This window comes from Anoplophora glabripennis, unplaced genomic scaffold, assembly GCF_000390285.2.
Source record: "Anoplophora glabripennis isolate ALB-LARVAE unplaced genomic scaffold, Agla_2.0 scaffold239, whole genome shotgun sequence".
In the NCBI taxonomy this organism is placed as follows: Eukaryota; Metazoa; Arthropoda; class Insecta; order Coleoptera; family Cerambycidae; genus Anoplophora; species Anoplophora glabripennis.
Window position 1 is genome coordinate 221,668 of NW_019416322.1, and position 144,179 is coordinate 365,846.

At 31.9% G+C, this 144,179-nt stretch overlaps 4 protein-coding genes across 5 annotated transcripts in view; 2 read left to right on the plus strand and 2 right to left on the minus strand.

The window, feature by feature from the left end:
• Nucleotides 1-59,255: 59,255 nt before the first annotated feature.
• On the minus strand, nt 59,256-104,813 carry LOC108911153 (methyltransferase-like protein 22). 2 transcript variants are annotated; one of them, XM_018716001.1, is made up of 6 exons: nt 104,500-104,813; nt 65,906-66,007; nt 65,727-65,846; nt 64,681-64,869; nt 64,454-64,621; nt 59,256-59,577 (listed from the first exon to the last, which is right to left on the minus strand). In XM_018716001.1, exons 2-6 carry the CDS (start codon nt 65,991-65,993, stop codon nt 59,300-59,302), a joined length of 843 nt encoding a protein of 280 aa, XP_018571517.1. In that variant the 5' UTR covers nt 65,994-66,007; nt 104,500-104,813; the 3' UTR covers nt 59,256-59,299. The 2 variants fall into 2 exon arrangements, with proteins under 2 accessions (XP_018571517.1, XP_018571516.1); XM_018716000.2 differs by lacking the exon at nt 104,500-104,813 and adding an exon at nt 70,676-70,804.
• LOC108911140 (protein scabrous) lies at nt 89,883-99,617 on the plus strand. The gene is made up of 4 exons (XM_018715984.1): nt 89,883-90,103; nt 92,691-93,039; nt 97,569-98,315; nt 98,376-99,617. The coding sequence occupies exons 1-4, from the start codon at nt 89,883-89,885 to the stop codon at nt 99,075-99,077; spliced, it is 2,019 nt and encodes a 672-aa protein (XP_018571500.1). The 3' UTR covers nt 99,078-99,617.
• LOC108911152 (UDP-sugar transporter UST74c) lies at nt 102,200-104,296 on the minus strand. The gene has a single exon (XM_018715999.1). It carries the CDS (start codon nt 104,137-104,139, stop codon nt 103,147-103,149), a length of 993 nt encoding a protein of 330 aa, XP_018571515.1. The 5' UTR covers nt 104,140-104,296; the 3' UTR covers nt 102,200-103,146.
• A 38,864-nt stretch (nt 104,814-143,677) lies between the features above and the next one.
• The window catches only part of LOC108911148 (inhibitory POU protein), an 87,974-nt gene continuing 87,472 nt past the window's right edge, over nt 143,678-144,179 (plus strand). Inside the window, exon 1 of the mRNA XM_018715994.1 lies at nt 143,678-143,809. Coding sequence (XP_018571510.1) covers nt 143,678-143,809 — 132 coding nt within the window. The remainder of the gene's footprint in view (nt 143,810-144,179) is intronic.

Here is a 144,179-nt window from a genome sequence, read left to right on the forward strand (position 1 = left end):
ACTTAAGGACCACCCTGTATACAAGTGTTGGATAAAATATACATAATAATAAGTATCTATCCTGGATATAGATCCTGTTTGGTTCGTCTCATCACTGTAATTCAGGTATAAGTGGTAATTTGTATAGTAATCATTAAGTTACGTAATATAAACTTTAGCTTTTATTTATTTATGTTTTCACTAGGGAATTTGAGAAAACAAATAATAAGATATTTTTTTTACATTTTAAATATAAACAAGTAATATTTATTTGTTAATAAAAACAAAAGTATAATGATAATTGTTTCCGAATGTTAGGTTATTTAGTATTTTTAATATTGTTAACGTTTTCACTATGTTTTATAATCGAATATGAGTTTATAGTATTATGTTGAATTAATTATTCAGTTTGTAGTACGTATAACTAGTGACGTATTGCTTTTCAAAGAGTAGTATGGTACTTACCTATTTAAAATGCCAGTACCGCTAAAACAACACAATGAGCAATGGTCCATGCTCCTAGTTGGCGACCTGAGAGGGACTTTTGAAGGGGCCCTTTTTAGTATATTCAAGTCAAAAACATGTTACGCAATGTGAATAACTTACAATGATTAATACCACGCAGTGAAATTTATGAGAAAAACTGCTTTGTAGAAGATGGAGACTCTATCGACTTTAAGAGCTCCATTTGTTAGTTAACCGGTCAACGTCGAGAATTTTTTTTTCGATTTTCTGTTTTTATTAGGACTTCTGAATAAGTGGTTAAAATTAATCACCCTGTATATAATTTTGTATTTTGTATTATTAATATTTATTGATTCCACTTGCAAGGAGTCCAATTAAAAAGCAATACTCAAAATGCAGAACATTTTAACATTAAGGCGATGTTTCGCATCGTATTAGCTATGTCCTGCACAAATTTAGTTTCGTGCAACACCAAAAGTATCAGTAACCAAAAATAGGTCAAAGCTAAAGCACATATGTGAATAAATCATTAAAAAAAATACTAAAAATAGTTACTATAGATACAAAAAGAGGCACTATTATGAAATACATAAAGAAATATATCACACAAATCACATACATTACATGGTGTTCCTAGGGGACTAACAAGAACAACAAAATCATTATTAAAATAATCATCAAATGAGTAAAAAGTTTACATTTTATTCCTCCTTATTCTCATTTTATAGTGAGCATTACACAAGGACCTAATTGCTTCAGGTAGCATATTAAAAAAGCGCACGCAATAGTAAATAGAACCGACTCTAGTTCTATTTAGTCTAAGAGGAACAGGGTTTATATTGTACCTGTTTCTAGTAGGATAATCATAAATTATAAGCAGGTCAAAGATTGCCATGAAAGTGAAAACAAGTACCAATTGGACAAAGAAAAAATAGACACTATAAATTTAACATTTTTAATTGCGGCCACAGTAAAAATAATAATTAACGTACAAAAAACGTAGGTAAAGAATTATAAATATTAAGTTGTTAAACAAAAAGTTGCAAAACATTCTAAATTAAATTTTAATTTTCTCCACCAAACCTCCTTCCAGTCACATTTTCCAATCGTCTTCTTAAATTTAAAAATACTTTACATAGCTTTTATTCTGTAACGAAAAATATTCTTCCATAGTTTACCAATTACACTGAATGAATAAAATAATTTTAAACGATAATTGAAATAATACAGGTAAGCTATGATGAAAAATGAAAGCTTCATTGTTGAAATTTTTGACATTTAACTGTTACTGATAAAATAGTTAGTGTTATAAAGTAAGAATCTCTTGCAGTTATGGCAGAATACTTATCTTTACAAGAATAAAATAGATTACTAGATTAAGGGGTGAAAATAGTTTTAGAAAAGTTGCAGAAATTTTTAATGAGCGGCACCAGAATAAAAGTATACCAATCATATTACTGTTCGCAGGATCAACAAGTTGTTTGATGAAATTGGTAAGAAATTTATGAATTAATATGAAGTATGTATTTGATTGTTAAACTTCTTGCTAATTGTAGGTATCCAAAAAACACAAAAGAACTGTTGGTCCAATAAATCACCAACAATAAGTAGGTACCTAATATTACAATATTTTCATAATAACCCGAAAGTAGTCTCTGAAATGCCAGTTTGGTGTTAAACTGTCCGCAAATCAAAATTCATCATAATATAAAACAGCTTGTTCAGATATTGGAAGAGGAGGATGAGACTGATGAGGAAAGGCGAATGGAATTTTGTTTGTGGTCACAGGGAAATTATTTAAATGACGATAATTTTCTGGGCAATAGTATTTTCACTGATGAAGCTACCTTTACGACAAATGGAATCGTATCTTCTCAAAATATAAGATTTTGGATATGAAAATAATCCTAATTTTGTAATTGCAGCAAAGAGATAGTATTCACAGAAAGTTGAAGCGTTTTGCGGAATTTTAAAGCACAGCCTAAGAGATCCCTTCTTTTTTTATAACAACTTAATTATGAAGTATATCTTCAGTTTATGAATAATTGATTATGGGACATTATATAGGATATTCCTTTATTGGAAAGAAGAAACATTTATTTACAGTTGGATGCAAACTCCAAACCACAATACTGTCGCAGTCATCCACAGGTGTTAACCTGAAAAACGGGACACACTGTATATTGGGCATTGAATTCTGTGTCTATACAGGGTGATTCAGAACTTATCCAAAAAAAAAATTCTGGATGTACAGGGGACCCTTACAAATACAATTTTGTAAAGAAAAAATCAAAAAGGTCAGTTCCAAATTGATTTAAAAATACACTTCTGCACGGCACTGGAAACTGGTCCACTATAAAACCTGACCTCGCACAATGCGACCGGTATGGCGGCGTGATAAAAACGGACAAAACCTTTCGCAAGGAAAGAAATATGTAAATAGAATTTTATCGCACCTATTTTATATCGGCAAATTCAAATGCTTTTGCCTTTATTAATTTTTAATAAAATTAATTTGTGTCTTTAAATAATAAAATCATTTGACATACCCGATGCTGCAACAGCAATTGTTCAAAATTTTATCCACTCACGTGTAAACACATTTGGGTCCGTCTTACTCACTATCTACGAACTAACACAAATTATGTCTTGCTTCACCATAACACAAATACTTCACCATAATACAAATGTTGTCTTGCTTCACCATAAATTAAAACGATATCCATCAACTCCGAGTTGCTATACATGCAAGCCATTTTTGACACTAACTACTAAAAAACTGATGTAAATACCGCAGATAACAGGTAAAAACTACCGCAACGACGGATTTCAGTATTAGGAGTCACATGGCTCTCCACGCGTATTGCAAATGACGCTAGAGACTACAGTTGTCCAGCTATGTAGTGGTTGAATGTACTATAACTTCAATAATTATTTTCTCAGAAACTATAAGGATTTTACAAAATTTTTTTTTACAATATTGACTCCATTTCTCATCAACTATTCCCAAATTTTTTTGGATAAGTTGTGAATCACCCTCTATAGTCAAGTATTTTTGTGATTAAATAACGTACCTTATATTACAATTTGTTAACTTATTAAAAATAATTTCATCACCAAACTTGTAAAAAAAACTTTTGAGATTAATCGTATTGCATTTTCTGTATTCCAAACTTTGAGGAACGAATATTCCTTGTCGTAAACTCCTTTAGATTTTAGAGGAAGTAATCCCAAAGATGCAACTGCGGCTTCTAATCGAATATTTTCTGGCTTACTCGATCAAGTTCTACACGCGTGGTAAGATGACAAGCAAAAAACTTGTTATTTAACAACTGGCCATAACGACAGTCTTTACTGCCTGACATTTTAAAATATCTTTTCAAGTTTGTAAAAAAAACTGCAACTGTTGGACAAAACGCCGTATGGGAGTCTCTTTTAATATAATGTGCTATTATTTCTTTTAATTACAATCATTCTATTTTATCTTCCTTAGTATTAAAGGAAACCAAATGACCTATGTTTTTCTAAATAGCAAAATGAAGTTTCGTTGTGGCAAATTTTCATGGACGAAATCGGATACAACATGTCTGAGCAAATAGGTCAAGTGGACATTTACATGTCTTTCCGACAGACATTTCAAGCGTGAAGAAAGGACATGTTTTAGCCGAAACAAAACAAACAATGTAATACTTACATTTTATTCGACTCGGAGAGAATATTGTACCTAAGCCTTAGGTATATTTTATTAGGTCAGAAATGTCTCGGAAAATTTAAGGGTTTACACACGACATAAGGAGAAAGTAAAAATGTCTCAGATTAAATTTATGTATTTTCTAATTTCATTTTTAATAAGAATGAGTAATGTAAAAGATATAAAGGGTGGTTATTTTCTACACGCTCTTAGGCAAAAAATGATAAAATTTTATCATATTTATAGGCATAATAGTTATTTATGTACTAAGGGAAATACGGGATAAAAAACATTAACAAACAGGAAACAGGAAATACATTTATTTTAAATTTAATAATTAAAAGTAAATGAGAATGAAAACCGTTTTTTAATATACAGGGTATCCCGGTACTTGATATAAAAAAGTCGAGTACAAACATATGAGGTCAAAATAATATCAGTTCTTCATATAAATTTTTTTCATACGGGCCTTCGTTAACAAGTTACGGGCCCCCTTATATGTGAAAATAGGTTATTTTTACTTACAGTCTCTAAACTATTAACTTCAGCATGATGCCAATTTGGTGATCGATAACACATACATATAGCTTGTTTTTGATGTCGTATGTGAAACTTCATTATGCCCAAAACGCCAGGGACGGACTATGCCCAATGGTCAACAACACAGAATTTTTCCATAAATGGCAATCGCAATTTGCCTGCATCAAAAATAAGTTCCCTGAAGAATTTTCCAACGATAATACCCTCTTGGTTCACTCGGTAAAATTAACAGTTAACATAAATATTTGTGATTTTATGTCATCGAGCGGCGCCTTCACCATTTTTTGTTTTTAATTTTTAATTGGATATAATTAATTACTATGCTAGAACCGTACATATTTTTAAAATAAGAGCTAAGAAAATCTTACGGTCTACTAATGTAATTTTCACTAACAAAATGTAACAAACACACTTTACACATAACACAAAATAGAAAAAAAAGAATAAGTTAGATGTAGACTGGTAGTTGCAGGTGCAGATATGATAACATTGAAAAGACATGGAAAATGGAAGAATGATACTGTAGCATCAGGCTATGCACAAAATAGCATAACGTCCAAGAACTAAATATCTCGTTTAATAGCAGGTGTCGAAAGACCTAGTGATGACAATTTTTCTGAATTTATTGTGAGGGAAAATGAACAGTTATTCGATGGCAAAGAAAATTTAGGTAGTTTTTCTGTTACTGTTAAAGGTTCCTTCTCAAATTGTACTTTCGTTTTTAAAGACGGTAGTAAATGATTTTTTTATTAATTTAAAGCAAATTGTTGTTATATATCAAATATTAATGTTAATAAACTTTGTACTTTCATTTGTCTGCTTCATTTATACAAGGCACATTTACTATTCTACCCTTGCAGAAAAGAAGGGTACAAATTAGGGTCAAAATGCGGGCGATTATATTTAGGTGCGCTTATTTCGTAATCAAGTGATATGACGTTGTTTTCCTATTCCGTTTCCTAGTAATAAACAGGCTATATCGCTTAAGTGAAAAATAAAAAATATATTTTAATACTGCGGATCAAGACCTCAGTTATTTATTAAAAAAATGGCTGTGTCACTACTTTCGACATCTAATTTCAATAGGTTTGCAAAAAAATATATTACAATAATCGAAAAAATAAAAATTCTAGAGAAGAGTGACTATTTTTTAATAAAGTAATGATTTAATTCTAACGACTTAGGTGTGGTGTCTGAGGGTATTTGTTAAAAAGATACATTTTAATTTCTCTATCCATGGCGTGCTTCGAAAAATTTCTGGGTCAAAAATTGACTTACATACAGAAAATAATGAAAATTCTATTTTTCAAAACTAGCCCAATTTCATCATTCGTTGTCTCTAGTAGATTAGCATTTTTTACAATACAAATACATCTTAAAGTTTCATTAATTTTCGGTTAGTTTTTTGGTTTTAATACTGTGTTTATGTTTCTAGAGTACAAATTGCTGGTTCCCTACTGATGAGTGTCCCCAGCAGTTTGAAAGTTTGCGGCTATCTTAAGATTCACAAAAAAACCTGTATAGTGGGGTCTTCAGGTTAACTCACCTTGTTATTTTGTGTGACTGTGTTATTCCAGAAAGAACACATTAATTTGATTAAATGAGAGTTAAGGTAGGAAAACTATTTGTTTTTGTTACTAAAGCCCAATTCAAATCTACGTACCTTTGCCAACAAACATTATAAAAACCGTTTAAAAACTGTTCGCAGACTTTTGTATAAAATCATTTGTACAAATGCATCTGTGATTTTTCTTTTCCATCGAGGATGGAAAACAAAAGTTTTAAACACAAATATTTGCGCGCAAACAACTAGTGTCTAGACACTGATTCACAAACATGGGCAATTGCGATTTTAAATTTTGTATCCTGTATGACCGTAAATAGACCGACCTTCTTAGAGTTTCTCAATACCTAATACTTCGGGTTTCGCAATCGTTATTTGGGATTCGGGTTTCAATTAAAATTATTCGAGTTCGCCCGAAGTTATACTCACAGACAAAGAGCTTATAGAACTTCAAAGCGATAACATCTCATTTATTCATTGAATGAGGGTCATATTTATTGGAATCGGTACTTATAGGTCGAGATAATGCATCTGATACCGTTTTCTTGCAACAGCTCCTGACAAAAAGTAGGCTCTAACCATTTTAACTCTTTCTTGATTCATGTACATGATTTTTATATTTCATGTGAATAAATAAAGAATAATATTGAGACGTTGAGCGTTTCCGAAATTGTATTAATAGGGCAATTTTTAAAACGACTTCATATGTAATGCCTATAAAAGATACCTATTCTTCACTGCAGAGCCTTACTTTGTTTGGTAATAAATAAATAAATTAAGTTGCTAGTGAATTTTGGAACATTAATTATTAGTGCATTAGTGCATTAGTATATAGAGTAGCTAAACAGCTTGAATATTTGGTATTCAATAACAGTTCATATTTTGATGTTCGAAATGGAAAAGGTTAGAGACTGCGATTAACTTTTTATGTAATGAACGGTCAAGTCGGTCGCTATAAAAATATTTAATATACCCCCTGTTGATTTAGGTTTCCTATTCCTGAGGGTTATATTTACTTAAATCATATTTAATAGCCTCTTCAACAAGGACACTCTTATTCTATTCTATAAAAGGAAACAACAAATCAGTTAGTTATTTACCCTCCATTAAAAAAATATAATATGTATTTGCAAACGTAATGGAAATGGAAAATATATAACCAGATAATCAATAGTGAGAGTGGATTAGTAATGTTTATCGATTTCGCGGTATTTATGGTAAATAAATTAAACTACTATGCAGCCTATATTGGAGAAACAGCATAAAATTATGTTTTGACAAAATTTGTGTATTTAATGAAGTCATTGACATGCGACACATTTACTAATAATAAGTAACACTTTATGATAACACCTGCATATAAACCTTTTTACTTATCTCTATTCAACAAAATTATCCACCTGACATTTATTTACATATTAACCCTTATACGCGAAGCATTTATACAGGGTGCAGCGTGTATGATATATAAAAATTAAACTACAGCTTCCTAACGATATTTGTAATAGAAATGTGTTATATGAAAAAGTTTCATTTTTGTGCACAAATTAAAAAATTAAGCAAAGAAATAAATGTGAATCTCGTTTTTAATGTAATCGGCACGCCATTCTTATTTTTTACTTCTTTATAAAAATTACACTGTCACTATCGTGAAATTACAAAATAAAAACTTTTGTCTGGAATCTTTCACTGATGGGTCGAAGGACGATGCTTAATATTTAATAATTAAGTGAATAATGAATTCAATATAAATACAAAATCAGTTGGTTGCACAAATTTTGTGACAATGTAACCTAATCTTCTTTTAGTATTATAGTATTAGATTATACCGACTTAAATTATAAGGTTGCATCTAGGGCCGCATAAAAACATTTCCAAACTTTTTCATATAAGACTTTTCTATTTCAATTATCATCAGGAAGCTGTAGTTTAATTTTTATAGATTATACACCCCACACCCTATATTAATGCATAAGAGTATAAATATAGAATATTTTAATTTTCTTCCGTTGCTTTTCATAACCCTAATTGTTAGTCTTAAAAGATTGTAACGAAAATTTTATGTTTTAATGTTTTAATACACTTTGTCACTACTTTATCGGTTTAGAATAGGAAAATTTTCAACTTCATTGATTGGTAATAAAACAAAAGAGTTTCCATTATGACTCACACTTTTATTTCAGAGGTTATAAAATTTGGAAGAGAAAGAATAGGTACTAATATATTTCAATTTATAAAATTAATTTTCGTATTTACGCATTTCACAATTATGACGCTAATAAAAATTAATCAAAATGTTTCAAAAATTCACTCATGTTTCTAGTCGAGACCGAGAAGCCACTGAAAGTTGTTCCATGCGTGAATCTAGTGGTTATTCAACACACAAAAATTTTATCAAAAGAGTGAAGATCAGTTTAGTTTGTACCTAAAATAAAATAAAACTGGAAAAAATCAATGAAACATTCAGTTCATATAAGTATCTAGAGACTAGCCAGTGCCTTTTTCGTGATAATATAATAAATAATAAATTTGGTTTGTATATTTAGAGGGGAGATTCTACACATGAGAAATGAAAATATTCATATGTACATATAACAGCTTTAGCCATTCAAAGATGGCCGCTGAAAGCGGGCATTTGTTCTGGAAGCGCTTCAGGATAAATTGGTTTGGTTAGTGGTCTACCGACTTAATCGATTAATCGATGTTGCCACTGTTAAGGGCTTGATTTTCGTGGCCGGAAAATCGGAGTTATATTACTAAGGGGGACGTAGGCACCATCTCTGTGGATGAGGTAAGATGAAAACGTTTGACTGTCTCCTTAAATTTTCAAAATTTCTTTCGTTCCTTCGCTGAATAGACCTTTTTAGTAGTGACGTCACATACGCCAACTAATAGGCAACCCCATAGTACACATTATCATGAAGAATTTCTCAGTATTTTTACTAGATTTTATGTACTTACTTTGGACATAAGTGCCAAAATATGTCTTCTTTGCAATGACCTTAAATATCCCGATATTCTGGCAATATTAGAAATATTTAAGAAGTTTCAAACGCCAAGTGACAAACTAAAAGAATTATAGAATTTATATATTTAAATTTATAAAACAATAAAACATTTATAGTAATTAATAAATTAAAATTATATCAACGTTACTGAGCATGTGCATTAAAGATAATTTCATGTAAGCGAAGTAGCCTCGCAACGGGATATCATTCAAGAAAAGTTTGGTTATGGTTAAGAGTACATTTATAATAAACCATTTGAAGAAATAAACATTCGATAAACACACTAACATAGTACAAGATCAAGAGAAACAATAACAATACTTAGTAGAACTAGAAAATGCCAAGATTAAACTAAAGAAGAGAAAATACGCTAATGATGACAGCAATGATATATCAACAAGATCTCACCTGCGTATGAGGCTATTCTTCTCGAGCATGCGCAATAGGAATAACACGGCTAATGTTAAATTTTTACTATATTTATAAAAGTCATGCTTAACATTAGTCATTTCGTGAATATTTCCAATTTAGCCGTCAATTTTCTAAAAAACCATAAATTATCCTTTTTTTTCCTGTTTTTTAAAATTCGTGTAAAAGATGAAAGAAATTCTTTCCGAAAAGTTGCGGCAGCTTGTTATAGGAAATTTATTCCAGTTTTCGAAACTGCCCTTCAATTCTCTGTACGACCATCTGTCGCCGAGATATCGACGATTGAAGACCTTTTCCAATAAAAGTCCGATATTTCGATGAAAAATTGTCGTATCGAAATTAAAAAAAAAGGAAATTGAAGCTGAATAAACAAGCTATCTGGTGTAGGCAATGGCTCAGCTGAAAATATTTTTTTGTGGCGCTATTTCTTAGAATCGCATGATAACCGTTGTTCCTAAAAAATGTCGACCGAAAGATCTAAAAAAGAATCTTAGAGCTTCAAAATGCTTTTTTCCTGATCCTGATATGACCATTTTTCACCTAAATACAGTCTGTCAAAAATCACGGAAAAATTTCGGAAATTCTTTTGACCCTTTAATTTTTTGCATTTGTTTACTTCTAAATCCTTGCAAAAATAAATTCATTTGAAGTTGATCATTTTTATAATATCTATATAAATAGAACACAAGGATCAGATTCGGTCTGCACAATTTCAACTATGACAATTTGTTGCGGGTTGCCTAAATATGTGACGTCACACTAAAAAGTCTATAGTACTTAAGTTTTACCAACTAAGGGCCGGTTTTTTAATATCTGGTTAACTAATTGTTACTTTTTGTAATGGAGATTTCATAGATTAGTAAAGAAAATAAAAATTAAACATGAATTTATAAATTCATTATTTGTTAAAAGCTTGCATGTTAACAGAAAATTATTGCTTCTTCACTAAAACATGAGAAAATAAAGTGACAGTTAACCCTAAGTTAGGAGCTAGTCAACGATTGAAAAACCGGCCCTAAGTCGTTTCTGGGCTCTAATTCAGCCTAGTGGATAATAACACGCCGCTCTTCTTCCGTGCGTATTTCTGACTTTTGAACGAATCTTTTTCAATTTTTAATCATAAGCGGACGGGATTATTTACTCTTTTTTTTAATAAGAGAGAATTTGGTAGGGGTGACTGGTTAAAGTAATATCAGTAAATAATCTTGTCGAAATGCCCACGATTAAAATTGAAAATAACTTTCTGCTTCAAAAAATACCCTATATAGTCGATCGTAGCTCTCTTATAACCTGCTTTAGGACCTTTTTTTCAAGTGAACTTTATTTCATGTTTTCGTTTGTAGAATCACCCTTTCAAACATACGAATGGAATTTCCGAACACGATATGGCCCTATATTTATTTACTAGAGATAGATGTGGTCTTCAAAGAATTGTCAATAAATATTTATTTTCAACAGTGGCCAAAGAATATTAGGTAGAAATAGCATCATATAGAGATAGATATAGATATAAAATGTAATATGTCCATTAAATATCTGAAAATTTAGATTAACATCAGAATTTTCATTTCAAACGACATATTTCGTTTGAATTACAAATATGTTGTCTGAGTTGCGTTGCGAAAATTTTCCTCAAAGTTCAGTTTAATTTTCTTTACAATAAAAGATAATTTTAGGTATAACATGAGCCTCTATAGATTTAAGCAACAAATACTGACGATTGATTTATTTCTAATTCTTGGAATATTAAAATAATTTTAATTATGCAAAATTAAAAATACGTTTTTTATTAACTTTTGTACTCACAGGTAAGTCAAATCGTTCAGTTTCAATCCAAATAACTGTCAATATATGGTCTATTATTTATTAAAGACCCTGTATAAAATAGTAAAAGCATCCGTGGATAAAATAGAGTACAGGGTATAATAGTGACGTTGGGACATACTTTCAAGATTGAATCTCGTCGAAACAAACAAGAAAACGAAAGTAACGACTTTCTCTAAATCCATTTCTATGGACTTTACAATCCTTCAATGATTGGATGTGAAACACAACAAATATTCAACCAACAGTACGAACTTCGAACTTGACATAGTCCAGTTATTTCATAGTAACTACCTACAAGCAACGTATATCCATAGTCTCTCACGTATATATAGGGTGTGGCGTATATTATAATCTATAAAAATTAAACTACAGCTTCCTGATGATATTTGTAATAGAAAACTCGTATACGAAAAGGTTCTATCTTCGTGTTTTTCTTTTTCTAAATTCTTATTTCTTACTTTGCTTAATTTTTTAGTTTGTGAACAAACTAGTTTTACAATGAACCAAGAAAAAAATGCATTTGCTATTTCCGTACGTGTCGATATGGTGTTAGTGTATGGTGCAGCCGCAGAAAATGCGCTCGCGGCGACTAGGTTGTATCGGGAACGATGGCCACAACGTCACCTCCCATGTGTAAATACAATCTTACAGTGCGTTCAGCGGCTGCGAGATACGGGAAGTGTTATTCCTCGAGGAGGAGGACGTGAGGTCAGCAAGTGAACCGTAATGTTGAAGTTGCAGTGTTGGAAAATCTTAACGAAGAGAGTATTCGACGACTCGCATAGCACGTAGGAACCTCATCTCGTACCGTACATAGCATCTTAAGGCGCCAGCTGTTGCACTCCTATCATCTGCTATCAGTTCAACACATTTTACCCCCGGATTGTGATCAACGAATGCATTTTTGCAGATGGTTTTTAGGACAATGTGCCGATCAAGTAGACTTTCCTGCTTATGTTTGTGTAACAGATGGGGCGACATTTACCCGTGATGAAGTGAATTTTCATAATATGCACATATGGGCCGATAAAAACTCTCACGCGATTAGGGAAACTCATTTTTAACATCGGTTCTCGGTAAATGTTTGGACTGGCATAATAGGCGATGTACTTGTGAGTCTCTATTTCTTTGAAGGACGACTAAATAGACCAACATATATTGACCTTTTGGAGAACCGGTTGCCTGAATTATTGGACAATGTGGTATTACAAGTTCGGGCACGCATGTTTTGTTTTCAATATGGGACTCCTCCATACAGTAGTCGAGAAGTAACTACACTTTTGAATGAAATGTTTCCTCAGCGATGGATTGGACTATGGATTTGCTATTTCAAATAAACCACCCTGTATTACTTTGTATAAAACTTTTGTATTGACAATTATAAAGTACGTTGTGAAAATGCAGTCATTATTGATACGATTTCCTTTCGTTTAAAACACCGTGATCTGTCAGTATTTATACTCTCGTATTTATATTATTTGAATTAAGGTGCACAAAAACAATTACTACGGCAGCGTGCACCTGAACGACTTGTGTTTAATTTTATTGGATTACAGTGAAATAATATCTTCAGAGAGAAATAGGATTGCAATTTTATTAGTTCGGCATTAAATAAATACGGAAGCGTCTCACGTATTATTTATATAACCTAAAAGGAGCTGTGTTTGTTCGCAATAAAGGAAAGACGTCGTAAATCTATTATTGCATACTAGAAAATACTTTTCTAGAAGTCAAATATAAAATAAGAGTGAATCAAATTTAAGTGGAATATTTATTTTAAAATATAGAAGAATCACAGTACAGTTTTACTACAGTAGATTTATTCGATAAGGTGGAAATGGATGTCTAGTTAATAATTTATTTTCGGATTGACTGCCACGTCATCGGTTTAGACTTCTTGTGAAGAATTTAGAGAAAATCTGAGGTATTCAAGGATAATTCAGAGGAATTTACGGGAAATTGAAAGGAATTCGAAAGAATTGACATAGAAATTTGGAGAATTCAAAGGCTTAACTTGAAGCTAAACTAAAATATTTTGTAACCTTTATGGGGATATTTTTGAACGAACTAGGAACTAACAATAACAAGTACATCATCAAAATTGTGTTTTTTGAAATCATATTACCTTTTCACCTTTCAAAACAATAATGTCAGATAAAAAAAAGGTTAAAGGATTAATATATACCTTGTACATTAATTTATTTGTGTACCATGATAAAATAAAGCACTTGGTAAAGAATTCAACTCGAATTTGCCCTAAACTTAAGAGTTACGTATTTAGTAAATCATCAAAGAATCGTTAATAACAATCAGAGTTATTACAGTCTTAATTTCAAACAGTTTTAATTTTCTCATTATTCAAACTTAACTCCTTCGCTGGGATAATTAGTTTCCAGGCGCTTGTTTCGTTTGATTTTGTTTAAAAACGAATTAATATTTTACAAATCCAAAGATAACAGCTTTCAAATTATTCATGTGAAAAATTGTTACACCAGACGAATAAGAATAAGAAATGAACTAGAAGATAATGTATATACTGAAATATAAAAAAAAAATAGAATACGATTTAATTTTTGCTGCTTAAGCTTTAGGAACTGGTGATTATGAAAAAAGTTTCCTGAAACAAGTCAATTTTTATTTTTAAAAGTGAGTTCTGCCAGATATTTGTCTTAAATATGACGTCTTCTGTGCACAGTGACGACGTCATCGACGTTTTTTTTCAATACAAATAATAATAATACTTTATTCGCTCAACAGTATAACCCAAATTACAATAGATTTCCCACCATTACCTCAGGAGCAAACAATATTAGGGGGTCCAAGGGTTCCGATAGCGGGTTTGCCCACACGTAACCTTGCCCAAGAACAACAAAGGCAGGCCAATGATTCTTAGCTATAGCTAAGGAAGTGCAATTTAGCTCTACAATTGCTGGCGACCAAGTATGTATAGGGTGATTCACTATATTCTGACCCGCCCATTAACTTTTTTGTTTTTAGAGTTATAAAAAATTGTGAAATACAAAAGTTGCACGATTTTTTATGAAGGTTTCGAAAATCATAATAGATAAACAAATGAGGTCCAAACAAAACGGCCGTGGATGCTAACTTTGTTAATTTAAATGGAACATTTTTACATATTTGGGTAGAACGTTCCCTGTCGAGCATAGTCATATAGGGTTTGTTGGGTCCATCTCTAACAGTAAGTGAGATAATATTACAAAACTAAGAGAAGGTTTTTTATTAAGGAAATAAGACATCTTGTAATAATTGTTAGACCTCTTTCAGACATTTCTGCCTTTTTTCTAATTACATAAGGATTTAAATTTAATTGCAATATATTGCCCTATATGACTATGCTCGACAGTGAACGTTCTATCCAAATATGCAAAAATATTCAGGGTGTTCTATTTAAATTAACAAAGTTAACATCCATCAGATTTTTTTATAGCTCTTAAAATAAAAAAGTTAAAGGGGGGGAGGGGTTAAAATATAGTGAATCACCCTGTACATAACTATGCTCAAAAAACCAACATACTTCCCTTATAAATATAATACTGGGTGTTTCAAAAAACGTTCCGCTAATTTCTAGGGTAAATAGAATATTAAAAAATAATGTTAGTTTGGTTAATAAACATGTGTCCGAAAATGCCTCCTTCAGAAGATACGGCTCTGTAAAAGGAGTTTTTAAAAGCGTTATTACTTGTTAAACAAACCAAAACTATCAACAACAATGTGTCAAACCAATCTGTCAAACAAGAAAAATCTGCAGTCTAAGCCTACTTAACAAAAGTAAACCAAATTATTTTCTTATTTTAGGTAAAACAAGTTAAAACCTCAAATAACTCCAAAACCGGTAATTTTTTTGACTTTAAGCAAGAGTACCTTTTTTATGGCAAATTGTTAAAAAAATATTATTTTTTACCAAAATATTAAAAATGTCCCCGTAAAAAAAGTTTGGGGGCAAAATAAGTGGCACCCCCCCTCCAGGGACGGTCCTGTACAAAATATTAAAAGTTTGTCAGCAGTAACTTTCAAGACCTAATCAAACCTATTTGTGGTCTAAATTTCATTTAGCTATCTTAAACCGTCTCAGAGATAATTAAAAAAAAAGAATTTTTGGGGCCCCTTTTACAGAGCCGTATCTTCTGAAGGAGGCATTTTCGGACACATGTTTATTAACCAACCTAACATTATTTTTTAATATTCTCTTTACCCTAGAAATTAGCGGAACGTTTTTTGAAACACCCAGTATAAAGAGGTACCCATATTATTTATTTACCGTTTATCCTAAAAATTTAGGATCACTCAGTATTATTTCTATTCAAAAAAATATTAATTCAATATTTGGTATAGTACCGGCTAAAGCATTGAACTTTAAACACGACAGGTAACACTCATTTAATATCCTTCCCAGCATAGTGTATGAAGGCTGAGATTGTCGTGTTTGTTCACATTTATGTAGCTTTAAAACTTAGTTTAAATAACAACATAATTACAGGGGAATGTAGCAACAAGTGGGAAAATTCGAACGTGGTCACACTTGTCGTTCTGATTCTTCTATTCATAACTAGTTCCCATTGAAAGTTGACTTTCTGATGAAGTTCATAGAAATTACAATTTTCACACTTTTCATCAATTCCGAATTAGTTGTGTTTCCATGTATATGGTATTCCTGAAATAAGTAAGTTTTTTCAAAAAGGTGATACGTAGAAAGCACGAAAATGACCAACTTTTATTCATGGGTTTGAATATTCCAGGGTTGTCGCGAATTTCATTGTAAGCTTCATCTATCTGCTTCACGTATGGTATCTTCTCTGTGTCAACAACACTTTTTAGGTGATCCCAAAGAAGTAAATGTAGTGGATTTAGATCAAAAGAGTGAGCAGGCAATCCAACAGGATCACTTCGCCTAACGTTGCTGATAGTTGTTGTCTAAGGAATCTACAACTGCATGAGTTAAATACCTCATCTTGGAGAAATCACATATTTTGTAGTACACCTAATAAAAGTGGTTAAGTTAGGAACTGTAAATACGATGTGCTGTTAAATTTTTGAAGTTGTTGAATGGGCCCAATGATATGGTCACGTACAATTCCTAACCACACATTTGTCGAAAACTGGTGTTGGTGGTTGGTCTTGCAGTCCATATCGCTTATGGATTCTGATCTGCCCAAAATGCGAGTTGTGTTGATTAAGTATTCAATTTCTCATAAAAATTGTTTCATTAGTTGATAAAATAGTTATCAAAAACAAAAAACACTGGACCTATTGCGTGACTTTCTAGTAACCACTGACAGAGGTTCACTCCACGAGGATAATCTTCTGGTAATAACTCTTTGTACTTTTTGAGGATGAAAAGGATATAATTGCGGCTCTCGTAATATTCGACATACTCGCATACGTGGAATACTTAAAGCGACGGACATTATCTTGCGCCGAGGCTAGAAGTTGCTACAACCATATTAAGAGCTTTTAAACGATCCATTTTCCCATAAACGTTGATCAATAGCAATAAACTTGCTGCAGTGTGGTGATTCTCTATTGAGACATCGTTTCCCATACAGGCAAACAGTTGTACGTGCATTATCACTTGCTTCTCTATAAATTAAGCGCATATCAGCTCTTGGAATGTAACCTCCATCATTACAACACCAATTACACTATTCAACACCACTATTATTACTCTCAACTTAGGCAGCAAAATAATGTAAAATTTTTGACACATTTTTCTAAGATGACTTAGTTTTGAATTAGTGTCTTTAAAATTATGGATATATGTATCTCAGTAAACGAGCATTTACTGATATATCTTTACAGAAACTTTTTTTTTTGTTTTCTGCTGTAGAATACTCCCCTCAAGTTTAAAGTTTTTGTTACACCCTGTGTATCTTTTCCTTCGCAATAATTATGAGTTCTAAATGCCATTTTTCTTCAATTACTATAAAATAACTAAACAAACAACCCTTCAGGCAGTCTCCTGTAGCTGCATACTAGTTTGCTCATTACGGACTATGTCATTAGCTCACTTTGCAAAATTAAACTTCCTTGATTACGCCAGATTGAGTTAGGACTTCCTTTATTATTTAAGAAAAGTTGAAAGGGAGAAGTTTATATTAAATAATCTGAGTAATAAATCTTCATAAAGCTTTGGTCATTTTTGTCAGTTTAATTCATCTTTATATTTCTTTGCAATGGAAATTAACAAAATTATATCGTCACTGATCCAATTTCGAGGGGAAACACATGGGAATGAATGATGTACATCTACAGTGCGCGAGAATTTCCTTACAACCCTTAGGATGTGCTGGGTTATACTAAGGATGTACAGGAATTTAGAAGGATGTAAAGGATATGTCGGGGATTTACTGGGAAATTACCGATGATGGGCTTGATTAAGCGCATGCGTATTGGGTGAATTTCTTGTCATAGCCCCTTAAAAGTGAGCGCTTGAATAATGAAATTTGAACCTGAATATTGCCGTTCTATTGCGAATCTAATGACTAAAAACAATTTCTAAATCACACTGGCTTACGGGAATGTGCTTTTACTGCGAGATACACATACTACTTTCCCTGAAATCGCAAGCGATATTAATTAATTAATATGAACTAAGAAATTTTTATTAATGCACACCATTTTTTCATTACAATCTAATTGATTATGAAATCGTTTCCTTGACAATCATCGTGTATTTATTGTTGTGATAAGTCAAATTAGTTTTAATAAAATTTTGCTAATAGTTATTTATTGTATAAGTGTTTTAAATAGCATTTTTTCTTCCGCAAAAATGTTTAAACGCGAGAACGTAGTTCGAGCGATTAATATTCTTAAGTGGATGAAAGACAATTGAAACACGAATGCAATACAACGTTTTATCCATAATCACATCACAATCATATTTGCCAGAATTATTGGAATTTAATAAAAAAATATTCGCACGAGTTTCGAATTTCTTACTAGTACTCAATGAAAAGTGGTAGTTTTTCATTTATTGCCAGCGAAATCCAGGGAAAAGTGTTCGCTGAATTTAACGAATAGAGGGAAAAACGGAGAGTAATGACAATAAATGAAGAAGTCATGCTAACGTATTTTTTAAATATGAAGAAAAAATATGTAATTTCATCTATGTGGTCGAAGTATTCGATGTTGAAGGCTACTACAAAAATATAGACATTGGAAAATATAACAAGTTTACTGCTTATTTGAAGAGTGAATCGAGAGGATACAAAGCAAAAAAGCTGCAGTAAGTATTGGAAAGAGCACATATTGAAGAATTTTTGACTGGGGCTTCCGATAAAGAATATTTAATGTTTAAGGTAATATCTCTTTACCTTTTACATGTTGTTAGGTATATAGTGTACTTTGAATTATTTTAGGTTGCACTATTAATGGGGGTTTCTGGTGCCTGTCGATGCTGCGAATTGACAAATTTGAAAATTAGTGACGTACAGGACGTTGGCAGTTACCTACTTGTTTCAATACCTGACACCAAGACGGGCATTTCAAGAAAATTTACAATTATAGAAGGATTTTGCGTGAATGCTGTTGAAATATGCAGAAAATATATTTCTCTGCGCCCAATTCGCCTACCATATGACAGGTTCTTTTTAAGATACATCAATCAAAAATGTTGTTCTCAGCCTGTTGGAATCAACACATTGGCGAAGGTACCTACCCTTAATAGTTGCTTCATTCCTGAATGTCGCAAATCCAGAAGCATATACTGGCCATTGTATGAGGCGCACTTTAACAACTTTGTTAGCCAATAAAGGTGCTGATCTTACAACCATCAAACGGCATGGTGGATGGACGAGCTGTTCTGTTGCAGAAAGTTATGTTGTGGGGTTTATATCTAACAAACTTGATATTGCAAGGAAAATCCAAGAAAAATATAGCTGTTCTTTACAAGAAGACACATCCGTAACTTGTGCAAATTCTTCACATATTTCGGCAGATCTTATGCGTTTCGAAAATGATGACAACAATGCTACAAGGGTTGTTATTAACAGAAAGGAAGTTAGATGTGATAAAACAAAAAACGGAATGTCTGTTACTATAAATGTAAATGTTAATGTTAATAAGTAAATAAATTAAATTTGATTTATTACAGATTTATTATTTTTTCATTAATCTGCTAGTGAAATAAAGTTACTTTATTCCACTAGTTGATAAAGTATCACTTTACACTGTTCATATTTGTGCATTGTCCGATTATAAGGTGACTGTGGATAAACAACTTTTAAACGTTTATTACTCAAGCATCAGATAATATACGAGTATACTTATTGAATAGGATACGTTCAGATGTGAAAACTTTAAAAATATCTAGATACTAGTTTTTTTTTAAGTTGCCTTAATATCAGGTGTTGACGGTGCATGTCACAGTGATGAACTGTATCACTTAAATTTAAATGAAAATTAACTTTCCCATACTATTTGCTGATGCTTGTTCAGCAACTAACTGAAATACTATTTTGAAATTGTGCCGAAAAAGTACACATTTCTGAACGAAAAAGACATTCTATTAATGAGAAAAAAATTAAGAGGGATTTTCTTAATCTCTTATAATTATTCCAAGAAGTAGTTTCTAACTAAAGAGGCAGATGATATTTCAATTCGAAAATTGCTGCTCTTTGTTCTCTCATTTGTCCGGGAATACATGAGTATCGAATATTTATGGATGTGTTTGGTCATTGGAGGTTCAAGAATCAAGCAGTTCAATAGTGGCCATAAAATTGTCTTTTATTTATACCCGACCTTTAGATAAACAATAATCTATTTCATATATAAAATGATTGGTGCGTCTTTTAGATTGTAGATTAAAATAATATTTTATATAAAAAACCTATATAAAAATAATTTTATATTATCAGAAACAAATTTTATGCTGGATAACATTTATGTATGAAGCTTCACATTCAAACATTTTAGCTAACAATTTTCGTTGGGGTTATACGTAAAAAGGGCAGAAGAACCGTCTTTTAACTGTAGAAAGATTTGCTAAAGAGTCTGAAACTTTTAAGGTAGGGTATAATTAACCAAGGCAAAGGCAGCAGTTGAAAACTCCTAATATTAATTTAATGCGGAGATGATTGAAACATTTAAATATTTATGAGTTAGGGTCAAAATGGGCACATCCAAATCTTAATAGTACACAAACAGTTACTGGTTGATTTCCCTATTTCTTTTAAATTTATGAAAATGACTATGTATTTATAACGATTAGAGCAGGAGTAAAAAGCAAATAATGTTAAAAGTATTGATTAAAATATTATTTATAAAAGCCTGCTAACTAGTGTCCAAAACATTTATGGATGGGTCTGGTGCACTATAATGAATTCATTCTAATACATTCGACCAATTATATCGGACAAGGTAGGTATTATCGAATTTCCCAATTCGAAAATTCACCTTTTGTTATCAGGAAAAATAATTATTTGTATCTCCTAAACGATTCACTTTTCCATTGCCATTTCTTTGATATTTTTTATCGTATTTATTTATTTTAATGATATATGGAGAGTTATTGGAATACTAAAAATACTAGAGTCAAGGTGAACATTGATAAAAATTATGTATAATAAAATGTTAGTTGTCACTTGGAGATATTTTCTAACGAATATTTGAAGTGAGAACAGATAGACGCATTATTTATCCTCCTTTTCTATCTGTTTTCATCAATTTCCATAAAAATACATGTCATATGGAACTGATTCAATAGAACGAGAATAAATCACGTCCTGTCCCGTCATTCATAAGCGAAATTCAGATAAATATTTACTTGAATAAAGTGAATGAAACTTATTTTTCATTAAAACGTTCAGATCGCTGGAAATTGCGTAATTTAATATGATCCTGTTTTGTGTTGTAGCTTTTGCTTCATTTCAAGTTGTCCCTGAATATATTACGAAATAGTTTTAATTAACTTAATGCGTAACTTTATATTTATTGTTCAAGTACGTCGAATTTTGTCACGTGTAATTATTTCGTAATGAACGAGAAGTAGAATACTTAGAACGTGGTTTCTCAACGTAAGCAGCTACAATTACCCGTAACAATTTACCATTTGTAATTAGAAGTCTTGTTTTGTGTTACAGGAATTTACTAAACGGAGATATCTAGTGATGTGCTTTTTGTATTTTGTATTTGTCTGCTATCTTTAATGTAAGATTTTTGTATAGATATTTGGATTTTCACAAAAATAACCCTCGACTGAACCTTTGACGCAAGGGCTTACATCAATGAATTTTAAACATCCTAATATAAAAAAAATTGTTGTCAACAATGCTGATTCCATATAACGCAATAAAATTAAACTAAGTAAATTATATTAAATGCATTTAAAAAACTATACCGCAATACAGTTTGAAAACAAACTTACATTAATAATATACGTTTCTACATCGACTATTTTTCTATACTCTAACATTTTTTTTTAATTCCCTCAATGACACAACATTCCTGATATCATTTGGCAATCTGTTGTACTGATCAAAACCTTTTTTAATTAGCTTTTCATATTATTTTAGCAACGAGAAGGAAGAGTTTACAGTTAATATTATTTAAAAATATCACTTTTTGCAATTGCAATATTAAATACAAAATTTTAAAAATTTGGGCTCTAATGAGAAAACTTTTATTCAGTCGTCACATCGGAAAAGTTATATACTTTTCCGGAAGTGCCATATCCACATACATCAGGTTAAATTTGTTTCTGCAATGGGTTCAATTTATTATTAGGTGTCCTGTAATGCTATTTCTCTTTATCTACCTACAATCAGCGAAGTTTGTATTGAGCAATTATTAAGTGAAACAATTTTTAATTAAAAACCTGCGTTTTCTATCAAAATTACTTGCTTGAATTTTGGGACATCCTTTAGTAGGGACGTAGAGAAAAGTTACTTAAAAGATAAGTTTTCTGTAATAACAATGTTCAGTCTAGTACTTCACAAGTTGATAACAATGACGTACATATAGAACTAAACATTTTAAAATCAAATTAAAATTCAGTAAAGGAGCTTTTAGTGAAACTATTTAAACGGTTCGTATTTACTTTCATTGTTAAAAATATTCAGTAATGCAAAATTATTAAACTGCTCTCGTAACTCTAAAACTGCAATTGAAATTATTGTAACTTCCATGAAAAATGTCTGGGAAATCGTGGGCTAGTATTATACAGGGTGTCCGGGAAAATGTGGGAAATCTCTCGGGTGCAGATATAACACGAAAAAATAAGATGACAAGTTCCTACGAAATTTTGGAAATCGGTTTTTCTTGAATAACTTTTAAAGTACTTAATATAATTTAATAAAAATTTTATGTGGTGGACACTAGTAAGGGCCTCTTAAGATAGTGCCCTTGAAACATATTTTACAACTTAATGCCTAAATTTTTAACACCCTGTATGATAAAGCCTTTAAAATAATAAATCTGGGTAGCTTCAACTTTAGACGGGAAAAAGAATAATAAACGAATTCATGTTTTATTTTTGATAAAATGACTTCTATTTTTTTTCTCGGCGACAAAGTGACATCGCTGACATATTGATCCTTCACTTCGTTATTAATTTACCGATTTTTGGATTTTGTGGTGAATTTAATTGGGAATTAATTCGAAATATGGAATACACGTATATTGAGTATGCAAATATGCATCTCATTTATGGTCTTGCGTCTTGCAATGCTTTACAACCAGAAGACATTTCAACGAGTTGACCAACGTCTAAGGGAGAATGGTGGGCGATTCCAGTTAATAAGGTAATACGTATTATTGACTTTCTTCATATTTGTAGGAAAATTTGGAAAAAATAGTACTGGCGCTGGTCTGAGAAGAACCGTACATATGCCGCAATTAGTGGAAAATATTTTAATTGCTGTAGAAGACACTTCATCAACGTGTACTCGAAAATTATCAGCATAGTTAATACATCAAAAACAATAGTACATTAAGTTCTTCAAGAACAGATGTTATATCCATACCATTTGCAAAAAATACATGAACTGATTCCTGAAGATTTTCCTCGTTGAATGCAGTTTGCAAACTGGCTATTGGATCAGCAACGAAATAATTATTCTTTTCACGGATGAAGCAAGGTTTACCAAAAATGGTATCACCAATTTACACAACACACATGTATGAGCTGATGAAAATCCTCATGCCAATTGTTTCGCATCATCAACATCAGTTCCAATCAATTAATATCTGGGCAGGAATCATTGTCAATTTTTTTATTTGACCATTCGTATTGCCGGAACGATTGAATGGACAACTTTATTTAGAGTTCCTTCAGAACGCTTTTCAAGATTTAATAAAACACTTACCAATTGAAACCCGGCGAAATATGTACTTCATGCACATGGGGTACCAACTCATTTCAGCGTTGGTGTGCGGAAGCACCTAAATAACGTCTATCCAAACTGTTGGATAGGTAGCCTGGCCTCCTCGATCTCGCGACCTAACACCTCTGGATTTTTACCTGTGGGGATACCTCAAACAATTGGTGTATTCCACTCCGGTCGACACTAGGGAGGAACTCCTACAGAGAATCACAATCAATCAACTTTATTAAATTATATTAAGTACTTTGAAAGTTATTAAAGAAAAACCGATTTCCAGGGGCGTCCTTCAGGGACACAAAACAGATCTCCGTAGGGAGAGCCTGTACGAAAAAATTTTATAGGAACTTTTCATCTTATTTTGTCATGTTCTATCTGCACCAGAGAGATTTCCCACATTTTCACGGACACCCTATATATGTAATATATGAGCACTAATAAGGGAAACCTACATTTAAATGATGACAAATTGCTAAGGGGCAGGATGCATAAAAGACATTCCCTAAATTCTAGGAGATAAAAATTCTTTCCCGCATACACACAGAATTCTCGAGAACAATAGAACTGCGCAATAATGTGGTCTTATTTATCAAAGCTACGCTTTTAGAATGGTTCATTTGTTGTAGTGCCCATTTGGAAACAGTTGCACTTGGTGAAACCATAACAAAATAAACTTGCCACTTATACGATGTTATATAAAATGAGATAGCGCGTATGCAATTGCACTATCGACTTTTAAAATTCTTACATGCAACAACAGCTTCAGTTTTACAATTAATGGTACTGTGAAAATTGTAGTAAAGTGCAAAAAAAACAGTAACATAAAACCACGTCTTTAAACTTGTTTGTACGTCAATAGTTCGTATTTTTGTATCTATGTAGAACACAAAAATATTTCTGCAATAAAATAAGACAATTATGTTACATACAACAACTTAATTTATATTTGAAATCGTTTGAACCGTGTTTAGATCAAGACGGTTCAGGCGAGGTGACTTATCATAAAGATAGCAACCTAATAAACAATAAAAATTTGTTTGAAAATGTAGTGTCAGAAATGTATATTGTAATTCATATTCTAATAGTATTTATTTCCAAATGAGCTCGGAAAGTGACGACGAGCATTTACCAGGGGAAGTATTGGAAGCAGCACAAAGTGCTGTTTCACAATTAATCCCCAAAAAATCGTCCAGACAGTACGAAATTGCTACAACGAATTCAAATGGTGGTGTAGTTCGAAGAACGCGGTATTATTGGCATATTTCGAACAAAATTAATAAAATTAAACCTTCGATGGTATGGTCAGTAGATTCCATGTTAAAAAGGATACTGAATGCCAAAAAAAAAAATCCAAAACTAATACCATATTGAAAAGCAAATCAGTTGGATACCGTCCTAAAAATTCCAGAATTCTAACGAAAGAGGAAATTGACGGATTTTTACAAGAAGCACTTGATAATACATTTCTGCTATAAAAGGTAGTTCAAATTAATATAAATCGAACGATTTAACTAATTTTGGACAACTTTAATTTTAATAATTGGAGTTTGTAGAGCTTTGAGAAGAGATGAGCTACTAAAGACAACTACTGATGATGTAGAAGACAAATATTCAATTATTATTATAAGAATTCCCTATTCGTACAAGCATCTGTTTGGCATTCATGAAAAGTAAATGTTCTTGATAACTACCATAAATTTTAGGAATATACGGCCATTACACGTGAGTAACATAATATCTGCGGCAATGGTGTCTAAGTATCTAACATATCGGCATCAAATATGGATTTCCATTTAAAATATGAACTTCAGAATCAAAATTGACATCTAACTGGCGGCATATCAGAAGGAAAATAATGTGAAGCGGAACAATTTACCTCAAAATGTTTCATTTTATTTCTAAAAATAAAGGAGATGTTCTTACTTTTTTAAAATACTGTATCACTTTCGTTTACGAGTACATTAAGAATATCAGAAGTGGTAAGTAATTAAATACAATTTATATTCTTTATCTTTAACTGAATAATGTTATTTTTTTCATTGATCTTGATGTTCACGCAGCAACAGAAGATATGACATATTTCTTTAAGCAAAATGTTTCTTATGAACATGGATTGGGAAGAAGTAAAGAAAAAAGTTAATAATTTTCCTAAGTAAAATTTGTTGATATCTTATATGAAATAAGGAATAAGGAATAACCTACACCAAAAATAATTTTCTTTCGTAAAAAAGAAGATTGAATAGCGCAGAAAATCAGTATTATTGAAAAAAACGATTCAAACTGAATATCAGGATACTTGACGATCTGCTCTACCACGACGTCCTTTAGCGAATTTGCGTCATACTTGTATATTAAATTAGGGAATTTAGTTCATATTAATTTAATCTTTATTTTAATTTTTAATTTGAAATTTATAGGTGCAAGCATAAGCGCAATTAGCAATGTAATAATGACCTAATTCATTTTCAAATCTGCTCATTTAAAAGTAACATTATATACAGGGTGGCCAAATGAAAACGAAACAGAGCCATTTTCAGGAACTGCATCAAGATTGTAGAAAAACGCTCAGACCCGTCGATTTTAGATTAAAGTCGAACATTCTTTGCTGGTATTTTTTACTCCGCCACTTTCACCCCCAAGAAAGGGTAAGCATCACCCCAAAATATTTAAATGGCACTGGGGGTTGAGTAATATTTCTTTTGAAAGATCTTACAATTCTCTTTACAACAGACTTTAAATTTTATGATTCCACCCAATACTTTTACATTTTAAAATTTAAATTATGTTTAGTTGCTTACTTACTACTTAGTTGATTAAATGTTCAAACTGATGACCGCCCGCTTCCATACAAGAATAAAGATTTTGTTCGAAACGTTCGCGCATATTCCGAAGCATTTCCGGAGTAAATCGACGGTATTCGTCGACGATTCTTTGAAGTAAATCTTCCAGCGACGGTGGCTGTGTTTTATAGATTTTACTTTTTAGGTATCCCCACAAAAAGAAATCAAGGGGCGATAAATCTGGTGATCGTGGAGGCCACATTGGTCCAAATACTGAAGGACAATTAACGCATAATGCGGAGGAGCACCGTCCTGTTGAAAAATCAAATGATCTTCATCATACTCTGGAACATTTTCAATATCAGTCAAGGTAAGGTCAATAGCGTCTTCCAGTAATTGCAAATACATTTGGCCAGTCAAATTACCAAGTAGAAAAAAAGGACCCACCAGCTGGTCACCGAAAATTCCAGCCCATACATTTAATTTGTCCGGTTGCTGTGTATACACCTCGTGAAAAACTCTTGGGTTTGAATCAGACCAATAGCGGCAATTGTGACGATTTACCGTCCCGTTCAAGAAAAAACTGCATTCATCAGAAAAACAGATGTTAAAACGGAACTGCGGATCGTTCCCTGCTCGCTTACTCATTATTTCGCAAAATTGCAAACAGTGGTCATAATCATCCTTGTGAAGTTTCGGACTAAATGTATTTTGTATGGATGGAATTTATTCTTCTTCAAAATGGTTTGTATGCTAATTCGATTGATCCCAGACACATGCCAACTGCCTAGCACTTAATGTAGGATCAAGATGAACTTGTACCAAAATTGCAACTTTACTAGCTTCATTAACTATAGGTTTTACAATTTCTCGTTTTTTATTGGCTATGTTCCCTGTCTCTTGAATTTTTTTTACTAACTCTATAGAACATACTTCCTCCTGACATGTCGATATTGATGTTGTTCATTAAATAGCTGAGTTGTTCTATTCTCACATTTATTTTCATAAAGTAAAGCGAAATGATATCTACCCTTTCCGCAATGGAATAAACCATAGTGTTTAACTTTCAAAAACAGAATTAAATAAACTACCAACCAACGCTTCCAAATAATACTAGAAAATAATTTGGAATCCATTAATTTTACGTTCATTGTGTGTTATAGCATTTATTTCTAGTTTTTACAATGTGTTCTTTTTAATGTAATGCAAGAAGTACTAAATTTATACCATTGGTGTACTTAACTCGAATGACAGACATTTTTACCGTTACTAATTGTTTGTACATGTTTAAAATCAAAATTCTTAATAAGTATAGGGCGGAATTATAAAATTTAAAGTCTGTTGTAAAGAGAATTGTAAGAGCTTTCAAAAGAAACATTACTCTACCCCCAATGCCATTTAAATATTTTGGGGTGATGCTTACTCTTGCTTGGGAGTGAAAGTGGCGGAGTCAAAAATACCAGCAAAGAATGTCCCCCTTTAATCTAAAATCGACGGATCTGAGCGTTTTTCTACAATCTTGACGCAGTTCCTGAAAATGGCTGTTTCGTTTACATTTGGACAACCTGTATGTATATCGAAGCAGATACAATACCTAAATATATACAGGGTATCCCGATGATACAAAAAAGTCGAGTACAGATAGATGAGGTCAAAATGATATCAGTTCTTCATATAAATTTTTTTCATACGGGCCTTCGTTAACAAGTTACGGGCCCTCAAAGGTGAAAATTAAAAAGTTATTTTTATTTACAATTTCTAAACTATAACTTCAGCATGATGCAAATTTGGTGATCGATAACACATGCGTACAGTTTATTTTTGTTGTATGTAAAACTTCATTATGCCCAGAACGCCAGGGATGAACTATGCCTAATGTTAACAATTCAGATTTTTTGCATAGTTGAGAATCGCAATCTGCTTGTATTAAAAATAAGTTTCGTAAAGAATTTGCCAACGATAATACCCTCTTGGTTCAACTCGGTAAAATTAACAGTTTAGGAAATATTGGTGATTTTATGTCACAGTACACATCGAGTAGCGCCTCCACCATTTTTTGTTTTTAATTTTTAATTGGACATAATTACTATGTTTGAACCGTACATATTTTTAAATTAAGTGTTAAGAAAATCTTACTGTCCGTTAATGTAATTTTCACTAACAAAATTTAACAAACACACTCTACACATAACACAAAATAGAAAAACAAGACAAGAATAAGTTCAAGTAAGTTAAAAAAATAATTTAAAAGAAATAAAACTATCAAAATACATTTCCAATATGGGCACTTTCCACCTCCACACTTCCTAAGTCTACGAATGTTATTTGTTTGAACACGAAAAAGCAGTTTGGTGTGATTCTATCTGCTCACCCTGTATGTACACATGAACAATAGATCTTCCTAATTTACTTACATAATATAAGATCCAAAGTATAGAACAAATACGGACTGTTAATATTGAGAAATGACCTAATAATTTTTTGACGCTGCTGCCTTAAAAATATCCCAATAATTCACCAAACAGGAAAATAGCACACGTCTCAAAAATGGGATCAACTTACTTCTGCCTCATATATCTTTGAGAACACTAAGAAGAATTTAGAGCTTATCCGTTATTTACAGTTATGAGGTTCTAGCCACCCTACTTGTTCCTGAGCTGAATTTTTAATCAAAGGATGTCCCAGTAACATTGCAAGAATGCAGTACACCAGACGCACAACACAATCCCTTTGCACTGTGTCTTTCTGATCCAACAAAGCTTTGCTTCGTGTTTTGTACAACATATTCTTTTAAAATAATTACGGCACTTTGTCATATAATACGTGTAGCATAATACCGACATTTTTAATCCTGCGATGTCAAGCAGCTTAACAAAAGAATAATGCCTTTGTTTTCATAAAACTGAAACAAAAGAGCCTTTACTGTTAAGAAATAATTGATCTCTAGCATTACATAAATCTATTTTTTTCTGAAATACATGTATTAAAAGTTATCAAAAGACCCTTTTCATTACGTAACTTTTGATTATTTCTAGTACTCGTGGCATCATTCTCGTTAGGACTAACAATCACGTTTGATCATATTTTACTACACTGAGAGAATTTTTTGCTACGGTTAGTAAAAATTTGTCTTAAATATGTCAGCACAATAATTGTAAGTGAACTATCTGCAAATTTCAATACTGCTTGTGATTAAACAACATACAGGGTGTTTAAATGAAGTAGTAAAAATGGTACCAGTGAATGTAGAGCCAAAAATAAGAGGATTGCAGTAAAAATACCTTATATGATAGTTGCACCCCTGAGGCGATATACCCTCTTAAAGGAGGGGATTGGAATTCACATTTTAATTTCTTTTCTTTAACATGGGGAATGCTAGAGACACGATACACTGTATGAGCATCCTACTAATAAAGAGATAACTTTTCAATATTTGTTCGATCATTGGCGTATTTTATAAAGCAGTGAAACAGTGAACCCCATTGCGATATTTTATTAGAAATTTTTTATTTGAAGCAAATTATTTATTTAAAAATATTTATAGGGAAAACTGATTTATTGCGCAACTTTTTTACCTCTTGTAATTTTTCGATAAAACCGATAGTTTTCTAGTAAAAAAATTAGATGCATCATCGTTCACTAAAGGGGTAATTGCGAAAATTTGTAAAAATAAAGTAGACGGATGTCATAACAAATAAATTGTTATTTATCATATTAATAAATTGACACTTTCTGTCAACCAATAATTAGTACCAATTGATTAATTTATTATCAGAATAATTATGGCAAATAATATTTCTACCAATGACAAATATGTCGACATGCTCCAAGTGTTTTTAGAATCCAGAAAAAGTAGTAACGTTGCAGCAAGATTATACCACCAAAGATATCCAAACCGACCGATTTCTAATAGAAAAACATTGGCCTCGGTGGAAAGAAGGCTTCGCGAAACTGGTAAAATTCAGCCCAATCGTGAGGGTGACGGAAGAAGGCGTAATGTCCAAACTGTTGAAACTGAGGAAGCTATACTGGAAAATCTAGAAAAAGACTGTAGTACAAGCACAAGACTGGTGTCCAGGCAACTGCAAGTTTCTCACAGTCTTGTGTGGAATGTAGCTCATGAAAATCTTTTATACCCTTTTCACCATCAACCCGTGCAAGAATTGAATGACCCTGATTTACTTAACCGCTTGGATTTTTGACAATGCTACATTAATATTTCCAGGCTGACTTAAATTTCCTAATGAATATACTTTTCACCGATGAAATTTTCCTAGAGTAGGTGCAATAAACTTTCATAATGTTCATTCATGGTCGGAAGAAAATACTCATGAAATATTTGTTTCAAGATGTCAACATAATTTCAGTTTAAACATTTGGATGGGAATTGTAGGACATACTCTAGTAGGTTCTTTCATTCTTCCACACAGGCTTGGAGCGGCCGAGTATCTTAGATTTTTGAACGAACATCTTCCAACATTACTTGAGGATGTACCTCTTGCTAAACGTCAGGTGATGTGGAATATGCACGATGGAGCGCCTGCACATATTACACTTGCCGTTAGAGAATGATTAAATTTAAATTACCCGAATCGCTGGATTGGTCGTGGTCGTGATGCCCCTGTTTGTTGGCCTGCACGTTCACCTGACCTAACGCCTATGGATTTCTTTTTGTGGGGACACATAAAAAGTATTGTTTATGCCACTCCTGTTGCCTCCTTAGAAAAATTACGCTTAAGAAAATTTCAGGAAGCAGATGACCTTCGTAATAACCAAGAACTGTTTGTGCGAGTGCGTTATAATTTCAACAGACGTATTAGGTTATGCTTGCAGCAAAATGGAAATTATTTTGAGAATATTCTTTAAATTTAATTTTGCATTTCTTGTTTTTCGTTTGTATTAAATTTTATTTTAGATAAATAACTTTACCTAATACCTACATGTCCCATAGTCATAAGTTATCAAACATTTTTCATTAATTAATAGCGAATTATTCTTAATGTTATTATTAAATTATCAGCTTATTGACAGAAAGTGTCAATTTATTAATATAATAAATAACAATCTATTTGTTATGACATCCGCCTACTTTATTTTTACAAATTTTCGCAATTACCCCTTTGGTGAACGATGACGCATCTAATTTTTTTACTAGAAACTTATCGGTTTTATCGAAAAATTGCAAGAGGTAAAAAAGTTGCGCAATAAATCGGTCTTTCCAATAAATATTTTTAAATAAATAATTTGCTTCATTGTTTCACTCGTTTAAAAAAACGCCGAAGGTCGAACAAATATTGAAAAGTTGTCTTTTTATTATTAGGATGCTCATACCAAGTTTCGTGTCTCTAGCATTCCCCATGTTAAAGAAAACCCCCCTCAGGGGTACAACTCTCATATAAAGTATTTTTACTTCAATCCTCGTATTTTTGGCTCTACATTCACTGGTATCATTTTGCTACTTCTTTTAAAAACACCCGTATAACATCCATATAAATCTATAATCCTCTTACTTACTAAGTGAATATCAGGTCTGTTCAGAAAATAATCGAACATTTCAAATGGAAATATTTTGTGATTGGCAGCATTGCGTTGAACTTAACCTCATCTGTAACAACAAGAAATCCGCAAAAATGAAGTTATACAGGACCAGTGGCAATCCTTAACTTCCATAACAGGAAGGGCGGAAAAATTTGGTTACAAAGTATTGAAAAAAAAATCAAATATCAATATGAAATTGTAGTTAGTTTTATTTTAAGTACTATTAAAACATAGGATAAATGTGCTCAATATTATTTTTTATAGTGAAAGTCTATTCTTTTTCATTAAAGTTTGGTATTTCTCGCACCAGTGATTTTTCGATAGATAGCATTGCAAGTGGTATGTCTTTAAAATTTAATTTACCCCGCATCAACCGCTAGAGTCTAGGACTGCTTCACGATATTGAAACACCGCCGGGAAAAGCGAATGAATAGGGAAATAGAGCACTTTGATGAATAACAAAGTTTACAAAAGTAATTTTGGTTATTTTTTAAACAGACCTCGTATGATAAATTTTAAAAGAATGAGAGTATTACCAAAGTTGATACCGTGTTAAGAACAACCATATATATATACCCCGAGCGGTTCAGAATGATTGATGATCACACGTAAATGTTAAAACGCCAAAAATATTAAAATTTATTTCCATTTGATCAAAATTACTTTCCGTTTTCTTAGATTTCCAACCGACACGATCTGTCAATTTAGAGACGTCCGTGCTTCCCGTGTATGCTTTGTTGTATTTATTTGTGTTCGCCGATTGTGTTTTTATTTGAATTTATCGTTAATCTTCTAAATAATCAGTGTTTTTCAACGCTAATCAGTTTGCTAACTATTAGATTTGTGGTACGGAAGCAAATACTGATGGTTTCTTCGATATAAAGTACTCGAACTGTTTTAGGTTAGAAAATAGTCTTTTCTTTAGAATGCAATAAATTCAGCGTAGCTTCTAGAGCAGGATGAAAATAGTCCATTTTAGTTTAGTAGCGATCACAGTGTAGTAATGTAACGCAACTAATTGTAGTGAACTAGAACAGTCTTTGTTAATTAGTATCTATAGATATATTAGTGACGTTTAAGGAGCGTTTTAATCGCCAAACTTAGGGTTTTGTCACGTCACTCGAATATCGTAATATTATTCACTAGTGTTCTGCAATTTCGCCCCAAATTAACCTTCGTTCTACCTCTCACGTTTCCGAAACGGCAATGTCATCAAGATAATGTTCTGATAAATAGGAGGAAAATGTGTTTACATATTTAAGACATATTTAATAGTCCCTAAAGATAAAAGTCGATAAGCGCATTGGGGAAGTAAATTTGCTGGTAGAACAATTGCGAATGAAGCATTGAATAAGGGAGTTTAACCCACTTTACTAATTTGTTTGCGAATCGATCCTGCAAACAAAAGATAACAGTTTATGCCTACGGAGCGGTATTGAGCAGAAACTAGAGAAAATAGTTTATACCTAAGTAATGAAGGTATTTACTTTTTCGTCTATTTAGTATAATCGATTAAGTTTACCAAAATATACTACTAGACTATTTAATTCTAACTGTTAAAGCGTGAAGTTAAATTGAGTCAAGTATAGTTTGTCAAGACTTACAGAATTGAAGCAAATGAACTTCAATTCTATTTGAAATATATTTGTAACTTTATATTAATTCATGTTTTACTGAATACGTCCCTGTGTTCTAAAAAAATCAAACGTTCTTACAACAGAATAAGTCAACGATTTTCTCGTTCAGGCTTCATCCTGGCCTCTCCTCGTGGTCGGTGACTTTGATTTTCTAAGTATCTTTTTAGGGGTGGACCGTTCGTCTATAACACATATTTGCAAATGAAGGTAGTGACGGTCTTAGACATTGAAGGAGCATCCAATTCTGATGAGTTATGCAAACTTACTTTGCACAACGCCAATTTCAAAAATTTTGATGACATTGCAGTTACAATTCCAGATTCTAAAAATGGTATGTCACGTACGTTTACAACTACTTCTCGTCTGGGTTCTGTTTCTCACCTAGAAATTCTCAAGAAATATATCAAGATTGAACTAGAAATTAAAACTGAAATTTCACGCTCTTTTATGCGCTATCAAGCAGGTAGATGTTACAACCAACCAGTCGAGTAGGGAAGAATGCCCGTTCTATGATTCCTAATAAGATTGCAGTTTTTGAAACTAGAACATCCTGAAACATATACAGGCCATTCATTCCGAAGAACATCGGCAACGTTACTGGCTAATATAGGAGTTGATGTATTAGCAATCAAGAGACATGGTGGGTGGAAATCAGCCACAATTGCAGAAAGTTATGTTGCTGACAGTTTAAGTAACAAAAATGAAATAGTCAATAGGATTCTTTACAATGACACTTCAACTCCAGGTTCTAGTAGTACGTCGCATCATGCTGTTTTAATGTATCAGTCAGGTAATATTGATCCCCCGGTCAAATCATTTTGAGAAAAATGTGACAATTGGTAAACGCGAGGGGAATAATTAATCATCCAGAATTTATAAATGTTACAAAAGGCAGTAACTGTACAATTACTATAAATATTCATTCATAATAAATAATAGAACGTAATGTTCATCAAATATTTCTATTTATTTGTTCATATAATGTGTATAACTCGAAATCGTTTTCTTCCCTAGGGAGGTAAGTTACCTCACTTACCTCCTGTTGTCCATAGCAACTTCCACTTCTATAGTAAAATCCACTTACCTTGTTAAAAACAATGTATTAATAGTCTATTTGCTATAGTGGGACCAGATAAACCAAATTAAATTACTTGTAATATGCGCTTATTATTTTTTTCGGTACGTCATATTTTCGGTTATCGAATCCTGAAGTCAATAAACTCTACAAGAAATGAAGTTAAAGATCTTCGATTCACCGTCAATTTCCAAAGAAAATATTTCATTTAAACTTATCTCTACAGTCCTGTCTACCAAACGAAGTATCAGTCATTTGTCCACAATCAAGACGTTTAAGAGAATTTGCAAAATCCTATATAAATGTAAATTATTTTCCTGTTTCGGTAAGGTGATTTCGTATAAAAATAATGAACGTAATCGTCCCCTGAATACATTAAGATTTGGACTAAAGATCTCATTTGTAGTCGTCGATGTCATCCATACGTCCCGACCTGTTCCATTGTTGTTTGTGAAAAATAATATCGTTACGTTTTATAAATACGCGTATTTTCACAGGCTCGGCAATACCGAATTTTATCTCAGCATTCATTCCACGACATTCTTAACAATTTTCATAAACATGTTTTGATGGCTTCTCTTTTGTATTTCTGTATTTCAGAGGCATTATATGGAATGTTTTACAAATTGGTATATTATAAGACTTTACAGACCGAAATATTAGAAATATTTTAAACAAAAACTTAATGTGTTAATTTCTAGTAATACCAAAGGATACCTTTGGACCAAAGGTATATGTTATATGGTAAGACTTTAAATTAAATCACTTGTAAACAAAAGTTTCCAATTATTGCTGTTGCTTCAGAATTAATGTCAAATGACGTAAACCAAGCAATTAGTTTTTATTTCCAATTTTATACTGATATACCAGTTTATCTAATTATTGTAAGTTGCAAGAATTTACGTATCATAAGATTTAGGTATTATAAAAAATTATATGTACAGGGTTAGTCGCTATAATCTGACAACTTATTATTGAAATTACAAAAAAGTTCTTAATACAAAAGTTTTAGCTTTTTTATGAATTTTTATAATACAGTATTAAAAAAACAATTGAATAATGGAAATCACTAAATTAAAGAAATTTTTTTAATGGAATATCCTATACAGGGTGATTCATTAACAATGGGAAAGTCGAATGCTGAAGATACTACACGTGAAATGGTGACCATTGGCGCAAACATGCCTTATCCGAAAGTTGATAGTTTCGGAAATACAGGGTGTTGAAAGTTAAAATTTTAAATCGTTTTTTTGCGATTATTCTGAAAATATGTAGGTTAGGAACTTGTAAATTTGTAAAACTATATTTTTTTAGGCGACGAATAAGATGCGTGTTGTAATTTCAGCATTGCTCATAGAGGGCGCCACTTACGACCAATTTTACCTAAAATTTAGTTAAATCGATTTTTCTCGAAAACGGATCGAGATACCGAAATAAAATAAGAATACATAATTAATGGAAACATGATAACTCATTCAGGTTTTGGATCAAGTTTCATGTTAGACATACAGGGTAAAAAGTTATTAACTAAATTTTCGGTAAAATTGGTCGTAAGTGGCGCCCTCTATCAGCAATGCTTAAATTACAACACGCATCTTATTCGTCGCCTAAAAAAATATAGTTTCACAAATTTTCAAGTTCCTAACCTACATATTTTCAGAATAATCGCAAACAAACGATTTATAATTTTAACTTTCAACACCCTGTATTTCCGAAACTATCAATTTTCGGATGAGGCATATTTGCGCCAATGGTCACCATTTCACGTGTAGTATCTTCAGCTTTCGATTTTCCCATTGTTAATGAATCACCCTGTATATTAGTCCATACTTACCTTCGTTAAATTTTTCTCTTAAAATCACACATTCTTAAATCTTTGGTCCATACAATTTCTTTTTGTTCAACAGTAATACACACAAGGGGTTGAATATCCTTGTACAGGGTTAGTCACTATAATCTGACAACTTATTGTGAGTTTATTATTGAAATTACAAAAAACTCACCAAAAATTAAAAAATTTGGACTGTAATAGGGAAATTCCAAGTCAAGGACCCACATCGTTTAATGTTTGCTGCAGTATATTGAGAAATAAAATCATTGGCCCACTATTTTATGAAGGCGCTTTGACTGAGGAAAGATACCTGCATTTTCTTGAAAATCAAATAGAAAACAAATTGGAAGACCTGTCGCTGAAGATCAGCGGCTGATCGACTATACCAATTTAATTTGTCACCAAGATGGAGCGCCTCCGCACAGAACCAGGCCAATACAAAATTATTTAAAATAATAGGTTTGATTTGTGGATTGTTAATGGAAGAAATATTCAATGGCCTTCAAATAGCCCAGACCTTACACCCTTGGACAGTTTTCTGTGGGGTTACTTAAAAAACGAGGTTTATAAGGAAACTTGTGGAAACTTAGAAGAACTATGACATAAGTTGATCACAAAATTTAAGTGAATTTAATTCCCATTTCATACTAAATCCAATTAATGAGGATTATATGAAGTACATAAATTATAATCGCGGTTAAATTGAGCATCTGTGACCATTTGTGTTTTAGTTGGTTTTTATTAATTAGGTATTAAGATTCTGTTAAAGTTAAGAATGATTTTTATTATTATCATAAAATAAACGAATAAATTTTTCGTTCTCTTCGTTCTCATTAAACATTATTTCTTTTTTTTTAAATAGTTTGTTATAGGAAATAAATTAATGATGATAAATAAACGCGTGTCTCGTCCATAGCTACTGCGATCCGTCAGATATAAATTTCCCTTCTGTTTTTTTCAAAAATGGCTTTAAACTGAAATATGTCGAATAGTCCTGAATCAAACAGTAGCATATTATATATTTTTGAAAAGAGAAACATTTGACGAAGCTAAGTATGCACTAATATATAGGATGTTCCATTTAAAAAAATATTTAATTTAGTGATTTCCATTATTCAATTGTTCTTTCTAATACTGTATTATAAAAATTTATAAAAAAAGCTAAATCTTTTGTATTAAAAACTTTTTTGTAATTTCAATAATAAACTCACAATAAGTTGTCAGATTATATTGACTAACCCTATACGTTTCTTAAGTGAATAATAATTCATCATGAAAAACTGTAATGTAGTGTAAGTTTTCGAGATATAATTAAAATAAAGTTTAATTATTTAAACGCCAACATCACGTATCTTAGAAGAGTGAAAAAGTGGTGAAATCTGGGCCATTTTATATCAGACATCCTGTATACTAATATTTTGTCAAGAAGGAAAAAAGTTTCTAAGAGACATTATTTGTAGCAGAGTTTACTGTATTTTTCACATTATCGAATTTAGCTAGATAGATAAAACTTTACTTCAATACGAATATTTTTACACAGAATAAACCATCAGGGGTTATTAAACGTAAGGTAACGATTATTTTATAACAAATCCTCTTAATCCTCTTAATGAACCAAAGGTAAGAGCATTCATTAATGACAAGCCACGTGACCAGTAATTTTATTTCCTTCACGTGGGCAATACAATTTCAGTAAAATTAAAACAGTAATTCGCATAAATCTGAAAATTAGTACGAATGTTGGGAGCACCATTATAAAGGAAAAAGTCCCCATCTGCAAAAAAATCCTGTTTAATTAAATAATATTGTATTAAATAAAAAATGGTACTATTGGAAATGATGAAAGCGATGTGAATTATGAGTAATTGGGGAAAACTATTCGTCTGATTGATAATTATCAAATGAAACTTCAACTGTAATGTCTTCTTCTTCTTCTTCACTTCCTTCTTCTTCTTCCTCCTGGATACAAGTCGATGCATCAAATATCTCCTCGCTGATATCGTAAGAATCCTCTTCTGATGGCTATTCAACATTGGAGCACGACTGGTCTTGACAACTGGTACATGCTAATGAATCCAATCCAACTTTATTGCAGCTGCACTTAGCAAATGCAAAAAAATGCATTGAGGACTTTTTCCGGTGCAGGTGGGAGTAAAGTCTGGATTTATTCCAATGTATTGTCAATTAACTTCCAACCCCAGTCTTCTGGGTCCAGTTTATTACCAAGCCACACTTGAACTTGATAATACCCGAAATAGATGTTGATGAGCAGAAGCTGAGGTTGGGGGAAGACAAGCTAATTGCAATCGTTTATTGTTACGAGTATTTTTTACAAAAAAATAAGTATCGAAACTTACCTAAGCAATTTTTTTTGAGCTCCATGTACAGAGAGAAGGAAGCGAATCCCGTTGGTGTTTACAGATTGTGGAGTACAGTTACTCTCTCTAAAAACTTTAGCACAATTAACTAAATCCTAAAAATTGCTGATGTCGTATCGCAGCCAGTTGTTGTGTGTAAAAATAGTATGTGATTTTGGTATTTTGAAGAAGCAGATAATCTTTTGGAGGAATAATTTCCGATCGCTTTTGAGCCTTCCCAGGTTTTAAAAAATTAATAATTTTTCGGTTGGAGTTCGAGCAGTAAGTAATACCAATAAATCTCCACCAGCAACGATAGTTGTATTTGTTGAGTTGAATTGTTCTATTGCTGTTTCAATTACCAAGACATCAACGTCATTATCAGCTTGCTTGACAAACATATTTTCTGTTGTAAATTTTTCTTCCAACGTTGAACTGAACCGAGACTTGTTGTGAGTATTTGTAAGAAATTTTTATTGGCTTGTGGGAACTGGCATAAAATGATCAAAAATGACATCAGAAAAAGAAGATGTTATTGCAGTTCGACGACGTTGTTATATACTATAACACAAATGGTGATTCTTAGGAAAAAAAAGTGTAAGAACAATTTTTATAGACAATTCCATCATCTACAAACTTTGTCTGACCTATTTTTATGATAAAACTTACCGTTTGGCTGGAAAATGCAAAATGCAAATTTGTGAACTTTGACCTTGAATAATTTTTTTTGCAGATTTGGGACTGATGGGGACATTTCATTTATAATGATATTCCCAACATTCGTACCAATTTTCAGCTTTATGCGAATTATTGGAATGTCTATTTTCACCGGGCTAAAAACACAACATTCCGTTTCACCGACTGGTCATTGGGTGTCACGTGGCTTATCAAGGTTGTATATTAAAAACATGTATTAAGAACTGTGTAGATATGTTCGCAAAGCGGTTACTTTGTAGTAAATCAGTAGTTATGCTTAAAATGCTACTAGCCAAAGCATTTCACATTATTAACACATTTCTAATTGTTAATAACAAACATTTTGGTTTTGATTCCACCCAGCCCACTTTTTTGTGGCACTGTGAAATTATCCACATAATAGATGCAAGTTGGAGCAGATGTTTCATTTTTTTTTTGAGAACGCGTGGGCAACAAGACACTTCGCTGTAAGTTTATTCCGAATGATTTTTAGGCACTACCGTAACTGATATGAACTTAAATAGTAATTTCTGAAACGGTAAGGCGACAGTGGGTCCCCAGAAGATCACGAACTGTAAAAATGTCATCACACGGCGATCGCTGCCCTCGTTTTTAACTCTCTCTTATACTTCAGAGAAAGTTTTATGGCAAGAAAGCACAAGGGACTATGATACGGTACGTTCCTCGAACTGATTACGTAATATTTGCAGAATTTCCGCTGGCCGAACCCTTTCCTTGTACAGGAATTTAATAACGATGCCTTGCACATCGGACAGATGAATATCCTTTTCGCTTATCTTGTCGGATGCTGCCCTACAGACTTGGTAAAGGGTTCATGCTAGATAGCACCCCCCTACATTCTCATCACCCCCATTTGAAGACCACCCAGATTGGACCTACTCCGCGTGATAGTCTTGTTTATATTTGATCCATCCTCGTATGTTTTGTTTTTATGTTAACAGGTTATAATGGATGACATATATAGTAAGGCGATTACATAGCATAAGAAAAGGAGGTAGAGTTTATTAAAAAGTAACGAAAGATGACTAGGGAAAAATTAACGGTTAAAGATATACTCGTAAGAATTAATTGTTATTAAAGTTATTATTTATTAAATAAAAAACTGGAAGTTGCGAAAAGGAACTATTAAATTATATATTTAACAACAGAATTTACAGTTTAATTAAATTTTGTACTCAGTTAATTTCTAACCCAAAAATCTGAAAAATATATGTGATTTGTAATATTATATATTTTAATTTAATTAACCTTGCTTTAACTGGTGTCCTCGAACATATAATCCTTACTTTATGCTGGGCAGATGATATACACTAATGCAAAAAATTAAAGGGTCAAAAGAAATTTTTCTGTAATTTTTGACAGACTATATTTAGGTGAAAAATGGTCATATCGAGAATTCAAAAAAAAGCATTTTGGAGCTCTGAGATTCTAGTTTTTAGATCTTTTGGTCGAAATTTTTTAAGAAATACGGTTATCATGCAATTCTAAGAAATAGTTCTACAAAAAATTTTTGCAAATCTTTTATTTTTTTTTTGAGTCCACGGACTTGAAGAATTTTTTCAGCTAAGCCATTGAATGGAACAAATAGCTTGTTTATTCAGCTTCAATTTTCTTCTTTTTAAATTTCGATACGACCATTTTTCATCGAAATATCGAACTTTTAATGGAAAAGGATCCTTTTGTCTTCAATCATCGATATCTCGGCAACAAATGGTCGTACAGAGAATTGAAGGGCAGTTTTGAAAACTGGAACAAATTTCCTATAATATGCTACCGCAACTTTTCAGAAACAAATTTGTTTCATCTTTTATACGAAATTTAAAAACAGAAAAACAGAGTAATTTATGGTTTTTTTAGAAAATTGACGGCTAAATTAGAAATATTCACGAAATGACTAATGTTAAGCATGACTTTTACAGTTCGATATACCCAGAAGAACCCTGTGAACTTTCATCTCGATCTAGCCAACCGTTTCTTTGTTTCAAACAGTCAAACATTTGAAAAAATTTAAAGGGTCACGTTTTTTGAGCTTAAACACAATTAAAATGGAAAAAAAATATTTTTGAATAAAAAATAGAGGTTCCTATTTAAGATTTCAAAATTACCACCCGTTTCACCTACAAGGAGGATGGAGAGTAAGTAATTTTAGCTCTAATATACAGATATTCCTTCCGTGAGTGATTAAATTTTGATTATGGACAGTTTTATTGTAGAGTGCTTATTTCTCGAGACATTCAAAAATTTCAGGTTAAAAAAATCACCCAGTATAATCCCAGAACCATTAGAGTTAAGTCTAGTTAGATAAACAATATGCTATCGTTTCTTTAAAATGAGCAGCAAGATGGAAGTGTGAAGATTGGGCCTTTCAATCAAATCTATAATACAACAAGAGTGGTGGAATCAAATATCGATACTAGTCTTCCTTAAAATAATAAGTAAAGTTAGTATTTTGATACAGAGCTACAGTCTTAGCTCCATTAGGTAGATGCACAGGGTGGTCTGTGGGTGCAATACTTAAAAGAATTTTTGGAGGGAGAGACATAAAGAGAGAGAGGGATACAAGAAGAATTGAGAAACTGTTATACGAATCAAAGATAGTAAGTAGTAGGGAAAATAGGAAACCGCAGGTGTTCAGGCCTGTCGCATGATATGGGTTTCACAATATCTAAAAGGGAAGGTTGGGATAGAATCAGCTCGTGAACCGAATAAAACCTAGTCATGCGGTTTAGGTGGATTAAATATAAAAGATTAATTGTACTTCACTTAGTAAATATTCTTAAAAGAAAGGTGGATACGTAGAACAACAGCGGTACATACTGAACCGTGCGGTTAGCTACCCTGAATTTAATAGTGGTCGGTGATAGACATATTCCCAATTACACAAAAGGTAACAGCTCCAGCTGCATGTATGTTACATGTACATTCGAGGCTCCCAGTACGCACGCTTTACTTGAATCTTAAAAAAAAATTAAACAACTTCTATCGAGTCTATCGCAATTTTATGTTTAATTTTTATATCACGCCAATTTACTCTTGAATCTTAATAAAATAAGAGTTCGGGACTTGGTCGGATGATCACAGCCGTCGCGTCGGCTTTTCGCTACAGCGCACCATACGAAACCGGTAATAACGGCAGTCACTGGTTTCGCGTTTGCTTCGTATATACGTTGAATATTTTAATAATGTGGAACGCGCAAAGGGATAAAATACGACCTTTCGCTGATAAAATAGCCAAATTTATTTATTTTTATTCATACCTACACGCTTATTTATTTATTTACGACGAACACGCCTATGACTAGCCGACGAAAACCCCGAACTATAGTTATAATAGACGTTGAATAAATGCCTGCGTTACAGAGACCATTTTCACACAAGTTGAAGAATAGATGCTGGGGGAAATAACATATTTTGGGTATGCATAAACAGAGTTGTGTGCTATCTAGATGATTTTACTTAGATACATCATATAGTTAAAATAGAATATATTTTTTAAATATGGCAATATTTAAATGTTCTGTACCAGACATTCTATCTACTATTTAGTGAATACATCCATGTAGACAATTAAACATTACCGTCAGTTTTCAGAAATAAATTCTTAAGCAAGTGTATTGCTCTTGGGCAAGATAAATGATGTTCAAGTCGAAATTTAATCATGTTTGTATCAGTCTAATACAGGTCTCTCAGTAACCATGCGTTCAATGAAATTGGGTTTGCTGGACGTAAAGTGTGTCAAAGTGACAAATTGGATGTGATAAATTGCTATATCAGAAACTGTTGGAGATAGGGACACCGTTAGACTGGAGTAAAGTTACATTATTTCATATATTTGTCGAAGAGAAATCGAAAATAATTCTGCTTGGAAGATTTTTTTAAATTATTTGAATTTCGATTGTATAGTGTTTACAGTTTGTTTTAAGAGTTATATAAAATTAGAAAATACTTTTTTAAGGCCATTTCTACATATGATTTTCAGAGAGAGGTTTCGTATTTCAGCAATCATTATCAACTGATGTTTCAAGAACAAACCTATTAGTATCCTTAGATTGCATGTAATTATTTAGGTACTGATGTTTTGAACCGAAAAACTCATTATCAGTATTATTTTTCTTTGAAGATGATATTCACGTTTTTTAGGTTATGTAAATTTGGGTTGTCCTTGGGAAACGTTCGGAACATGATGGAATTCTGCTAAAGTTTAAACTGTTCACGCTTTGCAGTTAGTTTTGTTGCTATTTTATTTACTTTGAATTAATTTAGCATCAATTCTGTTGATATGCCTGAATAACAAAAAAGAGTGGAAACGTACATATTCCCGTAAATACTTGTTTTAACTATCCTACCTACTGTACGTTTGTATTGTAGTATTGGTATTGGAAAATATATCAATTCGTATCGCAACACACCATCGCATCGTCGTTTTTCACAGTCTCTCCACGTAAACTCACGACCTGTAAAGTCCGTTTCGCTCTTTCGCAAAGTCGGGTATATATAGGATTAATGCAATGGAACAGGATTCGGCATTGTGTACGTGAAAAATAGTGAAGCGAACGTGAATTGAACGAGGTTCTCTCAGTTTCCGATCAGTATGTGACTGCTGTTTTATACAGGGTGTTAATGAACTTATGTCAAAAATTTAAAGGAGTGAAAAAGAAGCAAAAGCTGAGTTAACTGATGTCACAAACTTATATCTGAAGTTGAAGGTCATAGAGAAAAGGGCTAATTAAAAATGTGTTTAAAACTGTTTTGCATCTGCTGAAATACATGTATTTTATGGTGGCGAGTACTTACAAAAAATTCTGTAACACTTTTTACTGTATTCAAAAGTCAGTTTGTAATACATTGTTGTAGTGATTGCTGTGCTGTTTTTCGAGAGTACATTTAACAGCCGCATTTCCAAGTTTTCTTTTGAAATTGCCGCATTTATTTAGCAATCACGAATATTATAATATGCTCATAATTTATGGCGAAGCAAACGAAAATGCACACAGAGCTTGTCAAGTGTACCGTGCCAGACATCCTGAACAACGTGCCCCCGCACCACGAACTATACTGCAGTAAATACTGCTATAGCGCAAAGAATTTTGGACACCGGTGAAGTATAAGTCTTACCGATATCAATTCAAGAACCAAGAGGTTGACAATTCGATCGCTGACGCAGCAACTCGGCATTGAATTATTTGAAAAACTTGTTCCCATATTTATTTAGCCATACCCATATACGGGTCTGGTCGGACTAAACGTGGAGGTGGTAGAAATGTATACGCCCAGTTGAAGAATGCGAGCGCGGGCAAATGAAATACAAACACAGCTGCATTGGGCCACTGGGCAATAAATCTCCGCTGTTGACAAGTGGTTGACAAATTGCCCAGCAGTGCAGTGCAGCAATGCGGAATTTGGTGTGGTTTAGGTAATTTTAATTTTTTATAGGCACCTTCTATAAGATATTCATTTATATTACAATTGCGAAAGGGAGAAATAATATTATTACAACATGGCATTTTGGAGACTTTTTGAAACCGAACAAAACCATCAATATTATAAAATTGTTTGAGGACTTAAATAGAAATTCTCTACACATTATATACAAATTATTATAATTTTTTACCTTTAGCAGAAAACTTTTTTAGGGACGCCTATGAAACTCATTAAATTTGATTGCTCGTTTTTTTACATGTTTAACTGACTTCGGAAAGACTATACCATATTACAGCCGCCCTTCCATTTCTGATCTCATCATTTATGCGTATACAAAAGTTTTCCTTTTTTCTTGTTAGCTTTCCACCTACATACGTTAGTTTTAAGACGCAGTGTTCCTTGATGCTTTCTTTATAAATAGAAAAATTGAAATATTTTTTAAACGAATTCAGTAAATTTTAAAAGGTTTCAGTTTTGTATTTTAACCAGCGTATATTTCTCAGTTATTTCTTAGATATTTACGTCCTACGTCAAAGTATATTAAAGGGAACAAGAAAAATTGTTTCTGAGGAAAATTAATTAATAAAGAACTTAGACCAGCACTTGAATAACAGCAAACAGTTTACTGACTCCAGAATTGCTATCGAGTATACAAAAGAAAAGACAATTTAACTTGTTAACATTCTATACAAATCTTAGATAGGGCTTTAAATAAGAATTTAGAGAAAATAATAAATTGTAAATTACTTATTTCCGCACAGATTTCAATTTTCAATACTACTTACTTACTACAAAGAATATTAATTGTGTATTATAAAGATACAGGACCATACTGCAAGAGTAGTTTCCTTGGAGGAAAACGAACCGATTTAAATAAAGTTACCTGTCTTTGATATATCCAAGGTCCTTAGTGACCTTGATCTTGAGGTCACTAAAAAACTGTGAGTCCTTTCTATTCCATCGTCAAAAATAAAAATTGACAGCCCGAATAATCACTTGACCTCTACCTGACCTTGACCACTAATCTTAAGGTCACGTTTAAGATCTTAATATCATGTAGAATTCTACGCTCTCTTATTTCTAGCGTCGAAATAAGGGGTCGCTACTCCAAAAACCGATATGACCTTGACATGTTCTTTTGACTTTGACCTCTAGATCAGGGTCACTAAGGAGTACCATCATGTATCTACTCAAAGACTGTCACTCCCTCTGATTCCGTTGTTAAAAATAAAAAATTATAGGAAAAATCAACATTTGACCTTGAACTGACATTGACCATTAACCTTGAGGTTATGGTCTGTGTCATATTAAGATACAGATTTTTCTGCTCTTTCCACTTCCGGGGTCGCCATTAAAAAAAACAACTTGATCTTGATATGACCTTGAACATTGACCTTGACCTTGACCTCAATAATCTCGTTTTTTTTGTTATTTTAATTCTACTCCATTTTAGGTGGAGTGACAATAAATCCGATTTTTATGATGAACTATTACTACGATATGTTAATATCAGAAAGTTAATGTTGGTATCAACTGAACGTAAACAGAAGTAGATATCTACCTACAGTAAAATGCATAATGAGATAAATTAAGATTAAAAATCAATATTATTATCTGAGGCGCAGTGTATATTGACACTTTAATTAAGTTGGCTTTCTGTTTAATATTCTGAATCCGAAAACATTTAAATTTTCCCGAACAAACGTATGAACTTTATTATACTGCAGGATTAATATTGATGAAAAATTTTACGCCGGTGGCGTTTGTGAGTGGCAATTTACTCAAATTAATGCGTTTCTTTACGGTTCAGATATAGCTACACATCACATGCGGAGTGTTCCAGGATGGCAAAGAGAGAAGTGTAAATGACACAAATGAATAGCAAGATTCAAAAGAATTATTGAACAGGTCGTATCTACCCTCAGTTTCAAGACATATCGAGTGATTCAAAGCGTATAAGGTGTTCCCTATAGCTCGTATATACAGGCAAATTGATTTAATAAACAAATAATTTTTCTGTAACTGAAAGAGGTCATATTTTTTAAAATTAAATAGTTACTCTAGATTTTTTTCATATTTCGGTCAAATTTAATTGTGACAAAAATACTAGTAGCAAACGTACTGTGTATTATATAAAAAACAGCCTAACATCGTTTACTTTTTCTCTGGCAATCGAAACAATGAAAATTTTTGTTATGAAAATGAAAAAAATAAATTGCCAGACGGTTTCCATTGTTCGGAGTCGAGTTTCTCTGTGGAATTATTATTTTCAACACTTTTCAGTGATCACTATTTGTCTGGTATCTCGGGTACTTAAAATTAATACCCATGTTTCTTGTCACAAAAAATTTGCCAGACAAATTGGAAAATGAAAAAATTGTGCTAGACAAAAGAAAATTCGTAAAAAATATATTAAAGTTTAAATGATATGAAATGAAATACGCGTATAAACACAATATACAAATGCCATACAAGTTGAGATGTTCGAAAATATATAAATGAATTGAAAAGTTATAAAAAATTAATGAAAACGTGGTTTTCTTTTTTTTCCTAATTTAAACGATTACTTTTTATAATAAATAATAATACAAAAAAAATATTCATATTGCAATTATTGCATCCTCTACATTAATTTTTTATTTATTTATACACTTGCAAAGAACCCAGCTAGTCTGACAATTTTAATTTGAGTTTCTAAGTTTGTAAGTTTATGTTCTGAATAACAATTTCCTGCAAATTTATTTCTTAATTCAAATATGTTTTAAAATGTGAATTTTTTAAATTTATGGAGCTTTTCCTATTTTCCAGATTTTCTTGGCTTCCGCCCATAGCATCAGATTCAGTAGGAAATTTTAAGTCGGAAATAGTATCTTGAGTATGTTTCCCGAGTAATTACAGCTTATAATATAAAATGAAAAGTCGAAAAAAATGAGAAATTGTATTTTTTACAACTTTGTTTATTTATTTATATATTTTTAAACATACCAACATGTATGGCATTTGTAATTTGAGTTTGTAAATGTATTTTTTATTAAAAAACGAATTGCCAGACAAAAAAAGACACCGAAGTTTTCATTAATTTTTTTAAAACTAATTAAATTAATTTAATGTTTCTTTTAATTTTCGAACAACCCAACTTGTCTGGCGTTTTAACCTGAAGTATAAATATGTATATTCAGTAACACACACTCCTTAGAATTTCATGAAACCATCAAATTTGATAAATACGTTGTAATAATTTTTGGATATCCTATTCGATAACAAACTGTTTTGAGGGTAGTCAATATTAATCCTCCAAATACTCTAATACCTCGGCCATAATCGTACGATTTCCTTCAAATTTTATAAAAGCATCAAATTTAATATGCTGTAATGATTTTTTGAGAGTCGATTCGATTACCAATTTTTTTGAAAGTAGCTAATCCACGATTTCTCTAATATTTCGGCTCACGATTTATTTCAAAGTTAATAAAAGCATCAAACGATTCGATAACGAACTTTTTTTGTGGATAGTTAATATTAGCCCTTTAAACAGATACTTTAATATCTCGGTACACAGTTATACAATTTTCTTCAAATTTCATAAAAGCACCAAATTTAATATGATGTAATGAGATTTGGATGTCCGATACTGCAAGTATCTATAAATTCTAATTTTTCAGCCTATAGTCATACGATTTCCTTCATTCAACAAAATAATTAAATATTATTTGCATTAACGGTTTTTTATAACAACAGTTAATAGTAACCCTCGAAACCCGAATCCTCTATTGTCTCGGCTCACGGATCTATTTCAATCTTTAAAATGAATTACAGGACATGGCTAATACAATGCGAAACATCGCCTTACTGTTAAAAATGTTGTCACCTTCGTTCTTGGCGGTGAAAATTCGAAATATTTGGAATTATTCAATTTTCGTGACTGAAAACATACCAAGGTATTGAATTTCGAAACCAAGAGAGATGCACTAACCAAATTTGGAAATGACATAGCTAATATAATGCGAAACATCGCCCTGCTGTTGAAAATGTTGTCACCCCCGTTCTTGGTGGTGAAAATTCGAAATATTTGGAATTATTCAATTTTCGTGACTTAGTATGTTCCTAAGGTATTGAATTTTCGAAACCAAGAGAGATGCACTAACCAAATTTGGACAGGACATAGCTAATACAATTCGAAACATCGCATAACATATTCATATGCGTTACTTAGAAACTTCTTTACTACATAAAAAATAAAATACCAAAAAAAAATTTTTTATACTGAAAAAATAGGATAAAAAAAGATCTCCCTCTAGAACCTGTCTCATAACATTGCATATTGAATGACGATTTTTTTGAGAATTTTTCTAAGAAAATAAACCGTCACTCTTTTTCAAAAGCACTTTTTTGGTTTAAAAATCTAAACACACCTCAAAAAAACTACATCTCAAAACGAACAAAATGAAAAAGAGTATGATATCTTTCGTTTTTGCCAAGTTACAGGTATTTGAAATTTTTTTACCCAAAATATTCAAACGCTCATAACTTTTTGAGGGGTTGAAATAAAAATTTGAAAAAAATCATGAAAGCTACTCGAAATTGGTAGTAAATAATACCAAAAAATCAGACAAATAAAAAGTGGTTCCGTCACGATATTTATGTTTAAAGACGGTCTTGCAAAATTAAAAAAAAATCAAATTTCTGGAAAACTGTTCAGAAGAGTTTAAAAACATAATAATAAATATGACGTTCTATTTAAAATACCGTTTTTAGTGTCTACTTTTAGTATAATTGGAAGTACTTGAAGCCTTATATTTTATTCATGATAACTAGGGCTGTCAGCAACTGAGCCGCGGGATATAGGCGTACGCATTATTTATTAAAAAGCAACAAATTAAATTATGCATGATAACAAAGACAACAGTAGTTGTCTTTTGATGATGATGTGTGCAATTATGTGGAGCGTAGTTAGTGCTAAAAAACAGCAAACAATTCATATTATACTGACTAAAAAAAAACAAATTTACCGGTAAGTAGCTATAAAATTATTAACACATGTAAAAACTATTCAAGTGGAAAACAAAACAGAGCTATATTTTTTGGAATAGAAAAGAATTTTACGAAATTAAAGGAAAATAATGAGTTCTAAAAATACCTATTTAAGCTGCCCCCTTCGTTAAGATAAAGTTTCGCTGAAACAAGACTAAAGACATACCTGATGATGCGATCTATAACGGATCCCATCCAGATTGTAGAACCGATGGCAACGATGCGTAAAACAAATAAATCTTATAATCATTGTTCACTTTATGTTGATGATCCGCACGCCTTTGGTGCGCGGCCAATTATGACAGCTCTAATGATAACTCTGTTGATATCGATAGTTAATTAGAGACATTTTCTGTAAGTTCCCTTCATATATCGATCGCATTACTTCCCAGTTAGACATACCGTATAGATTATACATAAATCTTAGTGTTTATGTTTGTGTTGAAGTTTTGTAATATCATTCAGTTTATTTCAATTTTCAATTTCGGTACTTAGGAATAGGTACATACATTTTCTTAATTCAGTAGTTACTAAATCAATTAAAAAATTATTATTATTTTTTTATATTCTACAAAATTAACAGCGTAAAATCTATTTGAAAAATAATACTAAAGTATGAAAGCGAGTAGGTACTAAATTATAAAATACTAATTCAAAACGATGCTGTTGAGTTGAGTGTCTTGAACACCTAAATAAAACTTCACTACTTACACAACACATGTAACTCATAATTCCTACAGAATGTTCTTTAATTACATTTAACGACGTTCAACAGCGCCACAAAAATATGTACATACTACAGGTGGTTATGTTAAAACACGTTAACATTAAACTTCATTATAAAAGTTCGTTTTGTGTTAAGTAAAAGCAAATTTAATAATATTGTGGTAAATGAATTGAATATTTATGGCAACAATTCTATATATTATATTTGTTAACTTTTTGAACACAGAACGTGATGAAAAATTCGAAGGAAACATAAAACTAAAAAAAAAAACATTTTCTTAAATAATAATAAATGCGAAGCGTTTCTATTTTGAACCTTAACTGATGCGTAAGTTTCTATAAGTATGTAGTATATTTCTATATTTGAAATATTAAAAATTTTTAGGAAAATCGACGTGACGAAACTAACTTACAATAACACAGACTAAAACAGACATACATTTACTACCAACAAACATTTATTTTTACCTGTTTAGAACATTAATTTTGTATTCGCAACTGGAAAGGCCTTACGACTTGTTCATGTGGTACTTAACGCCTACATATCAAGGAATTAAACTGCTGTCGTGATATTGAAGCTGTAATCTGTTTTGTAAGTTTCAATAAAAAATATTTTAGGCTCCACATGAAATATTGGACTGTTTTCAGTAGAACATGACTGTATCAGCTGTGCTACGATACCCACACGTTTCAACTGAACGGATCCCGACACACTGACAGCAAGAATATCGGCGCGTTGCGATGGAAACCTGCCTATGGAACGTGGAGGCGTCTGGCCGAAAGAGATGAGTATACAGTCGCGAAAGCGGACCAAGAGAGGCAGAGCAGGGCCACATTGCATTGGAAACTGATTGTACCTTGTACGCATGCACTGATAAAAGATGTTAATTTGTTTTGAATCCATCGTGCTTCACATTCTTACGATTTCCCTCCCTTTTCACCGAAGGACACAATTATTATAATTGGTAGAACCGTATTGACTACAACGTAGTAAGTGTTCTGTAGACAAAATTCAATAAACCTACGGATATAGTCCTACGCTGCGCGTACCTCATGTTAGGTGAAATCTTCATACAATGGGCACTTCAAAATGCACCGATCTTTCCGATAAATTCACCGACCTTTCAAAATCTCTACCACAATCTCGAGCCACAACGACGACATCGAGAAGCCGTAGCCACCGACCACGTCTTCTGCTAAAGCCTCCCTGAGACCGGATGAGAGACGAGGGAAATACAATTTTTCATCACACTTTTGAAATTGAATTTGAAAATCAGACCATGCAGCAGCTGTTCTAACGGGATCCACCCCGCCGGTGATTGAACGTGCACCCACGGCAATTCCTGTATCTACCAGCTGTACTTGGTGGTCTAGGACACGCCGTTCAAAAGAATTCGCGTCCATAGCATTCTGTTCTATCAAGCAGCATTCAAATAAACGATATACAGGGTGTCTTATAATTAGTGTCCAATAATTTACCACTTAATTCTATTGTCCAAAATAAGAATATTTTTTTGTATAAACATGAGTCGAGAAATGCTTCGTAAGGGAGCTACGCCCCCCAAACTGGGTTGAAGGAAAATTATGAATTTTGACATAGTGAACGCTCATTAAAAGTCGAAATAGTTCATCATAAAGTTTTTCAAAAATTTTAGTCAGAGTGCCAACAGATGATAGACCTTTATTTGCCAGGAGGAGGCGCATCCGCGTCATGGCGCCCAACGTGGAGCCTCCACCGGAGATATGCAACCGACCTACCTCGTAGCCTAACCAGGTGACCAATTGGGCCCTTAATTCTGGATGAGACCAATAGCGTTCCTCGATACCAGTTTAAAAGAAAAAGAAAAGTTAAATAGCTGAGTTTTTAAAATTTAACAGTTTAGAGATTAAATCTAACTGATTAAATTAATTTAAGAAGTTATTTGTCGAAATCTATTTATGATCTAATTAAGTAAAGTTAATGTTTAAGAAGAGGTTTTTTATAAAGATAATAAGCAGTATAGTTTGGTGGATTTGGCTGTCCACACTTTAGCTGTCTTCAACATACTAGATAAAGTTTTGACGCCTAACAACGTTTGGTTTATGGTAGCTGAAAGGAGAGATCTAGGTCGATTGGCGAACTTCAATTTTCCACCCTAGTTGTCAACCTCCTTCCGTGACATTTGGCAGTACATCCCCGTCCATCGCCAAGGACAGCATAGTGAGATACATCTAGAATTTTTGTATTCATTTTATTTTCCCTACTTACAAGGTGAGAAAACTGAGAGATTTTAAGAGTCAGAATATTTGTAGGTTGGCGCCCAATTTATTAACTTATTTTTTTACGCACTTTTTGCGTTTCACCCTATACAGTATTTAAATTTTATACAAATTTGTGTAGTATATTTACTTTACGCTTTGGCAATAGTATAATTATGCAATAAATAACAAAGAAAATCATAAAATATCTATATTATGTATAAAGTTGTCTACTTATTGTAGCTTTTACTGCTATTATAGTTGATATAAGCTTTTAAATTTTTCCAGTTACTTGTTTACTAATTAAATATTAATATTACGTGAGCATGCTAACAAAACTAATTAAATTTTAAGTACTTACTATATGTTGAACAATATCCTGAAGTCACAAGATATAACGAGATTAGAAACTTAAGAGTTTCTCTGAACAAAATTAACTTTAACACCGGTAAGAACCCCCAACCAAAATTTTGTTACTTCACAATAAGCGGGTTATAAGATCCAAATTAGAGTACCTATGCGGCTACGGAATAACATACGGAGCCTTCATAAATGATTACAAGCCATATGACCAGTATTTTTATTTGGAACCATAATTTTATTTCCTTATTATCTCGAGCGCAGGTGTAACGGTTTGTTACAGTTCATTGTAAATCAATTTTTAATATTGATGACGCCGTTAACAGTACCAGCCCTTCAATGTTGGCTGACATGTAGCTTGTAAACATTTATGAAGGCACCCCATTTAATTTGAAAGAAATTTTTAAATTTTAAACATGAAAACAAATTTACTTAAATAAATACAACACTATATGCAAATATACCCATTGATTTACACTTTATTTGTTTTGTAATATAGTACAATCCATTATATCAGTCAGATATTTTAACATATGCCATTTCGTTACAGGAAATTATGTTTGTATCAGATATTGCAACATAAATAATTATGAAAGTTGTCACTTTACGGATAAAACGTTATTGATTGCTAATAGCTCTGATTTTTTTCATATCTAACAGAGAAGTAATATATTTTTCAAAAAAATATCAACAAACATAAAATATTATATACAAAGTGATTTCACTTTAAATAATGCGATAACGGAATTGAATTCACTACAGCGTGCTTACTTAATTAGATCTTTTATTGAATATAATATTAATCTCGTGACTTTAACCAGTGGCGTGCCGATGGAGGTGGCACCCCATTTTTCCAAGAAAACAGTACGCCACTGGCGTTTTTTGTAGAAAAAATGTTTTATTCAGGTACTGTTAACTGCATGAAACATGTTTCTTGATGTTTTTTAATATTAGCAACCATTTAGGGGATATTTGGGCTTGTACTAAAGCGAGATCATAGTAAAGCTTACTAATTGATAATGCAGACAAAATAATCAATTTTTGCAGATGGATTTTAAACAAATATGAGCATGTGGACTAAATTTGCTCATTATGGTCGGTAAATAAGTAAATTATCTCCTAAACAGCTGCTACTATTAAAAACCACCAAGAAAAACTTTTCATTCACTTAACGTAACAGTACTTGAATTTGAAATTCGGAGAGGCATCTTCAGTAACACGCCACTGGTTAACGCCCCGAGGTTAATATTACATTCAATAAATGGTCTAAGTAAATGAATAAACTGTAATAAATTTCATTCAAATCGTTCAGCGCAATATGAAGATATGACTGAAAATATTTTTGGAAACTTGAATACCCTGTATCTCGATGATATATAATTTTACATTATATTATTTAAAAATACAACTGCCCGTGAAATTTTTAAATAAAAGAATTTATAAACGCAATAAAGGAATAAATTCTTTGATATGATTATTGATATGATTGGTGGAATAGTCTGTAACTCCGTTGTTTTTCAACGAATCTTGACGATTTTTTTTTAACTTAAAGCTATTTTCATAGCTTTCCGAATATGTAATAATATAACTATATCACGCTCATGCGTCGTATATTTCATTTTGCAACTGAGGCTAAAAAATTAAAAAAATTCCCAGATTACAAATTTGAAATTAAAAAAAAATTATAGATTTCAATGTATTATTATAAAGTCTACCATGAAAAAAATCAGTGCGATTGTGGAAGATCCTCGGGATCGTCCAGACTAATCATTAGTTAAATTGTTTATAAGGCCATAACTTGTAAACTATTCAATTTACCGATTCCAGGTTTCGTGTGAGTTATTAGACAGTGATAAGGAATGAGAGGATGCGATGCCAAAACGTTCTGGTAATAATAACGCAGTTTATAAATGTTTAATTCAAATGTCGTAAATAAACTTCTTTTGTTTATAACTTTTGATCTAATCAATATTTCTTGACGCTCGAGGGCTAGTTTGGTAGGTCTTTTGAAGACGAAAAAAGTACCTTAGATACTGTATTCTCGTGGAAATGAACGGAAAGAAGTTTTAAGCGAAAAATGTGAATTTACGTAAAAATTATACAATTAACCACCCTGTAAATAATCTTCCCTCCATTTTTATGACTGTGGACCGTAATATGTCATTGTACAGAGTATTTAGCATCTATAGTGATAAATTCAGCTTACCGAAACAAAAAGTCGCGTCCAACTCTATATTTCCTGGCCTATAATCGCTGAAAAAGCTGAGAAAAAAGTGAAATCTTCCGACAGCGTACTGTGGAGGGAAAAATAATTCATTCCAAAACGTCAGCGAATGATCTAATTAGGTGATTATTAACGAGCTTGTCTGTTAATATAATTTCCAAACATGATTTAAAAGGGAATAGAATTAATTTGAAACGCTTAACACCTTTAAAGTACAGCATGATTGAATTAAATAGACTTCATCCTTCTGCTTCTTTTACTTTTAAATCTGAACAAAATAATCATTTCATTTCTTCAATTGATTTGAATTCTAGAAGTGTATAGGAAACCAATTCAAACGGATCATCTCACTTCAAATTATTCAAATCGTCCTTTCCAACATAAAATGAGCAAATTTTTAGTAATAAAAACAGAAACCTAGCTTCATAAATAATTACAATCCACGTGACTGCCTTTGGCAACATTGCATGGCTGGTACTATCAACTAAAAATTCCCTAAATCTTAGCGTCATCAGTAGTAATGATTCGTTTACAATGAATAATGACAAACTGGTTACGACTACGCTCGAGATAATGCGATCGCTGATCGATTGAATAAAATTACACCAACCACCAGCCGGTGATACAGAACGTTGTTTTAATGTAATCTTGATTTTAATGATTTTGAAGCTTAAAGCCTCTAGTTTCAACATTTTTAGATACAAAATTTTTTGAGTTACGGTTATCGAGCAATCAAAAGAAACACTTCGAGAAAAATATGTCTCCCTTCACGCACTTTAGGTTGCCAACAATCTTCTTGCAAATACATAAGCATTACAGGGTGGGCTTGCTACAATGTTCAACCAATCTGACAAACATTTTCTTATTCGATACCTACTTATAAATCGGTGTAATATATTTTATATGGTCTTTACTTCTGGTGACATTAAAATGTGTCGCTAAGTTATACAAAAGCCAAATTATTTTTCATTGTCAGTTTCTACAATGTAGTTTGAGTTAAAAACAACCCGCAAAGTTGATGGTGCACTAACACGTACTATTACCCTAAAAACTCACCCTGTATAAAAACAAACTTCAACATATAAGTAAACAAATAGAAAACCAATATTTTCTAATTAATATAAAAAACAAACAAAATGTCTGTTGTTTGTGAATGGAAATTCAATAATTTATTTTGCTTCATTCTTATCCGTTTCTATGGGATGTACAGGATGTACAAAAATCAGGAATACATATAACAAAAAAATCGAATTGTTGAAGAATAACTATTACCTAAAATTTTTTTAAACTAATAAAACTTATGCCAAATACCTCCATTTTTAAGTAATGCAAGATATCTATCTATTGCAGAATTAATGCTATAGTTGGTCTGACTCTTAACATAAAATATTGAATATCGTAAATTTTCGCAGAAACATTAATTTGAACTTGTTTTAATATATCACGGCATATTAACTAGATTAAAAATTTCTAATTTGAAATTACTTCCAAATTCCAACATTTTGTTTTTGTGAAGCCATACTTCAAAAATAATAATTAGTGGTAAGAGGTAGGTGACTTAAAATTTAATTTTCTTTCTCATGTGGCAGAAATACAGAATAAAATAAAGAAACTAATAATTATTAATATTTATAACAAAAATTGTCTAAATTTTCAGAATCAATAACTTTATCATGATATCTGAGAAACCAGGCGATTTTCAAAATTTATTCATAAGTGCCCCTTAGAATTTAGAAATGTAGTGTTTTCCAAAGTTCCTGCTAATTTTAACTCTACTATGTATTTACAATTTTTTTAAACAGAAACAAATTTATTGTATCTTTTTCTATGATTCTTCCAGATCTAAAAATCATTAATACTATCCGCATTGCGTATATTATCATCATTACAGCATCACTCATTGCCACATTTGTTTATCTGCTCGCACTAAATAGACTATTAATACATTGTTTTTAAGGAGGTAAGTGGATTTTCCGTAGAAGTGGAAGAAGAAGTTTTCCTCGCGTTTATTAATTGTCACATTTTTCTCAAAATGATTTGACCGCTCAATTTCAGTCAGCGGAGGCTCAATATTATCTGACATCCATTAAAATAGCATGATGCGACGTACTACAAGAACCAGAAGTCTATTTCATTTTTGTTACATAAACTATCAGCAACATAACTTTCTGCAATTGTGGCTGATTTCCACCCATTATGTCTCTTGATTGCTAATACATCAACTCCTGTAATAGCCATTAACGTTGCCGATGTTCTTCGGAATAAATGGTCTGTATAATGCTTCAGGATGTTCTAGTTTCAAAAACTGTGCAATCTTATTAGGAATCATAGAAAGACTATTCTTGCCGACTGGTTGGTTATAACATCTACCTGCTTGATAGCGCATAAAAAAGCGTGAAATTTCAGAAACGCAGCAGTTAAGTATAATTTACCTCCTTTATGGTGTAAATAACTATTTATGTCATGGCCGTAAATAATTTATCCCTGCCAAAGGTTTCTCCATTAATTGGATGTATAGCTACCTACCTATGATGCTTCTTATAGAAAAAGTGAATCCCAATTTAAACAATGTAAATTATCTATTAAGTATACATGAGAAATATCTTTCTCATCGGGATAAGTAGATAAGATCATTAGGTATGTAGCAAGCATTCAACAATATTACACCTACATCACTAATGCTCTAGAAGCTAGGGAAGATGAACTCAACATTTGCTAATGAATTAAAGCCAAGCTTAGAAATAGGATCTGTTCACCCTACTGGAGCCTTTTATACATGCAAAGGTGTATAAAGGCTGTTCACGGAAAGGAGAGCTTTCCCCTTATTGTATGCCCTGCGATTCTAACGAAACTATCTGCAAAAGGTGTTTATTTCCTTGAATATCCAAAAAAAATCTCTAAGAATACCGTAGTAACAATTTGTTTTAACTTTCTATAATATTACCGAGGTATATCTTTACAAGATCGTCTAATTTTTAATCCAAACATGTAACGAGCCTTCTTTGTAATTTGATTACGCTTTGTAATACTTTTCAACCTTACGGCTTTGACCTAAAAAAACATTTTGTACATGCAATCTACCCATATTTTCATAATGTGGATCATAGTATGATATTGCCAAAGGAAAGAACGACGGTCATAAGCGATCGTACATTGTAACTTTTTCTTTTTTCATGTGCTATCATGAAAAACAGAGAAAGCTTAACAGCAAACTTCGTGGGAAAATATGCAACTGTTTCATTTTCTGATTAAATGGAAAATGGCGTGGCAAAATTCTTGGTGATTAAACATTACATCGTATTTACTCAACTAATCTGCAATCCAAGTTTATACAGAGAAGACAACAAGTTTAAAGAAACAAAGATATATTTCAGATAAATCTTAAAAAGTATTATCTGTTTATATAAATACAGTTTTAATTATAATAATTAAACATAAATTTTAAAAAAACAACTAGATTTAAAAGAGTACAAACAAAAGTGCAAGTATAAAATAAGTTTATTAAATACAAAATAACATTAACACATTATAATACTGATGTTATTTTTAATAAAACCAGTTCCTTAACTCTTTCATATTCGAAAAATTTTGGGAAACTTAACGGTATATCTTCGGTTTTTAAATTTTTTATTTGTCGGAGACGCTGGAGAAAATATTCATAGCACGGGGCTGTCGATGCACAATCCGCTATTGTAAAGACATAACGCTTCTCTAAGGCAACATAAACACATTTTTCTGGTGGTGTGGAAAGTAAGAGTTGAAGGGTCCTTACGAAAGCATCTGTTATTCTATCATCATATACAGCTGAAATAAATAGATTATTCATTTATTTATTAGTCAGATTAAGGTTAATCTATTTTATCCACAACTAACGTCTTACCTAATTTTACTATAATAAAACACTATTTTATCATGTAAATGACTACTGTGGTTATAAAGGACTATTTATATTATTCTGTGTCTTTGGTGATTCAATTTTAAGTGATAGCAAATCTTCAATGTATCTTGGTTGAAACTGAAGGCATTAACACTTTCGGAGCGGTTATGGACCATAAGTGTTTGCAAACATGAAGAAATTATTTGAATTTTAAGTACAATTCAGTAACAGTAAGTAAATTATACAACACAATTGCATAATTTAATAAAAATGAATAATGGAATCATCCAAATAAGTGAAACGGGAAGCCATCGAAAGAGATCACCACCACGATTTTTCAGAACCACAAGCTTTTTAGAACAATAAAGTAGAAAAATATAAGGTTAAAGAATTACGAGAGAAAGCCTGACAAAATTGATGATCAGCTAAATAATAAGTATGTCACTTTTAGTGCACGATAAATTCACTTCGAGTGATTCAATTGAGATGGTAGTCCAAAGTCACCCATGTAAATGCTTATTTTATATATGGAGCAGTTTATTTGAAATTGGTTATTAATTGTACGCAGTATCTTCCAAGTGGCTTACAATTAGATACTCCCTCTGTCCTATAATAATAGTAGCAGCTGATGTATTTAATTTGTCCCATAATAATAGTACCAAAGGAAAATAAATATAGAACTCAACGCTTATTATCAAAAAACTAGATTAAATTCAACAATAGATTAAAAGTGAATGACGTATTATCCAGTATTTCGGGAGAAACATTATCGAATGCTATGTTTATTGCTTGTATTAACTCATCAATATTATTAGGCGAGGCTTGATAGTAGTGACTGCATTGAGTTAAAGAACTCAAGAACATTTTAAAGTCTGGGCTATTTAGTGGTTGTGAATTCATTTTTGTATTGTCCCTCCATCACGAAATCCCTGCTCTAATAGTAACAGATCATCATTATTTAGATGTAGTTTTGCTTTATTTTCTTGAATAAATAAGGGGCAATGTCTTGATCCTCTTGGTAATTTTTTACGAATTGTTGGCAGTATGTTTTTAAAAAACATTTTCTGTATCTGTGTACTAGTACTCTTCTACTAAGAGGAATATGTCTAAGTTTTTCTGCATAACCTTTGCATTTATGCCCAGTTTTGTTTTTTACAATTATTTTCGGAAGCAGCATTCTGTAGAACTTAAATTCTTTTGCAACTAATATAATGGCACCTTTCTGCAAGTTTTCCATTTTTTTATGCATCAAGAACTCGATCTTTGCTTGAAAAGTCTCTTCTATTCATTTTACTTTTACAATGGGTTAATATTCAACTGAAATAAAACAATTGATTGCGATTTGTAATAACTAGGTGAACCTAAAAATTGAAAGATGTGTCAAAACAAATGACAGATATCATAAAACATTGATTTTGACTGAAGGATTCGCTATTTTGCGCTACAACATAACTTACATCTATATTCGTCAATGTTCACTTGCTACTATTATTATGAGACAGAAGGATTATTAATTACAACTATCTAATTACGAAATGTCTTAGTTTATAGTTTATTATTTTTTTAATATTACAATCCTTGAAATTGTTGAGCAAAGAAATACAATACTTTTTAATCCAATTCCAACTCGACAGCAACACAGCCTTGTACTTTAATCCACTGAATCCGAATCCAGAGTGAGAATTCTCGAATCAGTTTGTGACTTTAACATCAAGAAAACGATTTTCAAACTGACTTGAGTAGTCAGTGACTGGAAAGACATGCGAAATCTGATCTGCTCCACAGCCCAGCTCGCTTTTTGTGGTGCTGTGTAATTTTGTAATTAATGAAATTAAAGAATTGGTAATCTTTTTATTAGGTGGAAGCAAAGACATCGCACATTGTACATATTTAATTGAAAATGTCAATTTCAAGTTAACGATGTAAGTTATACCAATGTAAACAATTGGAAGTAAAACACTTTCTCCGGACTTGTTATAATATACTCATATCTTTAAGACTACGTGTTCATAATGATATTTTGATGACCTTCCCAAAAAAATACATTTATTAAAATCACCTGACACACATGCGAAAGTAACATTTTCACTCAAATGCGTAGGAAATACTGATACATTTAGTAGCCATTTGATGTGCCACTTAATAGCTTTCCCTTTAAGATATATTGAATAGATTTATGATTCCGAGAATGCGGGTAATAATGTCCAATTGCCATTTATTATGATGACACCTTTCAGGATATAAGAGCCCAAATAGAGACATTAGGAGTTTATAGCAACTGAAAATACCGTGACTGAGAAAAGTGTTGAACAAAATCAAAATATCATGTGTATTATTTTTCTTGTTAAATAAAGGCGTTTAAATTTTGTTAATAAATATTATAGTAAAGGAATACTACCAACCAAAAGGTTGGTTCAAGACCAAAGATTTTTTAACCTGATTTACTCTTACAAAGGGAAAGGCAGATTGGTAATCGGAGCTGTTACAAGAATAGATAATATCGATGTATCTACCTACCAAACAGCGGGCAATATGCAAGGGTTCGGTCCCTCAGAAGAAAAGATAATCGTTAGATAATGATCGCTGAGGTTGCGAAGTAATTAAGGCGAACGAATAATTGGCTATATTTGACAGCAAATTTCTGTGCTTAAGAAAATGTAATAAAAAATTATAAATGCTATTAAGATTGTTGATATCAGACTTTTTATTAGCAAAATCATTAATAATAACCATTTCAAGAAAATTCCGCCGATTATAATTATAATTAGTCTCATTTTCCAAAATTGTGACACCGTCAACATTCATTCTATGACCTTAATGGGTGTCCCGAAATTAGGGGGCAATATTTCTATGTCGTTAAAATATTACTTTTTGTTTAGATAAACGTGGGTTCAAAAATTCTTCCTAAAGAAGTTGTAGCCACTTAAAGGGCTATGCACAAGATTGCCAAGATGGTGACGTCGACGATTCTCCATGTTGAGCCACTTGATTTCTACAATTTTGTGAGAAATATGATCAAATTTTCTTAATCCATGTACAAGTCGACAACCTCAAATTTGGACTTTTTGAATTCTATTTTTTTTGTATACTAAGGCATGGACCATAGATATAATCACAGTAATTAAAATAGGAAAGAACAACCGACTCACATAACATAATTTTAATTCAGAATATGATGACTGCTATAAATTAATCTAAGCGAATAATAATATTTTTGGAGTAATGTTTTCACATGCTGACGTAATTTACTGCCAAGAGTCACTCCCAGATTTTTTACACTGTCAGTAATAGGAATTGGAATACCATCAATTATAATATTAAAGTTAAGTCTTAATATTTGTTACTTTTTCTTAGTATCAAAAAAAATATATTTTTGATTTTTTAGAATTTAATTTTAAATTATGTACGTCAGATAATTGCCTTACAGTTTGTAACTTAGAGCTGACAATATTGCACGCTTGATCCAGATCATTAATATCAAAATGATGATATAGTTGAGTATCATCAGCATAAGCTTCTACTTTACATTGTTGAATTGATTCTAAAATGGAAGCAGTGTAAATTATAAAAAGTAAGGGACCCAAAATTGTATCCTGGGGTACACAAGAAAGTATGTCTAAACTATTAGAAAAAATGTTATTAACACATACCTGTTGAGATCTTCCGTGTAAATAAGAATTAATAAGATCTAAAGTCGGTTCATCAAACCCATAGTACTTAAGTTTAGAACAATACAATAGAACAATAGAACAAATAGTTACTAGAGTAAAATAGATATTCGGGTTGAATTTAGTGTTTAGGTTTGTCATTTAGGTTTAGTTCATAAATTATATGTACCCACACAATCACAGATATAATAATTTATTATCATCTGTGATTAAGAGTGAAATTCTAAGAGGTAGCATAAGCGCCGAATCCAAAGGGCTTTGGGCACGAATTTACTTTCAGGTGTATCGAACTGAGAAGGGAATCTTTATTTATAAACAATGCAGAATATAACACCGATAATATTTACAATTTTCGTATCGAATTTACAATTTAAACATGTTTCAGAATATTATTAAAAATTCTAATTATAAGGCTTGCCTGAAAATTATGAAAAATATATATATATATTTACAGTTACACGAATTTCAAAATATGGTGTACTTATTACTGATAATAACGGAAGGTCCTTGTTAACTAAAAAATTAATCATTATCATTTTTATTTTTACAGTTTATGGGTTTGGAGTTTATAGGTTAAGTATTTATGGACTTAGGGTTTTTGGGCTTAGGGTTTATCAGTTCGGGATTGAGCGTATTAGCCTTTTTTGCGTGTAAATGTATTTTCAGATTGATATAATGCGTAAAATATATCGGCCATATAGATATCAAATTTTTAGATATTTTTTTAAGTTTATTGCAAAATTTGACGTGATACAGTATTTTGGTGTTCAGATTCATGATCAGATACTTTAGGATCCCATTAATTGTTTTAGTAACAAAATAACCTATCCATGTAACATAACCTCAAATATGTCAAAATATCGCGATTTTGGCACCTTTAGGTTAGAATATCTCGAAAACCAGAGCTAACTGAGAAATTTGAACCTTGGATTCGGATTCAGCGTACCAAAATCCTTGGGAAAAGTACATTCTGGTTTCTGGGTTCGAGGATTTTGTCGGCCTGTGTTATTTTTTACCAATGTCTACATCATTGAACATAATCTAACAATTTTGCATATTAGTTTTACAAAATATATCAAAATAAATAAATTTTATTATTCTATGAAGTTTAAAAAATACCTAAATGTATACTTACTATCTGCAGCAATAATAATGCGAATCTTAGCTAAATTTCGAAGAATATCCTTCGGTAGTGCTTCCTCTGTGAAATTTAATTCAAGCACGTTCACTGCATGTTTCACAATATGCTTATTTCTCTCAATGTTGCTTCTGATAATACTGAGAAGATTTCCTTTATTTACATCTTCAACAGAAATTCAAATTATTAAAACTTCGATATGTCTTGACCTTTATTTATTTTACCTGTACAGAACACTGGGGCGAACATAGAAGCAACTATACTTGTTAAGCCAACCCCGGATCCCAGCTCCAAAATATAGGAATCACTTGATAAAATACTATGGTGATTATGTATTAACCAATCTGCGAGCAATAAAGATCCTCTCCAAATCTGCAATCCAACTAAGTCAAGCACGGTGCTTTTCATGTGTTCTAAAATATAAGTAGAATAATGTTACTAATTGACTTTCATTTAACCATTGGGCATAATCCGTCCCTGGCGTTCTGGGCGTAATGAACACTTGTGCTTACAACATCAAAAACAATCTGTACGCATATGTTATCGATCCAAATCTGCATTATGCTAAAGTTAATAGTTTAGAGACTAAATAAAAATAACTTTAATTTTCACCAAGGGTCCGTAACTTGTTAACGAAGGCCCATATGAAAAATTTATATCACCCCTAAATACTGTTACTGCCACAGCACGAACCAGATTCAGACGTTCCTGTATATTAACTTTGCTACAACCCACACCTGACGCCATCTAGGAACTACTTAGCTTACTTATGAATCGGCAGACGAAGCAATGTATACATGGATCTATTCGTGTGCGCAGTTGTCCGTAAAATGAGCAGATGGCGCTTTATTGTTGAAGAAAATTGTATTCCATATTAACTCAAAACAGTATAGATGGGGACTGATAGTTCTTAATTTATTTTATAATTTAATTCGTATTTATGAAGGAGAGGAAAAATTAAATACGTATTTTTGTACTATTTAATGTAGCCGCCAAATGTAGTAGTTGTTTTCATAATTTTAAAATGCTTTTATCTACTACTCCTTTATATTTTTCGAAAATAGCCTGATTTTCGAGTAAAACTTAAAAAAAAACAACTGAAACAAATTTAAACTAAATTTCAACTTATAAAGATTAAAATTTCTACCAGCATAGTACTTTTTCTTATACCTACCTGCACATAGACCAGATTAAAACCTGAGATACGTTTATTTCCATAAAATAGTCTATGGTGAAATCTTGAGGAGGGTGAAGTGTGATTTCGACCTACCTATTTCTATCACAGCATTGTTAGTGTTCTTAGAAGTTTTGCGAGGCACAATTAGATCGCCGTCGGGATCAGTGGATACTCGGTACTGAGGATATCTGAAGCAAAATTTCGAAACAATATCTAAAAATAAAAAAATCGATGTGTATATTATAAATTATCTTCTTGGTTTCTTGTCGTACTATTTTTATCAACGATCGGTTTCGATGATGTTCCGTAGTCGTGCTCCTTGTATATTTCTGAAGATACTTTATAGTCTCCATCACCCATGTCTAGATAAATATCTGGAAACAAAAAAAAACTGGTAACTGGGATAAAAATAAAACAGTTGGAGATGGAATAGCGATATCACAAAAATGATATATATCTCTTTTAAAAGGGTATCTTTCTATTATCACTGATTTCCAGAAAAAAGTGTATATAAAAGTATACCCCTATTTTTTTTATAGTCTGAAAGCACAGAGAAACAATTTAGGACCAGCCTTCTTATCAGGCATTTTTACAAAGTACCGTCGTATGTAAATGCACACATTGTAAAAATATAAGATAAAAGTTATATATTCCAAGATTTTGCAACCGCTGTTCATACAAACTTACTTAAACATACCAAAAAGCACTCAAAACTCTCGAAAGTAGTAGTGGAGATACTCACTTGCAATACAAAAATTATATAATAGACGATAACTTTTACATAATTTTGGCGAAACAAAAAACTTATAGCTAAAGGTTGCTTATTTTCCCTCCAAGGGGCAGAAATTTTCAAAAATCATTGAAATACTTGCATCTGTATTTGTAAAAAAGTTGACATTTGGTTCTCAAATTACAACCGCTTTTCCATATCGTTTTTTTGGATACTTTGAGGACTATTTTGAGGGGTTAATACTTTACAAAGGTCATTTCTTCACCCTTAGTTATAGATTTACCGGTACTATTTGTGCTACTCCTTTTGAAAACGCCCTGTATATAAGTTTTTACTGTTTCGTTACAGGGAAATTTTTCTGATGGTACTGCACTAAAGCAGCAAAATATTGGTGTTAACTGTTTTTCTTGTATAAACACTATTGGAAAGCTTATTAAAAAAATTGTGCTACCAGAATTTCATTGTCACATCAAAATTGGAAAGTGTGACAAAAATATTAAACACATTGTTTTTCTCACTCTTCTATGTATTTATGAGCATGTTATATGAAATAGTAAATAAAAAACAAAACAAGAAAACAACAAACAACAAAAAAAAATTACTACCCTTCTTGGAGGTGAAAATTCGAAATATTTGGAATTATTCAATTTTCGTGTCTAAAAACATACATAGGTATTGTATTCTCGAAACCGAGATAATTGCACTAAACCAAAGTGGTCATTTCGTACCCAATCTCCCATTACAATATGTACAGTACGTCATAAAACATAAAACAATCACTATATTAGTATGCATAAATGAAACAGTTTAATGCAATTTCTGTACAGTAAAGAAAAATATTGAAAATATAAAAATTCTGAAGATTTCATTGATTGCTTTTTGACATTGCTAAAGACCAAAAGCGAAGTTCAGTTTCAGTTTTATACGTACGTTCTAGACAATGGAGGCATTATTTCAGTGAAAATAAAACATTACTGCGAGAATAATTTGAAATATTTTATCTTATCGCCTTACAACATATTTTTGTCTGCTTCCACTTTGCATAAAAATTTCAAAAATTAAAAAAGTAGAGTGTATCTTTAGTGAAAGAAATAAATAATAAAATTAACTAAAATGCATTTGAAAATACGCAACGTGTCCAGTTAGAAGTAATTTCTATCATTTTGCGAGAATAGAGGGTACAAATTTGTAGACAAAAGAACTATGGGTTTAATATGAAAAAACGGAATGGATAAGACCACAAAGAGGCCGTTATTAAATTAATGCAAGGTATGTACTACGACAAATTTAACAGATTCGACCTCTTTAAAGATATGGAATTCAAATCCGTGAGAGATGCTGAAAACGCAAAGTATAAGTTGCTATAAAAAGAGGCTTGAAATAGAAGGCAAAATTCTGATGTTCTAAATAGACAAGAAATCTCGAAAATGATAAAATACTACGACGACAGAGATCAAAATGTTTATTACATTATTTTAAAGACGATACGAACAATAATACGGGTTTACCCATTTGAAGAATGAAATAAAACAAGATATTTTCAAAAAACAGCACACCAGGTGGAGCACAAAAAGATACTAACAATAAATGGTTAATTCCAAATATCCAAAACCCTGATATTTCACCTATTCGACTGCTAAAGAAATTACAAACTAAGCGGATTGCAAACTGACAGGCTATTTCTAACAGTGAACATTATTTGGGATAAATCATATTTCTTAGGATGGTACAAAAATATGCCGATTGGGGTAAATATAATGCCGAAGTGGATGAAGGAACCTTCAAAGACAATAGGGCTGGATTGCGAACTATGTCGCACGATTCACTACAGCGTCTCATCTTCTCAAAGCAGGTATCAATCAACAGGAAATTATAAAAATTATGGGTCGCTGCTCATCTAACTCAATGGAAACTCACTAGGGTTTGGCAATGAACATCATTCAAATTTAATTATTAACCCATGAGAAGATGGGGAGGCAATACTTTTAAGGCAACAGAGCAAAATATCGTCGTAAAATCCTTCACTTAGGGACACATTTACAATAACTGTATTTCTCACGTTCAAAAGTTTAACGCAATTTAGATATTTCGTTTTGTTTAAACTTAAGTGACCTTAATTAATTAAAAATACAATATAGCAAAAGTGTATGTCATTGTAATATTCAAAAATAATTTTTCTAATACCACACGAGAGTTCGACACATTAGAAAATAATTATAAAAACTTCTTTCAGCCGCTTGTCATTCATAATAGTTATTCGAGTTCTTCGTTTCCTGGCAACAAATGTTCAAAACATTGTCTAATTACTTTCAATCTCTTGTTACTGTCTTCTGATGTTACTAGTGAAAAGCCTATCACTTACTGTATTATTTAAATTATTTAATGTTATGTTGACAAACGTCTATTATTTAACCTATTTTTTACTTTATCATTTTATTTTCATTTACACAACATTGTTCTTTTTTTAAAAATGAAACAACGTTCTATAGTAAGAGAATGCACTACATTTTTGGAAATCATTAGTTGATACCAAAGAAAAATACAATTTTTTTTATTTTGTTTCAACAGATTTGGATTTCTTTTATCTTGTCGATGGTAAATTTCGTTTTAACGACCAGCAGTAATCGCATTTTTATATCCGATCTACCTTGGTACCGACACTCCATTTCTTTAATATCTTGGTGAAATATTTCTCCTTGATCCTGAAACCCAATCAAAACTTACGAGTTCAAAACCAAACGGACTTTTATACACATTTTTAATAAGTTGATTGATCTTTCTTCTATTCTTGCATCGTCAGAGTATATTTTCATTGACGTATTTTGTGCATTTTTGAAGAAAATAGTGCGATACCACAAAAGTGAGTAGTATTCTCGGTGCCATAATGAAGGCAAAAAACCTATTATCTTGAAAAATTGTTCTTAAGAATCTCAATCGACACAGACTCATTGCATAAATTAATGAAGCATTAACGGACACATTGGTTTGAGCTTCCTAAATTAGGCTTATGAATACTAGAAATTTGTCATGTCAAAACAATCGACAATCGACTCTAGAGTCACGGACTCAGAGTTAAAGCTTTCTTTCTTTAACCTTATTTGTTACTCAAATTTTAATACGCATAAATGCGTACAGTGTTTTGAGTTTAGAACTTAAGAGTATTTAGCAGACCTGATCGGGGCAAACGGACCTCGGATTCAGATTTAGCAACCCCGAACGCATATAAATACCATGGTCTTGTCTTTCGTACCTCCCACTTCTTTTTGTGGTGCTTTATAATATGTAAGAATTACCTAAATTAAAAACAAAATAAATTTGGACATCATTTGGGAATTTTATGTTTTATCAGTTGTATAAAAATAAAACGTCCTGATTGAAATTATAGTTTGGAAAATAAAAATGTATTTGAGAATTTATAATCTTATAAAAAGAGATTATATATTTGTATTTTCACACATTTGTGAATAAATCAATTTAATCTTGGACCTCTTCCTAGTTCTGAACGCCAGTTTGTAATTTTTAAACCCACATCCAAACATAAATAAAAGCTCTCTACTAATTTATTTATTCGTATATTTTTGGTAAAAAAAAGCCGTCACAATAATCATTTTTCCATTAAATTATGTTCCTACTATTTTATTTGACAAATACATTCAAAAATGCACAAATAAAACAATATCGTAATAATAATTATGTAACAGTTGTCATTTTATCTTCACCTTTGAATGTTATGACCCAAGAATTCTGATAAATTTGGGTTTTTTTAATCTTAACAAATGCAATAGTGAACATAATAGTAAATAATTTTTTTACCAAACAAAATGCAAATAATGAAATATCACATATTAACTTTATAATTAAAAAATTATGTTAGAAACAGATTGATACTAATATGCAGGTATTTGTGAGGATTAGTTTTGAACGAGGGAAAGTTTACGAGGGATTAAACAATCCATTCATTCAAAAAATTACTTAGAAATTAGAATTATTTATGATTTTTTTTTACAATTTTTACATATAAAAAAATAATAATCATGGTCATAATGAATGAAATACATTTTTTTATATTATTTATAGATAATATGTAACATATTATTATTATTTCAATGAAAACAATAAGGTATATATACAAATTTTACGCAATCAGAAAACGAATTTTTTTTTTAGAATTAGATTCGATACTGGACTATAAAAAATCAATCTAAACTAGTTTAAAGTTTTATTTCATAACATTAATTTTTTTATTATGAAATTCCAGACTAATCTGACATAAACAATGTGTGAGTGTTAATGAAAAACCACATTTACTAACCTCCAGTACAAGATAATTATGCCCACAACTTTGAACTTGAACTATTTGACATTGACACAAGTTTCTACGGCAGTTATATTAAAAATTAAACATTGGGCATGCAACTTACGACTTTGGCTAATGTGAATAGACCCGGGAAAGTGTAAGTCGTTATTTTAGTTGCCAAATAACCTTCAGGAACTGACGTGCTCAGTTTGCTTATAGTTAAAAGAAACTAATGGCTGATTTGTAATTGAGAAACTTACGTTTTATGTTTGAGTAGAAGCAGTTGATATTTATCTATAATTTCCATGTAATCCACCCTTTTAAAAAATGTTTGGACACATTCATGTTTTACCTACTAAGTATTCGAAAACATTATTCATTGTAAAGGATGCTAATATTTAGGGATTTTTAGTTGACAATGTTTTGTAAACATTTATTTAAAACTCTGTACTTCAATGCATTTTCTACATCGAAAAAACTCGCCCTTGCCATTTTTTCCTAAACGGAAATGTGAAAAAAAGTTGTAAAGTGTTATAGTAATGACATATAACTTGTACTGATTATTATTCGTAGATTCAGTGCAAGTACTAATAGTTTATTGTACGAAAAAATAAGTGCACATTATAAAAACCAAAATAGATGGAATATATCCTTCACTGAAAATACAGTCAGTTTCTAGAGAGTCGTAAATATTTCAGCTATTGATACTGATAGGACTATTTTTAACTTTACGTCGATCTCTTTATATTTAGCATTTTTTGGAAGGATGATCGGTTTGTCTGTGTGGCAATATCTGGTAGTTCAATTCAAAAAATTATTAAATATTATTCAAGCGATAAAAAGGTTATCAGTTAAATGTTTCAGATAAATTAGAAGATACGGTAAGGGTCAATGTACGTTCTAAAATATGTTATCGAATCCTATTTCTTGTAAAATGACATTTGCATTCAAAACTATAGGGTATTATACAAAATGATGTTCAATTTCCAATTTTTGTAATATTACATTACATACGTATCATATACATATAAGGTATTCATAATAATTGAACATTATACTTTATTTAAAATGCATTTTATACAAATTAGTTCATTAACAAAGCATTTTTTAACAATGTAGGTATATGTTAGCGATAAAGAGGTAGAACATTTGTTTATTATGAGGAAAACACCATTATTATAATAACCTAATTAAAATGATTATAGGGATTTGCAAAAATATTGCGGTTTAAATGAAAAAACATGAAAATATTACACCTATCTTTAACTTATGCAAGAGCAGTTTATTTATAACATAACTGATTAGATAATATGCAAAAATGACTGATATTACGTGAGTATATAATGATTATAAAGTTAACAACATATAAGAAAACCAAGTTTAAGGAACAATAAAATATTTAAAACACTTTCAAGTAACAAAACTTATTTTATGCATCGTAATTTACGGATTGTTGTTTACGCATCAGCCTAGAAAAACGAAATTTATGATTACATTATTCAGTGGTATAAGCTGGGTTGTTAAATTATGGGTGTGAAAAATATTTATTCAACACTTAACATCGTATGTATATACACAACTTTGTATTTCACATAGTAAATCTTCCGTGATTTTTTTCGTTTATACAGGGTTACAACAAATAGGTTAAGAAGATAAATACAAATTTTGTTGATGAAAATTATAAGGCATATTTCTTTCAATTTTTTTTTTTATATTATCTAAGGTAAAATTTATAGTTATTTATTGTATAAGTGTTTTTAAGGTGCTGATCTTACATCCATCAAACGGCATGGTGGATGGAAGAACTCCTCTGTAGCAGAAAACTATGTTGAGGAATCTATATCTAACAAACTTAATATTGCAAGGAAAATTTAGTTGTTCCTTACAAGAAGAGACATCCGTAACTTGTGCAAATTCTTCACAAACTTCGGCAGATGTTATGCGTTGCGAAAATGATGGCAACAATGCTACGAGGGTTGTTATTAACGGAAAGGAAGTTAAATGTGATTAAACAAAAAATGAAATATCTGTTACTATAAATGTAAATGTTAATGTTGATAAATAAATAAGTTAAATAGGATTTATTATAGGTTTATTATTTTTTTCATTATTCTACTAGTGAAATAAAGTTACTTTATTCCACTAGTGGATATAGTATCACTTTAGACGGTCCATATGTGTGGATAAAATATTTGTATTAATAAATTCGTCTTTTTTTTAATATTAAGCGGAAATTTAACACAGATTCTTATTCCGAGAGGTAGTTTCTGCGTAATTTTGATTAAAAATTTTTGATAACACAATACCCAATAATAAAGGAAAGGAATGACAATTATTTTTCAAACTATAGTACGATCGTATTCGATGCAAAGTAGAGCAAAAAATTGTCGGTCTTTTATCAAAGGAAAATCGTGTCATCATTTTTAGGAGGCGTAAGATGAACCGTTTCAAATTGAAAATGAAATTGAATGTAAAATCTGAAATACCGCCGCATACGCACTGTGTTCTGGTACTAGCTGTAGTCGGCCAGGTGCATCGAGTGTACGAAGTGGTCGGTTATACGTCAAATACTAACCTGGCGAGCTTGATCGTAGAGCAGGGAACATTAAACAGTGGCGCGTACAGAGGTGAAATGTAGTACATATGTGGAATTTAAATAACGAATTGAATTTATAATAAATTACATTTAAAACAAATAGTTTATGAGAATAAAGTGATTTTTGTAGGAACAGGGTTCCAGACGTGAACTGATCTCTTCATCGCACCCCATTACGCTTCTGTTTTTATAAGGATAACGAAGTTTCAAAGCAAAAACCTTGTATAACAGATATACTATAAATATTTACAGAATGAAAACAAAATATAAATCCTATGATATGATTCTATCAAATAAAAACACTAACAACAATTCTCTACCAATCTCAACAAAATAAGTTATTTTACTATCAAACAAGAAATGTTAACAAATTATAAACAAAATATAAATTCTATGATTTATGTACTGTACGCCGAACTGCATTTTTCTCATCTTCATTTAATATTAATTTCTTCTTTCCACCCCTTTTTTAGGTTTCTTAACGTCTCCTTCATTTTTCTTCTCTCTTAAAATTTTGAAAACAGACAATTCGCTTAACTGTAACTGTAACTTAATATAGATTTTTTTGTACCCACAGCAGTACATCCGGCTCGCGAACATCCAGGCACCGCCTCCTTTCCTCCATATAACGACAACAGAGCAATAATAATACAAAAAACTTCACTTCACTAGCACAGAAAATATAATGGCATTCACGATTCACAAACAACAGCCCGAAACACACACACAGCACACAAATAAAACACTAAAAACACTTTTGTTACGGAGCACAAGAAATATGATTTCACTCACAAATTCTCAAATAATTGCGCGAAACACACATATAGCCCGAAAGAAGTATAATTGCACTTATAACAGTTATAACCTCACAAATATCGCGAGCGAGAAACACGCAGCACCAATACAACCGAAACGAAACTGACCAGTGACCACGCCAGGCCGGCACGCGCGCCGCCGCAAAAAACACAAGACACAAGTCATATGAGGGAGAATGAAGGGAGTAATAAATGTATTGTTGCCCTGCCGCCCAATGTGCGAAGGAGATGCTGTTAATCCATAATGCATAAAGAAATTATTCAATTTCCAATACCCCCTATAAAATGTGTTGCACTGATTCCCTTGACAGGCAATGATTTATTACTTTGCATCGAATACGATCGTACTATAATCGAATAACTCTAAAACGAAACATTGTATGTATATGTTAATAAATTATTGGATAGTTATCAAAATTTGTGGAACATTTTTTTTTTATGAAATCAATAATAAGGGAGCTGAAGCAATGAAGCAGCTGTGGCACTCAATAAATTCCTAATAAATATTCAAATTATTGAGAAATATGGAACTTAAAACTTTTTAATTTATAGGTCCTAGATTCTAGTTTATACCACGTATTCCGTTATGCAGGTAAAAGGGAAAAAGGATCCGAAGTAAAAGCATATGTTTCGGATAATTTCAGCTGCAACAGCTGGAAGATACGGAGGGACGTCTGGCAGACGCGTGCCTGAAACTTGTTTGCCCCAGCGTTCAATTTTGTCTACAGTTTAAAACCTCAACATCTATCTTTTTTTATTTTGAATTAAATTAAAAGGCTGGAGAAGCTAATATGGAAATTTAAGTTCAGATATATGTATAAATATATTCATGATATTATCGTAGAAAAATAAACGTGACAACTTTTTACTAAAATGGAAATGTATTTTATTTTGTAATGCAAATTAAACCTTGCAATTTTCAATTCGTTTTTCCAGTTTTTCAAATACAGAAGTACTGAAATAAACATGACAATTTTCCTTAGAATGAAAGCACTTTTTCTTCAGTATTTTCAAGACAATTATAATACTGCTCTTCTTCAATGAGTTCTCTTAGGAAATTAAAAAATTTAAAAGACACAATCCATAAATACCTACTTCCCACTTTTAATGGATGTACTATTTATGCATTAATAATAAAGAAAAAGGCATTTTAGATTCTTAGAAATCTGTGAATTATGTACTACTTCATCTAAGTCCCATGACCAGAATCACCTCTAAATCCTAAAGAGCAGAAAAATTCTACATTCAATTTGTCCCACTTTGGACAAAGGCCTGCAAACAAATCGAGGCATTATATTCATATATTTCCTTAAAAATTATTAGGCCCTTAGAAAGCCATTAAATTTGGAAACTTTTTTGTCCCTTGATACTTTTTTTTGTAAACCGCACTATTTTCGAGAAAAATGTCAAAATGTAATCGATTCCATATCATGATTCGTCATTTTCCTGAAAAACATTGCGTTTTACGAAAAAAATATCAAGAGAAAAAAAAGTTTCTAAATTCAATGGTTTTCTAGCTAACTAATAATTTTTAAGAAATTCAAATTTGCGACCAAATTTTTTTGGCTCCAAAATCAAGGGGGCACACGAAAAAGTGTCTTAAGGGGGTTCCCCGCCAAAAAGCGTAGCATCAGATTCCACATCTCATAAAACCACTGTGTACCAAATTTAGTGATTCTCGTACAACAGGGTTCTGATATGTAAAAAATAGGTACTATTCTTAAGGGCAGATTTCTAAAGGCTGTAACTTTGACTTGCATATTTTGGTTGTCCAAATCAATCCTTGCAACTACTCAACCCGTACAACTTACACATCGATTGAAATTTCACATTTGGTGGTGTGATCTGCAATCATAGTATACCTGAAATCTCTGAAGGTAGCTGTGAGTAAATCGAGAAAATGGACTTAGTTATAAACCCACACCCAAAGGTTGTAGTAAATCAATGCAATGGTTTTCAGTGATTCTTCTTCCGCTTCTCTATCTAGTATTCGTAGATTTCCGGGCTGTAAATGATTTGAGTTTGTAACCTGAATTCGGCGATTGTAGAACTCTAGTTGATTTCTAGGTTTTCGGAATAGTTTTCTATTGTTAAATCCTTGAAAACCCAAAATATGCAATCAGCCCCACAAATATGACGAAACATCGACTCATCTTCAGGACTTTCATCAAATATGCAGTTTTAACCAATTTTTAGGTTCTAAATGTGATCTCATGGTATGTCCTGAGGTATCGTAAGGGTTGTTTAAGACCTTGGATGCCCAAAATAAGTAATGCCCTATGAATATGGTACGTGGTTTTGGCAACTTTTTAATTTCAGGGTCGATTTTTGGCAATTAAAAAAAAAATTGATGATTGATGGAGCATTCCCCGTGGCAGATTTGGTTTTGATCAAAATTACACAAAAAATGTGCTGGTTACAGAATAAAAGTCTATGTAAATTTGCAATTATTGCATTTAATGTCATTTTAAATACAATGTTAGTAATTTGAAATTCATGAAACATTGGAAAAATCAGTAAAGTACAAATTTCGCATTTTTTGGAACTATGCCCATTACCACCTCCAACATACAACAAAATTCCTCTACTGGTTTGCGAACTATCAGAAATTTTCTGCAGAAACAAAGCTAATAATACTTATGGTGAATGTATAAATATAATATTTGTTTTTTAATAAATACTCAAACACTGTTCTCCGATTTGTGGATTAGTTTATAAAAAATGGAACTTCTTCAGAAAGAAAAAAAATAGTTAAATCGAAAACCTGCGCATCTTTAATGACTGAGAATTGTAAATAATTTCTTTTGAAACAGAACAAGGAAATACATTTTACTTTTCGTCACATTTAAAGTTTACTTTTATGAAACAACTAATACATTTTTCGATTAATAAAAACAAAATTCTCAAGTATATTTTTGTTGTACCCAATTAACAGATTCTTATTAATATTGCAATAGGTGTAGTTTCTCGTTCTACATTTTTATTTACTCCACAAGCCAGCAATCGCTCCAAAAGTACAACCATCTGCCTCCGTACCACCAAGGCTTTCAGTTGGTTGTAACAGGCGCATATGTTCGGTAAATTTGCTGCAGGGAAATACTGCCGTCTTTGTCTGGAATATAAATTTTGTCGCTGTACACGAATCGACTTTAAAAGAAGAATGTGCCGATGATACCTAGGGAGCAAGGTGTTCGTGGAAGAGAACAGCTGCTGCACGTGTGCCGTCTTAATGGGTATCTAATTATTTACCGATTATATTTTCAAGCCCATTTCGGATAAAATATCAGCTCGGGAATATACACGTTCGAACGGAATTAGTTTATCAGTATATTTTAGTAAGCCAACGCACCTATTGCCTAATTAGTAATTAAACATTCTCTAGAATTAAATTTCGTTCAAGGTACCTATGTATTTTATTTTAATCTGAATAATAATACTGATAAAAATCGCATGATTAGGTGTGTTAATGCTATCTGCAAACATAGCGATAAATTGTAAATTTAATTATGAATTAAAAACCGCTACTGTTCTATTTCATCAACAGAGCACATACAAATGGTGCAAAGTCTGCGACAACAATCCTGAAATAAATCAATTTTTGTTTTTAAAAGTGCGTTGTGACAGTGTTGACGTCATCGATGTTTTTTTTTTAAATATAAATATGTGTCATGCGATAATTCTTTTGGAATACATTTAGGTAATAGAATTGTGTATAATGCAATTGAAAAAATTCTAAAATTACAACAAAAATAATTATTTAGACCATAAAGGAGGAAGCATTATTTACCAGTCTAGGACGATTTTGCGCCCGAGCGGAGCGAGGGCTGGTAATAGAGTTGGAGACTGGTAAATTACACTTAACTGCTGCGTGGTGTAAAATATTTTATCTGCTCCTATAGTTCTTTATGGTTCGTGAAATAAAGATTAGGTTTTATTTTTTGACATTTCTTAATCAATTGCAAAGTCTCTTTGGTTGTTTGGATTTTATCGTTTCTAAGGTGTTTATAAGCAAAGCTACATAAAAGTTACAATTTTGCTGGTTTTGAATTATTATTATTTCTAAATGATTGTTTTTCAAAGAGAAAGTGCAGCAAATGCTGCCTGCGAATTTTTATTGCCCGAGAAATCGAAAGTGCGCTACGGACGAGCATATAGAAATTTCAAAGAGCGGTGCCAGAACAAAAATACTGGTGTTTCGGAAATGTCACTGCTAACATATTTCATGGAGAAGTCAAGAACTTTAAAGTCATCGGTGAGTTTGGGGAGTGAATATTAAGTCAACTATTTTCATAAAGGAGAACATGTATATCAAAATACCCCAAGCTGAGAGCATTTTTGAAACGTAATAATGACGGCTGTACACCTAAAAAATCAAACGTTTTTACAAGAGCTCGATTCTTGACGGTGAGAAAATAGAATGCTCCCTGGGGAACGTTCCTTCATTTCGCTCTACTACTGTTCTATCAGAAAATTCATACTGTATTCTCGATACAAAGAGATCGAGCCTTGAAAGTGAAGAACGAGGAACAATGTTGTCAAATGTATCGACCAATCAGAAAGCAGTAAATAGGCGGTAGAATGAAAATTAGTGATTAGCTAGTCATTAAATAAGTACTACTTTAGAGTTATTGTTATTTGTATGTCAGTGTCAGGTGTAAATAAAAAAGAAAGAAAATGGAAATTAATAAAAAACCGAAGCTAAATCGAGTAATTTCTACACAAAAAGAACTTCTAATAGAATATATTGAGGGTAAAAAAAACAAATGTATAAGAAATTTAACACCCAGCTACTCTAGAGAGAAAATGAGGGCAAACTGGGAAGAACGCACAAATATTTTAATACTATATTAGGCAGATCCATTTTATCCTATTATTATTTTATTCGTGTATTGTACAATCCTTCAAGTAAACACAAATTATACGAACGTTTCCTCAAATTTCTCGAAGGATATCACCACAAAACAGTAACTAGTCATATTACAGACAGATTGCGGAATTCGTAATTTGTGAAACATGTCAAAAAATATAGGGTTAGGTCTAATGATCCCTGTCTGTTCCCCCGAAAATATCAGTAGAAGAAATAGGGAACAATTCTTCTATCATTACTCAATAGAACGCCATTCAAGAATACCGATTAATGAGTTTTAGTAGAGACACGCCCCCTTTCTCTCGTTTCTTCTACTCCCTATAATTCAAGAATAAAGTTCCAAGTCAACGATTTTCTCGTTCAGGCACCCGATAACACATATTTGCTAATGAAGGTAGTGACGGTCTTAGGCATTGCAGGAGCATACCGTTCTGATCAGTTACACAAACTTACTTTGGACGTTAATTTCAAAAATTTCGATTACATTATTGTAGTTACATTTCCAGATACTAAAAATGGGATGTCACTTACGTTTACAATTACTTCTCATCTAGGTTTTGTTTCTCACCTAGAAATTCTCAAGAAATATATCAAGATTAGATTAGAAATTAAAACTGAAATTTTACGCTTTTTTATGCGCTATCAAGCAGGTAGATGTTACAACCAACCAGTCGGCAAGAATACCCTTTCTATGATCCCTAATAAAATTGCACAGTTTTTGAAACTAGAACATCCTGAAACATATACAGGCCATTCATTCCGAAGAACATCGGCAACGTTACTGGCTAATACAAGAGTTGATGTATTAGCAATCAAAAGACATGGTGGATGGAAATCAGGCACAATTGCAGGAAATTGCTGACAGTTTAAGTAACAAAAATGAAATAGCCAACAGGATTCTTTACAATGAGACTTTAACTCCAGGTTCTAGTAGTACGTCGCAAGATGCTGTTTTAATGGATCAGTCAGGTAATATTGAGCCTCCGGTGACTGAAATGGAGCACTCAAATCATTTTGAGAAAAATATGACAATTGATAAACGCGATATTCATTCATATAATTAATAAAATGTGATGTTCATCAAGAGTTTCCATTTGTTTGTTCATAAAATATGCATTTATAACTCGAAATAGCTTTTTTCCCTAGGGAGGTAAGTTACCTCACTTACCTCCCGTTGTCCATAGCGACTTCTACTTCTACGGAAAAACCAATTACTTCCTTAAAAACAATGTATTAATAGTCTATTTACTATAGTGGGAGCAGATAAACAAATGTGGCAATGAGTGATGTTGTGATGACAATATACGCAATGCGGAGTATTAATGATTTTTAGATCTGGAGAAGAATCATAGAATAAGAAACAATAAATTTGTTTGTGTTTAAAAAAAAAATTGTAAATACACAGTAGAGTTAAAATTAGTAGGAACTTTGGAAAACACTACAGAATGCGTTCTTTTATGCTTCTAAGTATCAATATGCAGAACTAATTTAGTTTAATCCGTTCGAAAAAGATTTTTAAAGTTTCTGGCATTTCGTATTGATGGCATATATTCCAGCAGAGGATATCATTACAACGAAGCAAGTTTTACAGCTTAAAGTTTTTACATTCGTAACAATATCGACTGTCCCCATACCTTAAACTCCTTACACTTTTTAGCAAACAGATTAGCTAGTCGTATTTCGCGAAGTTTTTATTGACCTATTACTAATACAAATAATCTCCTGTGAAATCTTTTATTGTAATTTGAAAACTTTGTATTCCACGATTAAATATGCCAGTGACATTTGAATATAATTATACTCGTGTTAGCTCGTTTCATCAATGTTTTATTGTTTTAGTTATTCTTTTTGTGTTGGTTCATTCTTTCAATTATATGTATTTTTATAAACTTTGTCCTGTAATTGGTTTGTGTACTGTTGGACAAATACATTCTATTATCATTAGTATTATTATCATAATCTATTATTCTGGCCCAAAAATTCACTTTCTCTGGGTGCTGAGCGATACTCCTGCATCCAATGTGGATTTCCAGTTGCCCAATACCGACAAGTTTATCAAAATCGTCCAAAAGCTCCTGAACTAAGGTAACTTTGTAAGGACTTTTCCTTTTTTTAGCATTCCGTTGAATGATTCATATTATCATCTTATGCTACTTGCTGTAAACTGGTACGAGGGTTTTATTGAAATGCTAGTAGAACATCTAGTTTCTTATTTTCGGGTATTTGTTTTCTACTACCCTGAGGGAAGTCAAGGCAACTAAAGTCATCAGAGTCTACAAACGATTGCACCAAAGTGTGATAGAGTCGAAGATTTTAATTAATTGATAACTAAAAGTTATAAATGAAAGATCAAAACAAACAAAACCCAATGATACTAACAATTATAGCGCATAATTTGATATAAGTCAAGTTTTGACATATTTGAACGAAGTATTATTAACATTTGTTGAAAATACTCCTAGTATATTTGAATATTTACTTTTACTTAATGTTTATAAGTATTTGTTGGTTTGTAAGCACATTTTATTTAAATGTTCAGAAAACGATACAAAGATTATACGCTACTATTACATTTCTTTTTCGAAAGTAAAACAGTAAGGTTTGATTAAAATTTTCAAAAAAAAACAGAAGAATATGATGACGTTGAATCAATCCTAATGATACTAGCTATTTAACTACTCTGTATAAGAACAAAATTAGACGTTTGGCGTACTTGTACATTTAATACATGTGTAAGGAATGGATATTAATTTTTAAAAGTAGCAATTTGTCGGCGTTTCCTTTATGGGAATTTTAAGGTAGTTGTTTCGTTATCAACCGCTGACTGTTGCTACAAGCAAGTAAAGATATAGTCGACTGATTTCTAAAATACATCAACCATCCAGAGGGCGGACGCGCTTCCGCCTTTCCGTTATTTTATGAACTTCCCTTGTTTTGAATTTAAGATCACCTGCGATACATTGAGTGAGCTAGGGCGTACAGCAGTGTGTAAATATTATACTGTACAGCCGTTAGACAATGGACAGTACAATAATGAAACGTTGAAAATCGCCAACAAAATCTACATGTAGCGTACATTGATTATAAAAAATCCTTCGACATGGTAACCTTATGCTACCAAAACTTTATATCCACTACAAGAAGAAATAAAACTAAAAACGGCATTAGAAACCGATTTTTACTCCAGTCGAATTAAAATTTGAATTTGAAATGTTCAAGTAAAAAATCTCGCGCGGGACCGAGAGCGACGTTCACGCGCACGCGCGGGCTAGGCGCTCCTTCTCCCGTGTGCAGATCTTCATTGACGTTAACTTTTACTGCTGCTAGAGCGTTTATTATATGAACTATAAATGTAAAAGTTTTTGGAAATAAAAGTTCAACCCTTCCTTTAATTGTCTCTAAAATCCTGGTCCGATACGTTCAATAGTTAATTAACAAATAACATTATAAAAAAAAGTTTTCTTGAGAACGAGGCGTAGGTGATTTCTCTTTCTTTTTAAATTACCGTAAAATAAGCTCTATTTAATGCAAAAAGAGCGAACTCCCGAACAGCTTTTGCCTGACCCTGAGACAATTTAGAACCTATATACACTGTGTTTCGCTTAGTCGGAACATCTCCATATTTAGGATGGCGTTGATCGATTTCCAAAATTCTTTTTTTTATGTAGTAGCATTCAAAAAGGCCTACTTTTTGATATTATATTCTTTGACATGTGATCTTTTCTACGGCCTACCATCATTAAGAAAAGACCCTCAAAAATGAAAAAACATAGTAAGCATTTTTTTAAGAAAGAAATCGATAGCATTTTCGATTTGATCACACCTCAAAACCCTGAATACAAAGTTTCATTATTATAGCTTTTACAGGGTGTTTACAAAATAGATGCAAACTTAAAAAATTTTCACTCATTGCAGTGTCCTGTATTAACAATGAAAAATATTTTTAAGGTATTTTTCATCATTTTAATTAATTTTTCCATGCAGTTTCATTGATTTCACTCATACAGGGTGCTCACAATAAGACGGCCAATTTTTTTTTTATTATACCAGAAATGACTTTCATAACAAAATAAACTAAATATTACAATTTTCTATTAGTTCACTGTTCAATTCGTCTCTTATTTCTAATAAGTCTCCTCAACTGATGTAGTGTTATTTGTCGACATGCTTGTCCAATTCTATTACACAAATCTTCTGGGATCTTGTTTAATATAGTTTATTTTTCAAAGTTCTCCATAAAAAGAAATCAAGAGGCGACAAGTCTGGAGTTCTTGACGGCCACTCAACTAACGGACTGTTGCGACCTATCCACTATATCGGGAAATTCTCATTCAACCAATAACTTACAATTTCCGCATGATGCTCCATCTAGTTGAAGATAGAGGTTCTGTCTTAAATGAAGAATTAAAATATAAAACAAGAAAATTGAAATAAATATTATATATAAATAATATAATATAAATAATAAATATTAAATACATACTTTATATTAGTAATTCTGTAAAGAGATAATGAAGTAGCTTAAATGGGGGCAAAGTTGCATAATCAGGGGACCAACATTATGCCTCTAAAAATCTAAAAGGCTAATATGATTAGTTTTCAAAATATTTGAAAAAGACCGAAATTTTGGAAATCCATTTTTGTTTCATTTCAGCCTTGTTTGAGAACACTTTCTCATGTCAACTTTTTGCCCTCTATCGAATGGCATAGTCAATTTTTTATATGTCTTTCCAATAATCAGATAAAATACCTAAGATCCTTTTTCCATAATAAACAGCACTCATTGTATGAGTAGTACAAATAGATAAAAATTGCACACCACTAAACCTATCGGCACAAGAATAATAATCTTTCGTCTTAATTTAATAGAGCAGAAGAAAATACTGTTTTGACTGATTTTTGTTGTTTTACTGCGACAGACAGTCTTCTCTATAAGTTTTACTTATACTTATTCCTACTGTTTACAGAGCAGTTAATTAATTCAGAAAAATAACGACGTAAAAACTGTTTTAAATCTTTTACTTACATTATTTTTAATCATATGAAAAAAAAACACGATTATTGGTATAAAAAACGTAATATTAAATTGGATACAGCTGAAGCCTATGTAAAAAAGTCAAGGTTAACATTGGTCCAGAAATGTATTGTAGTATTAACTAAATACAATGTGTACTGATTCGTGTGTGTGTTTTTTTAAACATACCTAAATTCTATTGTTAGTAACGTATTCCTACTCTATCGTAAAGGTAACTCAAACAAATTAAAAAAAATCTCATCAAGTGAAGTCACGCGAAATGACTTTTTGAAAAGTCAATGTCAATGACAAATACTGATTAAGTTTATGGGGTTCGTATATTGCTTATCTGAATTTCTCGTACCGTAGGCCAGGAAAAAGAGCTGGCAAATGACCATTTTGCGACTTTTTCTTTCTGTAAGCTGAATTTATCACTATAGATGCTAAATATTATGTACAATAACATATTAGTTTCCACAGTCATAAAAATGAGGGGAAGATTATGGGTGGTTAATTGTATAATTTTTATGTAAATTCACGTTTTTGGCTTATAACGTTTTTCCGTTCATTTCCACAATGAAACAGTAAAGTACTTTTTTTTTCGTCTTCAAAAGACCTACAAAACTAGAACTCGAGCGTCAAAAAATATTGATTAAATCAAGTTATAAACAGAAGAAGAAGTTTATTTATAACTTTTGAATTAAACATTTATTAACTGCGTTATTATTACCAGAACGTTTTGGCATCGCATCCTCTCATTCCTTATCACTGTCTAATAACTCACACGAAATATGGAATCGGTAAGTTGAATAGTTTACAAGTTATGGCCTTATAAACAAATTAACTAATTATTAGTCTGAACGATCCCGAGGATGTTCCACAACCGCACTGATTTTTTTCATTGTAGATTTCATAATAATACATTGAAATCATTTTTTTTAAATTTCAAATTTGCAACATGGAATTTTTTTTATTTTTTAGCCTTAGTTGCAAAATGAAATATACGATGCACGAGTGAATCGTCAAGATTCGTTGAAAAACAACGGAGTTACAGACTGTCAAATACATTATTTTCAAGCTAATTTCGCTTTTTTAACGGTAGGACTATGAATATTATCGTCATTTTCTCTGGACTCGATGCCGTTCACATCCCCCACCCTTCCGCCGCGCCACGGCACGCCAAAAAATCAAGCGATCCACTGACTTTTAACAATATCTCTTATGCACCTAACACACTTCCACAAATTAAATATTTTTATCTGGGAAAGTACTCGGGTACCAACCTAATTTGTTCAACAATAGGCCGTCAAATTTGACAGTCTGTAACTCCGTTGTTTTTCAACTTATCTTGACGATTTTTTTTTTAACTTAAAGCTCTTTTCATGAGCTTTCCAAATATGTATATATGACTATATCACGCGCGTGCGTCGTATATTTCATTTTTGCAACTAAGGCTAAAAAATAAAACTTTCCAGGTTGCAAATTTGAAATTAAAAAAAAAAAGATTTCAATGTATTATTATGAAATCTACAATGAAAAAAATCAGTGCGATTGTGGAAGACGCTAGGGATCGTCCATACTAATAATTAGTCAATTTGTTTATAAGGCCTTGACTTGTAAACTATTCAACTTACCGATTCCAGATTTCGTGGTAATAATAACGCAGTTTATAAATGATTAATTCAAAAGTCATAAATAAACTTCTTCTGTTTATAACTTTTGATATAATCAATATTTTTTGACGCTCGAGGACTAGTTTTATAGGTCTTTTAAAGACGAAAAAAAGTACTATGCTGTTTTCTCGTGGAAATGAACGGAAAAGCGAAAAACGTGAATTTACGTAAAAGTTATACAATTAACCACCCTGTAAACAATCTTCCCCCATTTTTATGACTGTGGAAACTAATATGTCATTGTACATAATATTTAACATCTATAGTGATAAATTCAGCTTGCTAAAACCAAAAAATTGCGTCCAACTCTATATTTCCTGGCATAATCGAGGAACATCTATTTCACTTGCTAAGATTTTTTTAGAAAACACAATTTTGAATTTATTTAAATTAGCTTAGTACAGATACGTGTGTTGCCTAATAACGTTAGTTTTCATTTAAACAAATTTCACAACTTATCAAACAACATCTTTTTGGTGTGCATCATTATCGTAACAAGGTGTGAACTATAAAAATATACACGAGACAGCTTTGCACATACACGATCTTATCTGGTCTATCCCTATCAATAGGTATGAAAATTTGAAAAATATACAATGTAGATATTTAAATATATTATTCAGCAGAGTATGAAACACATCCTGTAATAAGTATATGATATAAAATTACATCATTGAATGTATTAAGAAAAGCAAAAAAATTAATGGTTTCCACATATTAATCAAGATAAAACGTTACTCCAAAATAGACCTTGAATATTAATAGGAAGGATTCTTCATTAAATAGTTTTTTTGGCCGTATGTGGTACTTAAAATACATATTTTCTCAAGTCTATAAAAACATCCTGGCACTAAATATATTCATGAAGTAAATATATACTTAGGTGTACTAAGGAAAATACTATACGACTTTAATGAATGGTCTCCACAGAAATATGTCTAGAATACATTATTATTAATTATCGGTATTATCACACACTACTTTATAGTACAATGTAAAATTTACGTTCTCCCTTTTACGGAAGATATGTATATTATAGCTGGTGTTGTATACAAACTCGTTAATCAACGTCTCATTATGTTTCGAGTAGGTACATATTAAGTTTGAAGATCGACAATTTTGGAAAAATTGGATCATTGATGCCCAGAAAAAAAATCTCTATGGTATTTTAAAACAATTGGACCGCGCATCATTTGTTAAAATAATACTTATACTACTAAAATTATAACTCACATCGTTGAGTGGAATATTCCTTTGTCCAGAACAGGATGAATGCGTTATAAATCAGTTTTTACAAGATACTTTTTGTTAACACAGAAATTAAAAATTTGTTAAATTAATTTATCAGTAGAAAACAGTGCAGGGTCAGTGCAAAATATTGTGCATCAAAGCAAATATACGATATGTACAGGGTGTTCCATTAAGGTCGGCGAGGTATGATATTAGAGAAAGTATAGGTCCCTAGAGCTCCGGGAAAAATATTTTACTTAATAAAAAATGGGTTTATAAAAGAACCTACCTAAGCACGCAGAGAAGGTTAAATTATTGAAAATAATAGTATGCATTTCGAGCACTTACAAACATCACTTTTGTTGCTGATTCCTAATCTGGCGTCGACGAGCTCCTTCACCCCCCAATTTCGGGATCAACGATCTCGAAAACCCCAAGGACCCTGATTTGAGTCCATTCCAGGCATTATTAACCGAGTTATGAATTTTTTCTAAGTGACTTTAAAAAATGCATTTTTCCAGGCATTTGGCACTGCACAAATGCAATTTGGCCGATAAACATAATACAGAGGTGCTGCATTCTTTTCACATGATTTTAGAAACGGAATGCAAAAAAAAAACATCTTGATACGACTTAATCGAAAAATTTCGGAGGTTCAGTGCTTTATTTCCTCGACTATTATCAGAATCCCTAGATTCACCCTGATATTTATTTCAGTTCTGAGTACGACTCAGTCACCACAAAGCTTTGCAGAGTCACCACTGAGAATGCCGACAGTGGAGAATGGCGAAACGTTTGGAAGAATTGGATGCGACTAATTACAGGACCACCATTACTTGAGCAGCAGTTCAATGCGTAGCAAGAACTGAAATGAACGTCTGTGGTTCTAACAGGGAATTCGCCTCCACAGAGCTTAGTCAGAGAACAACTAAAGCTAAAGAGGTGCAACGTAAGCATATAACTAGCAGGGCCGGATACATAGGCCACAGCATAACTAAAACAACCTGTCATTTTAAAAGTAGAGGTACTGTCATGCGTGTTAGTCGACAGTTAAAATTGGAGACGTCATTTTTCAAAAAATTCGGCGCCGATACTGAACACACATATCAAACAACCAGAATAATCGGCTTAAATTTATTGGCGAATAATAATTTCTTTGCAGACAAACTTTTTAAGCAAATATTCCTATATGAGCGCTCACTAGAGAATATTCGTTTCCACTAAACTAAACTTTTCGCAAACTTTTTGACGACTGCCGTGCTTTCCGACGGTTGGAGTTTTGTTTTTCGAGTCCCGCTTCAAAAAGGCGGTTTTCCACTAAACGGACAAAAGAAAAACAAAACACAAACTTGTGTCGAATAAAACAAAACTGTAACTTTTCGCAAACTTTTTGAAGACTGGCGTGTTTTGCGACAGTTGGAGTTTTGTTTTTCGGGTCCCGCTCGAAAGCGGTCACATCAAAAGGTTTCGACGTGTTTTGAAACTCAAATCTGTTTAGTGGAAACGGTCGTGTTGTGTTTTCTATTTAAGTGATCCAACCCAATATCTATATTGGCGTTTTCTTCTTCCCAAAAACAATATTTTAATCATTAATGAATTATAGCTATTAAAAAGTATATATGTATACGGTTAAAGTGTTTACTTGGCTAGGATACAAACTAACCAAGTAAACACTTTAACCGTACATATACCACGAACTCCATCGATGGATATCTGGGAAACCGCTCGAAGGATTTTTTCGAAATTGTGATGGCCTGTGGAGCCTACCAAGCTAAAATATTTTCAAGGTCATCGTATTTCCGGTTATACCGGAAGTTGATACTAACTTTCTTATTTTAAATGGAACCCCCTGTATATTATTGCAAAACAATTAGGGGTTTCCATTTAAAAATTTCGAGTTTTCGACATATTCTTTATTCGATATATTTTTTTGACCATCCTGTATAAAAACAGGAAAATTTTCATGTCAAATTCGATAAAGTGGGTTTTTCTCTACAAAATGTCCAATTTGCACAAGAAAATAAACCGGGAAAACTAAATTTTGCTGACAGTCTACATCTGTCAATTTTTGTTTAAAAATCGAAATATCTCGGAAACGGTCAATCCTAGGGAGTGTGCTATATGTTTTCAACTTAAAAATGGATTATGTTTCCAAAAATGCAATAATATACACGGGGTTCCATTTAAAATAAGAAAGTTAGTATCGACTTCCGGTGTAACCGGAAGCATGATGACCTTGAAAATATTTTAACTTGGTAGGCCCTACGGTCCGTATCATAACCATCATAATTTCAAAAAAATCCTTAGAGTGATTTCCCAGATATTCATCGATGGAGTTCGAGGTGGGACACTCTGTAGACACACTTGTTTCCAAGAACTTCAGTATAAACCAGCCATAACTAAGAATAAAAAAATCTTCTCTAAACATGTTGGCTGGTTATTGGAAAAATGTGTTCTCACTTCCTCGCGACAACCAGTGGAAAAGGACTGAAAACAAAAACAAAACTCGAACAAAATGTAGCCCGCTTGATGGAAACAAGAGTTTTGGATTTGTTTCAGTTTTGTTTTTGTTTTGTTCTAGAAAACACAAACAGGACATAAACTCAACTGTCCGTTTAGTGGAAAACCGCCATAAAATTCTACGCAGAAAAACTATTATTAAGCTGTGGAAAAACTATGCAGTTACGCCGCTGCGGAACAATCGCGTAATGTGATACCGACTTTAATTATCGCACTGTACATATAAAGTATATGGACATCTTGAGCTAAGATACAAAACTGAAAAAAAATTATTCACCCTACCATCTGCTAGACAGGTGAGATCAGATCAATCTACATAAAACCCACTCGAGACACTCAACACGGCAAATATCTATAATAACAGGTACCACGAGGTACCTTTGGTAAAAAGCGCAACACCTGCCCTTATGAGAGTGTGCGCAGTATATACGTACAGCTTATATAAAACCAGTTGGTACCCCAAAAACCGAAACAGTGCAAATATATTCTTGTAGGTAAGCCGGTATCATGAGGCTGTTGGTGACTGCTGTGTTAATCTTGAGCGCGGTGTGTTTAACATGTGGTGACACAAGTGATTTTGAAAAACAATTGCGCGTGCTTAACAAACAAGTGACTGTACTACTAGAGAAGAGAAAGGAAGATATGAAGAGTATAGAGGATAATATGCGGAAAACGATATACGACACTCCAGATCTCGAAATTATTCGTAACGACATGAAAACATTGAGGTAAGTTATTTGGGATCTTGTTTTGATTCTCAATATAAAATTATTTAAATACTTTTTACGTTTAAGAAACGCTAGAAATAAAAACATGGAATTTTTAAAGTTTTGATTTCTTAATAAATAAATTAATTAAATATTAAAAAATATATTATAATCCGTTTTTTGAAAATTTTTGTATTGATTATTTACATTTATGTCGTACTTGACGGTTATTTTTATGGAAAAATCTTCAAAATTAAGGAAAATCGCTGATATTTTAAAATGTAACTTAGTACCATCCAAATAGGGTTGCCAACCGTCCTGAATTTCGGTGACGTCCACCGTTTGCAGAATTTTTTTAGGAATTGTGTTCTTATAGGAAGACGTCTTTAATTTTACACCTTTGTATATTTTAACAAAATAAACAATTATAATATATAGGGTGATTCGCAAATAGTGACCAAAACTGAAACCTCGTATTCTTTGGTGAATTTTAAGGGGAATCTTTGCTATAAAATTTTATCTAGGACGCTTCGTTAAAAAGATACAGGGTGTTACACTTCAAAAAATATTTTTAATTTTTTTAAATAATTCAAAAACTAGTACCTAAGTGAAATAATTTGAAATTGGGCACATGTATTTATGTAAACATTGTCCAAAATCTGAAGGCTTTTCCTAAAATTTACATGCTCCTGTGGCGGGAGACAGGGTATCGGTGGCATATTTTTCTAAATCAAATAGTACACCACTGCTTTACGGTAACAACCATGATATTTTTGGATTCGCCTTTCAATTTTCTACAAATTACTACTCTCTTATGTTTTTCGAAAAAAAGCCTGATTTTCGAGTAAAACTTAAAAAACGAACTTAACACACTTCGACATTCGAATGAAATGCGGTTTAAAATTACGTAGTAGGCTGCGACAGTAATTTTGATATTCTGAGCAGTTAGAAGAAAGAATAAATAATGCTTTTCAATCAGATTCAAGCAACAATAAATTTCGAAAAAATCACATTTTCGTTACTAAAAATACGTCGCGCCTGTGTTCGTGCAAATGGAGGTGAGCATTTACTCAAATAAAATAATTAAAATGATGATTAATGTTATTAATTTTTATTCGAATAAATAACCGAATGATTAGTGTTGTCATTTTAATAGAAATGTTTTAAGTTGTTTTTTTAAGTTTTACTCGAAAATCTGGCTTTTTTCGAAAAACAATAGAGTAGTAATTTGTTGTAAATTGAAAGACGAATCCGAAAATATAATAGTTGTTATCGTAAAGCAGTGGCGTACTATTTTAGTTAGAAAAATATGCCACCGATACCCTGTATCTCTGCCACTGGCATGTAAATTTTAGGAAAAGCCTTCAGATTTTAGATAATATTTACATAAATACATGTGCCCAATTTCAAATTATTTCACTTACTAGTTTTTAAATTATTTAAAAAAATTAAAAATATTTTTTAAAGTTTAACACTCTGTATCTTTTTAACGAAGCGTCCTAGATAAAAACTTTATAGGAAAACTCCCCTTAAAATTCACCAGAGAATACGAGGTTTAATTTTTGGTCAACATTTGTGAATACCCTGTATAAATAGAATATTTTGTATTCTTGTTAGGTTTTATATTTGTACACTTTAATATTTACATTTTTACATTAATTTAACTCAAATCTTTTCTTTGTATTTTTAGAGTTTATTACCTATTTGTGATAGATAAGTTTATACATTCATGTTTTTTTTTTGATAAAAATGTATAGGTAGTTTAGGTTATTTATAAGACAAATAAAAAATTGTCATTAATTGTTTGCAATTGTTCTGGATTTTTTGCTACTTTATCTTCAAAATAAGAAACCGAAAATTGATAACACTACATAGAATAAAAAATATATTCTGTTAAATGTAGAATATAACCGAAAAATTGAACGTTTGATAACATACTGAATTTCTTTTTAGTTCTAGAATTTATGGCATCTTAAGATCTCACTTTGCAAAAATTAAATGCGAATGAGTCGTTCTAGACAAGTTATTAAGATCTATGTAGAGCTTGTTTACTATATTTTTTTATAAATCAACGATTTTCCAAAAACTAAAATTTCGACTACACGATAAAATTATAATTATATAGAATGATCCATGAGTAGGTCAATTTTAAAATATAAACTTATTATATTAAGGTTCAGTGGTTGTCTTATGTAAATATTTTCGTCATAATTATTCTTCTATTCTTTCGTACAAGAAAAATATTTTTTAAAATTCAAAATCGACTTATCCGAGAAACGTCATGAAACTAAAATTAGAGAATTCTGGAAAATGTTGGTTTAAAAAAAATCCAAAATATATCTATTACCCTGTCCCTGTATCTAATTATAGTTCACGAAGACAAAAAAAAAGAAAGCATTATAGGTACTTATTTATCGTTTCATGAAAGTATTTTTGAGACTAAATTAATTATATAATTGCAATATACAGAATCGAGTAACCTAAATATACACAGAACCGCATATTTCATCTGCATGCGCCCAATAAAACTAAATAATATAAAATTATATACAAGTGAAAGTTTTAAAAGTAAAATTTGCATACTTATATTTCAATTTTCACTTTTCAGATTAAAAGTTGACCAACTGAGTTCTGGCAAAATACCAACTTCCCAACGAGAGAAGAACGACAAACTAACGATTAAGTATTTATTCACCGCCATGGAGGAACTGAAAACTGAAGTTACTGAACTTCAAAACACCCTAAACTCATCGATAATCTTACAGAACCATGAACGCGTAGAGACGGAAATGAGTTTATTGAAAAGTGACATCACTAATCTGAACAGCGAATTGGAGAATGCTAGAAGACAGAACGTTAAATATGAAGCGGAATTGCAAATGTTTCGCGAGGAAATGGATTCAGTTAAAGAGAACTGGAGAAGTACCGCGGTAATGTGTGGAAAAACAAAAAATCAGGTATGTTCAAGTACTATTGGTTACTTTTTTTAGTACAATTTTAATCTTTTAATTATTTCCATAAATTTTCAAACGAACAAAAGAAAAATTCATTACTTTTCAGATAAAGAGCAATATTGGTTCTGAAGTTTCAGACCAGATATTAGTTTTCGCTGAGTTTTTCCTTTTGTTCGAGGGCATAATAAATAATAAATTTAGAATGTCAGCATTTGAATAAATGTTAACATCTTCCATTCTTCAACAATAAATAATACTCAAACAAACATTCACTGTATGTGTTAAATTGACAACAATAAACTGGTGACAGATTAGGTGCTTGTTTTGAAGTTCCAATAATTTTAAAGCCATCCTAGTAAGAAATTATGCGATATCCGTTGACTGTACGAAAAACAGTAAATACCTTAAAAACCAGAAGCGATAGATATAGGGAACCATTATACTATTCGAAAGAGAACAAAATTGTTCATTGGGTTGCCCAAAAATATACAGGGTGTTCCATTTAAAGAAATAAGTTTATATATGGTTTAAAGTTGACTAAATTCGGCATTAAATTTCTACCACCCTGTATGAAATTAAGTAATTTTGAAATTATGGCAGAGAAGCTTAGAATTTTAGTTATGTCACCTATAAATTTTATCGCTGCAACTTTATTATTGTAAAATACACATCTTTTTGCATTTTAAACTGAAAGTTTATTGAAAAAAATTAAATTTATCAAAAACGGTTATCTTAACCTTTATGAAAGTTCGCCTAAAATTTGACGTAGAGTACAAAAATGCAATAATATACAGGGTGTTCCAATTAAAATAACGAAGATGACGTCAAGTTCCGGTATAACCGGAATCGTTAGGTGGACGCCATTATTTTAGTTGAGAAAGGAATGCCCGCAAACACTATTGCCCAAATTTTCACAATTAAAATCGAACTATTCTGAAAAATGTTTAATGTTTCGTTACCGTGGGACACCCTGTATTACCTAGTTCAGTTCAGCAAATTAGAATTGGGTCATTCTGTCTGTATAAGCCATATTAATCGAATCATGAACCGTGAAAACCCTTTATACATAAAAAATATGTCATTTCCTGAATTTTTTTATATAAAAATATTGTTTTTTAAGAAAATTGTTTATTGATACCATTGTTAATAATTATTTCTCGAAAAAAATGCGAAAATTTTTACTAAATTAATAGGTAGTTTATAACAAATTAATAATTAATTGTTGCAAAATGGACCATGCTGTTATTATTTTCATGCGCTACCCCAGATTTAAAAAAAAACGTTATAATTGGTCCACAATTGCCGGAGATATCGCAAAATTTTCGGGCAGTTAAGATTTGAAGTCTCGATTTCCACTTTTGAACGTTTCTGTCTTATTTCCCCCTCCACATTCCTGGTGTAAAAATATATTCGAGGACGTTTTTTTAAAGGGTTAAAAATTACTATAAAATGCATTTTTTCGATATATTTAACCGTTATTATGAAGTTTAAGGGTTGATTGATTTATTTCCGAAATTTCAAGTCTTAATGTTTATAAATAAACAAGTTATAATCATTGTTTAAACAATGATCTTGTTGTTTTAAACAGATACTTTTTGGGAAATATTATTTCTTTTAGCCTAAACTAACAATTAAACCAAGTTTCAATTTGAAACGAATTTTTTACAAATTCTTTTTTATTTGCTGGACTAATAGTCAAGACAAGATTAGGATATAAATTAGCACGTGAAATTATACTTTACTGCAATATATATTTACGTACTTTAAATGAAAACGGAAATATTTATAACCTTGAAAAAAACTAAAATGTAGCATCAATTCGTTTTATTCGATGTTATAGATTTTATTTAAAAAATATACATATTTCCTTAAAATAATGAAACTTCCTTTCTTTAACCGAAACTAAAATCAAAAAATAATGGTACCTACCATTACTGTTTTTTTCTCTGATGAGGATATAATTTTATTTATTTTTTTTTACTTTTAATTGATAACTACCTATTCTAGTCCTTCAAACATTTAAGTTCAACAGTAAAACATCAGTTAGGGGGAGATATTCCACATATTAAAATAATGGTACAAGTTGCTACGATACTTTTTCAAAATTGAGCTTAATGTGTATGTCGAAAACTAAAAAATGTTTTTTGGTCTCTCGATAATCTTTAAAATATATGTTACATATATATTTTTATTTGTACTTATGATTTACCTAGGTATTTATCACAGCATTCATTAAAAAGTATATATAACCTTGTACAAAGACAAATCTTGATGTACGGACAGGTGTGCTACCTATATCTAAATATCTCAAACTGCAATTTATATGCAATGTGGTAAAAAAATTATTTTTCAAATCATTACTTCCATTTAATTGAAGGATGCGGGTTATAATTTGCTTTTCTTAGCATGTCTCTCTTAGGTAGGTTGGTAGGTGTACGGACTAAGAAATATTTAAACGACACAGGTATGCGGGTTGGTATTTAAGCTGAATAACTATTGGTCAAAAATGGCAGGTGAAACACAGTTACCGGACGCAAGCAGAAGCAAAGCACCTGCCTGTCTTGATGAAATAAAATTTATGTAGTCGGTTTACCTCTTCGTTTTTTTTGTCGTTAAAAATAACACATCTAGCCTGGTGACATACAACAATTTCTTCTAAAACCAACCGCTTGTTTATATTTAGTTCAATAACGAATTAACTGAAAATTAAAAAAAGGTATTACATGCGAATTTATATTTAATGCCAACAAAGTTTTAAGTTTTAATATACTTATCAACATGTATCTATAAATTTTATTAGATTATTTAGTCTCCAAATGAAACTTCAATATAAAGGGTGTTCCAATCAAAACTTCCCACCTGGAAAATATCAGGTTTAAAAAAAAACAAAAAAATCTGAGACGTCGATTTTTTTTTCAAGGGGGATACATGCATGATGGCGTAAAATACAGACGACATTTTTAAATTTTGGTTTGATATGACAATAATATCAAACAATAAAAATAAGACAAAATATCAATGAATGAAAGAATGTGATTTTATGAAGTGTTCAAATTGGTTTTCCTTCGCTTCCATAAAACAAAATTTTTACTCTACTTTTCGAAGCATTTCGGGCGTCATCTGAGGACATTCAATAATTTCGAGATAAAAAATTGTCTTGATATTTAGTTTATCTGTCAATACAAAAACTTCATACTCTATTAGTTTTGCAAATATAGTGTATACTTATATGACATTTACCAAAATTAAACTTACTGCAACTTGGCATTATTTATTTTAGTTATTTTAGAGATTTCCTACAGATGTATTTAATTTTAAAATATCACTTCATATTATTCAGTGATGTTTAAAGTTGAAGAGCAGAATTTTCTAGAATAAAAAATTTCCTCATATTTCAATTAAAAATGAGGTGATATTGCCACAAAATTTTGTATAAGTTTAAAAAAAATACCTAAATAAAAACATTTATGTTATTAATAATGTTAACGTAATCAGCATTCCAAAAATAAAAAATCCCTACCACGAAGGGCTCATATAATGCTCATTAAAAAATAGTTTTATGGTCCACCCACTGGAAGCGTTGAAACTTTTCAACAAACTCAGGACTAGATATTCCATCCAAAAAGTCAAAGGGCTGGTTTTATAAATTTAATTGTCTGATTCGAAATCTCACTGATTATGAGAAAATTGATATTATTTTACCACCACTACGCAAAAATCAGTACAAGGCATTGCACAGTATATGTTTAAAAAAACTCTGCTTTCTTTATCAAACGTTTAGTTCTCAAATTGACTTATAAAAGTCAAATATGAAGGTTTTTTGTTCCTTGCATAGAGATATAGTTATTTCATGTTACTCCATTATTACCTGGTCGTTGAGAATATGCAAACGATTGAAGTTGTTTGAAAAGTATCTAAGCATCAACCTTTAACAAAGTAAATGCAAACTCTTAGTTTTCTTTTTATTTTATTACTTTCTTTTCCCAATATTTTTGTTATTCTATCGAATAATATGATTGCCATTGCTACAAAGGTTCCCATATTTTCGATTTTTCAAATCCTTTCTTTCTGATATAATTCCGATATTCTCTGACTCTCACAGTAAGAATCTTGAAGTTTTGCCAACTCATTTTTCGGTCTAGTTTTTGATAAAATTGTCCTTAACGTATTAGTTTGGAAAACTGTTCTAATATTACCTAGGTATTACCATTTAATTTTTCAGAAAACTTTGAATATATAGTAATTTTTCTATACCTATATATAAAATGTTATTATTGAAAATTATTTTTATTTTGAAAACAAGTTTTATTATTGATTTTATAAGCTAAATATTATGATATCTTATATCTCTATGAAAGTCTATTTTAAGTCAATTTGAGAATTAAAGTTTTAATAATCGATTTTAATTTTAGAAACGTAAACTATGTAATGTGTTATAGTGACTAGCAAATATTTAAATCAATACATATCTAAGTAATATTATATTAAAAATGTATATATTAGATGCATACTTATGACATTTTATTTTTCAGTTAAAAGCTGCTCAATTTGAATGGAACCAAAATTGGAAAATATTAAATGAAAAATCCCCTGTACTTGATATAGAAATCCCCGGCCATCCACCTAGACATCAGAAAGTGCTGAAGCAACACATAATAAATTTAGAAAAACGAACAAAAGGTCTTCATAAAGAAAACTACTTCCTGAAAAATAAATTTCTTAAAATGGAAGAAAAGATAAAAGAACTTGAAAGTGAATTACGAACTAAACAAAATTCAAATAAAATATACGATAGAATTAATGGGAACGAAATAGAAAATTACATTCATCAAGAAAAAATCAAAGAAATCAAATCATCAGACAAAGAAATATTTGAAAAACTGTTGGATCTGACTGAACAACAGAAGGTTAATACGAGATCAATTCGTAATTTGACGAAGCAGTCGTCTAATTTCGACAAGCTACATTTATCTATGTTAGAGCTACTAGAAAATGTAGAAACAATTGAAAACAAAGTTGAGAAAACCGTTCCCGAATTTAGGAATGAAATTTCTAAACTAGAAGTACAAGTTTCTGAATCGTCATCGGCAGTATCACTTTTAAAAGAGGATCAGAAAAATATTATAGACTCTTTAAAGGCTATTGGTTTTTCAGTGTCCAATATGCAAGACAGAACTAACGAAGACCGTAACCGATTGGATAAATTAGATACAACGATTGAAAATTTGTTACGATCTTCCAACATTCAAACATCTAAACTCCATGACCATATATTAAAGGTAAAATTATTTTAATCTTTATTAATTATAATATATCTAAATATATCCATATGTTTTTAGGAAGAAAGCAACCTTATTAATGTAAACGCAACAAAAGCTACTATCCACTTAGTTCAAGAGCTCAAATCCTTTGAAAAGGAATATAAGAGCATCGTAAATAAGTTACCAAGAGACTGCAGTACCGTTAATGGACCAAGTGGCATTTACCTCATATCACCAGGGGAGACGGAACCCATATTAGCGCACTGCGAAGACGGTTGGACGACTATTCAGAAACGTTATGATGGCTCTATAAATTTCAACCGCAGTTGGAACGAATATTCCAATGGGTTTGGCTCGGCTACTGGAGAACACTGGCTGGGCAATAAAAACCTACACTTCTTAACGAAAGAAAATTGTTCCCAGTTGCAAATTAACATGAAAGACATATTCGGAAAATACTGGCAGGCGAACTACGGACACTTCCACGTAGGAAATTATTCCTCAGGTTTCAAACTATCGGTTAGCCAGTATAAGGGAAACGTGAGCGATGCTCTTAATTATCAAAATCTAATGGAATTTTCCACTGTTGATAATGACAGAGACATTTCGAATACTCACTGTGCGAGTAATTATCAGGGGGGTTGGTGGTTTTCTCATTGTCAACATGCAAACTTAAATGCTGGATACAATTTAGGTTTGACATGGTTTGATAGTTCTAATAATCAATGGATTGCGGTCGCTCAATCCGAGATGCGTGTAAAACGGAGGGATGTTTGTTAGTTTTAAGTAGGTAGTTCCGATAATTATAGTACTGAGTAGTTATAGAAGTAAAATCCAAAGATATATTACATAGTTTGTGAAAACGAGAATAAAACAAAACACATGGAAATCACATGAACCTATTACTGTTACCGAATCAATCTATCTAAAATTGAAAATACTAAATATGATGGACTTTAAAATGTAGAGATAGGCTTGTATTTCAAGAAAACTGGCTTATTTTAATAGTGTGGCAAGAGAGACTTCAAATATTATTTACACATGCTAGTTTTGACTTTGGAATAAAAACTAACTTAAAATCAAATGCCTAAAAATATTTGTTAAACGTTTGATCTTGCCAGTAAATAAATGAACCAAAGACCCAAACTAGTTCATTAATTATTTATTTATAAATTATTGTAATTGGCTAAAACGCACATCATGTACATAGTAATATATATATTGTATATGTAAATTTTTGCCATATTGTAAATTTATCTTGACACCATGTAAATATTAACCGTTAAGTATTTATTGAATGTATGTACTTTGAATCCTTTTTATACCAATGACTATATTAGTTTTATAATAAAATTTTTGTATTAATTCTCGTATTATTAATTACTTAAGTTATTCCACTTTGTTTTAGAACAAAATAAACTCGGTATTTTGATATATATATATATATATATATAAAATTCACTAGACATATTTCAGGATACGACTTAGAAATATTTGATCATGAAAAATTAGTCAATTACTGACTCTCCTCATTGTGGTAGGGAAATAGTAGTCTGCATATAAATTATTTTCATGATTTTAGACAAGACCTAATATCACAATTTTGGGCATGTAAGCAGACTCTTTTTGTCAATTTTAATCACCATTATCAACAACTACCTAATTTTTCACTGTATGCACTCTTAACACTGAACAATTTTAAACTGAAACAAAATGGAAATAAATTTTAAATTTTACACCTGTGTAAAAAAAATATTCTAAATTAACAAAATATGAAATACATGGGTTTTAAATGATGCTAATTAAGACTAAGCAAGACTAAATAATGTTCTATATGTACTATTTTAGTATTAGGTCGCTAAATTGTAATCAAATTCAAAAACAGGTATATAATTATTTATTGAAGGTATACATACCTACATCCTTTATATTTTACATATAATAACAGTACTTAAGTGTAATCAATATGTTTAATATAGTACAGTTCAAACATTATCACAGAAGTAATTAAAAACTTTATCAAAGTATAGGACTTCTCACCAATGAAGATTATTTTAGTACCTTTTTAGTTCTGAGTTTCGGAGAGAAGTTTCCTATAAAAGATGTGTGATCCTCTGAGGACTTTTCATTTTTAGAAAAAACAATTTGAATATTTAAATTAAATATTAAGACGTGTATTGTTTTTTTTTTAATGGAACACCCTGTATTTTTAATGTATTTGAAATATGTAAGTTTTTCTTTTACTATTTTTTTATTCATATCGCCAGTATGGATATTCTAATCTACAACTACAGTACCTTTATCATGTCATTTTAAATTTAAATTAAAGTGCAGGCGCGCAGGAAACTTATTAAATTAGCTGAAACAAGACTATCGCCTTTATATATATTTTTTAGGCAGCCCTGTATTTGACGGTACAAGGTACCTACCTACAAGTGAAATTTATCTAACCTTTTGAAAAAAAATAACGGGTAAAAATAAAAGAATTATAATGTTAGTCTTGTGTACAAAATTCTAGCCAGTGGTTTCTCCCTTAGAATATCCATACCATCACTTAAAAAATTTGTCTAGAAAAACCTACTCGCAGATTTCAAAAATATTAACACTATCGCATCTAGCCTATGCGATATTCAGTTGTTTTTTCTGCAAATAGATCTTTGTGGCCTTCACAAAACTATACAACTTTTATAACAAACTTTTTTCCTTTGACTAGAAAATAAACAGGTTACATTTTCAATGGGAAACTCTATATAATAAGAAGACACATCAGATTTTTAATGTAATTAATCAATAATTTCAAAACATTTTAAAATATCAAGAAATTTTTGGTATGTTTTAAAACTTCTCACTCATTCTATGTATTAAGAAAAAATAAAACAGTCTGTTCTACATTATATGTATAACAGTAAAGTTCCTAAATATCTAAATACACAATGCAGCCCCATTCTGGCTTGTCTTAATTATTCTATTTATAGTGACATGCATCATAAGAATAACTTTTACGATTAATCGTGATAGAAAAAATAGTGTTTATCACCTTTTGAAATCTAAGATATTTAAAAAATAATAATAAAAAGGCTAGGACCACAAAGAATTAATAAATATAATTTAAAAAAATCAATTTGTCAATATTTTCTGATAATTCAAATAGTTTTATTAATTTGCATAAAATAAATAAGTATCCTAAAAAGAGATGCCAATTTTTAACCATACATTTATACTCCTCAAAAGCAATTTTTGTCTGACAATTTTTTTGAAAACTTCTTAAAATTTTATAAATTTATATTTAGAATTTCTGTTACCTGCCACTGGAGCATAAGTCGAAACGCTTAGTTGAGTTAATCATAAACAAAAGCACAAAAAAATGAGAAATAGTTAGTAGATAGCCATCAAAAATTTTTCATGGTCATTCTAGAAAAACATGGTAGGTATAAGAATTTTTTTAAATTTATAGTCAGCTAATCAGCGTAACTTTAATGAATTCAAAATACCGCACAATACAGTTATCAATAAAAAATTAGACAAAAGTGGTTGCTTTTAATGAAATATATAATGTAGTTAAAATTATTAAATATTTACAAATTACAATTATTTCAAATATTGTAAATATTGTAAATAAAAATATTTAAATTATCAAAATTGAAGTTATTCATTACTGATCAACATTAATAAACAAATTTGCAGGTTTTGTTTTTTCAAAATATGAAGAAAACATTATTTCGGAAGTATGGGTATGTAGTTTCAAAATTTTATTTTAAAGGTAATATTGTTCTTAAAAATTTTTAAGTTTCTCCCAAACCCCCACCAAATCCCCAATCTTTATTTAATATTTGGGCAGGAACTATTTCCCATGTTGCAATTTTGATCAAAATTTTATAAAAATTTGTCTTATGCTTATATCATAATCTGTTATAAGTAAATTACTGTTTATCAGCTATGATATAATGAAAAAATTTCACTGATAAGGCGAGACATTCAAAATATTCTCTGATATATTTAAGAACAAGATTAAAATAATCTGCGACTGCTGCCAACTTAAATATGAAGATATTCATTAATATTTTCCTTACAATTTCCTGTTTTTTAATGATGTGATACAAAATACTAAAATTAACAGCATAATGTTTCATTTATCCCTTGTGGAGTATTTTGTTAAAAAACAATTAATAAAAGGTCAACAACACTACTAAAAAGTTAATTATAGAACAAGACAGTATTCTTCGCAATAGAATTTTAGAATTGGCAATGGCTAATTTATATACATTATTTAAATTGTCTAATAAAATGTTTGTCAATTTGAGTGTTCCAATCAAATTATTTAATGAACATCATTAACAGAATAAACATTTTCAATGTCCTCAGAACATGGCATTTAACATTTTGATCACTTAGAAAAATTGAGACCTTGAAGATTGACATTACCTTAGCAAATTAATTGGTACCTACTAATCGTCGTGCGAAAATCAACCATGACAATCAATAGGTTGACCACCCCTGTTATAACATATTTTAAAAAAAATTACATTTTATGAAATTTTAACAGATAAATTATATAATTTCTATAAATTAGGTATATGGGCATACCCATTGAATACTGTAACAATTAGCAATTTATTTCGGTTTATATTTAGCAGCAAGATGGTACAGAAAAGAAATAGAAAGTCTGAAAACGAAACTATATAAATTTTTCATTCCGAAAATCAACAATTTATACAAGAATATAAACATATCACACTCATTATATATATACATTATATATTTACAGAATATAAACATTCTACTTGCATAAAATCATACTAAAATAAATAAATTAAAGATACCCTGTACGATTTTTGTGAAACTTTAAATGTTATACAACATCTTCAGCTTTAGATACTTTCTCATTATTTGGTAAAGGTGAGTAAGAAACCGATTCCTTCCTCTTAAATGTTACATACGTGTAAATTAAACTACCTAACACACTGATATTAATCCCTATAAAATTAACCCAAGAAAACATATAATCTCCACCGATTACCATTCCGAGATATGTAACACATATATTTTTCAATGTCCCTATAATAGTTGTAGTTAAAGCAGAATTATAAAATGTACACAATACTACACTATAAGATAAAACAAATCCCATTACACATGATAAGATAAATTGACCCATAAATAATACATCGTTCCAATATTTATAATTGTACGCTTCTTCCATGTCTCCAGTATAAAATGCAAAAAATAATGCAGGTAATATCATAAATAAGGAATTATAATACATAAGACCATATTTTCCTAGTTCTTTGGAATCCAATTTCTTTTTCATATATACACCATTGGAGGCAGTGAAAATGTTGTTCATTAACACAAATATGTAACCTGTTAAGTTAAACGCTATATCATTACTAGCTGCTACAATGGCACCTACTATCATAGTATACACACTAAATTGTACGCTGAAACTAGGTTTAATACCAAGAATGTACAGTTCTAGGATCATCGTCATTAATATTGAAAATCTTCTTAGTGCTGTAAACATGGGAAGACTTAACTGTTTAGTTCCTCCAAGTCCAAAAAACATATTTCCTATATAAATAAGAGGCAAAGGAAATATCTTTCCGAATGTGCTTAATTCAAAACTTGGGAAGTTAACAATACGAAGTTTCTTCGCAACAAATAATACCACTATGGTCGCTATCATCTGGCCCAAACCCAAAACTTGAAACGAAGGAAAGCCATAAGTAGTAAGGACGGTTTTATTCACTACTGTTATCATAAACGAGGCAACTCCATAGAAAACTGCTGATAACACTTGTTTCACAAACAGTGAAGTTTCAATTGCTTCTTGAGACTTAACCATGATTTATTTTTTTGAGTTGACTAATTATTTACATGTACACAATAATTCCACAAACCTGATATTAATGATCGGATTGAATTTACACAGTTTCATGTTTTAAATAGATATATGATAACACCGCACATTAAATTTATAGTGATGTCATATCACTTAGCTCTGTCAGCCGGTACTGTCAAATATACATCAAAGGGAACTGTCAAATTTGCAAATAACATTTATAAACAGGTATGCAATGCATAAAGCTAAAAAGTTCCTACAAATTATATCTGTTATGTTATACCATCTTCTGGCGTAGCTTACAAGTAAAAATTTTACAATAACATGTTTTCTATTTCTATTATCATATTAGAAAATCCTTACCTTGTATTTATAAGAAATCAAAACTTTTCCAGCACAGATAAAACGATGTTTACAAACTCTGCAACTCGAGTAAAAGCAAACTCCATTTAAAGTATTGTGTAATTATTAGGATATCTAATTGGCGTAGAGGGCAGGAGCACTGTTTCCTACGATTTCGTTTCGTTTTGGTTCGCATTCAAACTTACTAAATTCTACTAAATTTATTATCTAATAAATTTTGTGTCTTATTAATCTCTGTACCACATAAATCTATTCACTCAACAACGTTCCTGTCATGTATAATAGTAATATTCTAAGTACAGTGAAATGTGAACTTCAGACTTCAGCACACTAGTGAAGTGACTAGAGCCCTTGACTATATACACTCTAGAGCGTCTACGTTAGATCGCAATTATGTAGAGAATTATTGGCGTTTTTTGTAAGTTTATGACATTAGTTTGTAGATGGCACCACATATTCTAGCAATGTTGTACCTACAATCTACAATGGTCTGTGGTACCTACTAATGACGGTAGTGCAGGATATACCTGGTGATTTTATAAAATACTTCAAGAGATCGTTGGTAGGTATGTACCTGTACCCACAGGGTGATCTTGCAATCCATAATTATGTTATTGCAATTTACTATTATAATATATTTGATTGGGACAAAATGTAGTTGTGTGGAATCGGATATGCAATTAGAAATAAAATTGAACATCAATTTAAAAAAATATGGGGAGAAATAGGATATATATTGAAATATTAACGTACCAAATTTCAATAATCTAACAAATCATTTAAAGCTGTTTGAGAAAATGAAAATTGTCAGCTTTAGCTACCTACTTTTTAATTGTCTTATAACTGTTCCTAAAGTGTTTTACTGTTCTGCTTTTTAAATACCTACTTTCAACTTAAACAAATGGTAACTTCCTCCGAGAGGAACAGATAAACATTCAGTATTTTTAAATACTCAATTTTACTATTGCAAGCCAAAAGCCAGAGCCATATATAAATTTCACTTATTAAAGCACAATGCACAAATATAATTACTGCAATAAAATAATATCCTTGGCGTAAATAACCTTCTTTATGTAACATATTAAAAAAAATGATCCTCACATTGTGTAGGAACAGTTTGAGAGTAAAAAACTTTTTTGGATAAGCTGGTGCTTATGTAGGTACCTACTCTTTGGGATATCACTAGAATACGATTTGGACAGCCTCGGGATGGTACCTACAATTTTATTATCTCGTACTTGAAACCCACTGGCGTTGGCTCTGACATAGTACCGTGCTTTCAGTTGATCATTTTCCAATTTCATTTTCTGTAGGACTTCCTTTGGTTAACTGGGATATGTAGTTTTCTTGGTACATTAGTCCGATCTTCTGAAAAGCCATAAACAATATCGAAGGGTAACCTCAATTCTCTACCAAACACTACATATCGGTCCGAGTCAGGAGTAGTCATTCGTAGGTGATTTTCCAAGGTCCGATTAAACTTCTCCACCATGCCATCGGATTGTAGACAGAAGGACAAGGGTGTTGGTCAGGCCTTTTTTATACCCTCAACAACTGACATACTCTTTGGATCACATCCAATTTAAAATTTCTCTCTTAGCTACCGTTACTGTCTCTTGATTGGGGATGGGATATGCTTCTGGTTATTAACTGTAAGTAATCCATCGTTACCAGAAGGTAACGGTTTCCAGATTCTGTCTGGGGAAACGGTCCAGCGACGTCTACGGCAATTCTCTCGAAGGGGAGGTCCAATGTTGTACTGTTTCATATACCTCGGTTTCTAGTTCTAGGCCCCTTGCTGTTGGAACAGTTAGTTAGCACATCGGAAATATCAATCAACTACATTCGCTCGGCTTCCAAGCCAGTAGAACCTTTCTCTAACTTTATTCAGTCTTGTGTACGCCGAGATGTTCTTCACCTACACATCAATGGACTTCTCTCGGTACTTCGTTGACTGTTGAGGTATCACAGTGAATAGTGTCGGGAAATAATAAAGTAAGAAAAAAATTTCACTTAAATTCACAAAACAATTCATTGAACTTAATGTAGCTCATTACAAAACTCACTTATTTTTTATAACAACCTACTTTTCTTTTTAGTAAACCCAATCACTTAAAAGAGAAATGAGTCAACTGATTTGTAATGTATTTTCAACAATATTTCTTGGAAGTACATCCTGCTTTCGTACTTATTTGCCATATAGACTTTTTCACTGCTTCAGTAACCCATTTCCCCTAGTAACATGTTAACATCTACATATAATTTGTCCGATATATCTGTCCATTTTGGTCGAGTCTCATGTTTTTTTTTCCAGCTAATAATCAAATTCAGGGTGGCAGTATTTATTTGTTCTTGACTAAGGTTTCTATTTTCCTATTGTCCATCAATCACAACTGCTGTTCTTTGCGAAAGTTTCCAAATTCTTTTGCCTCGACTCGGTTGCAATGTAAAGATCTTTCGGGACAGGATCTTTGGATACTACATTCTGCATTCCCATGCATGAAGTCGTCCTCTTCTAGGTACAATAGAGAACTCATACGTTTGTCGGACGGGGGTTGCCTTCTGGTTTTTGAGGCAACCTGTTTTTATAGATCCTTTCCCACCATAATTTCAACGAATATTTAATTAACGTTTCTCCTCCGCGAACATCCTAACTATTTTAGTTCTTAGATAATTTGAAATACATATACTTGTTGATTACTGGTTTTCTGCTTTCTTGATTTCTGGTGGTTATTTGTCTCTCTCTGGTATGTCCCCTGGATGCTTGTTTCGCAGGTTCAAATTCTGGATCTTGGCGGAATCTTCATTGCCATCATATTTTCCATAAGCTGTTTTTTTACCATAATAATCGGGCCGTCTTGAGTATAGCGTATAGTCCGAACCGTATGTTCCTGGGACATATGGTGTGATATCTGGAGGATATCCTATAATTGGGGAAGCCCGTCACCCTTTTTCTCAAGAGATAGAACAAAATGTCAATTACAAAAGTTATGCGCAATTAATCCGGCTATCCATATTTGTACTATTTAATATACCCGAACAGGAAACATTTATGAGAAAAATTCAACTCTGTTTTGGAATGTAGATTGCACCCCCTAGGGGCCGAGCCGATGAACTTGAAAACTATTTCCAGCAATTTCTTTCTCTTGGTCGATTTATTAATCATTTTTCCCCTAAGCTCTAGGGCCTATACTTTCCCTAATATCGTACCTCGCCGACCTTAGTGGGACACCCTGTATATGGCTTACAAAATTGGGGTAAGTGAAAAGTAGATTTTTCATATTCAACATAATCATCAGCCCTGAAATACTTCGAGTGTATCCCTATTTAAGCTCGAGCTCTTAATTTACTAGAATCCACAATGAAACAATAAGCAAACTAATTTAAGGGGCAAAGATAACTACCTTATTTATCTCAACTAAGGGTGACAGTTAACAAATAGGTCGCTAAGAGGTTAGTACTGAACAGTTTACTTACACTTCCTGGAGTCTGATCCTGTTAGTTCTGACGCAGATCTTATTAACAAGATAAATTTGGTCGTTATAGAAGAATACAACAACGCCGTAACTGTATCCTACGGACCCAGATAAAGTAGAAACGTAATGATATGTCATTTGTTTACTTGTACCTAAGGGTAGTTGGTCGACAAAATATTACACCTACATATTTACCTATATTGAAGTACATACCATTTTTTAAGAAATACTTATTGCTAAGATTTACTGGAAGTAGTCACGGCAGTACGAGGATTGTTTTTTATATTTCGGGAATAGAGAACAGAAAAAAAATTTAATCGTCGTATATGCCTTTATTGTTTTTCAAAAGCTTCTCCATGAGGGTCAATACACTGCTGCATGCGCTAGAACCAATTCTCGAAGCACTTTTTGTAGTACTCAAAACATGTATTTTGAGTACATCAACCGATTCTCTTCGAGCGTCGGAAAACGTTGACTTCGCGATTTATTTTTGATGTACGGGAATAAAAAAGTCATTGGGTTCCAAATCAGGGCTATACGGCGTTCCTCAGGGCTATACGAGTTATCAAAGAGTCTTTTGTTTGAGCTGATGTGTGAGAGTTGGGGTTGTCCTGGTGGAGAATGATGAGTCTTCGGTTGGTTTTCCATTTCTGGCGGAGATGAAGTCACTGTAAACAACACTAATAGCGCTTGTACGCCAAAACGTTCTGAAAAAGTACAATACCGACAAAAAGTCGAACTTTACAATAGAAGCGTCGTGTCGGTTGTCAGATGGCAGCACCAGGATCGTCCATTACCGAAATATAAAAAGCAACCCTCGTATAAAGATTAACTATTGTTGAACCAATAAGAAATGCAATTTCTGTTAAATTGGAATAAATATAATTATAAGATATAGGGTGAATTATTAATTAAGACAGGTTAATAGATCTCTTAATAACATTTTATATTATTTTTTTCTCCAAATGTCTTGGTTTCTCTAGTATCGAAAATGTTTTAAGCGTTACTATGGTAAATCTGTACGAATAACAATTTAGTTTGGATAATATAAATATTTCAGGAATCTACGTTGCGTTTCTCCAACAGATCCATATGCTTTTAGGCCAATCAATCGAGTATTAAATCAGAGATTTTGTGACAAAAATACTAGTGCAAACGGACTGTGCCATCATGTAAAAGATAGTCTGTAGATATATGCTTATATGTTTCCTACTCCAATTTACTATTAGATATTTTTTAATAAACATTTTTATGCAAAAAAACATTTTTTTTTTTTAGTTTTTTGCTTATAAAACCTAAACTAACAAAGCAATCTGAATACTACGAAGAGAAAATTTGTAGAGAATCGAAGTACTAATAAAAGAAACGAAGAAAATCCGGCAAAATCGAAAATTTTGCGCTTTAAAAATTCATTACTCTGCCATTTTTAAGTTATAGAGCTAATCCTGTGCACGAAACCATTGGTTTTGGCAAAATTGCAATTTGAAATTTTTGGTGCACTATTTTGCAAAGTTTCTGGATGCGTTGGAGATAGTCCGATTTTAATTTTTCAGCCGGATTTGAAAAGTAGAAGTATAATACTACAAAACGTATATTCTAATTTTCCGATAAAATGATGCAAAATAGGTGAAAAATTATTTCTCCAAACATGCTCAAAAACGACCTCGAGCGCGTACGCGTTTTTTGCATAAAAATGTTTATAAAAAATTAATGAATGATAAATTAGAGTAGAAAACATATAAGTATATATCTACAGACTGTCTTTTATATGATGGCACAGTCCATTTGCTACTAGTATTTTTGTCACAAACAAAACCTCTATTGATTGGTCTATTTGCTTAATTTGGTGCCCAAAACAGAGAAAAGTATTCCTGCCTCGATCTATAAAATAATTGTTTTAGGTATAGTGTCAATGTTTGAGAATTCTCGAGCATTAATTATTATAAAAGCTAATCTTTTATTAGCCTCTGAAATCAATTTGTTTATATGTAGACTGAAATTTAACTCGGAATGGAAATAAACACCTAAATCCTTAATAAAATATCGCTTATGAAGAAATACGTTAATTATACTGCATTGAAAGTCAAAATTTCTCTTCTTTCGAGAAAGTTAATGTTTTGCACTATTGAATATTTAATGGCAACCCATTACACCAAAGCTTAAGTCTATTGAGATTTTCTGAAAAATAAAATGATTTTTATCTCATCAGCATATAGAAGGTGGTTTACAATTCAAATAGCTAACAAGGTATCAACGAAAATATTACCTAAATGACAATGCGCACAGGACTGATCCCTGGGGAACACGACCAAGACTGAATAACTAAATCACATGGCCAACTGAGAAAATACCTATACATTTTTTGCATTTTTCTTCATTTAGGCAAATAAAAAGTATCTATTATTTTATATGGCTAAAGAGGTAAAAAATACTATTCAACGGGATGGCCAAACACAGGGTGTTCTATTAAAAAAAATCTATGTTTATGTAATATCGGAAAAACTGCGATTTGTAAAAAATCTGAGTACGCCTCATAAAAAATAGAACAAATAATGTTCAAACTTTTTTCTTCTAAATGTAATAACAACGGAGAGAAAAAAATCCTGTATATCTAAATAGGTCAGGAAATATAGATGGACGGGACTTTTTGTTTCGGCAAGCTGAGTTTATCACTATAGATGCTAAGCTAAATATTATGTACAATAAGATATTAGTTTCCACAGTCATAAAAATGGGGGGAAGATTGTTTACAGTGTAGTTAATTGTATAATTTTTACGTAAATTTACGTTTTTTGGTTATAAATTTTTTCCGTTGATTTACACGAGAAAACAGTAAAGTACTTGACAAATTATATTTCAAACGAGTAAAATTACACTAATGTTTGTGTAAGTCTAGCGAAATTGTTCGAATTGCCCACCCTGTACCATTTGGCATTGTCCTAAGCGTGTGTAAACGCCGTCTACACTTCGTTCAAGCATTCCCGGGTCGATTTGATTTATTTCAAAACGAATACGGTTTTTAAGTTCTTCCAAATCACCTGGTCTGTTTGTGTACACACGCGATTTCAAATAGCCCCACAAAAAAAGTCTAGAGGTGTTAAATCAGGCGAACGCGGAGGCCACTCGACTGTTCCGCGTCGCCCGATTCACCGGCCAGTAAACGTGTTATTCAAGTACTCCCGTACTTGCACTCCATAATGGGGCGGTGCACCATCCTGCTGAAACCAAATTCTTTCCTCAGGAATATCAGGATCCTCGTTGTTCGGGAATAACTCTGCTAAGCTTGGGACCAAATCGAACCGCAGGAAATCCAAATAGCGAGCAGCAGTTAAATTTTCCTCGAAAAAATACGGGCTTTAAATACGACGCCCTATTATTCCCGCCCAAACGTTCACCTTTCAGGGGTGCTGATGATCTACTTCTTGCACCCAGTGCGGGTTTTCCTGAGACCAATACCGGCAGTTATGTCGATGCACCGATCCATTAAGATAAAAAGTAGCCTCATCAGAAAAAATTATGTTCTTGAGGAAGTCGGGGTCTCCGTTACATCGATGCATTAAATCTTCACAAAGGTGGAGACGGCGGTCTGGGTCGTCCTCAGTCAATGCATGTATCAAGTGACCCTTATAGGGGTGAAATTTCTCTTTTTTGAGAAAGTTCACCACAGTTACATGTGAAATATCATTGTTCAATGCAATCGACCTTGTACTAAAATGAGGGTTGTCCTGGAGCTCCACCAGGATATTCAATCTAGTTTCATCAACCGTAGATTGCGTAATTGGTGGTCTGTCAGGGTACGTTGCATTAAATAATTGGCAAGCTTCCTCAAAATATCAATTCTTTCGCGTTCACTAAGTTTTGCCATTTCGAATTAAACGATTTCACCAAAGAATGTTAAATCGGTACTGATTTTTAGTCTTCAATATTTCAGGTAATCTACTCCTTTCAAGTAAACATTTCTTTGTAGTTTTTTTTTTGAGGAATTTATCAGCAAACTCGAAGACAAAAAGTCGACCTTAATTTGCTACATACTATTTGGATTTTGTGCGGTTGAACTTGGTTCTAAATTTTGCAATTTAATCAGGATCCTGACAATATCTGATGAATAATTCCGCAAATATTACATAACACCAGTTGGAACTTAAGTTATCTGAAATGCTTTCTGCCGAATAAATTTTTTTCTAAGGCATTTGATCCGTAAACAGCAAATTATTGCATTCAAGAACTTAAGGTGCATTTTTCTAAAAAAAATTGTTATGTAAGACATCGAAATTTCAAAAAAATATGCGTTGTCATTTAAAAAAAAATTATGTCATCGCTGCCGTAAGTGGATTATCGAAAAAAAAAATCAAATAAAAATCGACGGGTCTCACCGTTTTTCGAAAAAAAATTGTTTAACGAAAATATGAATTTTATGCAAAACTTTTTTACCACGCTGTATATTATCCTGGTAACGAAGTTACGTTTGCAATTTAAGTCTAAAGAAAATGACAAAACGGTAACGAAAAACAATATATAAAATTCTAATTTTCCCTCTTCCCGGTACAGGAGCAATAAAGCTAGCTATGAAGCAGTTAGGATAGCATCATAAGATGGGAGAAAATTTCCTCGCAATATCAAACCGAAAAACAATTACATATCAATTCCACGCTCTCCTCGGAACAATAAAAGAATGGAGCAATTCTTTTGCCGCAAGGAGCTATAAAAAACCGTGAATATATTTTGTGTAATTGCACCCCATAAGTCGACTTTATTATTCTTAGTTCGGGATGTTGCCGCGACGGCGCTGGCGTGTTAGTGGCCCCTTGAGGATCTAGGCACGTGAGCAGCCGAGCTCAACATGTACTACCCGCTCCGTTTTCCTTTTACATGGTACAACAAAATGATTTTTCATGCTTTCTACAGACATAATGGCATGTTCATATTGTTCTTTTATATACAGGACATGTGCCGGGAGGAATTCTTGATTACTATCGAGGCATCTTTCCTGAAATGTATTGTGACAAAATTACAGCTGTAGAAGGTGATACAAGGAAGGGAACAAAGCGTAATTTGTATTAATTATTACTTTAAATGGTATGCGATAATTATTTAATTAGAAAACTGTAACTTATAATTTAGTGCCCAAATAATTACACAGAGCCACAAAAAAACAAAAAGTATCGGAACTGGTATTCAGACCTATGTATTTCTATGTATTTTTTTCCGCTGAATCCGAATCTGCCTTCAGATTTGGCCCAACGGGTCTGAGTTTTCGGGAAAATTCCAAAAACAAGTCAAAATTCATAAAAAACGTTATTTACGATCAAATTATTCTACGAGCTCACTAGACGTATGATTTATCACTCGTTTAGTTCCAATTTATCATCATAGAGTCAGAGAAGCTGGTACAATTTCATAAAAAAAAAAATAGATCAAAAACGCCATTTTCATGGCATAATTCGTGTTGCAGAGTTCTGGATCCGTCTTTTTATCCACTCACGCATTTATGAATTCATGCATATTTCTATCCAGTCGTTCATGTATTAATACGCATATTTATCCATCCACCTGTACCACCTATAAAAACCCACCCATCCACCCATCTATCAATCTACTTTTTGTGCTGAAAGATGAGATAACAGCCTAGAAGATTGAGAATGCAATAAAACTTGTAGATTACTCTACTTTCTAAACAAAAGAAAACGATATCTACAAATCATTCTCATTTTTGTTGCTATAACGTGTTCTCTTTTCTTCAAAGGATCTATGTAAAGGGTTACGCTTTCGTTTAGTCCCTCTATTTTTCGTTTCTCTTTTTTTAACAATCAACAAAAATCGGCCATCATGTTTTCATCCCATCTTCCTTGATATCGCTGTTCTATAACCTTCATATCCTGATGAAATCTGGATTGGTTTCCTGAAAATCTTGGAGAATATAGCGAAGAACAAGGCGAACGATTTTATCAGGATATGAAGGTTATAGAACAGCGATATCAAGGAAGATGGGATGGCCGATTTTTGTTGGTTGTTTAAAAGAGAAACGAAAAATAGAAGGACCAAACGAAAGCGTAAGCCTTTGAAGAAAAGCAACAAAAATAAGAATGATTTGTAGATATCGTTTTCTTTTGTTTAGAAAGTAGAGTATTCTACAAGTNCTCAGCTATTTAATGAACAACATCAAGATCGACATGTCAGGAGGAAGTATGTTCTAGAGTTAGTAAAAAAATTTCAAGAGACAGGGAACGTAGCCAATAAAAAACGAGAAATTGAAAAACCTATAGTTAATGAAGCTAGTGAAGTTGCAGTTTTGGGACAAGTTCATCTTGATCCTACATTAAGTAAGAGACAGCGGCATCAATCGAACTAGCATACAAACCATTTTGAAGAAGAGTAAATTCCATCCACACAAAATACATTTAGTCCAGGAACTTCATGAGGATGATTATGACTGCCGTTTGCAATTTTGCGAAATAGTGAGTGAGCGAGCAGGGAACAATCCACAGTTCCTTTTTAACATCTGTTTTTCTAATGAATGCAGTTTTTTCTTGAACAGGGCGATAAATCGTCACAATTACCGCTATTGGACCGATTCAAACCTAAGAGTTTTTCACGAGGTGCATACTCAGCAACCGGAAAAATTAAATGTATGGGCTGGAATTTTCGGTGACCGGCTGGTAGGTCCTTTTTTTGTACCTGGTAATTTAACTGGCCAAATGTATTTGCAATTAGTGGAACACGCTATTGACCCTGCCTTGATTGATATTATTGAAAATGTTCCAGAGTATGATGAAGATCATTTGATTTTTCAACAGGACGATGCTCCTCCGCATTATGCGTTAATTGTCCGTAAGTATTTGGACCAACGTTTTCTACGGAATCGGATTGGGAGAAGAGGCAGCGTTGAGTGGCCTCCATGTTCACCGGATTTATCGCCCCTTGATTTCTTTTTGTGGGGATACCTAAAAAGTAAAATCTATAAAACACAACCAACGTCGCTGGAAGATTTGCGTCAAGGAATCGTCGACGAATGCCGTCGAATCACTCCGGAAATGCTTCGAAATGTGCGCGAACGTTTCGAACAAAATCTTTATTCTTGTATGGAAGCGGGTGGTCATCAGTTTGAACATTTAATCAACTAAGTAGTAAGTAAGCAACTAAAATTTAAATTTTAAAATGTAAATTTTTTTCAAAGTATTGGGCGGAGTTATAAAATTTAAAGTCTGTTGTAAATAGAGTTGTAAGAGCTTTCAAAAGAAATATTACTCAACCCCCAACATTTAAATATTTTGGGGTGATGCTTACACTTGCTTGGGGGTGAAAGTGGCGGAGTCAAAAATACCAGCAAAGAATCTTTAATCTAAAATCGACGGGTCTGAGCGTTTTTCTACAGTCTTGACGCAGTTCCTGAAAATGGCACTGTTTCGTTTTCATTTGGCCACCCTGTATATAATATACTTTAGCATTAGCTATACAAGTAGTTATTTATTGTACCTATAAGTGTTTTAAATAGCATTTTATCCACGCAAGAATATTTAAACGCGAGAACATTGTTCGAGCATTTAATATTCTTAAGATAAATGGCAATTAAAACACGAGTGTTTTATCCATAATCACATCACAGTCATATTTGTGGAGTCAGAATTATTGGAATTTAATAAAAAAATATTCGCACGACTTGATATTTCTTACTAGTACTCAATGAAACGTGGTAGGTTTTGTCATACCTACTGGTTGCTGTGGTACGTTGTTTATTATCAATTATTTAATAAACAGTTCTATCTGAATTTGGTAAAAATGCAAGAAAGTAATTGTGTTCCTATGGTTGTTTTTGAAGAGGTTCAAGAAGCAATTTTTCATTTATTGCCATCAAAATCCAGGGAACATTACGAAAAAGTGTTCGCCGAATTTAACGAATGGAAGGAAAAACGGAGAGTAATGACAATAAATGAAGAAGTCATGGCATTGCGTTTTTTAAATTTGAAGAAAAAATATGCAATTTCATCTATGTGGTCGAAGTATTGGATGTTGACGGCTACTATAAAGGTCTACAAAAATATAGATATTGGAAAATATAACAAGATTACTGCTTATTTATTGGAAAGAGCACATATTGAAGAATTTTTGACTGGGGCTTCCGATAAGGAATATTTAATGATTATGTTAATATCTGTTTACCTTTTACGTGTTGTTGGGTATATAGTGAACATTGAATTATTTTAGGATGCACTAGTAATGGAAGTTTCTGGTGCCTGTCGATGTTGCGAATTGACTTTGAAAATTAGTGATGTACAGGACGTTAGCAGTTACCTACTTGTTTCAATACCCGACACCAAGACGGGCATTTCAAGGAAATTTACAATTATAGAACAAGGATTTTGCGTGAATGCTGTTGTAATATGCAGAAAATATACTCTACGTCCAATTCGCCTACCACAAGACAGATTCTTTTTAAGATACACCAATCAAAAATGTACTTCTCAGACTGTTGGAATCAACACATTGACGAAGGTACCCTCAGTAGATGCTTCATTCCTAAATATCGCAAATCCAGAAGCATAAACTGGCCATTGTATGAGGCGCACTTCAACAACTTTATTGGCCCATAAAGGTGCTGATCTTACAGCCATCAAACGGCATGGTGGATGGAAGAGCTCCTCTGTAGCAGAAAGTTATGCTGAGGAGTTTATATCTAACAAACTTGATATTGGAAGGAATATCCAAGAAAAATATGGCTGTTCCTTACAAAAAGAGACATCCGTAACTTGTGCAAATTCTTCACAAACTTCGGCAGATGTTATGCGTTTCGAAAATGATGGCAACAATGCTACAAGGGTTGTTATTAACGGAAAGGAAGTTAAATATGATAAAACGAAATGTCTATTACTGTAAATGTAAATGTTAATGTTAATAAGTAAATAAATTAAATTTGATTTATTATAGGTTTATTACTTTTTCATTATTCTACTAGTGAAATAAAGTTACTTTATTCCACTAGTGGATAGAGTATCACTTTATACGGTTCATATGTGTGGATTGTGGATAAAATAATTTTTATACTGCATATATCTGCAGTTTCCTGTCACTTGCGGTCGATGTTGATGCAAATATATTTTTTAGAAAACTTCAACTTAGCAATCACAAAACGTTTTGTACGTCCTGTATTATTTATCCGGTAGTGGGTATCTGGTCTCTTTTGATATTGCGATAACGAACACATCTTCAGAGTCTTGTGGGGTGCGAACAGATACTTCCTGCTGGGAACATATACATATACATGTCCTTACATATTTGATGGCGATCTTTGGCAAGTCGTCGCTGCGGCCGCGAGAGGCTCATAACTCATATTGGAAACTCGTATATCAGAGGCAATCGCCTAATATATCTTTCATTACTACGGAGACTCACAATAAAACTGACAAGTAGGCTACCGTTTTCGAAATATATTTTGCGCTCATCGGCCTTCCATATAGAGACAAAATATACGTAAACAAACATTTGGATACTCATTACTGGATAGTGAATTTCTGATATAACTAACAGGGTTGTAGAGAAGTGTACAGAGTGACCCATTGAGAGCGGGACACGGAATCGAGCAAAACATGCCTTAGTGAAGTCTCATTCCTTACCAAGATACAGGGGGTACAGGCGACAAATTACGTGTAAATGGTTTTCTGGTTACTAGTAGTAATCTGATTAGCTTTGTTGTAGTAAAAGTACATACTCTAAAGAATATCTAGAATTGGTTGGTGTAAATATATTAGAACTATTGAAGATCATCAAAATCTGAAAAAATCTATAATATTCTCTGAAATATTCCTGGTTCCATATTGGTATTGGTTCCATATCTTTATATGTTGTAGTTTTTGAGAAAAAATCTTTTTAAAAATAATAAATAACTTTCGCACGTTATATCAAACGTAGTTTTAGTTAGAACCGGTGCTAAAAGGGGTATGTATGAGGTTTTTATTGTATGCTACATAATATCAAAACTTATATTACTTTACACATTAGTTATGGGGGCCATATCACCATGCCTATCCAGCTAGACCTTTTAAAAAGATTTATTAATGCAATAAATGACATACAGGGTGAGTTTTTTTCTATGTTTAGTGTAGGGATCTGGGAAAGTAGCAGAGATACACAAAAGTATAAATGAGGAAAGACAAATGCAGTTTTATGATCCTTATTAAATGTTACTTCTATTTTTTGAAAAAACGTCATGGCTGACCAGATATTTGGAAAAATTCGAATTCGGTCAATTCCTTCAGATGCGTGCTATTTATTTTAGAAAAAAATTTTAAATTACAGAGTTTCAGGTTTTTACAGTCTTAATAAGACAGTGTGATCAAATTGTTCGTGTGCACTTTCGTTTTCAAGTTATAACATAAACTTCAATTTTTTTAAATGTAAACCATAGTTAGATATGTCTTTTTTATGCTTTCCCACGATACAATCTAACGACACATACAGTGTACGATAATTCGATAAACAAAGAATTCTAAATAAAAGATTTAGATAAATTTTTAACGTATACACTTAAGATGAATTTTTCGAGACAAAACGTCTAAATCTGGTTCGGGCTGAGGCAGTACAGTATTGGGGATTATGAAGACTTGCAAAAAATATGATAAAACTTCTAGGGTCGCATTTAAAAAAATGAAATTGATGATGATCCTGGAAAGACGAAACGTTACATATAAAAATCGATTATGCCTTTCGATAGAGGGCAAAAAGTGGCCATGAGAAAGTGTTCTTCTTTTTTCAATATCACCTCAAACAAGGCTGAAATGAAAGAAAAACGGATTTCCTAAATTTCGTTTTTTTTTTCAAATATTTCGAAAACTAATCGTGTTAGCCTTGATTTTTTAGAGGCATAATGTTGGTCCCCTGATCAAGCAACTTTGTCCCCATTTAAGCTACTTTGTACCTCTTACCGTTTCCGAGATCCCTGTAGTGAGAAGCGAATTTGTAACAGCCTGTAGAAAGGTATTTATACTATAAAATATAGAGTGTCCTATTAAAAAAATGTCGGTAATGTCAAACATGGCTCAAAAAAATAGAAAATATTGCAGAAAAGTGACAATTTCCATTTACTAATTGACCTGTTTCAGCGATTTTTTAAAATCTGAACTGGAAAAAAAATATGAATTTTGTTCCATCCTGTATAAAGCAATCACTGTAAGAAACCTTCACTGCTTATATAATGTATCTTTCAATGTTTTTTAAAAATGAACTACGTTTTCATACTCTCGAAAACGGTATAAAGCTTGCATTAATCTTAGACTTCTTTAACTCTGAGGACTTATTAAATAAACAGGACAAAAAGTAAAAGAGATACATTTTCTTCCATCTGACTTCTAATTTAAAATAATTAAATATAAGGAAAAATATTCTTCATGTATTTTCTGGGAAAAGTTTTACTGAGGTTTTCATTTATATGTTATTGTCTGGATGAAAATTTTGCCCTAGTTCTTGTTTCTGCGTCTAGGTGCAATTTGATGTGGAATCTTTGAAACCTTTCAAGAGCAATGGCCCTTTCTTCCCAAGAACTTAAACTGAAAACAAAATATAGTGTAATTATAACAATAAGTAAAACATTTAAATATTAAATAGTAAGCTACAATCTGGATGTATATGTGTAAAGGTTAGCCAAAGTTCCATATGATCATTATTGATGTTTTTCGTCAATAATTTGAAATGAAAATACACCGCGAGATTTATGGTATATAATTTACACAAATGTTTTTACCTCAGTACATATTTATTTGTAACATTATATTTAAGTAGTTAAAACACTGCACTATATTATTGTGCCACAAATGAATCTGAACATGCCTACTGAACAACTAGCATAGTTCTTTAGACACTCGCAGTAATGCAACACAAAGTGATCACGTGATTAATCTGATTGGTTGAGTCAAATCAGGTCATGTAAACAATCTTCCCCCCATTTTTATGACTGTGGAAACTAATATGTTATTGTACATAATAATTAGCATCTATAAATTCAGCTTGCCGAAACAAAAAGTCGTGAAATGGTCATTTCCCAGCACTTTTTCCTGGCCTAAATAACAGTCATCGTTTTTCACTCAAAAGAGAAGCATAATTTGCGAATACAATGATTGTTCAAAAGAAATGTAATTTTCGTACCTAAATCATTCAATGTTTATCCATCAATCATTTGCCTATAGACAAATTTTTATACAAATAATATTAAGTATATTGTATTTTCTCCTTATATGAACAAATAAACCATACGTGCATACAAAATTTATTACAGATTCAAGTTCGGAACGTCAGAATTTAATTTTCAAATGCAAAGCGTTATGTATATCTCAAAGGTAGTAATGCAACTAATTGTTGAGGTGAAATAATTATCGCTGCCATCACAAATTTAGGCAATTAGATACCAATTTGTTGTTACCTGGCTAGACGCCTACGTTGAATGTTGCACTGTCTTGTCACTTAGTTGGATTTCCCTACAGGTTTCACACAAATGCACAATTTTACAGGGTGCGCTTATTTCGAATACATCCTGATGAAATTTGATTTGTTACTACATTTCACTAAAGTGCATAGTACAATTTTCTAATGGACTATTAGCCATTAATGTTTTTAAATCCAGGACTATATTCATTGTCATAAAACAATGACTACAAATATATTTTTATTTTTAAACCGGAAAAATTTTAAACTAGAAACCTTACTATACTTTTCCGACGGTTTTTGCTGCTGATTACGATCTTCACCTGAATAGAATTTCTCCGTCATGTCAGATTATCGAGATATTCCAACCTAAAGGTGAGAAAAACAGAGCTCTTAGCTATGTTTGAGGTTAAGTTACATCACGAGGTCATTTTTGTCCACATAACCCGTTATGGCATCTGAAATTACTACTCTTCTCCTTCAAAATCCATATTGAATTCCTCGAAAATCTTCCATCAAGAAGAGGAAAAAGAGCCAAATTACAAATTCCTACCTAAATTCCCACTGGATATTCTTTTCAGGGGGACTAATCGAAAATCGCTAATTACGAATCTGAGGTCAGTATTACAAAATTCAAAATGGCAGATCGAATGTGGCAGATTGAAATAAAATGTTGAAATTTAGAGGTGGAAACAATTTTGTCGAATACTACACAAAATTTGTAGAAGAAAATGTGAGTGCAAAATGCATCATTTAACACAATTATTTCTGAAATTTTCAAATTACATTCACAATAACATTTTTTTTTAATTCTCAGACCGAAAGGATCAGTTCATCGGAGGTTTCTGCTATAAACAGTTCTGAGATTGTTAGGATCGAAATGTAGTATTATTATTATTTCCAAATTTAAGATAGCGGACCCAATACAGCAGGTGAGGTGATTTTATAACACCATGGTCCTGGAAATAGTGTTTCCATGAAATTCGAATACCGTAGATTCCACAACCCCAGAACCCTGGGGATTAAGTTTCGACGAGGAAAAATTCTGGAGACTCTATAACCCATGCCCTAGAGATCGGGTTCTCAAGCACGAAAAGCTCTAATATAGCAGACTTATGAACCTAACAACATATAGCTTTGTAAAGTAAAATTTCCGAATATCGACAAATACGCTAAACTAATCAATTTCAACAAACGATTTCTCGGGAAGGCAAAGAGATATTCGAACGATTCAATATAGATTTTGAAGAAAAAGGGTAGTACTTTCAGATGCCATAACGAGTTTTATGGAGAAACAAGTACCACATGATGTAAAATAACCACAATTAAAGTTAGAAACTGTGGTTTCCGCAATTTTGGGTTGGAATGTCTCTAAAAGCAGATGTGATGAGGTTATTCGAACTGAGCAGGTAGAAAATCATTGGGAAAGTATAACGTAGTTTCTATTTCAGAAGGTCATTAAGATTTTTTTATCCAACCATCTCAAAACTATGACATTTTTTAACTGTCAGAAGTCTCTAAAGTTGATATTTTCCTTTCTGAGAAAAAAAAATGTGTTTTAGCAGCAAAAATATTCACTTTTAATTCTAGGAGCTAAAGTTGACACTTTTAATCCTTAGATTAAATCAAGTTTTAATTTATAAAAACTTATTCAACAATATTTACAATAATTTTTGGTACGCTGAAACTGCCACTACCCTCATTCTTGGAGCAATCATCCAAGCAGTCCAACATATTTTCGTTAATATTTATATTATTTTCAGATGTGTTATCAGAAATGACAACGGTGCTTGGTTTATCATTACCACTATCAACTTATGCAACATTTTCTTTATTCAAAAGTGACTCTTCAATGTAGCCTTCCACAGTACTCAATCTAGATCCTCCATGTCTTTTAAGACAAGTGAGGTCACCACCGCCATCAACAACAGACGGCACTGATTTTATGAACACCGACCACCATTCGATGACACTTTCCACTAACATATGTGAGAAATAATCGACGTTCTACCAATCCGGGTGGACGTAAAGCAAAATATTTTCGATAAAAACTTAAATAATTGTCTCCCAGTACAGTAAAAGAACGTGGTCCTTGGTTTTGGTATTGGAAATTTTTATAATTCAGACGGATTTCACATCTTCAACATTACCAATTGTTAAATTGACTAATTTAATTTATCAGAACGGCAACCTCCAATATTAGGATGCCTATAAAGAAGCTTTTTATAAATTTTGTTCTTTTCAAAAAGCAATCAACTTGCTCCTTTGTAAAAACTCGCGATTTTTTGGTAGGTACATATCTCTCATTTTGTCTCCTGAGAAAAGCGGGTAACTTTGAGTATTTGCTTATACCAATCCCCTTCATTATATCCAACGTTGACCGCAACATTGAATATTGTGACCAAAGCGTTGACGGCTTATTTGCTACGTTTGAGAAATACGCCATCAATACATCTTCTGAATACAACTTAATGTTCTTTCTTTTCACCAATCCATAAAGACACATTCATAAATTTCTCGAGATTTCATTGGGAAGATTCAAAGAAACCTCTTTCGCACACTCCAGAATCTCCTCAGGTACACCTAAATCTTCATTAGATTCCATTTTTACAGAGTTTTCGGCAAATTGAACCACAAACAACCACAAATGAACTCAATTAGCAATATGGCGACTAATGTTTGACAAAGTATCCATCGATATATCCTACTTACCTACTTTCCTTTATTATCCAAATTTGGTTTGAATATTTGCAAAGCACAAATTAATAATTAAATGGTGGATTTGGGTTGAACAAAAAAAAATATTTTTTTTTCGAATTAAAAGTGTCGTTTTTGTCCCGCAGTTTTGCTCGCCTCAAAAGCAATACTTTTCCTAATATAACAGTATACTATTTCAGCCTGTATTGTTTTAAAAGTTAGGAAACTGTATTTTGTCATTTCTATATTCATATTGGGTGGTTGCAAAATTATTGCCACTGAAATATCTCGGTTACTGTTATATTTAGAAAAAAATTGCAGTTTCGTTTGTTGGTCTTGTTTTAGTAATTTTTTTTACGTTTTCAAAACAACACAAAGTATTTATATCGCTGTTTAAGGACCATCCTATAAATTTTTAGACATTCGGATAACTACTACTGCATGTCCTGCTAATTTTACACTCGTCTCAGTCGCTAATCGCAGCGAGAATTTGATAACGTCACTGTGGCTACGGTGACTATGATATTTTGTTGTTAAGTCGCTCAAATATGTAATTAAGATTATAATATCTGTTTAGTTAGTTTTAGTAAGAGAAGAACAATTTTACCAATCGCGGGAAACAGGCAACTTTTGTGTAGTTTACATTTTTCCTCTATTTCTTCCAAATTTTTTGGATAGACCACTTCCTTATGATATTACAACGGTATAAAATTTAAGCCCAGTAACACACTTGCGCAAGTGCAAGTTGCGCGAACATTGTGTTTTATTTGCGATTACCTAAATAAAATATTTTAAAACATAATAATAATAAATAGAGAAATTTAACAAAGCTAAGTATGCTACAAAAAGCTAAAACTTTTGTATTAAAATGTATTTTCAATAATAAACTCACAATAAGTTGTCTAATTATAGTGACTAACCCTGTACAAGTATATTCAACCGCCTTTTGTGTATTACTGTTGAACAAAACGAAATTGTACGGACCAAAGATTTAAGAATGTGTGATTTCAAAGAAATTGTTAAATGCAATTGAAGGTAATGTTTATGGGATAAAAACAAAATATTTGTTTTTTTTAATATAATTTAATATTTGTTGTGTTTTTTGCCACCATACTACAGCGCCTTAAAATATCCTAGGTCTTACTGTCAATGTATACTTCCATTATGACATCTTTGGCTTCAGCTACCGAGTTCTACCAATAAATCGACAACATACACACGATGTCTGCTTCGCCTTACTTCTTCCAAGTGTGCATCCCAGGTAAGCTCATCATCCTAGACATTTAAACCTCCTTGGAAAGCCGAATATAGGTTAAGAGGGCCCAGTCAAATTTCTTCACCTGGTGAATAAGGGTTTTGTCCGGGTTTACTGACAATAGTGACAGTCCTTGCCCCTTACATCGATCAATTATCAATTTCAGAACCTCTTTCATGCAAAAATTCAGGTAACATTTTCTTAACTGTTAGCATCCACATAGATTTTAGTCTTCAAGGAAAAAATATATTATGTTGTCCAGTTCAAACTTAATTGTTTACTTGGAAGTATATTTTTATTTATAAAATATACACTACATTTTAATTTGAAATACTACATTGAGATAAAATTACAATGTTAAATAAACTCTTGTACTAAAAGGAGATTATTTAAAAAAAAAATAGCTATATCTAGCCACACTTGTGTTACCCACTCTGCTTAAGCATCCTGATGATATCTTGACAAAAGTTGAAACGTCGACGATTGAGTAAAAAAGTACTAAAATATTTTCTTATCAACCAATTATCTAGTGAAATTTATTAACTTGCGGGTTATGGGAGATCATATAAAGCGAAACAAATTCAATTATGAATTGTTCGTATGCCCCACGATTAAAAAAAACTCTGGCAATTCGGTTCCTTGATTACCAGGGATTACTTCAAATGCGCCCCGTTATTAGGGCGCAGCGCGATTGTTTATGCACAAACAATACAAATGCATATACCTATACTGTATCATGAACCTCGTCACAGCAATATCAAACACATATCAGTAGGGTTTAAATAAGCCACATCTGTGATTAGCAAACAGAAACAGTGAGCTAACCGAGCTAATGACATATAGTGCCTCGGGGGGCGCAATCTTAATCAGAGCATACCTACCCACTCGCGTGCTAACCTCGGGCTACGTTTTATAACCAGGCAGTATTTGAAAAAAAAAGTCTGATTAAAAAGTTTCAACTCATTAATATTGTGCATGGGTACACATATTTTTTTTACAATACAGGGTGTTAGTTAAGTACGTCGGCAAGCTTCAAGGAGTGATTTTGAAACAAACAAGTTATATAAACAGGTTTCCTTTAATGCACAATCTTTTTTAGCGTTGCTATGCCGTAGCCTATTAGGCTATTGAATATAGGCTTTTAAAAGGAACTAAGACGCTCTAGATATTTTATTACATGAATCGTTCAAATGGTCATTTTAGATGTAAAAACCGCGGAGTGCTATTAAATTACAGGGTGGAAATTTGAGATAGGGGTGAAAATGCACCCCTTTCAGTTTTTTAATTGTAGCTTGAAAACGAGCCAAAATTTCGCTATGTTCTTCGGAAAAATTATTTAGAGAATTGAATGTCCCATCGAAACCGCTTATTTAAAAAAATTAAAAGTAAAATTGTATGCAAAAAATCGTTAATAAACAATTTGCAAAAAAAAGCAAAAACATTTTTTTCTACAAACGTCAAAAAATGACAAGGTTTGCGCATTGACAACAATATGCGAAGTGACACTTTTTTTCGGATTCTTACGTTACCATGACACCGTGCGCGAAATACTTCGCGCACTAGGGTGCGAAGTATTTCGCACACTGCACGTAAATTAATGAGTTTTGTATTTCAATCTTTGAAAAAATGAAGCAAAACTCCAAATTATTATTTATTTTTAAATGAATAACAATTAAATACTTTTAAAATAATGATAGAATTTTACAACTTTAGTTATTATTTACAATATTAACATTAATCGTACAACCAGTACACGAACCAATATTTATTCCTAAACCAGATAATTGCTTTATTTGTTTCACACCACTCCTTAAATTGCCGATATGCATATTCATATTGGCGCTTCGATTTTTCCGGTAAAAGATTTGAAGTTACCAAATTGGCCGCATCTGCCAAATTAGGTGGGGTACTACTTAGTTCATCGTCACTAGCAATTTCCATTATTTTAAATAATATCTGGCACTTAAAAATTGAAGACGCGAGCACAAACGTCACTTTAAAATAATTATTATTGTTGTCAACAACAGCCACTTTGTTTCCATAGTAACAGTGAAAATTTGATTAGGAAAGACATTTTAAGCCAGCTCAACGATATTTTCTATAATAAATTAGGCATTTTACTTATTTATAATATTTTTAAGAGATAGGTTTTGACGTTTGTAGAAAAAATATTGTTTGCATCTCGTACGCGAACTACTTTGGTGGTCTCGAATAATTTTTTAACTCGGCTTCGCCTCGTTAAAAAATTCAATTCTCGATCACCAAAGTAGCATTTCGCGCACTAGATACAAAAATAACTATTTTTTATTTTTTTACTTTTTTGTCTCTAGTTTTTTTTGAGTAAAGATAGGTATAGGCACTGCTTCATAGAAAAAAAGTAGATAAAATTTCCTTCAAAATACGAGGCTGTAAAGTATTTTTGGATTAAAATTGACTGATATGGCCGCTCAAACTTACATTGTATAATTAGCCAATTTTTCCATTTTTGTCGCGTTTACCCTTATACGTTTTAATTCTCATTTTTTGCAAAAAAGAAAGGAAATAAGACGTTCAAGGATTTTCATCACATGATTTGTTCGAAGGGTCATTAAAAATGAACAACCGCGTAGTGCTATTAAATTAGAGGGTTGAAATTAAAGATGCAGTTTTGCAATTTTTTAAAATAGTTCGTAGGAAAAATTTTGTAGAGAATTGACTTTTTTATTATATTTACTTTTTTGTCTCCAAGTTGTGTAAATATTTAATTATATATAATAAAACTTTTGAAATAATTTTTTATTAAGTAAAGAAACAATTTATTGTAAAAATAATAAAAATTATAATCATTAGATATTTTGTTAAAAACAACGAAAATCTAAAAAATATTTACGTTTGACTGGTTATAACTGTCAATATTAATCCAAAAACTTTTGAAAAAGCATCATTTTGAAGGGAATCTCATCTCTTTGCCAACTTCTACTAAAAAAAAATTAGAGTCAAAAAAGTAAAAAAAAAATCAAAAAATCTAATTTTTTGCTTTTTAAAATAATTTATTAACGATTTTTTGCATAAAATTTTTCTTTTAAATTTTTTAAATAAGCTATTTCGATTAGAAATTCAGTTCTCTACAAAATTTTTCCTATGAACTATACCGAAATTTTGCTTCGTTTTCGTGCTATATTTAAAAAACTGCAAAAGTGCATTTTCACCCCTATCTTCAATTTCAACCCTCTAATTTAACAGCACCCCGCGGTTTTTTCATTTTTAGTGACCCTTCGAACAAGTTATGTGATGAAAATACTTGAACGTCTTATTTCCTTCCTATTTGGAAAAAATGAGAATTAAAACGTATAAGGGTTAACGCGACGAAAATCGAAAAATTGGCTAATTTTAAATTTGAGCGGCCATATATCAGTCAATTTTCATCCAAAAATACTTTACAACCTCTTATTTTGAAGGAAATTTTATCTACTTTTTTTCTATGAAGCAATGCCTATACCTATATTTACTCAAAAAAAAACTAGAGGCAAAAAAAGTAAAAAAAATAAAAAAATCGAATTTTTTTGTTTTTTTCAAATTGTTTATTAACGATTTTTTGCATAAAATTTTCCTTTAAGATTTTTTAAATAAACTATTTAAATTCTCTAAATATTTTTTCCTATGAACTATAGCGAAATTTTGCTTCATTTTCGAGCTACAATTAAAAAACTGAAGGAGTGCATTTTCACCCCTATCTCCAATTTCCACCCTCTAATTTAATAGCACTCCGCGTTTTTTTTATTTATTTAAAATGACCCTTTAAATGATTCGTGCAATAAAATTGCTTAAACGTCATAATTCCTTTTAACCCTGTTTTTTTTTGGATATAATCAATAGCCTATATGCACAGAATTACCTTGCACTTGGCTTTGACTAAGAATATTCGACCTACCCTTATTCTTTTCGGACCAGGCTCCGTAATGACTGCAAATACGTAGCTCTAACCCTAACAGTACCTACAATGTTATTGTAAACTAATAAAATAACCAAACCAAAAGCGTTTAGTGTTTACTTTAATCTTATTTTCTGATATATAGTTTTTATGTAATCTTGATAAATATGTTTAATAGCGTTTCTTCATCTTTCTCATATTGGAAAATGCAATATGAACCAAGTTATTTTTATACTTTTTCCACCGTCAATGCAATATTGGTTTTTCTTTTTTTTGTATTTGTGGAGTGACGAATGGGAATCTGAGGAACATAACATAATTTGATTGATTATGGTAATGATAACTTTTATTTATTAAAATCTCATGTTAGGCACGGGATGCTATAATCTCCAACATCTAATACAATGCAAAACATTGCGTTACTCTTAAAAATGTCACCGCCATTCTTGGTGGTGTAAATGGAAATATTTGGAATTATTTAATTTTCCTGGCTGAAAACATAGATGGGCATTGTATTTTTGAAACCAAGAGAGTTGCACTAACTAAATTTGGACAGGACATAGCTAATACAATGCAAAATATCGCTTTACTACTAAAAATGTTGTCACAGCCGTTCTTGGCGGTGAAAACTCGAAATATAAAACTATATACAGTATACACTACTGCCTACTATCACTTCACTATAATGGTCACACATCAACACTTATTGTACAATACACTACACTTATTGTATGTTGTACTATACACTACACTATGCACATATACATTATTGGTCACTAGCTCTATTACTATCACTGTCCTCACTAGAACTGTCGTCTTCATCTCCAAGGGGTTTTATCAGTGGATCAATCATCTCCAAGGGGTATTATCAGTGGATCAACCGATACATCAACTGTCGTCTCGAGATATTACCGTCTTGCCACACTTTTGTCACCGTATGACCTTCATTTGTCCATGTTTCGTCCGTGTAATATATTCTACGATTTAGTTTTCGAGCTTCTAATACTTGTCTTAAATAGTTTCTTCGCCATATCATTATTTTCTCTTTTTCTATCAGCGTACTCCTTCGATTTCGTTTTACCCGGATCCGAATGAACGCAACCCAATTGACGTCACACACTAAACACTAACGAAAGTCTAGAATTTGCTGCAGCAGAAGAATATCTGGTGCACGCCAAACGAAACCCAATTGACGTCACGCACCAATGAAAGTCTAGAATTTGCTGAAGCAGAATTCATAAAACTGTACAGTATCGACAACTGTCAGAGAATGCGGCACACACAATTTTATGCGAAGAATTTACAAACGGCTTTGTTGTTGTTTGTTTTAAAATCTTATGAGCTTTGACCTTCATATGCGCAGAAACATAATTCCGACCGTCGCCTAAATTATTCTACGTCCTAAAAACATTACACCTATTATTCACAGTCTCTCTCGAGCTCTAGCGTAAACAAGCCTTTGATCCGATTACAAATATCATAATAAAATGCCCTATTACTTATTATTTTAATTTAAACAATAAAAATATATATAACGAACGTTCGCCAGTTGACTTTATTGATGCCCGAGCGCCTTAGCTCATGTCTACTTGTAATGATGCACATGGTCTAGTTCTGAGTCAATGTTTTCACAACGTGCTTATTAGAAGAATTATGGGGATACGCCACGCCTTTCGCGCATTTCGCGGCTCATGAGATATTAAAAGACCTCTACGTCTCTTCGTGAGATGGAATCACTGCCTATTATTTTGAGATACGAGTGTAGTTCCATACGGAATATTAGGACACTGTTGTGTAATTGCTCAAAACAGTTTTATGAAGTGTAGGTATCCTAAAAGTAACTCAGGGTTTGAATTAAGCGCCATTCTCATTCCGAAGAGTTGGAAGCATTTTGGAACACCATTTCTTTCTTTTTAATTATATTTTAACAAAGTTCTCAACACTATTTTCTTTTAAACGTTTATCTAATCTTCTATTACATATGAGATGATGCACCCAATACTTTTTGCCTTTCTTCTTGCAGCAACCACTATTACGTCTCCATCATCGACTAACATCTTTATCGATAATGAAGTTGAAGTTGAATTACTTCATTGATGTGCCTGGTTTTAAGCAAAACTGAAACATATTTCATGCCCTTCCTAATAAATTATACCAATAGTAATAAAAGTCATTCTTTAATTCGACCTTTCATCATAATATATAGAGCGGAAAATGTGAAATCAAGGAAAACTTTGACTTTTCTACGTATTAATTGAAAATTATTTACTGTCCGTAAAATATATTTCTGACACAAAATCATAAAAACCACAAACACGCAATACTTACCAAGAATACCGGGTGCAGGGGCTCTAACGTTGCGTGCCAGAACGCGTGTCTGCCACGTGTCATTTACTACATCATTGTATGCATCTAATTGCATTTGATATAATCACGTGATAAAATTAATGCGCTACTTGAACGACACGTGGCTCTTGTCTGTCTTGCCCTAGGTACATGTAAGTGCTTAGACGTTTCGAATTTAATAAATTACCTAGCGCATCACTTTTTTTATACGTAGACCTTTTACAGCCGACTGAGTACTTTATTTTCAAGTTACTCTATTTTAAATAATAATTGGGCACATAGCCCATAGAGTAGTTGTTTCCCACAGTATAGTCTTTCCGATATCAATTGAAGAACCAAGACGTTGACTGTATGTACCAGGTTCAGTCGCTGACGCAGCAACTCGGCATTGAAATATATGAAAAACTTGTTCCCATATTTATTTAACCATAACCATATACAGGTCTGGGTCGAACTAAACGTGGAGGTGGTAGAAATCTATACGCCCAGTTGAAGAATGCAAGCGTGGGCAAACGAAATCTAACACAACTGCATTGGGCCACTGGGCAATAAATCTCAGCTTTTGACAAGTGGTTGACAAATTGCCCAGCAGTGCAGTGCAGCAATGCAAAATTTGGTGTTATTTAGGTAATTTTAATTTTTTTATAAGCACCTTCTATTAATCATTTATAATACAATTGCGAAAGGGAGAAATAATATTATTACAGCATGGCATTTTGGAGACCTTTTCAAATGGAACAAAACAAAATTTATTATCAATATAATAAAATAAAATTGAGGACATAAATAATTAAAATATGTTGTTGCTCGAATGAACGTACCTATAATAGAAATTTTCTACACATTATACCTATACAAATTTACCTTTAACAGAAAACTTTTTTAGGGATATCTATGAAGAAAGTCATTAAATTTTACTGCCAGGCGTTTTTTACGTGTTCAACAGACTTCGGAGAGACTATACCAACAGCTATAGTCCACTTAAATGGGTCTTTAAATAGCAATTCTGGTCAACTTGCCTGAATTTTTGAAAAAAGATAAAATAAAGGTGTTTTCCAAGATAATTCAAAAGAGGTAAGAGCTACAAAAAAGTTTCGTATAAAAGTTGTAGAGCATAAAATTTTACATAAAAATGATGTATTGACTTTTTCTTGTACTATTAAAATTAACAGAGTTAGGGAGACTAGCAGTTAAGGGATGATTTCAGAAATTTAAAAAATCAACAAGCAGAAAAATGAATGAATTTTATAATTTTTTTCAATTTACTGTAAAAAATTAAACTATATTTTCAGACATGGATATATTTTTTAATTTTTAATAAAAAAGTTAACAATCGAAAGGAATCGCTGATTAGTAATAGAAGGGAAATACCAATATGAGCACGTTCTGAAATATATCGACAGAAAAACCTATTGGCATGAATTTTCTAACCGAAGCAATTGCATAGGGGTAGAGAATCACTACTAGATGGCGTTTTCAAGATTGCCCGGCTTCTGTCAACCTAAATGTGGATTTATTCGGTCTGTATTAGATTACATATACCCCGAGTTGGTTGAGCGAGCCAATAAATAAACAGGATCTTCAATTAGGATTTTTTCGTAGAAAATAGTAGGGAAAGAAATGTGGAAAACATGTACGGCAGTATTGGATTGGGATGCAAGCTAAATACAAAACACGCTTCTGAGTTTACGTTTATTAAATAAAGATATCTGAAAACAGATTTCTCTATGTAAATAGTAACATACTTGAAACCGAATAAATGAAAAAAAAAATGTTAAACTAATTACATAGTAAGTAATATTATAAATTATTATTTCTATATACGTTACCCATAAAATAAACCACGTATTTTTATCTATTTCATACGCATAAATTACAATTACAAGTTAATTTCCAGATTTGGAAATATGTTCTCTTCGTTTACGCAAAAATGTCCAATTCTACTAAGGAAAAAAATTATAGAACTGATTCAGTTCTATTATTTTATGACTATATAATTAGTACAGAAAATGCCAGTAGATATATACATCGTAATAAATAAATTATTTAAATATTTACCATTATGATTGCATTGTCAGATGTAAAATAGATAGGCAATTTTGTAGTGTCTTACTCTGGTGGTCTGGTCTAGAGGATAGTCCCAGCAACTGCCAATAGTAACACATAATTCTTTAAAAGTGAATCTACTGTACATTGAAATGAAACTCCGACGGAAATGTACTACAATATTGACCAACCTTAAACTGTATGCATTTGTTTATCCGTATCATAGGTATATTTTGTACCTCTTTTTTGTACAAATATATAGGTGTCAAATATTTTAAGCAAATTTATTGAAACAAATTATTTTAAAAACTAAGAAACGGCCTATACTAATCTTATCTAAGAGATATAGATACAAGTATAAGACAATTTGTTGTATCAAATTGTACTGACATTCTCCATATCTACTATAGTTCTTGATGAGAAAACATTTTATACGCCGGTTAAGTAATACTGCAATACAACGCAAGTGCTCAAGATGCACAGCGTCTGCTTACATTTTTGGTTGATTTTGTTAATTAATTTTCTCGAAAAGAAAAGCATTTAGACTATTAGTTGCTCATTTTCATACCCTCTTATCACACTTTTCAATTAACGCACATATTTCAGAAACATCCTTTATACAGGATGTTCTGAAAGTTACTATTTTAATCCGTAGAATCACCTCCCGGAGTTTCCTGACGGACTTTCAGAACACCCTGTATAGCTTATGGAATCAATTTAAGTTATCTTTAATAAAGGAAAATATAATTTTGTGTAATTTTTTATTATTTTGCAAAATTGAAAAGGAGTCGATTTAAAGCTATCTTTTTTTTTATTTTTTGGATATTTTGCCATTTGTGAAAAAATTTAAAAATTAGTGAAATAATCCTTGCGCCAAAAGGATCTGTCAAATTTTATTTTTGTGTAAATAATTTTGCCTGACCAAAAATTTCACACTTAAAACACAGACAAATACAAAATACACATCACTTGAAAGAATTGTTAACGTTTCGAAAATCTATTTGAAAATCTTGCGCAAAACTTATACTATGGACTATTCCATTGTAGTCGAAGAAAATGGTTAGAAGGACCTTCACATTTAACTGGACTTGACGTGCTTCTTTTTTGGTCTTGGCTCTACAGAAAACGTTTCGTCACCATACGTTTAAGCAAGTCTAGGTCAATCAGCATTTGTTCAGCCATTGTTTTGCGATGCCGTTTTTGTTGAAAATTCAGCAATTTCAGAACAAATTTTGCTACCACTCGTTTCATGTTCAAAACATTCTTAAAAATCGCTTCGCATGAACGATATAAAATTCCTGTTTCTTCAGCAACCTCTCTGACGGTGGTTTTTCTATTAGCAAGCTCAATTTCTTCAAGTTTTTCCACGTGTTGGTCGTTATTGGTCGATGTGCTAGGGCGCCAGATCTCGCGTTATCTTCGATGTCTGCATTAAGAAGTTTCCGAGATATTAATTTTTTCCGGTCTGAAACACTTTTTTCAAAGAAAAATTCTACTTAGGAAAATCAACGTACAGAGTTCTGCCGGTGATCGTTTTTTTTCGTTTTGACATATACTTTTTGGTGAAATAAAGAAATCTGTAATCACAGTTCAAAAACATTCTCAAAAATGCAAAAAAAATGACTTGCAACAATGAATTTTTCAGTAATTGTTGATAATTTGTTTAAATTTTAAAAAAAATTCAAAAGCTGATTACACCATTCAATTGTATGGAAAAAATATAAAAAAAACTGTCTTATTGTTTGACCCAAAACTTTATTTTTGTACAGTATTGCTATAAACATCTGTCGAATAGTGAATAAATCAAATAAATTATATTTTTTTCCGTTGGATCGATTAGTGTATTTATTTTTTTTTAATTTTGATGAATTTATAGATATACAGTGTGTCCAAGATAAAGATGGGATAGCATTAGGATCTAGGAAACGGTAAGAGATACGGGGTGGTTCAGATTAGAAAAAAGTTGTGTTTTTTTATGTCTAACAATACGCCGTTTAGAAAGTTTTAAAATTCTCAGTAGTTCCGGAGATATCCGGGAAAACTCGAAATTTTGCAAAATTGTTTAATTTTTTTTCTGGCTTTATTTAAAAACGAATTTTAAAATAAATTGCAGATTTACAATGCCACTTTTATCGCTCTATACAATGGCGTCAACATTTTTGCAATACGACGTTTCAGCTTCAAGGGGCCATCATCAGGTTAATTTTTTTAAACATATCGCTGCTATTTTTATGACCAAATCTAAAGTCATTTTTCATTAGATGATATTACTATTGTAATAGTAGACTTTGCAGTTAATACTTTATATTGCTGAAACCTCAAATCGTCCAGAGATAATCATTCTTGCATTTGTAATTCGACTTAGATGTTTATAGCAATACTGTACAAAAATAAAGTTTTGGGTCAAACAATGAGACACAGTTTTTTTGTATTTTTTTCCGTAGAATTGAATGGTGTAATCAGTTTTTGAATTTTTTTAAATTTAGACAAATTATCAACAATTACTGAAAAATTCATTGCTGCAAGTAATTTTTTTACATTTTTGAGCATGTTTTTAAACTTCATTACAGATTTCTTTATTTCACCAAAAATTATATGTCAAAACGAAAAAAATGATCACCGGCAGAACTCTGTACGACGATTTTCCTAAGTAGAATTTTTCTTTGAAAAAAGTGTTTCAGATCGGATAAAATGAATATCTGGAAAACTTCTAGATTTTTTAATCTAAAAAAAATTGTGGTTATTTATGACACAGAAAGGTATACATTCGCCAAGTTTCGTCAAAATTAAGTTATTTTTGGGGAAATGAGAAATAAAAAACGAAAAATCAGAAAATAAACGGTTTTCCGCATTTTTCTCGGGAATTTTGAGGTTATCGTCAAAAATGATCTCTACAAAAGTTGTAGATTTTTGCCTGATCTACAACTTTTGCATTGGATACTTTTTTGTTTGACGTCAACTTTCGCCAGAAATCCCAATGATACAACTTTTCAACCCCCCAAATCAACCCTGCGCCACCCCTGCTCACGCATTTATTTTTTTTAGGTTTATTAGAAGCCATTTTACCATTTCCACTTATAGAAGTCCAGGTAACAATTTTTTTTCTCCAAGTGTACTTTGATTCGACTATTAGTTTTACGCATCAATCAAAATTGGCTGTAACGCGCAGATATGTTAAAGTGCATACCTTAAGGCACGCAATTTAGCAATCAAGCTCTTGATGAGGTAACGTTGTCGTCTGGGTGAGGACGATGAGTGGTTGGCATCCTCTCCGAACATCCCCCGTGGTTTTATAATCAATCCAACGGCCAGGTGTCAAGTCCTCGTTTATAGAAGCTAAGGTCCTGAATAAAAGAAGAGGCGTTCGCTGTGTTAAAAGCCACGCAGTTCAATTATTAATCTGCTGCTTGACCCGACCTGCAACATCTACTCAAATATTTAATTGTTCCGCCACTCACCAACCTGTGATTTGTTATGTCAAACGCTTATTTACTCTCCAACTAACTTTTACGTGGACATTAACCATTTACTTAACATCTAAACTGCATTGCAAAATTCAAGTCGGTAAATGGATAACCGTTATTACACAACATTCCGAATAAATCCATTAATTATGATCAATGTTAGATTCATAAGATTAAATCATAAAGTTTTTAGTATCAACAATGCATGGGAGCCCAATAAACCGTAACAACTTGGAATTATTAAATATTTTAAAGTTTCTATAAAATAATAATGCCCGATCGATTTATGCTTATTTTTTCAATGAAAGGTACCGTGTTGGTGATGAAAAATTCATATATTTTATTAACTTAATAAAAAGGTGACGAAATGTAATAATATGATAATTGTTAAAATGTATACAACTTTCCTTTTTAAACGGTAATCATTGAGTTTATATCAAATTGTCAATAGCTTTAAATATATCTTTTTAAAAATATTTACTTTATTATCTCAAAAAGAAAACCGAAAAGGATTTATTTGATAGTTAGTAAAAATATTACCTAGGTAAAAAACACTTCACATTAATCTAGTAATACCATCGTGTCACGTTTACTATTGAAAATACTAAAAACAACTAGTAAAAAAATAATTTTTTTTTCTCGGGCTACTCGCTTGGCTGCTAAGAGGGTAAAAACAGATACAAATCAATTCATTTTCACATTTTATTACACAAAATACATACCTACACCACTGAGGGGTTGCTTTTATTTTATTTATTTAAAAACTGGAAAACGATTTTCTTGAAAATTACTATTTTATAAATGTTTCACAATATTAGTTGTTTACATTTTTATTATTCCCTTGGACAAGTCTGCCGCATGCACACGTGGTGTGCATCAGCAGTGTAGCATTAAGTTAAGCGCTGTTGTCAAGTTGTGATGAAACTCCCCTATATTAAAACTCGCTGTATTTTGAAAACTGTTAATCTTATCTTGTTATTATTATTATTTACAGTCGATAGCCGCACGGTTTAAGGCGTCAGTACTTAAATCGATGTGTCGATCTGCCCGGGTTTCGAATCCCGCGGCCGGTAGACCGTAGATTAGCTATGCTTGTACGGAGGATTGGCACCCTCTGTGCAGGTACGGTAGGATGGAAGAATGTTGGCTTGGGTCAATGTGAGATATTGACACCGGTTGGCATTTGACCACCCCCCTAATTAATGAGGTATTCCAGGTTTCCCTCATTCCTGCACTGAATGGTGGTTAGGGCCTACCAACATAAGTCGTTCCTGGGCGCAAATGCGGCCTGCGTAATAATAATATGCCGCCTCCTCTCCCGCACAAGTCTCCGACTTCTTGGCTAATTCTCGTAGTTAGAATGAGGAGTAGAGTTATTATTATTATTATTATTATTATTATTATTATTATTATTTATACATTTTGTTCTATGAAATGAGTTAAATGAATATTTGTACCGTTGGTATTTTTGTAAAAATCTACTAAAGAAATATGTGTGCAAATAAAGTGTTTCCATATTATGTCCATTTATATTTATCTTTCAAACTTTTGATTATAGTTACAGGGTGATTATTTAAATTTTGAATATTACTCTTCCTAAAAGTACTTATAGTTGACAATATTGTCAACACTTTTGGTACTGTCGTTTCAGTGTAATTTTTTCTAAAATTTTTGGTTTTTTATATACAGGGTGATTCACTTTTTATGATTAGGACATTATCATCGATAGATCTCGTTAAAATAGTCATTTTGAAGTATACACTTTTTCTTCCAAAGGCTTTCTTTTAGAGATATAAGCACTTGAAGAATAGTATATTGCTATATTAGGATTGTGGCGAGCAAAATTGCGAAACAAAAAAGACACTTTAAATCCGAATAAAACATGATATTTTTTCTACAACCGGAATCACCCATTTAATTATTAATTTGTGCTTAGAAAACCACATTTAATCTAAGGATTAAAAGTGAATACTTTTATTGCTAAGATACCATTTTTTTCTCAGTAAGGAAAATGTCAACCTTAGAGGCTTTTGACAGTCAAAATATGTCATAGTATCGTGACGGTTGCAGAAAAACATTTTTTTTTGGTTTTTATTTATTTTTTCTTAAGCTATGAAAGCCATTTGTTTTATATTTATAAAGTGTACGAATGAAAAACTTTATCGATTTTACAAATTATTGTGAATAATAGATCAATCATAGGCGTCTGTAAGGGGCTCTGATATAACCCTTCTTTTTAATATAATTTCTATGCCACTGGAAATGTTTCAAATTGAATATATTTTTTTACATTGCGGTTTATTCTACAGTAAAAAGGTCTCTTACTATTTTTAAATGAAATGCTTGGTTTTTGAGATAAATGGCTTCTTATGGATTCATTACATATGAAATGGTTAAGTTTTTTAAGGTAATACAGAATAAAATATTTAATATTGAGAAACAAACGTAAATAACAATTAACAATAGAGAACAAAAGAAAAAGTATCACAACAAATGTTCGAAATGTCCTCGAATGGATTTCTCACACCGCCTAATTAAGCTTTGAACTGCTCTTCTAATCATATTAGGGTTGTGTTTAAGAGTTTCATAATTATTTTCAATTCTTCTTCTTAACATTTCAAGAGTACAGACTGGTGAACTGCATGTATACATCTTTTCTTTAATAAATCCCAAAACGAAATAATCCATGGGATTTAGATCTGGCGATAGTGGCGGTCAAGCAATGGGACCGAGACCAGATTCTGCATGATTCATTTCCAAAATACGCCCGATCCAACAACGTGGATAGTGCTCCCCGAGCCACTGCCTAATTTGAAGACCATAATGAGCCGGAGCGCCATCCATCGGAATCCACTTATTTCTTTTTAGAAGTAATGGTAAGTCGTCGAGTAAAGTATTTAAATCTTCTTCAAGGAAATTATGGAACTTCTGTGAATTTAATCTGTGAGTGTAACTCCTAACCAGATATTACAACTAAACTATTGCTGAAATGAGGTTGGACAAATAATATGAGGATGTTCTTCGACTCATAATACGTTACGTTACTTTAGGTTTGAATCTCTGGGACTCGATAAACATATTTGTCGATTTAGTAGATCCAAAGACATACCTATTTCAACATGACAATAAGCCTGCCTTTTTGTAATGGATATCTTTTTTCAATACCTAATTCGAAGAACCATAAAATTTTCCAATGTCCAACTTAGACGACCATAAACGTTGATGACATTTAGTAGAGCATATTATTTTTGTTTGGATTTTCCCTTAAGTATACTAGTTATTATTTAATTAATTTAATTTAATAATTATTGGAATTTAATAAAAATATGTATATTCGCACGACTTGATATTTCTTTTCTTCTTCGTTATTCTACTAGTGAAATAAAGTTACTTTATTCCACTAGTGGATAAAGTATCACTTTAGACGGTTCATATGTTTGGATAAAAGTCCGATTATGAGGTCATTGCGGATAAATGGCTTTATAGCATATCTACAGCATTAACAAACTTATTAAAATACTAAATAATTATTTTTTAACAAAGAGTAACAAAAATTGTTTCCAATGTACTCTAATAGACAGCTATTTTGTCTCCTGTGTATGAAGATAATGTTGTATATAAGTAATAGTATAAAGTGACATATAACATTTATTTTTATTTCATACTTATTTCCATATCGGTACAAGGAAACATTGTTCGAAATTCTAAGAAGCGTATTTTCCCATGGCATTTCATATAGAAATCGTCCAATAGAGATGAACTTTAGTTGGTCTGTGCGAAGTCAACGTCTGCTGGGAGTCAGTAGAAAGTCTCGCGACTCCCCAAAGTGCCACAGGATCAAAGGGAGTTCCCCCATATATTTATTTTATTGTCATGTACACATGCACTTGTGTTAAGATTGCTGAACACAGTTTCGTGTAAAATAGACATGTGGGGGAACGCTCTTTCTTATAAAAATAATAACTTACCGCTACCTACGAGCTTTTGGAAATTTTATGTTCATTGAAATATTTTCCTCCCCGATATTATTCCGCCAGAGGGAGCCCTCTTCATAATATATGTTTTTAAAACTATCTACCTAAAATTCTGATTATTTAGACAAACCTACACACACATATTACTTTTTGTACTACAAATACTTTGCTGCGAAAATTTACTTGTCATTTTTTCATTCTAAGATGAACAATAGGTACAAACAAACCGATATGTTATTAGTGCTAAGGTTTTGTGTAATCCCAAATCATCAAACTTTTAGAAATATTGAAAGATGTGGTCAGTTCAAAATTAACGGGGTAATGCAGGATGTCCTCTTCAAACTCGACCACCCACTGTGGAAGAAGCAATTTTGGAAATGAAAGAGAACCAAGCAACCGGTGTCAGATTAGTGCAGAGACTATAGTTTCCAAGAGTTTGCAATGAATCCTTTTCATGTTCATTTAGTGCAAAAACTTTTACGGCTTGTCTTCAATTCTCGCAGATTATTCACCAGAGCTGGAGATATAAACTTCCACAAGAAAATTCCTTTCAGGAACGAATTGTCTGATAGCAAGGGTTATTTAGATTTTCTGAAGAATACTCTGCTGCAAAGTGTTTGACGATCTACCAGATAATCTATGTAATCACATGTATTTTATGCATGGCGGAGGATCATAGCATCTAGTCGCAATGTAAGAGAACATTTAAATGTAGCAAATGCTTGAATTCACTGGCCACCACGTTCACCCGACTTAAATTCCTGTAATTTTTTATTTGAAGGCCCATAAAGCAGAAAGTATAATCTGTGAGTATTGTTGAAGACATTTCGTGTGCATTACCAATTAAATTACTTTTGAAATGAAGTTATTATTTCAACTTTGAATCGACAATTAATTAATAATGATCTAATAAAGATAGAGTATAACCCCTGAAAAAATTAAAAGCAGTACAATATCACATTGAACCACAAATATTGTACATGAACACATTGCATTAATCGGCTTTACCCAGCTTTGATGGTGACCAAATGCATTTTGGATAGTTCTAATCTTTTCGGAAGAAATTTGCTCTGATCGTACTTTTCAAATCATCACATTTATCATATTTATTTATTTAGAAATATTGACAGCAGTCTACTAGATAATGTACCTATCAATAGAAATTAATATAAATGTTTAATTTTTTCCTCACAAACGGTGCATCCTACGAAAAAAATTGATACGACCAATTTCATTCAGAATTGATGGCGGATTCCTAAAAAAATATCGAAACGGGAAAAAGTCAGTGGCTTACCTTTTTTTATTAAAAAGGGTTGTGGCATTCTCGCACGAACGCCACTGGTGCAAGTAGAAATACTCGAATCATCCCAAAAAATGTACATTTATCCCTCCAAAGCGTTTTTCAAATTTCGAGTCAATATCTTTAAAACACTGAAATAATTAATAAAAATAAATAAAAAATTAAAATTTAAACACTGTATCTCGGAAATTAATCTGAAAATTATGATTATCTGCTTTTCTGAATGATCTTGAGGTGCCACTAGTTCGTGCTGAAATATACCTACTTTTTGACATTTTCAACTTATTGACGATGCCTTCTTCAATCTATCGAAAACTCAAGCTCATGAAAGCATTCAAACATGATCGAGAAGTCGTTGATTATTTGCCATGTTCCGGTCGTACGTCAACGTCTTCAACTGAAGAAAACATCGATAAAGTGAAGGAAATGGTCGCGTCACTATAATTTTTGAACATCAATGAATTGACGAAAATCAGTTTTTCCAATGTATTGGATAAACTATTGATTTTAGAGAAAAGTGTTCACCGGACGAAATATGCGCAATAACAAGACCTATAAAATGATAAATTAAAATCGGATAAATTATTTAAAAGTTATTGCAAATAAACATAAAAAAGGAAAACAATATTCTTTTAATTATCCAAAACTTGACTGTTATTTCTTGGAATTTTATAAATATGTGTAAAACTTGTGTTTTATTGTTCTTCAAAACTGTGCTAAAGATTGGAGCTGTGGGCCGAATAGGTTTTGCAAAATTCTATTTATTTATTCCGTCAACTTTCATAACTTTAACCGTCTGTCTCTCTGAAAGTTATTAACAAAAAAGGATTTAGAAAGTCGATTTTTAAAGCTTAAAACCTAACTTTGCTTTGTATTTAAATGGAATTTTGATTTATTGCAAAGGGCCTTTTGATTTTTACAGAGGCCTGTGATTTAAAAAAAAAAGTCTAACTCGGCTCCAAAAGGGCGTAGCAACATTTTTTTTTTATGTAACTATAGGGCCCACAGAGCCCATCTTTCGCACAGATTTGAATAACAATAAAACACAACTTTTAGGCACATTTATAAAATCCAGCAAATAACAATCAAGTTATGGATAAAAAAATGCTGTTTTTCCACTTTTTTATGTTTTTTTGAATAACTTTTAAACAATTTATCTGATTTTAATCTATCAGGCGACATTTTGTAGGTCTTTTTATTGCGCATATTTCGTCTCTTGAATAATTTTCTCTAATATTAATAGTTTTTCCAATATATAGGAAAAACTGATTTTTGTCGCAAAAAAAAACAATATGGTTAATGAAAAAAATTGAATTTTAATGAAATACAACAAAGTTATAACGAAAAATCTATTCTCAACGCCCAACTTTTGCCCCTACTACCCAAATCCGAGAATTTGTCCACTATTTCCTGGACACTCTGTATTTCACGGTGATGCTAGCTAAATCCGATCCTGGTTTCTGTAACATTGTGAATATTTAATGTATTCTGATTGAGTTATAAGAATGGATTTTCAAAAGCGCGGGAGATGAAGAATTTTAATCAATAGTTAAAAGAAATAAGTAAATAACACGGATAATAGGAATTCTATAATAACACTTATTTTTATATTGGTCTTTCAATCCGTTGTGTTTGTCCAGCATTTATTTACATTTACGAGTATATAATTAGGCACCGCAACTAAATGTTATAATCCATAAATGAACATATATATAAACACATGCCACTTATGACGCATAAATATGTATGTAAGTCATCAATCGACAATTTCTCTAAACATGTAAAACCGATTATTTACCCCTTTGGTAACAATTCAAAAATCTATACACCATCAAAATGCCACTAATTTGTTAGAGGCGAATGCGGCTTCAGATAGAGAAGTAGAGGCGGGCGTCGGGACGACAGTCATGCGCAAAGCGCCAACCCCCCTAACTCGACAAAACTCCAATGGCAGACGATAGTTTGCTTTTCAGTCAACCCTTAGACCTTTTGGGGTGAATAATATCTGAGATAACGTGTTCTGTTCAATTTAAAAAACAACAATTAATAAACCATTGTGATAAGGATCGGCGACGTTTCGTGATCTATGTTTAAGGTTACGGATTCTTAAAAATTTACAAAACTTTGGTATAGTTCCGACGAACAATTTTCACGTTTGAAGAATTATGTAAATAAACGCAAAAAATACCACGAACCCCTCGCTCAAGTTAGGTATCCCGAAACTGTTAGGATCGTAGAGACATAATGTTTAGTGAACTGAGGTAAAGACAAATTGGTAGTAGTTATGTATTCGCCAGACAAAATGATGGGGTCCAAGGGCCCAACAGGTCTTCACGGGCCCATAACGTCTTCTGGTGCTTGTTTCGCAGGAAGGTATTCCCCGACGTACCGGAGTCCCGAGCCAATGGCACGCCGATGTATGCCCAATCCGTCGGTAAGTTGACATCATTTATTATTAACAATATTTACACTTAAGTTATGAAACACAAAATTACGGTGATTAATATTTAAGGGGATCAATGATGTCGGGACGCGAACGCGGGGTGACGTAAAATGATATATTTAATGATGAATTAATCAGTGTTAAACATGAGTGTGTAATATGGAAACAGAAATAGAACGGCGCAATGTTTAGAGACGAGGTTTACCACCACAAAATTAAATAAAGTCTTATATTAGTTATCCTGGAGTACTATAGAAATATTTTTCGGATGCAGACGCATTTGTACACATACTTTTAATGGAGCAATATTTTAGAAACTTTTTTGTAGCACATTTAATGGAATTTAAAAGTGGAATAAGTT

Excerpts from the sequence above, each read along its gene's own strand:
- LOC108911140 (XM_018715984.1), top strand. The coding sequence starts at position 89,883 with ATGAGGCTGTTGGTGACTGCTGTGTTAATCTTGAGCGCGGTGTGTTTA. Across the intron at positions 90,104-92,690 it reads AACGACATGAAAACATTGAG|ATTAAAAGTTGACCAACTGA; the intron begins GTAAGTTATTTG and ends TTCACTTTTCAG. Across the intron at positions 93,040-97,568 it reads GTGGAAAAACAAAAAATCAG|TTAAAAGCTGCTCAATTTGA; the intron begins GTATGTTCAAGT and ends TTTATTTTTCAG.
- LOC108911153 (XM_018716001.1), bottom strand. The coding sequence starts at position 65,993 with ATGGGTGATGGAGACTATAAAGTATCTTCAGAAATATACAAGGAGCAC. Across the intron at positions 64,870-65,726 it reads CAATGCTGTGATAGAAATAG|AACACATGAAAAGCACCGTG; the intron begins GTAGGTCGAAAT and ends CTTATATTTTAG. Across the intron at positions 64,622-64,680 it reads CGCCCCAGTGTTCTGTACAG|ATGTAAATAAAGGAAATCTT; the intron begins GTAAAATAAATA and ends TTTCTGTTGAAG.
- LOC108911152 (XM_018715999.1), bottom strand. The coding sequence starts at position 104,139 with ATGGTTAAGTCTCAAGAAGCAATTGAAACTTCACTGTTTGTGAAACAA.